The sequence below is a fragment of the Vicugna pacos genome, chromosome 16 (assembly GCF_048564905.1).
Source record: "Vicugna pacos chromosome 16, VicPac4, whole genome shotgun sequence".
In the NCBI taxonomy this organism is placed as follows: Eukaryota; Metazoa; Chordata; class Mammalia; order Artiodactyla; family Camelidae; genus Vicugna; species Vicugna pacos.
This window is the reverse complement of record NC_133002.1, coordinates 61,809,561-61,939,246: the sequence shown is the minus strand read 5'-3', so window position 1 is coordinate 61,939,246 and position 129,686 is coordinate 61,809,561. Positions and strand designations below refer to the sequence as shown.

The 129,686-nt window shown below is 64.7% G+C and overlaps 4 protein-coding genes and 2 long non-coding RNA genes across 18 annotated transcripts; 2 read left to right on the top strand and 4 right to left on the bottom strand.

Moving 5' to 3' along the window:
• The first annotated feature begins 2,938 nt into the window (after window positions 1–2,938).
• CEP131 (centrosomal protein 131) lies at window positions 2,939–20,243 on the top strand. Of its 6 annotated transcripts, none has more exons than XM_072939810.1 (27): window positions 2,939–3,151; window positions 3,642–3,849; window positions 5,456–5,644; window positions 6,254–6,363; window positions 6,776–6,890; window positions 7,163–7,290; window positions 9,311–9,427; window positions 9,920–10,075; window positions 11,183–11,300; window positions 11,654–11,770; window positions 11,938–12,088; window positions 12,630–12,724; window positions 13,153–13,338; window positions 13,688–13,864; window positions 13,941–14,066; window positions 14,147–14,272; window positions 15,295–15,411; window positions 15,849–15,951; window positions 16,531–16,732; window positions 17,029–17,136; window positions 17,213–17,330; window positions 17,592–17,666; window positions 18,555–18,697; window positions 18,775–18,952; window positions 19,038–19,234; window positions 19,944–20,004; window positions 20,076–20,243. In XM_072939810.1, exons 3-27 carry the CDS (start codon window positions 5,471–5,473, stop codon window positions 20,148–20,150), a joined length of 3,273 nt encoding a protein of 1,090 aa, XP_072795911.1. In that variant the 5' UTR covers window positions 2,939–3,151; window positions 3,642–3,849; window positions 5,456–5,470; the 3' UTR covers window positions 20,151–20,243. The 6 variants fall into 6 exon arrangements, with proteins under 6 accessions (XP_072795911.1, XP_072795912.1, XP_072795909.1 ...); XM_072939811.1 differs by having other exon boundaries at window positions 3,615–3,849; XM_072939808.1 differs by lacking the exon at window positions 3,642–3,849.
• Window positions 20,244–25,686: 5,443 nt separating this feature from the next.
• On the bottom strand, window positions 25,687–26,745 carry PVALEF (parvalbumin like EF-hand containing). Its single transcript, XM_031675953.2, is given in 4 exon segments — window positions 25,687–25,948; window positions 26,244–26,313; window positions 26,316–26,375; window positions 26,574–26,745. Coding segments are annotated over 4 exon segments (519 nt in total). The 3' UTR covers window positions 25,687–25,731.
• Window positions 26,746–33,349: 6,604 nt separating this feature from the next.
• Window positions 33,350–68,106, top strand: AATK (apoptosis associated tyrosine kinase). Of its 5 annotated transcripts, none has more exons than XM_072939806.1 (14): window positions 34,683–34,910; window positions 52,232–52,365; window positions 55,165–55,309; window positions 57,739–57,818; window positions 58,316–58,434; window positions 58,632–58,719; window positions 59,423–59,556; window positions 60,775–60,859; window positions 60,941–61,062; window positions 62,533–62,682; window positions 63,131–65,777; window positions 65,867–66,014; window positions 66,183–66,362; window positions 67,360–68,106. In XM_072939806.1, the coding sequence occupies exons 1-14, from the start codon at window positions 34,856–34,858 to the stop codon at window positions 67,398–67,400; spliced, it is 4,128 nt and encodes a 1,375-aa protein (XP_072795907.1). In that variant the 5' UTR covers window positions 34,683–34,855; the 3' UTR covers window positions 67,401–68,106. The 5 variants fall into 5 exon arrangements, with proteins under 5 accessions (XP_072795908.1, XP_072795907.1, XP_072795905.1 ...); XM_072939804.1 differs by lacking the exon at window positions 67,360–68,106 and adding an exon at window positions 66,944–67,094; XM_072939807.1 differs by lacking the exons at window positions 34,683–34,910; window positions 67,360–68,106 and adding an exon at window positions 33,350–33,424 and having other exon boundaries at window positions 66,183–66,991.
• Window positions 68,107–68,954: 848 nt separating this feature from the next.
• Window positions 68,955–129,138, bottom strand: BAIAP2 (BAR/IMD domain containing adaptor protein 2). Of its 4 annotated transcripts, none has more exons than XM_072939801.1 (15): window positions 128,973–129,138; window positions 114,709–114,784; window positions 113,189–113,275; window positions 94,856–94,917; window positions 94,164–94,235; window positions 93,451–93,588; window positions 83,148–83,300; window positions 80,575–80,799; window positions 80,260–80,461; window positions 79,479–79,680; window positions 78,458–78,526; window positions 77,860–78,022; window positions 76,047–76,081; window positions 73,594–73,640; window positions 68,955–69,666 (listed from the first exon to the last, which is right to left on the bottom strand). In XM_072939801.1, the coding sequence occupies exons 1-14, from the start codon at window positions 129,024–129,026 to the stop codon at window positions 73,613–73,615; spliced, it is 1,566 nt and encodes a 521-aa protein (XP_072795902.1). In that variant the 5' UTR covers window positions 129,027–129,138; the 3' UTR covers window positions 68,955–69,666; window positions 73,594–73,612. The 4 variants fall into 4 exon arrangements, with proteins under 4 accessions (XP_072795902.1, XP_072795903.1, XP_072795900.1 ...); XM_072939802.1 differs by having other exon boundaries at window positions 73,598–73,640; XM_072939799.1 differs by lacking the exon at window positions 73,594–73,640.
• On the bottom strand, window positions 95,551–97,951 carry LOC140686364 (uncharacterized). Its single transcript, XR_012060116.1, has 3 exons — window positions 97,838–97,951; window positions 97,037–97,330; window positions 95,551–96,654 (listed from the first exon to the last, which is right to left on the bottom strand). It is a non-coding gene; the product is annotated as an uncharacterized lncRNA (long non-coding RNA).
• LOC140686363 (uncharacterized) lies at window positions 97,972–98,657 on the bottom strand. The gene is made up of 2 exons (XR_012060115.1): window positions 98,545–98,657; window positions 97,972–98,323 (listed from the first exon to the last, which is right to left on the bottom strand). It is a non-coding gene; the product is annotated as an uncharacterized lncRNA (long non-coding RNA).
• Window positions 129,139–129,686: the final 548 nt, after the last annotated feature.

Genomic DNA, 129,686 nt, shown 5'->3' with positions numbered 1-129,686 from the left:
AGGTAATTACGTTTATTTATTTACTTTAACAGAGGAACTGGGGACTGAACCCAGGACCTGGTGCCTGCAACATGTGCGCTCTACCACTGGGCCCTCCCCTCCCCTGGCCCTGTGGTTTTCTTAATTGCATGGTTTTTAACTATGGAATTCAATTCCTTATGTAGATTTAGGGCCATTTGGGTTATCTCTTTCTTCATAAGTGAGTTGTAGCAGTTTGTGTCTTTCAGGGAATTGGTCCCTTGCAGACATGGCCATGGGGTCTCTAGCCTGCCTTCACTGTCAGCTTGTGCAGAGTCCCGTATGTCACTTCTGATGCTGATCATTTCCCCCTTTCTTGGCCAGTCTGATTAGAGGTTTATTAATACTATTGATCTTTTCAAGGAAATGCCTGGACTTTTATTTTTTCCGCTGGTTTTTGAGTTTTCTATTTCATTGATTTCTATTCTTTATTATTTCCTTCCTTCTGCTTTGGGTTTAGTTTTCTTCTTCTAGTTTCTTAAAGGTGGAGACTTAAGATTATTGATTTGAGACCTTCTTTTCTAATATGATAAAAATTCAAATGCTATACATTTTCCTCTAGACACTGCTTTAGCTGCATCCCATGAATTTTGATACATTTTTATTTTTATTCAGTTCAAAATGTTTTCTGATTTCCTTTAAGAGATCCTTGTGGTGTAATGGCTGATTTAGAAATGCGTTTTTCTATTATTACTATTTTTGTTCTGATACAGTAAGAGAACATATTTTGTATGACTTCAATTATATTTTTAAAAATTTCAAACTTTTGTTAAAAGTTTGTTTAGTTGCCCACAATATAGTTTATCTTGGTGAATGTTCCATGTGCACTTGGTCTAGAAAACTGCAGGCCAGTCTCCTTCATGAACATAGGTGAAAAAAACATCCTCAACCAAACATTAGCAAACAAATCCAGAAGCACACGAAAAGAGTGATACATCAAGATAAGTGGAGCTTTTCCTGGGGATAGAAGGCTGAGTCAGCATCTGAAAGTCAGTGCAATTCACCACATCAACATACTAACGGAAGAACCACCACCTCACTTTGAATGAGGCAGCTAAGAGAACGCAGAGGCAAACCACAGACTGGGAGGAGGTGTTTGCCACTCACAGATCTCAGGGAGGACCTGTATCAAGAACGTGTAGGGAACACTCAAAACTCAACAAAACAAAACCCCCTGTTTGCAAAGTGGGCAAAAGTCTTGGACAGAGACTTCGCCAAAGGAGGTATGTGGGTGTAGGGCAGAGAAGCGCACGAGTAGATTCTTGGCATTATTAGGGAAATGTCACTGAACACCATACAGGGACCACTGCGCACATATTAGAATTACTTTAATAATAATTTAAAACTAATACCAGTGTGAGGGCAACAGAGAGCAGTCAGAACTCACATTGCTGGTGGGGATGTAAGAAGACACACCTTTGGAAAAGTCTGGAAGTTTCTTATAAAGTTAGACATACACCTACTATGCAATCCAGCAGCTTCCTCCTAAGCATCTACCCAAGGGACGTGAAAACTTAGGTTCACACCAAAGCCTGAAGGTGAATGTTTACAGCAGTTTCATTCACAATTGCCCCACACTGGAAACAACAGCATGTCCGTGGGTTGAGGAGTCAAAAGTGTGGTTCACCCTTTTCACCACCAAAAGTGCGGTGGAATACTAGTCAGCCGTGAAGACGAACACGGATGCCTCTCACACTGACGGAAGCCAGGCCCCAAATGCTACATGTAGGATTCCATTTCTGTGATGACTGTAAAAAGGGAACACCATAGTGACAGAAAACAGGTTAGTGGTGGCTGGGGCCCGGGATGGGGAGGGTTCGGCTTCAAAGAGTCAGCCCCAGGTTTGGGGAGGGGAGTGTTCTGTGCCTTGTTTGTGGTGGTGGTAACATAGCTGTATCACTTCTCAAAACTTGGCTGTACGCCCCCAAAGTGTGGTTTTTATTGTATGCACATTTTTAAGGTTTTAATTTTAAAAAGTAGTTGATTTTTAAAAGTGGGGCAAAGACCAGCAACGAGCTATTACTTCGAAGGGAAAGATGAGACTCTTTGCTGGTGGGACCAGAAGCCGCATGGCGGAGGGGCGGCTTTCCCCGTGAGAGGGGTGCCGACGGCGGAATCCAGCGGAGGGGCGCGGGGCTGGGCGCGCCGGGCCCACGGGCCGGCTGCGGAGGACGCGCAGCGCAGGCGTGGGACACGCGGGGCGCCACGGAGGGAGCCCTGCCGGTGGGGCCTGTGGTCTGGACGCCGGTTACAAAAGGAGGCAACCCCGAAGCCCTGGGGGCGGGGTGGAGGTCCGGAAACTTCGGAGCAGGCAGAAAGAAAGACGGAAGGCACTGTCGAGAGAAAGAACGGAGACAGGAGCAAGGGCGACCCACCGCGCGGCCTCGGGCGGGAGGAGGGCGCCGGGCGCGGGGCCGGGGCGGTGTCAGGGCTGCCCGGGGAAGGCGCTCCCCGCCAGCGCGCAGCTTCGCGTCTCCGCCAGGCGGGCCTCCCTGGGACTCACAGGCCCGGACCCCAGCACGGAGCCTCCAGCGGGCAGCGAGACCCACGTGCCCAGACAGGCCTTGGCAAGGACGGAGCCCGGAGCCCCGCGGGCGCCCCACAGGCAGGCTGAGCCCTGCGGAAGAGGTGCGGGGCCGCAGCGCGCGCCCCGCCCCTTCCTCCTCCTTCCCACCCTCTCCCAGAGGCTCCTCCTGGGACCCGCCCCCGCATCAGCCAGACCCCGCCTCCTCCAGCCACGTCCAATCAGCAGCCCGCCTCCGCCACGGTCCCCTGCTCTCCGCGGCTCCTCCCACGCCTAAACTTCCCGAAGGACGGCCGAGCGGCCCAATGAGCTCCCGGGACGCCCGGAGCGGGCCCCCGGGGCGCCAATCCGGAAGCGGCGTGGGCAGGAAAGGCGGGCCTCCGTGACGGACGGGGAGGAGGTGCCAGGCTGTTTTCTGGTTGCTAGCTGCCGCCGCTCCCCCAGCCGCCAGGACGCTTCATTGTCACCGAGCCTCGGAGTTAGCGCCGGGGCCGGGGGCGCAAGGTCGCTGCCCGAGGCCTCGGCCCCGCGCGATCCAGCTTGAAGGGCCCCGCGCACCTCTCGCCGTTCGGTCCCGCAGGCCCTGCGTCCCAGGCCCGACCCGTGCAGGTGAGCGGGTCCCTGCGCAGGTGGCGTGGCCCGTGCAGGTGAAGGGGCTGCTGGGCCCGCTCAGGGACGGGCATGCCGGGCTGCGCAGGTGAGATGAGCCGTGTAGGTGAGTGGGGCCTTGTGCTGTTGAGGGGGTCCCTGCTCAGGTGAGGTGGTCCCCGGCCCTCCCACGTGGGGAGGCCAGCGCAGGTGTGGGTGCCTGGCACTCGCACAGTGAGGGGTTTTACGCTGGTAACGGAGGTCCCTGCACAGGTGAGGATGTCCGGGGTCTGCTCAGATGAGGGAGAAGGTGTAGGTGCCCCCGCACAGGGCCGGGGAGCTTCTCATGCCTTCCCCAGAGGATGGTGTGGATTCTAGTCAGCAGTCTCATCTCACCACCTTGAAACAAACCCCAGGGAGATGAGCAGCTTCCAGACAGAGACGCTGCATGGGGCCCTGAGTCAGCCCATTCTGGGGGGCCCAGGCAGCAGCTCCGGACACCCACCTTCAGGTCCTGGGAGGGACACCTCTGCGTACAAGGTGAGGTCCGGCCTGGAGGTTTCCACGGAGAGGTTGTGTTTGCCGTCCCAGAGCCCCGCACACTCCTCGCATGGGCCAGCCTGGGTGCAGCTGGACGTGGCTGGACCCTCTCCTGAGGAGAGGAGGGGGTTAAATTCCACCCACACGACCGGAAACGCATAACTGAGGACACCGGCCTGGTGAGTGGCAGGGACAGCCTCTGCCCTCGCTCTAGAGAGTGGGGGCTCTGTGGGTGTCGGGGCTGAAGGAGACTGCAGCCCTGAGCTCAGGTGACGATGGTGTGTGCCCACTGGCCCAGCAGAGCTCTCGGTGGCACGGAGGGCTACGCTCATTCCTCTCTGGTCACCCCTGGTGCCGGTGCATCCACTCCTGTTCCTTGAGCACCAGCCGCATGCCAGCTGCTGGGCTGCATGGTCCCTGTCCTCGTGGGGCTGACATTCAGATGGTGCACACACCAACCTGTGTGGGCAGGTGGCCAGGTGAAGAAAGATGAAGCGGGATGAGGGCGTGAAGAGTAACAGGGACAGGCAGGCCTCTGAGTGAAGGGGACATCCTGGGAAGGGTCCCAAGCAGATCAAGGGGGGGCCAAGCGAGGAGGTCGCAGAGACCAGGGTCAGGTCCGAGCGGTGAGGCACATGGGCTTTACCTGGGAGCCCTTGGAGGGTGTCCAGCAGGTGCGCAGCCCGCCCTGAGACCCGGTTCAGAGGTCAGCTCTGGGTGCCACGTGGGGAGGGGCTGGGCCGGCTGGGGAGGGCCGGAGGGGGGGCGGCTGTGGTTGTCCAGGTTTGAGGAGATGCTGGGGGCTTGTGGAGGGGAGGGACTGACGGTAGAGGACTCTGGCCTGGTTGCTGAGGGGAAGGTGTTGGGATGAGAGCTGGGTCTTTGGCCTGGGATCCCGGCTGGGGAGGGGCAGCTGGAGGTAGCAGTCAGGAGTCTGGGTCTGAGGTGTGGAGAGCTCCGAGGTCATCTCAGCTGGGAGTGAGGAGACACAGGGGGCGGGAGGTATGCCCTTGGGAACCGTTGGCCCATGGATGGTGTTTGAAGCTGGAGGCGGTGCCCCAGGGTGGAGCGGTCAGTTGGGCCAGTGAGGGGCCCTGGGAAGGCAGCCGCTCTAGGTGGGGAGGAGGGGAGCCCTGACATGAGAGCCGATGCTCCTACCGGAAGGCTGTGGATGTTCCGGGAGTCCTGAGGGATTGGAGGGGGCTCTGTAGCCGGATAAGTTTGGAGGCCAAGTCCCAGTTAGAACGTCGCCTGCTGGGGCTCACCACGCGCCAGCCCCACGGCCGTCTTGTCTGAGCCTCGTGATAACCCGTGAGGAGGCACCTTCTTTAGGGGGCGGGGTGGATATTAGGTTTATTTATTTATTTGTTTGTTTTTGGAGGGGGCACTGGGATTGAACCCAGGGCCCTGTGCACGCTAAGCACTCGCTCTGCCGCTTGAGCTACACCCCCGCCATGGAGGCACCTTCTTAAATGCCCATTCCGCAGATGCGGAGCGCGAGGCCCGGGCTGGCGTGGTGCCTGTCACAGGGGTGGGGGCTCACAGCCACGACTGCAGGGCAGGGCAGCCTCCCAGGCGGGTGGGGGGGTCTTCTGGAGCCCAGGAGGCTCTCCTCTTGCAGCTCACGCTCAGGGTCCCAACAAGGAGACGGCCACCCAGAGAACAGGGTGGAGAGCTTGGTGGCCGCAGACCCAGGTGCCCTGAGCCCCTGAGGCCCAGTTGAAGGTGGTGGGTGCAGGGCCCGGTTCCTCGGAGGGCGTCTCCTTACTCCCTTTCTCCTCTCAGGGCTTGCCTGGCCACATGAAAGGCCCCAGGGCCATTGGCAGCCCTGCGGGCAGCCCTGGAAGCGTGGACCTGTGTCTGGCGGGCCTCCCTCCGCCCGTGTCCCGGCGCCCCAGCAGCGCCTCTGCCGCCAAGCCCATCACCCGCTCCATCTCCATGGTCACGGGTGGCGCGCCCGGGAGGAAGGCGCCGGTGAGTGTGAGAGCCCTGATCTGACAGCCACGCTTGGAGCAGTGTTAGCGTCTGGTCCTTGGGCATCCAGGGCCCCTGCCCTAGGGTGGCGTCTGCCCCCTGGGTGGGCTCCACACCTCAGCCGGCGTCCTCTCATCCACCACCCGTCCACTCCGGGGCTGTCCTAGGGCAGGAAGGACTCGGCTTGTGGACCAGGGAGCTGACTCAAGAGAGGTCGAGGATGGGTCGGCTGACCCCAGGCAGAGCCCTCTGTCCGTTGTGCTCCAGCAGCGCCTGGATTTGTCGGAGCCCTCCGCAAACGGGCTGACGTGGGGGGATGGAGACGAGCCCCAGGGCAGGCGGGCAGCCGGGAGCGGGCAGCAAGGCTTGCTGGTTAGAAGGGGACCAGGGGCCCATCAGCCTTTGCCGTGGCACCCGGACAGGCCTCACGCATCTCCTCTAGGACCCTCCACCTGTCTGGGGTGAGGGGCTCCCACTTCATGCCAGAGAGGCCAAGGCCACACCCAAGACCCCCACGCTGCTACCTCTGCCCACCTGCCACCAGCTGAGTGAACTGGCGGGTGACTGAAACCTTTGCTACGTGGTTGGTGGCCTCCCCTCTTTTTGCAGGAGGCCCCAGGGCCCAGAGGCTCCCAGGCTGCCAACAACCTTCGCAGATCTAACAGCACCACGCAGGTCAACCAGTCACAAGCCGACCATGCGTGGACCGGCCCCCGCAGGTAGCCTCCTGTCCCCTCAGGGGACCGCGGCCTGCTCCTCTCCTGCCTGGTCAGCCCTTCCCGCAGCCTCACCAGCAGGAGCACGGGGCCAGCCCTGGGCGGGGCGGGTGGGGTGAGTCTGTGCACAGAGATGCGGCCCTGAGGCTGGTGTCCCCTGCCCGCTCCTCTCCCTTTGTCCGTGCTGTGCCTTGTGGGAGTCTTGGTGGCCGCAGGATGGGGTGTGACGCCTGACCCAAGCGTGGTTGTCAGATCAGGGCTGAGAAACGACGCTTTATGTTGTGGGCTTGGCACAGAAGTCCCCGCTGGAGAGCCGGCCCCTCCTGTTCCCTCATAAGACACCCCCAGTCTGGGTCCCTGGAGCCAGGCTCCTGGGCTGAGGGATGGTCCCTGCTTGTGCCCTCTCCCGACACAGGCCGACGGAGCCCCCGGACTCCCTGTTGCTCTCTGAGGGCAGCCCCAGTGAGAGAAAGAGGCTGGCTGGTCCAAGCAGAACTTCTAGTGAGAAGGGAGCCACGTGGAACATCCTGGTGAGGCCAGCGGCTGAGCGGAGCGGACGGGATGTCGGGTGGCTGGTGTCTGTGGGGAGTGACCCCCATTCTGTCTTTGTTCTCACTATTCCTCTGGGGGTGGGGACTGGCAGGAGGGGGGCGCCAGTGTTGGCCAGCTTTGACCACAGGGCTGGACATGAGGGGGAGCAAAGAACGCCCCCGTCCCGGGGCCGCCTCACCGCCCCCTGTGCGTGGGAGTGACGGGGGTCAGGGGCGTGTGCGGCGGGGTCACGGGCTGTGTGCACTGACAGGACGACCGGCCCATGGCCTTCAGCTCGCCGCCCGACGCCCAGAGTCCCAGCGCCCTCGACGTGCCAGCGGGCCCACGGAGGAGAGAGTGCACGGTGCCCCTGGCGCCCACCTTCACTGCCAACAATAGGTGCGGCAGCTGCAGGGGCCACGCGGCCCCGCCCACCCAGAGCTCCCGGGGCAGCCACTTTGTCTTGTTCATGGCTGGACCGGGTGCTTTGGAATGAGTGAGTGTGGGAATGAACGATTGGCCTTCCCTACCTGAGGGCCGAGGGAAGAGGCTGCAACGTGGTGTTTTGCACCCAGCACTCCCCCCAGGACCCGAGATGCCCGGCTTCACTCTTGAAGCAGTCAGGCCTGGATGAGGCTCACTCCGGGCCCCGGGAGGCCTTAAGGTTCAGCCTCAGTCTGTCTGGAGGGGAGGACGGAGCTGCCTCGGGGGCACCTGCTCACTGCCCAGAACTGGTCAGCATCCTGGCCGTGCTGGTCACTTCTCAGCCATGCCACTCACAGCAAGACAGCAGCGGGGGCTGGAGAGGGAGGGCCGGGCAGGCTGGGACCTCAGCCGTCGGGGCTGGTGGCCATGAGTGGTCAGATGGGGGCATCTGGAGAAGCCCAGAGAGAAGGAGCCGAGGGCAGCGCCCCCACCTGCAGGAACGCCTGTCCCCCTGGCTCTCGGCCTCAGCTGGGACCCACTCGCGACCCGCACATGGGCAGAGGGGCTGAGACACATTTGCCTCAGTACAAGAAAGAATTTCCCAACCTTTAGAGCCATTTATCAAAGGAATGGCCTTTGAGAGGCCTTCACCAGAGCCGGCGCAGGAGGGATTCTTGGTTTCAACGTGAGAATTCAAATTAAGACTTAATTCTAATTCCCATCACAGTGATACGTGCATACAGCTAGAAAGTTGAACAGTGGCACTGACTTCAGGAGGAAAACAGCCCGCCCACGCGCCCCTCCCCGCCCCGAGCCCTGCTCCCCAGAAGCAGCCACGTGCAGGCTGTTCGTTCTCGTATTTTCTAGAAAACCTTTCTCAAGACACGCCAGGGCGGCTCCTTGTCGACTGGTTTTCAGCCTCGGGCGTGACCCACGTGGAAGATGGGCTCACTGTCCGCCGCCCTGCCTCCACCTTGCACCCCAGCGCGCCCTCCGTCCCGCCCGCGCGGTGCTGTTCTCTGTTTAGCCTCATTTCCATCACATTCTGTTTGCTGATCTTTCTCTTGTGGGTCTTTCCCCAAGTGTTCCCGGAGTTCAAGGCCCTGCGAGTTGCCGGGAAGCCTTTTCCAGGCAGCTTCACTTCTGGGTGGTTGTGCAGGGGCCAGGCTGCTGTGCTGGGGTCAGCATCTGGGCCTTTTCTCGGGGCTGCCCACCCTCTCCGGGGAGCGGTCCTCTTGTCTCCTACGCTGGGGTTCGCGTCCTGGCCGCCAGTGCTGCAGGCCGGCTGGGGAGGGGTGGGGCTGCCCTGGCTCGCAGCACAGACTGCTTCACCGGAGACCCAGCCTCGTCCTCTGCAGGGCCGAGGCGGGGAGGGGGCTGGCGTCTGATGCTCGGGGCAAGGAGGGGGGTCCAGGCACGGGCTTCCTTGGAGAGCCGGTGCCTCTGCTCCCTGCCCCTCCCCGGGTTCTGGGGTGCAGACCAGCTGCCTGCAGCACCTGGGGCTCCGTTCCCTCACTTTGTGCGTCCCTCACCACTGGCCCTTCTGTTCCTCCACCTCTAACGCTTCATGGACATCTCTCTGCCGCTGTCTCCTCTCGTCTTTGTGTGATTACGCTGTCTTTACTCCTTCCAGTGGCTCTGAGAGGGGCAGAGAAAGCACAGTGCCTGTGCCACCCGCCCCGTGTGACTGTGTGGCCGGCATGGAGAGGCCCTCTCTCCGTCGACCAGTCCGTGGCCGTTCCCCCATCACAGGCGTGTCCGATGTCGGGGGTCGCGGTGGTTTTCACCGCTCACACCTCTGGTTCTGCTCAGTGGAACAGCCCTGCTGGAGCTGTCCTGGGTCCCAAGAAGGGCCCACGGCTGGGTGCGGTGGCTGTGGACGGGGCCCCACAGGGACTCTGGGATGACACCAAGTGAGCACAGGCCCTGAGCGCGAGACGCGGGGTCCGCCTCCTTCCCAGAGCTGGACGCCGCCTCCCATCTGTTCCCGCAGGAGCAGCAAGGGAGCCGTGGGCAACTGCGTGACCACCATGGTGCACAACCGCTATCCTCCCTCGGAGAAGGCGCCGCCGCCCCCCAAGAGCTCCAACCACACGGCTCCCTCCCTCAAGTAAGGGCCTCGCTCCAGTCTCACCGCGGGCCCAGGACCCGGGCGCACCCGGCCTGGGGCCCACTGAGGAAGCCACAGCCCCCCAACCCCTGGCTCGGGTCCCCAGCCGAGTCCGAAGCGGCGGGGGTCTTGGGTGGGGCTTGGCTGAGCAGAGCAAAGCATCCCCTGGTACCTCGCCCCCTGTCACCCTCAGGGCACGCTCAGAGTCAGGGGTGGCGCACGCGTGTCTTGAGTCACCATCCATTCTGGGATCTTGTGGCTTTTGAGACCTTTTTGCTGTTTTAAACATAGAGCCTTTTAACCTGGGTGCCACCAGATGGGCCCCGGGGGGAGAGGGCGGCCCCAAGAGATGAACAGCAAATCAGAGCAGGAGCAGGACCTTGCCTGCTGCTGGCGTCCAGCGGGCACCTCCTCCCAGGCCTGGGACATAGCCGCGGGTGGAGCTGTCCCCAGGGTTGAGGTCCGTGAGCCGTTCTCTGCCCCTCCGGTCAGCAATATCGTCAAGGCCACCACGGGCGAGGGCGAGAGCTGCAGCTTCGGGAAGGCGCAGAAGAACGTGGCCCGCAGCAGCCACGCGGTCCAGAGCAACTCGGGAGGTGCCACGGGCCAGCTCAGACGGAAGGAGGTGACTGAGGAGGAGGCCGAGAGGTGACCGCCCGGGGCTGGGGCCGGGAGGGGGCCTGAGGTGCCGGGGAGAGATGTCAAGGAGGCAGATCTGCAGAATCAGGAAGGAGAGTGATGGCTGCCTGGGGCTGGGGCGGCGCAGGAGGGGGTCTCCGAGGGGTGATGGAGCCGTCCCAGTACTGGACCCTGGGGATGGTCATACAACTCTTTAAGTTTACTGCAAATCACTGAGTCGTGTACTCAAAATGGGTGAATTTTGCAAGTATGTATCAGTAAAACTGTTGGTAGAAAGACAACTGAAAAACTCAGGAACAAGTGGGAGGGCTGCCCCTGGAATCTTGTCCCAGGGGCCGCGGAGGGTGGGCCTGGCAGAGCCTCCTGCCGCTCGAGACCACGAGCCCAGTCCGGAACCACCTAGCGATCAGAGGCTGCGCTTGGAGAGCCTCACCTGGCTGGGCTGTCACCACTGCTGTCCCCATGGAGCTTGGGACAGGCCCTGGAAGTGGGCGAGCAGGGTGAGGTGGTGGACGGGCCTCTGCACACGTGTCCCACGGCCGGTGACCGTTCACATCCTGGATGGTCCGTCAGCATCTTCGCCAAGTGAATTGACAGGGCATCCTGGGAGCCAGGACGGAGGCTTTGGGTTTAGTCCACGTTACTGAGTGCACTTTGTGCACAGGGCGCGCCCCCTTTAGGACACAGGTCTGTGAGCTTGGCGCGTGTGCAGCCGGGTCTGCAAAAAGAGCGTCTCGCCCCCCCAGGGTTCCCTACACGCCTCTCGGCCAGTCCCTGCCAGGTGATCCTGACCACACCAGCCTGTCCCTGCAGCTTGCCTTCCCCCACGGGCCGACTGCAGCCCTGGCTGCGTCTCCAGTTTGTTGCCGCTGGTCCATGAGTGGCGTCCCATCGGGCGCACACTTGCTCCCCGCAGCCAGGTGGTGGGCCTTCGGGTCTCTCTGGTTTCTGGCGATTGTGAGTGGAGTCTGTGTGGGTGGGTGTTTCCTTTTCCCCAGGACGTTGGCACCTGAGGACGGGCGCTGTGCACGGCGTCCCCACCTGGCCAGCCTTCGGGGACTTGGGAGGGGAGCCCATCACTCTGCTGCCTCAGTCCTGAGCCCCGCTCTCCGGCAGGTTTATCCACCAGGTGAACCAGGCCGCCGTCACCATCCAGCGCTGGTACCGGCACCAAGTGCAGCGGCGCCGAGCAGGAGCGGCCAGCGTGCAGCGCCTGCTGGAGTCAAAGCGAGCGGTGGGTGTGGGTGTGGGTGTGTGGGTCTGTGTGGGTGTGGGTGGGTGTGGGTGTGTGGGTGGGGGCCCAGCCGTATGCGGACTGGTGGGATGGACCTAGAATTTCCCTGGGCCCACCCCATCTGGGGGCCCAGCTTCCTCCCTCCCCAGTTGCTCGGTTGGCAGTGCCTGGGTGTTGGGTTGCACCCGCTGAAAGTTGGGGCGGGTTTCTGGCTGCGACACCAAGCTGTGTCCCATCTGCGGGGTCCACTGGGTGCCTGGGAGAGGGAGCTTGTTCTCTGTGGGGCAGAGAAACGGCAGGCTGGGGGCCTTGTGGGGCAACCCGCTGTCTGCACTGTGGCTTGGTCTCTGCAGGGGCAGCGGCAGCGGCTAGGAGAGGGGACCCTCCTGGAGCAGCATCAGCAGAAGGAGGCAGCCAGGAGAAGGGCCCGGGAGGAGAAGGCACGCCAGGCCCGGAGGGCGGCCATTCAGGTGCCCGGGCGACCCTGTGTGCCGAGAGCACCACCGGGGGCCCCACCGCCCCTTTCCCCGAGCTCCTGGATGTGGGGCCTCGGGCAGCGAGGCTCGGGGAGGACCAGGGGCCGCCCTCTGCCTGCTACCCCCTGGGCAGGGCTGCTCACAGGCGCTCCCTGCGGCAGGAACTGCAGCAGAAGCGAGCGCAGAAGTCAGGCGACACTGACCTCGGGCTGCTGAAGGGGACCAGGGAGACAGGGAAGCCCCAGCCCACCCAGGAGCTGCCCCTGAGCCCGGGGAGCACTGCCCAGGAGACCCGCAAGGCCAGTAATGCCGGTGAGTGTGGCTGAGAGCCCAGAGGCTGCCCTGCCGCCCGCCCACCGCTGCCTCAGCCTGTGTGTGGACATCCCAGTGTCGACACCCCCCCAGTGTGGACACTCTGGGTATGGTGACCCCTGGGTACTGCCATCCCCGAAGGCAGACACCCTCGTGCCCGACCCCCACACCCCCCTCCCCCAGGGAGGCCTGTGGCCGAGGAGGAGGTGCGGGCTCTGCTGACATCTCCTGGCTCCTGGGCCGCTGCCTGTTGATGGCGTCCACCCTGGAGGAGGGGCCTCGCTCTCAGCAACCCCCAGGCCCTGCTCCTCCGCTCCGGCCCCGCTTGCTCTGGAGCTGGACATGGGGGCCCTACAGAGCACTGCACCAGCTCCCTGACCTCTCACCCCAGAAGGTCAGGGCTCCCCAGGCAGCCCCTGCTCCATGAGGTCCACTGTGGCGTGCACCACCCCGGGCCCTGCCTCCGCCCCTCCCCGGCCTGTCACAGGGGCTCCTCCACAGTCGTTGCCCCAGGTGGCCGACGCTGTGTTCCCTCGTGCAGGGGCTGGCTTGCGCGCTGCAGGCCCAGAGGACCCCTGCCAGCCTGCCCCCGACACAGCCCTGGAGCCCCAGCAGTTTCCAGAGGACAAGCCTCAGGTCTCAGCACGGCCCTCCCTGCCCTCCCTGCCCAGCTCCGGGGCATGTCCAGGCTGGGGTGGCCTGCGCCTGCCCTTTCGTGCCCTGCCGTGGCCACAGGGACGCTCACCAAGACAGGTCTCGTCGCTCCCATGCAGGGCTGGGGTCTCACAGTTGCCCTGGAATCCCACTGGGTGTTCTTGGATGCGGGGTTGGGATCCACACAGAAGCGCAGAGGTTAGATGCCGGCCATGGCATCCAGCCCAAGGGCCAAGGGGCCCGGGCCCAGGCCGTCCCACCTGGCGTCCCTTCTCGTCTCCCTGGAGGCGGGTGAGCAGGCAGGCAGGCGCCCGAGCAGAAGGATCGGGGCCCCTGCCTACCCACTGTTCGCTGGTGGTCTCTGCCTCTTATGGCCTCGCCGGCTTCAGCCTCCCATCCGTCCGCTGCAGGATGCCAGCTCCCAGGACACGGCAGCTGGTGAGATCCTGGAGGTGGTGGCCCCCACTGAGGGCAGGGTCAAGTCCAGGGCAACCCTGGACGATCTGCTGGACACGCTGAAGTTGCTGGAGCAGGAGCCAGAGCCGCTGCCCCGCCCTAGGGCCTATCGCAAGGACAAATACGCCTGGACCGACGAGGTGACCGTGGGCCCTGGCACCATCCATGCAGGTCACAGGCTTGCTGTGGGGACCTGGGAAGCCCCCAGGGGTCCTCCCTGCTTGAGTCAGGACCTCACGAGGGCCAGATGGGACCTTGTTGAACTACCTACTCATCCGAGGGCTCACGAAGGTTAGGACCCTCAGAGTAACCTGGGGGTGGCAGTGGGCACCGTGTCTCTGCCAGCAGTGGTCCCCGGTCAGTCCCTTGCAAGGGTCTGGGCAGTCTGAGAGGCCCTCCCCTCGGCCAGTCTCCGGGGGGCCCTGGAAGGCCGGCCTGGAGTCCGCCGCTGCCCCCACAGCCTCCAATGCCACGCCCCACCCCCTGCAGGAGGACTATGCCAGCTCCCTGACGGCCCACAACCTGGAGAGGTTTGGGAGGCTCAGCGTGGCCGCCAGCCCCCCCGAGGATGGGGCCCTGCTCTCAGAGGCCAAGCTGCGCAGCATCCTGCGCTTCCTGGATGAGACGGAGGAGTCTGGGCAGCGCCAGGCAGCCCCAGCCCCCCAGGTGTGGAGAGGCCTCAGGGAGGGAGGCCGGCCACCACTGGGCAATGAGGGCCTGCCTGACGCAGCCGCGTCCTCAGGGCCACGTGCCGGAGGAGGGTCTGGGGTGCTCAGGGCCGGTGTCTGAGGCCAGCACGTCGGCGATGCGGCTGCAGCTGGAGGTGGAGGAGAAGAAGCAGGCGATGGTGCTGTTGCAGCGGGCGCTGGTAACGGCCCCTCCGCCCCCCCCCCCCCCGCTGCCCAAGCGTCCCACCTGTCCCTGAGTGGCTCCTCCCGCACCCTGCAGGCACAGCAGCGGGACCTGACCGTGCGGCGTGTCAAAGAGACGGAGAAGGAGCTGGGCCGGCAGCTGCGGCAGCAGAGGGAGCATTACGAGGCCACCATACAGCGGCACCTGTCTTTCATTGACCAGGTGGCGCTGCCCGGGGAGTGGGGCCTCAGGGCAGTTGCATCAGGACCTGGGGGTCGGGGAGAGGGTCAGGGCCAGGTTCCAGACCAGAGCGGGCCTCACGGAGACTTCTAAACCCACGGGCCTTCCTCGTGGGCCTCCTCCCACCTTCGTAGAAACGGGCAGCGTCTTCCCCTATGGGGGCCAGGTGTCGACTGCTCGCCGGGCTGCTCTGGGGCAACCAGCCCCAGCGAGTGCTGCCCTCCCCTCCCCCCCCAGCGAGGCTCCCCCAGTGCCCCAGCCCTCCGCCCACCCACAGCTGTGCTCCCAGGCCCAGCGTGGCGGGTGGCAGGGGCAGAGGGGCAGAGCACACCCCCCAGTGGGGTCCGGCTACGTGGGGTCACTCAGAGGACAGGCTGGTCCCCTGGCGGCCACTGGGGGGCTGCCAGCAGGACACACACCCTGAACTTCCTGGTGTGCTGTCCCGGGGAGGCCGCTGCTGGGGCAGCTGGAGCTCCTTCGACAGGGACTGGTGGAGGCTTCCAGCCCACCTGTGCTCGGCTGGGCCCCGTCAGGTCCTTTTCCAAGGAGAGCTCCAGGTGTGGGGTCTGTGAGGAGAGGAGGGAGCCCAGAGGAACCAAGCAGCCTCAACACGCCGCCTCGCAGTCATAGGTGTTTCCAAACAGGGGGTCTGCCTGGACCCCTCGGTGAGGCTGGGTGCCACCTGGGGACTTCACCGAGACCCTTTGTTAGGCGACAAGCAGGCCCTTCTCAGGCTGGATGACAGGGTCAACAGGATGACCCCCACCCCTGGAGGCTCCTGACATGGCCACAGTTGGGGGCTAGTAGCCAAGGTGCCCACTCTGCCCGGCTCCGCTGACACCAGCCGGCCCTCAGGAAGGGGTCAAGCCCTTTGTCCATATGCACACCTTTTTGGACCCAGGGTCCCCTACAGACCTGGGAGGGGGCAGGATTTGGTGTGCTGGCCTCCCAGGCGAGGAGAGGTAGGTAGGGTTTCCTGACCTCACCTCCACCCCTGGTCGTAGCTGATCGAGGACAAGAAGGCCTTGGGTGAGAAGTGCGAGGCCCTGGTGGCCGAGCTGAAGCAGGGGGACCAGAGGCGCAAGGACAGGGAGACCCAGATGCAGGAGCAGCACGAGCTGGTGAGCCCCCTGCTCTTCTGCCCGCTGACCCCAGACCCGGTGTGCCTGCACGGGGAAGTCTGGGCCTGCACCGCCTGGCTGGAGCCATCCCGCGGGCCAGCCGGGGAGGGGCCAGCCCGGCACCGTGCTCTGTCCCCTCCTTCCACTGGAGCTGCTTCCTGCCACCCCACGGGTGCCAGACCCCGGGGCAGGGCCGAGGGGCTTGTGTGACCCCTCTCGTGTCCCTGAAGAGGAGGTGATGGCCCCCGCTCTGGACCCTGGGCAGAGGGACCGGCTTCCGTCAGACGAGTGCTGCAGCCCTGGTGCCTCCTGCTTTGCCCGTGGTCACTGTTGAAAGGCACCTCCTGAACGTCGGGGGTGACCGAGGCTGGGGGGCTGTCCTTGCATCTTCCCACTTCCCACAGCTCCTCTGCTGACTCCTGTGTTCTCGCTGGCAGGAGATCAAGAAGCTCAAAGAACTGATGAGCGCCACCGAGAAGGTCCGCAGGGAGAAGTGGATCAGCGAGAAGACCCGGAAGATCAAAGAGATCACCGTCAAAGGTGAGGGCCGCGCCAGCGGCGCGCACGGGGAGGGGCTTCCCGGGAAGCACTGAGACTCAGGGGTGTGGCCCGGCCGGGGAGGCCACCAGGAGCGGGGGAGCTGGGGGCACTCGAGCTTGGCTGTAGACCAGCATCAAGGGCCCCGTCTAGGTGGGGGGCCTCGCCGGCCCTTGGACGGGCTCCCCTCCAGCTTCCAAGGGGGCGAGTGGGTGGGGGCTCGCGTTGGGAGCTGCCTGCCTGCTGCATGGTCGCACCTCCCCCATGTAGAGAGCCCTCCGAGGGCCAATGGGACAACCCCAGCTGTGCCCGTCTATGCCTGGCTCTCCTGCCCCAGTAACCCCCTCTCCATGGGGAGACCCCACGGCCCGGAGCGCCAAGGGGGTAGCCATGGTGCCCCAGGCAGGGAGATGTGCTGTAGCCCCAGTGGGCTCAGCTGTGCTCCATGCTGGAGCCCCCCGGGGCCCCCTAGCGGCCGGGGTGTCACAGTGGGCAGAGGTCGGGGGTCCCTCCCAGCCCAGGAAGGAGGGGCAGGACCCCGCAGTGGTGGGGGTGGGTCCCTGCAGCACGGTGTCCCCCCAGGCCTGGAGCCCGAGATCCAGAAGCTGATCGCCAGGCACAAGCAGGAGGTGAAGAAGCTCAAGAGCCTGCACGCAGCCGAGTTGCTACAGGCGGATGAGCGTGCGGCCGAGCGCTACGGGCGCCAGGCCGAGGAGCTCCGCCAGCACCTGGAGCGGGAGAAGGAGGCGCTGGGCCGGCAGGAGTGGGAGCGTGCCCAGCAGCGGTGGGCCCCCCTACCCCGGGGACATGGGGGTGGGGCGAGGCCAGAGCAGAGCTGGGGTGTGCCCGGACCCCCAGGGCCAAGAGCACCTCCCCATGGCCGCCCTCAGGGGACAGAGAAGACAGGGAGGGGGACAGCGGGACGCAGGGCTGGGTGTGGCGGCCTCCCCGGGGCAGCTGCAGCTGTCCCAGCAGTTCAGCTCCCAGGGACACGCTCTGCCAGCGTGGACCCCGCAACCCTGGGTGTGAGGCCCTCCCTGGGCCAGCTGCCCCCGAGCCGGTCCTGCTGTCCCTCTGCAGCTTCGAGCAGCACCTGGAGCAGGAGCAGCGGGCCCTGGAGCAGCAGCGGCGGCGGCTCCACAGCGAGGTGGCCGAGGAGAAGGAGCGGCTGGGCCAGCAGGCCGCCAGGTGCCCCGGGGGACGACCCGGACCCGCGCAGCCGACCCGCCACCGTCGCTGCGGACTGACCCGTGCTCTCCTGCAGGCAGCGGGCGGAGCTGGAGGAGCTGAGGCAGCAGCTGGAGGAGAGCAGCTCGGCCGGGGGCCGGGCCCTGCGGGCTGAGTTTGAGAAGCGGAGAGAGGAGCAGGAGCGCCGGCACCGGGTCGGCCCTGCCCCCGCCCCCCAGCTCAGCCCGGGGCACCCACACTGCAGGGGAGGGGCCGCCACCGGGGCTGGCCCCCACCTGCCGGGCTGGCAGCCGCTTAGAGCATTGGGCGAGCCTGTGTCCCCACGACTGGTCTGCCCAGCCAGCTCCCCACAGACCCCAGCTTGACCGCAGGCCCCGTCCAGGCCCCCCCGGCAGACAGGCTCTGGGTGCGGAGTGGCCCACAAGGCCCGCTCTCACACCGTCATCCGTCCCCAGATGGAGCTGAAGGCCCTGAAGGACCAGCTGGAGGTGGAGAAACAGATGTGGGAGGCCAACTCCGCCAAGAAGGAGGTGGGAGGCGGGTGTGGCTGGGCTGGGGGGTGGGGGCTTCCCTCCCTCCGTCCCTCCCTCCCCTCCCTCCCTCCCTCCCCTCCTGCCCAGCACCCCCAGCTACCCAGGCTGCTGTGGCTGCCTGGGTGCTTGTGGGTGGGCGGTGTGATTCTGACCCTGCTTGAATGTGCTGCCTCTGTCCTGCTAGAGGGAAGCAGGGGAGACGAGGGGGCTGGAGCAGGTTCCATGGGACAGTGGGGTATTTTCCTCATCCTCCCCTTGTCCAGGTAGCTGCTCTCAAAATTGACAGGCTACCCTGCAGCCAGTGTGAGGGGCACAGGTGGGGTCAGGCCTCTCCTTGTCCCCTCTGGCCTTCCGGGGGTGGACTGCGCTGGCAGGCTCTCCTGCTCTAATGGAAGAGGCCATGGCGGAGAGGACACGGTCCCATGCAAGGCATCAGCCTGGCGACGAAACCTGAGCGGTGGCCTAGCAGCCACCCTGTCCCCGCCCTAGCAGTGCATGGAGGGTCACTGTATCTGTGGGGTCTGTTCGCAGACGTGAGCATGTTAAACTTGATGGAAGTTTTAAAATTGCCTTCCCACCCTCGGCAGTCAGATGAGGTCCCTTTTATTGTGAGGGTCCGTCTGGCAGCAGACATTCCTCATCGTGTTGTCCCGGGTCTCTGGGTTGGGGAGAAGCACCAGGCTGTGCTGACAGCTCCTGCTTATGCCCCTGATGACGGCCCGGCCCCCACCCCTGCGGACAGGTGGGGCCTGGGGCAGGGGCAGGCCACTCCATCCCCCCTGTCGGGTGTCCTGGGAGCCCACGTGGCCCTCCTGGCCCTTGGCCTCCCTCAGCCTCCCTCCGCCACCCTCAGCCAGCCCACTGAGCCCCCTGCCTCCCCGCCAGGAAGCATGGTTGCTGAGCCGGGAGCGGGAGCTGAAGGAGGAGGTCCGGAGAGGCCGAGACGAGGAGATCGAGCGGGTCGTCCGCCGGCTGGAGGCCGACATGACGCTGGCCAGGGAGGAGAGTGAGCGGGCGGCCGAGAGCCGGTGAGGCCCCGCGTCCCGGGGGGGGGGGCGGGGAAGCCAGCTGTGCGCTGCCCCGACCCTGCCCCTCCTGCCGCCAGCGTCAAGCGCGTCAGGGACAAGTACGAGGCGGAGCTCTCGGAGCTGGAAAGATCGGAGCGGAAGCTCCAGGAACGGTGTGCGGAGCTGAAGGGGCGCCTCGGGGAGGCCGAGGGGGAGAACGTGCGTCTGCAGGGCCTGGTGCGGCAGAAGGAGAAGGAGCTGGCAGACATGAGGGCGGTGAGCAGGTGGGATGGGCAGCCCGGCCCCCGGTTCCCCCACCGCCCGCGCCGCCCGCACCCTCCCATGACCCCACATCCCCCAGGTGAACGAGCAGCTGGCCGGCGAGCGCAGCAGCCTGGCCCAGGTCCTTCGCCAGGAGTTCGCTGACCGGCTGGCAGCCTCCGAGGAGGAGAACCGGCAGGTCAGGGCCGAGCTGGCTGAGCTGCGGGCCCGCCGGCGGCTGGAGCTAGAGCAGCTGACGAGGGAGAAGCAGGCGGAGCTGGAGGAGGTGCACGGGAGGTGTGCTGCAGGGCTGGCTGGGTCCTCGGGGAGCGCAGGGGCAGGGAGGCGGGCAGGACCCCGCGGCTCCAAAAAGGACGGTGGGCCGAGGAAGGTGAGCGGGCGGCGTGCCCATCTTGCTGCCTCCTTCCCGCTGGTGCAGAGCTGGGCCCTGCAGCCACGGCTGCTGCCGGCTCCGCTCCGTGTTTGAGGCTAGGTCATTCCCTCTGGGTGGTGCTTGGCTGCCGGCCCCAGGAAGAAGCCTGGCCGCCCCGAGTCAGGGCAAGTGCCCCCCGTGCGGGTGTTGGGAAAGGAGCCCCCTGGGCTGGTCAGAGCAGGTGCCATGCAGAAGGGAAGGAGGCCCTGTGAGGCCACAGTGAGCAGGTGTGCCCCTCCCCGGGGACCCCAGAGGCCTTCCTAGCCCCTGCCCACCTACCCTCTGTGGGCTCTGAGAGGCAGGCGTGCGGTGAGGGCTTCTTGTCCCCCTGTAAGCAGGGCCCCTTCCCAAGGGGCGTGGACTCACACGGGGCCTGCCACAAGGTCACACACAGGACCTGTTGTCAGCTGCTCCAGGTGGCCCTGTGCCCTCAGTCAGCAGGGCTGGGACGGGGGTGGCAGGACAGTGGCCCCTCCTGCTCTTCGGGGGGTGGAGGACCCCCACTTGGAGCTGCAGGCTGGCCTGGGGGTCCGGTGGGCGCCGCACAGAAGCCCACTATGCGCACCCCTGCAGGGTGAAGGTGGCCCTGGCAAAGAAGGAGGAGGCCGTGAACAGCCTCCGGAAGCAGCACGAGGTGGGTCCTCGCGGCTGGCGGCCTGGGGGCGGGCAGGGGAGCTCAGGCCTGACCCCGATGGCACGTTGCAGGCCGCGATGAAGCGGGCCGACCACCTGGAGGAGCTGCTGGAGCAGCACGGGCGGCCATTTCCGAGCACCAAGTGACTGCCAGCGTGTGGATAGTGGACATTCTGACAGCAGCAGGCTGAGGGCGCCCCATGGGGAGAGCGCCATAACATAAAGTGGTGTTTTTTTGTACTTCGTGTGACCTGCCTCGTCTGTCTCTCCTGGGCTGGGGTCCAGAGTGGCGGGGGCAGAGGCCACTGGAGGGCCCCCCCACGGAGGGCCCAGGCATGGGGGCCCTGACCCGGCTCTGCTCTCAGCCTGCCCCCAATGTTCCCTGCCTGGCCCTGCAGCCCCTCAGCTTGGGCCCTGGTCCCCGAGCAGAGAGTGGCTCTCTGTTCTGTCCTGGACAAGCCCTGTGGCACTCAGGCCCCTGCTCGCCACACCCCACCCCTGTCCCCAGAGGAGCTCTGTGCTTCCTCCCCTACCCTTCCACGGCTGGAGAACGGGCCAGCCTCCCTGAGGCCTTCTCCTTCCTTCCCCTACTTGGGGCACCCCCTGGGGGTGTGACAGCCTGGAGCCCTCGAGGAATGAGCACTGGACAGGCCCTGCACACAAGGAGGGTGGAGGCCTAGGCGCGGGAGCAAGAGCCCAGCACAGGAGACACTTCTCTGGGGCCTTGTCTCCCCCACCCTCCTGCCGGGCGCTCCGTCACAGCTGCTGCCGCCACCCGCCAAGGGTGCTGGGACCAGGCTGCTGGGGAGAGCTGGTGCTGGCCAGGATGGCCCTCCTACTGGCATGGGTGTCACACGGCCGTGGGGCTGCACGGGGCTGCCCTGGTGGAGGTGGAGCCCCTTCCGAGCCCTCTAAAGGCCCCGGGGGCAGGGCTCTCTGGTGTGGGTCCCGGCTGCAGCCACTCTCAGTCCCAGCACAGGATGGCTGCTCCCCCCTTGTGCTGGAGCCTACCCTGCGCAGAGCCCAGGGCGAGCACCGGGTGCGGCAGGCAGCGAGGGGAGCGGGCTGCCCTGGCCTGACCCGTCCCGGGGCGAAGAGCCCGGCCTGGTCCCAGGCAGAGCGCGAGTGCTGTCCGCGGCCCCTCCATCGCTGCCAGGCGAGGAACAGTCCTCGCAGCCCCTCCGGCTCTGACTGGGGCTCCCAGGCCAAGGGCTTGAGGTGAGGAGGGGACCCGCCCAGTCGCCCTCAGGGGTCCCAGCACCGCCTGCCTCCCCTCACACAGCTTTGTCCCTGGAGCACCCACACACCCACACACACACACACCCCCCGCCTGCTGCTCTGAGAGCCAGGCTGGCCATTCGAGGCATTCCTCCCGAGTGCCAGAAAAGAGATGAGGAGGGGCTGGACTCCAGGAGCAAGGGCTCGGAGGGGGCCCTGCCAGGGAGGGGCAGCGGGCGGCCAGCTCAGTGGGCTGCGGGCTTCAGGTGCTGGGCCTGCCTGAGCCTCCCTGAGCTGCCGCAGAAGCAGAGGGAGTTGGCTGCTGGCTGGTCTCCAGGCGGGGGGCTTGGGGAGGGCAGGGATCAAACAGGGGCAGAAACAGCTCGTCCTGACAGGCCTTTGGACACTCTGACCTGCCCCCAGATGTAGTTTTATCTGGGAGCTGCTGGGGGAAGTGGCTGTAAGTTACCAAACCAGGGTATTTTTGCAAGTAAGGGTTTCAGCAGATGGGAAGACAGACCCTTGAGGAAACTTTCAGAGAGAGGCGGTGGGGATGGGGTGGCTCTTTCTTGGCAACCAGAGAAGCAGCAGGGAAACGGACAGTGGGGCCTTTCCAGTCAGGGAGACGGTGCCCGATTCCTTATTTACAGCTTTCTGTTCATCTGTCCATTCGTTTGTTCTTCCATCCATCCACCCATCCATTTATCTGTTCATTTGTTCATTCATTAATTTGCTCATTCCTCCGTCTGTCCGTCTGTCCACCCGTTGACGAGGACAGGCAGGGCGCCCCTCCTGGGCCGGCCTCTGCATCCCATGCGCCCCCGACCTCTGCTGCTGTCTCAGCTCTTCGCTTTAATCTTACTCAGGTGTTCTGTGGTTTTGTGTCACAGAGAAGGCGTCTACTCCTGACACGAAGGGGCTTGGGCTTTGTGTCACCCTGGCCTCCGTCCTGCCCACGACCTGCCCATGAGCCTCGCGGTGGCATCTCACATGTCCCAGCTGGTGGGAGCGTGTCCCTGAGAGGCCAGAATGGTGGGGGTGGGAAGAGGCTCTGGCACCTGCGCAGGTGTGCTCCAGGGGGAGGGGACTGAGACGCCCTCCCGCTCCCCACGGGTAGGGAGAGTAGGCGGGGGGCTCTGTGCCCTTGGGTGGGGGCCGGCCTCCCAGGAAAGGTTTCCTCAGCTTTTAGCTCCTCGGTTATTTCCTTGTGTTTTTCGAGTCGTCTTGTCTTTACTGGCTTCTTTCCTGCTCGCTTTCTCAGCTCCCGGGAGAGGAACTCAGGGCTGCCGCTGTGGCTGCGCGTCGCCGTTTTTTCATTTCAGCCGGCTCATTTTTGCTTTACGCATTCTGAGGCTGTGTTAGGAGGTGCATCCATATTTAGAGCTGTGTGCTTTCCCGATGAATTGACCCTTTATCTTTACAAACTGTCCCTCTTTGCCTCGCAGTGTTTCTTGCCTTAAAGTCTCCTTCAGCCGACAGTAGCAGCCACGCCAGCTCCCCCCACGTGGCGTCTGCACGGTGCGCCTCCCCTCAGCCTTCCTGCGCCAAACGCAGCCCAGCCGCAGACAATATGCAAACGAATGGGTGTGGCCAGGTGTGCTCTGCATTGACTTGAATTTGGCCCCTGGTTCTGGAAGGACTACTTTTGCTCTGGCAACACTTAGGCAGGGGTGGGGCTGGCCGAGACTGGGCCGCTCAGTCTTACCCCACAGGCCCCACAAGCAAAGACCCTCCTCCGTGGCAGGTAGTGGACGCCCTCCTCAGCCGCTCGGCCTCTTGGCCGCTGTTACCAGCTGCAGACCCTGCCAGGGACCCTGTGCCGACAGCAGGCTCACCTCCCCGGCTTTCCTTCCCGAGATCTAAGAACCCACGTCCTGGATGCTTTCCTTGCTCATAGCAGACACAGTGTGTAAGCCAGTGGCTTGGTGAACTCGGGGGTGGTGAGTGCGGTGGAGAAACAGAGCAGTGGGGAGGCCAGTGTGGCTGCAGTAGGGCTGGGAGGGCCTGGGAGCATGTGAATGTCTCAAGGACCTGGCTCAACTGTGTGGAAAGGAGGCTCTAGAAATTTCCAAGTGAGGTGACGGGTCTGACTTCTATTTTGAAAGGAACTCTCTGGCTGCTATGTTGGGAGCCCACTGTTGGAGGGTAGAAGCAGGGAGACCAATGTAGGGGAACAGGTGGTCATCCAAGCAAGAGGTGGTGGTGGCCAGGTGGGGGGGTGGGGGTCTCCGGTGCACGTCGAGGGCAACACTAGTGGGGTTACCTTGCGGGGGGGGGAGACGAGGTGAGGATGGTGTGAGCCGGGAGTACACGCGGCTGCTACAGGCAGACCCTGGTAAGTCTGTCTGCCTTGGCGCCTGCGGCAGCTCAGCATGGGGGGTCCTGGGGGCAGTGCCTTCACCCGGGGGATGAGCCAGCCACCTTTGGCTCCTCCATCCTAGAGGGTCTGGAGTCCCACGGCAGCTGGAGGAGGGAACCTGTGGCTCCCACGTGGACACAAGCAGGGGGCGGGGATGGGGGCCAGCGCTCTCAGCAACCAGTCCCCAGGGTGGGGGGTGGAGCACAGCCATGCCTTGTGCGTGGTGACCATGGGCCCCCTGCCAGAGCAGCCCACGGCAGCTCTGAGAAGTGGGCAGCTGTGGGTGGGACTCCAGGGGAAGATGGCTCTCAGCCTTGGGCACGTCAAGTCAGGTGCCTCCATCTGAAGTGGGCAGCCAGAACCAGCAGAGGAGCCTGGAGTCTGGCGTATGGGAGAGAGGCCTGCGTGGGAGCTGCCGGCACGCAGGTGCTAACCCAGGAGATGGGAGCCCGCTAGGTGCGCAAGCGCGAGTGTGGGAGGAGCAGAGGCTGGGGCGGGCCAGGTGGCTTGGGGTGGGGCAGCAGGACTCCTGCAGGAAGAGCTGGGGAGAAGGGGAGGGGCAGGGAGACGTGGTCACCAGAGATGCGAGTCCTGGATGCATCCAGTCCTCAGTGCAGGGTGCAGGGCTCCTGCCAGGCGCCTGGGGCCTCACCCTGGGGCTGCAGCTGTCCCCACACTCTGCTCACACTGCTGCCGTATGGACTCCCAGCGGCCTCGGACCCAGCCTGGTGAGGAGCCTGTGCAGAGCCCAGCTCAGGCTGGGGAAGAAGGTGGTCTAGGGTCCAGAGAGCACCGAGCTGGGAGGGCTGACCTGGGAGGGCCGGGGCTGGAGGTGGGACCGCCCTCCGAGGGTGCCCCAGTGAAGTAGGCACAAGAGGGGCAGGGGCTGGGCGCACCCCCCGTGCTCCCCTGCCCCCAGCCTTCCCCCAGAGACCCACGGCCCTGTCCCCAGCCCACTGACCCCGCACCTCCCCCCCCACACACCCAGGCCCAGGTTCACGCAACGCTGTTCTTTCCCGTCTTCCTGGCACAAGCCACGCCTCCCCCGTGGCCTTCCCCACGGGCACACGCGTGGCCCACGATGCCCCGGGGGACGCCCACCAGCCGGCACTGGGCCTGGTGCTGCTTTTCCTTTGAAATTTTCTCCTTTTTGATCAATTCAGAAAATTCTAGAGCGGGAAACAGATTTCTAGTAAATAACCCCCTGGCTTGTGGCCCCCAAGCTCCACAGGCCTGGCGGGGAGTCTCTGTTATGACGGGGGACCCCATGGGGGATGGGGGCCATGCATTCTGCCCTCCTGAGCCCTGGGTGGGGAGCAGGAGGGGCCGGAGCTTGGCTACCCGGGTGCCCCCACCGCTGTCGTGCTGGTGAGCTAGCCCCCTCCCCCAGGGCTTTAAGACAGACCCTCGGGCGGGGTTCCCCCGAGCCTTCTGAGCAGGTGCTTCTGTGATCACCCCACTTTCACTGGGGACACTGAGGCATAGGAAGGCTGGGGGCTGCGTTCCTAAGGGAACCCCTCAGCCCAGCTGCCCTCTGTTAAGCCTTGTGGCCACCCCAGGAGTCAAGGTTTGCTGGCATTTGGGAGCAGGAAGCGGAGGCTCGCAGCCGGCGGGGGTGTCTGGAGACCAGCACGCTGGGGCTCTGAGCCCATCCCAGGGCCACCCTCCAGGCCCCGGGTCAGCATCAGGGGAGGGTGGGCAGGCAGCAGGACAATGCAGACTCCAGGGCAGCCATGGGGAGCCTCAGGGGAGGCCCGCAGCCCCACAAACGCCGCTCCTCCCAGGAAAGCCCCCCCAACCCACACATTCCCCTGCGGCCACAGCCGTCTGCCCACCCTGCCTCCGTCCTTCTGCGTCCACCTCTGCCACCCCTTGGGCCTTGACCCCTGCCTCAGATTTCCCTCCCCATCTCGGAAGCCCCCATCTTATCTGCCCCCTTGACCCTCCCCAAAGCCAGCTTGGACCACCTCTCCTCTGCTCAGGCGCCGCAGCAGCCCCCCGGGCCCGGTGAAACTCCTGCTCCACTCAGCATCCCCGAGACTCAGTCTCCCCATCTGTGGACCTCCACAGGCCGCTGTCAGCTTCAGGGCATGGGGTCCACGCCTGGCAGTGGGGAGCCCGCTCAGCCCTGCACCAAGACAGGCGCTGGACTCAGTACCGACGGCCTGAGTGCGAATGATTGCGGCAGGGGTGGGGAGTGGCCAGGGAGGTCCTGAGAGGTATCCCTGCCCCTCTCATCTCTGCTGCCCCACCTTCAAAGTCAATCCTTCCATCCCCGTCCATGTCGGCCGCCTGCATCACGGCCTCAGCCTCCTCGTCCATCAGTGGGGCGGTGGACCTGCTGCCGGAGATGGTGGACAGGATGTACCTGAGCCGGGGTGGGCTCAGGTCAGAGCTGAGGGGCACCTGGCCAGTGCCCAGTGGTTTACGAGGTGCTTGCTCTTCACTTTACAGCTGGAGACACTGAGGCCCAGCTGGAGAGGGGTCTCTGGGCTGAGGCCCCGTGCTGTGGCCCAGGCCCTGGTTTCCTGCCTGGCCCCATCTCCCACCAGGCCTGCTGGAGCCCAGTGGGGTACCAGGTCTTCTGGGGCGGGCGTGGTAGCTGTAGGCCAGGGATGGGGCCCGGGGCTCAGGACCCCCCGTTCCTAGCCACTGGCTGTCACTTTATCTCATTCCACTCGATGAAGCTACTCTTGTCCTCATCCAGGGTCTGGAAGACCTTGCAGATGGCGTGCTCAGCTGCCCCAAGGCCTGGAACTTCTGCATGTTCTCAAACGTGATTTAGTTGAAGGAGCCTGGGGACAACTGGGCGCGTCACCAGGGCCACCCAACTTGGGGCCTGGCAGCCCTGGCCAGTAGGGCCAGGGCCCAGAGGGAACTCCTGCTGGGTCCTGTGCCCTCCCCCAGCCCGTGGGCTCCTGTGTCCAGCACGTCTAGTCCATGGCTGGGCGGGCCTGGGGAGCAGGTGCGGGTTGGGCCGGGACGTGCTGTACCGTGGTGCCTCAAGTTGGTGGGCAGCAGGTCTACGTCCAATGGGGATGTGCCCACAGCCAAAACCATCTTCTTCATCTGGGAGAAGAAGTCCTCGCCCATCCTGGCCCTGCAGGGGACAGGGAGCCAGCTCAGCTGGTGTGCCAGGAGGAGTGCTCTGCTTGGACCCTGCATGTCACCAGCTCTTGCCCCTCGAATGGGGACCCTGGCACCAGACCAGCCCCCCGGCTGCAGAGGGCGGCTGGGGGAGTCAGCTGTCCCTCTACTCTGGAGCCCAGGCCTCGCAGAGGTCCTGTGCCCAGGCCCTGAGGCAGGTGTGTCTGAGCCCCGCCTCTTGCTGGCTGGCCACCTTGAGGTGTTCCCCACCTCACAGAAGACGACACTGAGGCTCTGAGCCGATAAGTGATGCACAAAGTCCTTCACTCTGCTCAGAAGAGGTGGAAATAGTGGCGCTGTCTGATCCCTCAACACTGCTGGGTAATTTTCTCTGTCCTTCAAGGCCCATCTCAAAGCCTCCTCCTCCAGGAAGCCTTCCGGGTTATCTGAAGCACCACCTCCTCCTATGGGGACTCAGGGCCCAAGGCCTTGACCTCTCTCTCCTGGACCCCGGGCCGCCGGGCCCTGGTCATCCTGGCTGGACACTAACTGCCAGTGGCGAAGCGTGGTGGGTGCAGGCCAATTTCGACCTGGCCCTGGACTGAGCAAGGCCCCAGCACGCTTGGAGCGGGATGACCACCTCACCTTCCCAGGCGCTCGAGAGGGCAGCCTGCCACGCATCTGCCCACAGCCCCTGAGGAAGTGCCTCTGTCACTGTCCCCACCTCCTGGAGAGTCAGGCAGGAGCCACTGAGGCAGGCGGGATTCCAGCCAAGCAGGTGGGGTCTGGGCCCAGGCTGTCCTGTGCCCCGACGCCAGCGCCTTGTGACCTGCTGAGCTCTCCGGTTGCCGTCCCCGGGGGGTTGGGTCCTGGGGCTCGTGGCACAGCAGCTATTTCAGAGGCCCCTCGGCCCTCTCCAGAGTTCATGGGGCAGTGGAGCCTTCTGGAACCTGCTACCACCGCCGCCAGGAAAGGCCTCCCAGTGGCCTGCGGGTTGCAAGCTGGCCAGGCAGTGGCCGGAGGGGTCTACCTTCCTCCTAATAGAGAAGTCACGGGTCAAAGATTGCAGCTCAACCCTGCAGCAGGAGCAGGGCTGCGTCTTGCTTCCGGACCCCGGGCATGCCCCCAAGCTGCTCCAGGCCTCGGGCTCCTCATCTGTGAAGTGGGGAGACCCCTGCCTGCCCTGTCCCTTCGCAGGGTGGTACAAGGAGCCATGAGGGAAGGAGATGGTGGGAAAGGGTGCTGGACCCGGTGTTGGGCCTCGAGCTAGGGCCTCCACGTGTCCCCCGTGATGGCCAGTTCCCACAGCCAGCACGGGCGGTGGGGTGGGGGTGGTCAGCTGGGATCAGAGGCAGGTCCAGGCCATGAAGGCCCACAGGACAGGCCCCACCACCTTGCATCTTGAGCTGAGACCCTGAGTCTCCTCTCCCACTCTGGAATCTCAGGGTCTACCCTGGAGAGAAGGGAGGCCCTGTCTGCCACTGGGGCCCTGCCAGGGGCCAAGTCACCCGCTTTGTGGAGGAGGGACTGGGCCAAATCCCAGGCCAGGTCTGGCCAAGCCTGCGGTTGACACCCTGACAGCATGGCGCTGTGGGTGCCTGGGCTGGGCTGTTCGTCACCCCCTCCCACCGCACTGCTCTCTGGGGCACCCCCACAGCCCCGGCACGAAGGCTGGGGAGTGCGATCAGAGCTGGAGATAGCAGTGAGGCAGGGCCTGGGCCTCAGGCTGCAGCTGGCGTGTTTATAGTGCCTGACCCAGGGCCAGGAATGGCACCACACCTGGTGTGCCGAGCCCGGGGTGGGAGGGGGCTGTGGGGCACCACACAGAGCTGACCCTGAGGCCCCCTGCCCGGCCTCCTGAGGTGCTCCCAGTGCCTGAAAATGCCCTGTGTCTTCGTCTCCCCTCCTAGAAGAGAGCCCCCGCCTTCCCCTTCAACTTCAGTGCCCTCCACAACCAAAGCCGGCCAGAACTCTAAGGCCGAGCTGAGACCCCCACAGACACCCACACATCCTCAGTACTGCTGTGTCCCAGACGCCCCTTCCAAGGCTGGCAGGGGCCTCCCCTGACCCCAGACCACCCTGGACCACCCATGTGGCCCTGCTGGGGGCTGCTGTCTGCATTTAGGCTCCCAGAGTAAATCACCAAATTCAGGCGCTGAGTGAGGAAAAGGCTTCGTCGGCTGGAGGGAGGTGCGAAGGGGTGATGGAGGCAGTAGTGGCCCATCGGGATCGGGGCTGGGCACGGGGGCCCAGAGCTGGCTCAGCACGCCCATCTGAGTCGCTGGGTCTGGGGGCCTTGGACCCTCTGTCGTGCCAGGCCCTTCCACCCTGTTCCCCGCCAGCACCAGGCGCCCTGCGGTCAGTGAGTGGGTCTCAGCCTCCCCTGCTGATGCCCGGCTCCCCGCCATGCTCTCAGAGGCCCCCGCCACAGGCACACGTGCTCATCCCTGCAGACCCAGCTGTGTCGGGCTGCCCCTCCCCTAGGCCTCCCGGGGGTACACCCAGCACCCAGGGCCGCCCCTTGTCCTGTGGAAGACAAGGCCCCATCTCTCACCAAGCAGCTTGGGCAGCTCCGGCCCAGCTGGGCGCCCACACCCCCTCTCTCCTGCGCAGCTCACCTCCGCCTGGCTTCCCACGAGGGTTCTGGGAGGCAGCTCAGCTGGGGGTGCTCAGGGGCTGTGGGGTCCCCCACTTTTATGCCTATGGCTTCCCGGTCTGTTTACAGCTTGGGGCTGCAGCAGTTCCCCTGCCTCCCCCACACTCCAGCCTGGCACCAGCTGCCCCCAGGGGCTCTCTGGCACTTGGCGTGTCTGCACCAGGCTGGGCAGACTGACCATCAGTGGCGCCCGGCCGCCCCGAGCCCGGGGGTGGAGGAGGAGAGCGATGGTACCAGCGAGCGAGTGGACTTTCTGGCTTTCCCATGAGGTTCTACCCTGCCTACTGGCGTCAGGGGGGTGACGGGGTGGCGGCCCAGGACACAGTCCAGGGGTGCAGGCTGGCCTGCATGTGCGGGACGATTGGGTCTCCTCCAGTAAGCAGCCAGTCTTTTGTCCCTGAGTCACTGCGGGGGTCCGGAGAGCCACGCCGGAGCTGGCCATCAAGGCGAAGAGAGGAGAGAGAGGTCTCTGTTGCGCAGGGTGGTCCCTGGGGGCCCAGGGAGCAGGGCTGTATGACCCCAGGGGGAGAAGAGGGGACCAGACCGGGACACATCACCAAGAGTCCCTCCTGGCCGTGGCCTACCTGGAGGGGGACGCCTCACTATCTGTTTGCTGTCTTGGCCTCAGTATCTCACAGCACGGTGCCCCGGGTGGTGCAGACGTCTGCATGGCCTCTTCCCGACCCCCATCACCAGCTGTCCCCTGTGGGGTTTCTGCCCCGTCAACTTACATGGTGCTCACGTGGCTCCAAGATCCACCTTCTTCTCCTGAGAGTTTATAGCGCGTCCGCCAAGACTCTGCAAGGCTATGATGCAAAGCATCTCCGGGTTCGGCCTGGAGTGGGTCCCAGCACTTGTCCTCAGAGGTGCGGTACGAGACCGGGTGGGAGGATGGGGACAAACGATGGATGACTCCACGGTCCCGCCACGTTCTCAGAACGGTTACCCGAAAGCTTCCCAGCCAAGCCTGGGTGCCCTCACACCCCCCTGCACACCCACCCTACACTGCGGTCTGGTCCCCCGCAGGCAGCGCTGACATCGCTCAACGCGTCTGTCCGTCCGGTGGACCGTTTCCCGGAAGGAGGCCCCGACACTCGCCACAGCACGGATGAGCCCCGGCAGCCCCACGCGGAGGGAAGAAGGCCAGTCACAAAGGGCCGCAGCGTCCGCGATGCCGTTTGTGCAGACGAGGCGGCTCCACAGGGACAGGGAGCAGGTTGGGGGTTGCGGGGGGCCAGGGGAGAGGGGAATGGGGCTACTGTTTAAGGAGTGCGGGGTTTTATTCTGGAGTCATGACAATATTCTGGAACCAGATAGAGGTGGTGGTTGCACAACACGGTGAATGCACCGAATGCCCCAGAATTGTCTGCATTAAAATGGTTTATCTTCTGTTATCTGAGCACCCCCAGCCCACCGCCTGGCCCCTGTGAGGAAGGGAGGCACTGCTGGCCTCTTCCAGGAGGGCGGGTCCATGCCCACCCCTGCTCGGGCTGTGAGAAGTGGGGTGGGGAGTGGGTGGACGGGCTACTGGACCAGCACCTGCCGGAGCTGCCAGATGGCCAGTCCCCCCCGGCAGCCCCTTCTCTTCTGGAGCCCCGGCCCCAGCTTACGGACGATCTTTGGCCTGAGCTGGCCTGGAGGGGTCACAGGGACCAGCTCCACAGCTCCAGCGACACCGTCATTCCCGATGCCCAGGCATGGCAGGCACTGCCCCCTCTGGTCTCTCGGCACTGACTCCCTCCCTCACCCTGCCTGCCTGGAACAACTTCAGGGGAGCAGAGCTGGCCTGCTCTCGGCCCCTCCTGCTGCAGCCTGGGAACCCCTGGGGAGACCCCCGCAGCACAGCCCTGCCCCGTGACGTGAGTCTAGACACGGAAAGGGAATTAGTTCTTCCTCTCCAGGGAGCTGTTTTTATATAAAGACAAAGCTCTTTTAAGCCACAGTCTCCTCCCGGATCATGGGGTCTCCCCCTGGCTGGCTCAGAACACCAGGCAGCATCTTCTCCTTCCTGGGGAAGCCAGCACCTTGGTGGATGCACCTGCCTTCCAAGGCCTCTTTGGCAAATGCCAGAGCCCCTCTCAGCCCGACTGGGCAGAGCACAGCTGTGGTGGGCAGGCTTGTTGGGGAGAAGTTCTTCTGAGGTTGGGGGACGGCCTTTCCCGTTGGCAGTGGCATACCTTCCCACGTCCTCCTCCCCTGCCCGCAGGCGGGGCCACATCCCGGTGCAGCAGGAGGGCTGGGTGGGGGGAGCCCCTGGGGGTGAGATTCTGTCAGGCAGGGGTGGCGCTGGGGCCCTGCACTATGCCGCCCAGCATATGGGTTTGGGGACGGAATGTGGGGTGGCCTTTCATGCAGCAATGCTGATGGGGGTTATTACAGGAGGGACTCAAGAGGTGCTGGCCGGTCGTCCCCCCGACCCTGTCCTTGTGTCCTTTACACACACAAGATACATCCGTGTCCTAATCTCAGTACCTGGATGGGAACATGCTGGGAACCAGAGTGTTTGCCGACGTGACCAGGCACTCCCTGGGCTGTGGACTGGACGGGCGTCAGGCCGACAGGTGAGAGTTCCTGGGCTTCCAGGCCTTAGGCTGCAGAGCGCCCAGTGCGGCTCCGCTCCGGCCTTGGTTCAAGGTTGGGGTAAGGAGCTCCTCGCGGATTCTCTAAGATATTGCACTAAAACCTTCCCGCCCTTGATCACCGAGTTTCTGACAGCTTTACTGAGATATGATTCACGTGCTGTGAAGTTCGCTGTTTCAGAGTGTACACATCTGTGTTTTCAAGCGTAGTCACAGGGCCGTGCAACTATCACCTCGACACAATCCCAGGACATTTTTATCACCCCCAGAAGAGGCCTCGTCCCCCGGCCCCCCTGGCCTGGCTTCCTGTCTCCGCGGGTTTGCGCAGTCCAGGCCTTTCAGGTAAGCGGACTCCTGCGGTGTCAGTCCTCTTGCTTCCCTCCCTGAGCAGCGCGTCCGAGGTTCACCTCTCTGCAGCGCCCGTCTGCAGCGAGCCCTTTTCATTGCTCCTGATATGCCACTGTTTGGTCTGTCAGCTTTTGTGTGTCCATTCATCTGCTGGTGGACATCATCACTGAGTTTCTGGTGACCCATAGAGCCTCCCTTACCTCGCAAGCCCTGGTTGGCCCCCACCCTGGCCCCACCCTGCTTTGGATGCGGGACACCCCAGCCCCTGCCCACCCCCCTCAGGCCTGGCCCCTGCCCAGGCTGTGGAGGGCTCGGGGCCATCTTGCCTCCCCCCAGGCTGGGAGGACACATCTTCAGGGACCTCTTGCCACTGTGGGGTTGGCAGAAGCCAGCCCTATAGAAACCCTGGGGCAGGCTGGCCACCGGTCACCCTCAGATTGGCAGGGCCGCCCCTCCCACCCTCACTCCTGCATGCCCTGGCCCGAGCACTGGAGGAGCAAGGCGGGGAGAGCCACGGCTCACAGTGGGGGCTTTCCGTCCTTTCTCAGAGCTGGGGGGCGAGATGTTGGGGACAGGCCCTTCTGTGTGCCAGTGTGCCAGCCTGTGCACGTGTGTGTGTTCACAGGCAAACCCGTGTCACAGAGGTCTTCACAGGGGGCCTTCTCCCCCTGGTCACTGAGGCTGGCCATGGCAGTGCAGTCTGAACAGAGACAACTTAGGGCCACTGGCCATTTCGCCTGCTTGTCCCCAGGGAGCCCCCCTACCCACCCTGCTGCGAGGAGGTCCGGGTGTCTGGGCACCTTCCTGGGGAACAGAGGCGGGCGCGCCACATGGGGGTGGGCAGTTTTGAGCTCCCCTCCTAGGTGGGAAGGGGAGACACCCCTCTACGGACCCAGCCCCCCACACTGGCGCGCTCCTGTGTTTCAGCTCTCAGCCATCCTTTCCACGGGTGGCCGCTGCCCCTCCGCCCCGTGGGGTCGGAGCCCCTTCTACCGGCTGCACCCTCCGCTGGCCACGCCCCCTGTGGCTGGCTCCGCCCCCGCACGGCGGCCCGTGGAGCAATGCTGCTGGGAGTAGTGTCCACACAATCAGGGCCAGAGAGAAGGGTCTCGAGGTCCTATCCTCGTCCACAGGCCTAAGGCCACTGGGGCTGCCACAGCAGGGGACCCCGGAGGTATGAGAGGAACGGGGGAGGCCCCTTCCTTTGCCCGTGGAGGGACTGTCTACAAAGCGGCCACCCTCCCCCGAGGGGCCTGCCCTCGCCGTCCTTCCTCTGCCCCTGCCCACCCCTCGCCGTGGAGCCCTGCGCTCCGCAAGGCCTTTCGGGCCCCTTCTTCTGCCCCACAACCCCCTGCCCTCCAGCGGGCTCGGCCAAGCCGCTTTGCTCATCTGGCCAGAGAATGAATGGACGGGTGAGAAAGTGAGTGACCCACGTTATGTAAAACTCAAATCTCAGCTACTCTCGAACTCTCTCTCCCGCCCCTGGGAGGTGGGGAGGGGCCGGTGTCCAGCCCCCCCTGCCCTCTTGCAGCCGCCGCATCCGTGCAAGATGGCGCGGCAGGGCGCGCGGCGGGCAGGAAGGGGATAGTCCCTCGGTGCCCGGCGCCGCCGCGCCAGCCCTAAACGCCGGGCGCTGTTCTCTCCCAGGCGGGGGCGGCCGCTCCTCTACGGTTGTCGCAGCGTGGCACAGGCGCGGGCGGGCGGTTTGTGCAAAAATAGCCCCCCCGCCCCGCCGGCGCTGGCGCCGCCCAAAGGGCGCGGGGCCGGAGCTGCCTCCGAAACTGGCGTGTACGGGCGGCTTGCGGGGCCCCGACCCCCGCGCGCAGGGACCCGCGCCTCCCGGCCACCCCGCACGCGCTTTCGCATTGCTTCTGCGTGCCATCGTGCCCACCCCCGCGCGCGCCGCCGTGCCCCGCGCCTTCCCGCTCCCCGTCCCCCCGGCCTCCCTGCCGACCCCCGCGCCTCCAGGTGCCCCCTCCCGGAGTCTCCGTCCCCCTACCCAGTCTGTGCACCTTTCGCCTCCTAGCACCCCTCCCCCACCCTGCGTGACCCAGAGCCTCCGGGTCTCCCATCTTGCGTCTCTGTGCCCCCACCCGCGCCTCAGTGTCCCCCTCCCCGTGTCTCCGTCTCTCTGCGTGCACCTTCCACCTCCCAGCGCCCCCCCCCCGGTCTCCGTGCCACCCCCGCGTCTCCCGGTCTCCCATCCTTCGTCTCTGTGTCCCCCCCGTGCCTCCGTGCCCCACGACTCCGTGTCCCCCCAGCCTTCTGTTTCCCCCTCCGCGCGGCTCCGTGCCCCCCCCAGCCGGGTAGGGAGCCCCCCCCCCGTGCGCGCTCCCGCCGGTGTTTTCGGACTGCACCAGCCCGGGAGCCCCGCGGCGCCGCGGCCGGCTGGGGGAGGCGCCTCGCCTGTCGCCGCCGCCCGCACCCGCACCCCGCCGGCCCCGCGGCTGCGGCTGTGGGCGCTCGGCGGGACCCGGCGGCCAAGGCGCGCTCGCACCTGCGGCGGGGCGGCCGTTCGGGTGATGGCGCGGCGCGGACCGGGGCCGCGGGCGTCCTGAGCGCAGCGCCCGCCGGGGGATGCCCAGCCGCGGTGCTGGCCCTGGCCATGTCGTCGTCCTTCTTCAACCCCAGCTTCGCCTTCAGCTCGCACTTCGACCCTGGTGAGTCCGCTGGCCGCACCCCTTGCCAGCCCTCTGCCCGCTGCGGCTGCCCCTAACCTGCAGACTGCGGACATGATGCTTCCTGAGCCGCCGGTTTTCTGTTTTGCATGGAAATTAACCCTTTCCCCACTCTGAGCGGAGCCGCAAAAGGAACAGCTTTCTGGACAGGACCCCCTAGAGGCCCGGATCTGTGGCGGTGGGCAGGCCTTGGGGCTGGGACCTGCACAGCTGAGGCCTCCAGCAGCGCGGGTGGGCAGTGGGGGCACTGCCCTGTGTCCGTGGAAGCTTCCAGCTCAGGTAACTGGGGCAGGAGGGCCCGCATTGGCCCCAGTGTCCCGGGGAGGAGGTAGCCAGGACTAAGGGCCCTAGGAGGTGTGGGAGTGTGGCCCCCCAGGCCCAGGCTGCCATGGCCCCTTGCCGGCCTGCGGTCTTAGCGCGGGAGGCTCCTCCCAGGCTGGGAGCAGGCTCTGGGGAGCCCTGCCAGGCTACCCAGCCAACTGCATGGGGAGGTGGGAGTGGTGGTCAGCCCACAGGACAGAGCCCACTGGACAGCGGCGCAGCAGAGACGGGCCTTCATGGATGCCCAGGCCCTCGGGACAGAGAGGGAGGCCGAGGTGGTGCTGTCAAGCTAGTGGTAGGGGACCTGCGGCCTGGCCCCTTGTTCCGCCAGGCTGGTGGCCCTGGCAGCCTGCTTACTGGGGCTGCCTGCCCTCCTGGCAGCAGCTGGCATCTGTGGTGCTGGGCTTTCTCCCCTGTGCCTTCACCAGTCCTGCCCGCCCCCCGCCCCCTTGGCTCAAGTGAGAGAGAAACCCCTGCCCTGGAGCCATGGCCCAGGGGCCCAGGGGCCCAGGGGCCCACCCACATGTCACTGGGGCTCTGGCACAGGCTGCTCCAGCCAAAACAAAGCTGGGTGAGCACGTGACGGGCCCTGCTGGGTCCCCGTCCCTGAAGCAGGGCCCAGTTCGTGCAGTGATGCACAGGGTCCCCAGGGCATGGCCCTATCTGAATGCATTTGCTCCTGGCCGGGGAGCTGACAGCAAGTTCGTCTGCTGGGCGTAGGGTGTGGGTGTCACTCGCTCAGAAATGACTTCCCAAGGCGACTCTCAGGGCTTGGACAACACGGTGTCACCCGTGGATGGCCCAGAATCTGGCAGTGACAGCCCTGGCTGGGCTCTGAGGGTAGGGCTGGAAGTGGGGGTGGAGGTGGCCCTGCAGAGCAGTCCCAGGCCCAGACAACCTTTAGGTGTTCAGGTGGCTCCAGGCGGGTGTGCCAGGTGGGGTGGCTGCTGGCAGGCGAGGGTCCGACCTTGGAACCGTTGGCGGAGGCGGGTTGTATGAGCCAGGACTGACCCAGGGATGGGGCCCGCCCTCCCCCACGCCCTGCCTCTGTGCTCTCCGTGGGGCCTGGACTTACCTGTGTGCGTTCAGTTACCCTCCCCCGACACACACCGGCAGGAGACCCTTCCCCCATTTTCGAACAGAGCTTTGCTCCTCTTCAAATATTTGTCTAAACAGCTGTGATCAGTGTAATTATAATGTGTCAGTTTGAGGACTTACAAGGGAAAAAGCTGGCAGGAGGCAAGGGGGTCTCCTCTTTGCAGGTGGAGTGAAGGGGAGAGCGGTGCCCCTTGGGGCGGGCCGCCCTAGATGGTGGTGATGGGTTGTGGGCTCGGCGCAGGCCTCCTGTTGGCCCCCACGTGGGCACTGGGGTGGAAGAGAGGTGGGGTCTCCTACCCTCCCGCTAAATGCCCAGTGTTCAGAGCCTGGCTCCCACTGCCTGGAGTCCCCCTGCCCAACGTTGCCTCCCTGAGCCTCAGTTTTCTCATTGGTAAAATGGGGTAGTGACACCTACCCAGCCCCCCGGGCTCTGTTAGGGGTGAAGGGCCTGGTGAAAACTTGGCACTCAGTGAACACAGACTGCTATTTTGGAGGGGGGTGGTGCATTCAGACAAGGCCACAGTGGCAGATGGCTTTCCTCCAAAGCAGAGCGAGATGGTTCTTTTTGAGGTTGGCTCCTGTCTAGGGGGCTACTTTGCTTGAAGTCCACCAAACTCAGAGGGCGGGGGACACTCATGTGCATGGCTCTCTTGGAGCTTGTTTCTGTGGTCACTCAACACTCAGGGGTGGACATAGTGACTCGGGCCCAGGAAGGGAGTCCTCACAATGTCACCAGGCCAGTTCTGCTGCCCACTGAGAGCTCTGCGTCCATCATGGGCTCTGTGGCATTTCCCATAGAGGTGGTGACAGTGGTGGCTGTTGCAGAGAGAGTGACGAGGGCTGAGGTTGAGGCCGAGGCCATGGGCACCCGCTTGAGGGGGCTGGGAGCCTCATTTTAACCCAGCGCCTGCCTAGGCCACCTCTCCAACATGGGCAGGGCAGGCGGCTCGAGGGGGCCAGGCCCGAGTGTGTGCTCCTGGGGCGATGGGCCGGCGCAGGTGGGAGTCTGGAAGGGCTGCCTCCTCTGGGGTCCAGGATGTGTGTGACCCTGGGGGATTTCTGGGCAGTCACAGCCCTGTCACCTCGGTGCTGTGTAGCCTTGGGCCAGTCACTCAACCTCTCTGCCACTTAGCCTTGCATAGGTGGAACCTCACTCTGGGGAGACCAGGTGGGTGGTGCCTGGAAGCCAGGAATGGAGGGGTGATGAGGGTGCCCCATGGGAGTCAGGAGCAGCGGCTGGGGGAGGGCGTGTGGCCTCGAGGGGGCAGCTGCAGCGCTCGGAGGCAGGGGACCGCCTTGTTCCTCACCCTGCCAGCCTCAGGCCGACCGTGTGCAGCCCAGGACCGCAGCAAGTGCCTGGCAGGTGCACCTCAATTCGAGCTCCGTGGTTTCTGGGCAGGAGCCCAGCGAATCCGGGGCTTGCCTGGGGACCCCCTGGGGTAGGTAGTGGACAAGCCCTTCCCCAAAGCTGCGGCCACCTCCGTGCCTCAGTTTCTTAATCTGTAGGTGGGAATGACTGTGGTGCCCTCCGCTGAGGGTCCTGTGCAGATGGCTGGGGTCGGTGGTGTGGCACACTGAGTCAGGGCTAGTCCCTAGGTGGTGCCAGTCAAGCCTGACCCTGGGGCAAGGGTCACTGCGGGCCAGTCGGCCCGACCTGGAGTTTGGGGAAGTTCACAGAAGACAAGGCAGCCCCCCCAGCCCCTAGCCTCTCGGTCACACTGCCCCCTGCCCATGTCCTCACCCTGTGCCTGGCCCCAGTGTGCGTGGCCCTGGTTCCGGGGTGAGCATGCCCGGGGACAGGGCAGAGGGAAGGGGCTCCGGCTGGGCAGGGGCTGAGCTGCCGGGGGACAGGTGCACCTGGGGACTTGAGGGCTGAGCAGGCACCCGAGAATGGGCTTGTGCGGCCCTGGGGGTCCCGCTCCCACGCTGATGGACACGTGCTGGCAGTGCGGCTGGAACTCGGTGACCCACTGCTGGCCGCCTGCTGCCCACGGGCCCTGGTTGAAGGCAGATGCTACCTGGGCCCCCAGACGGCCTTTCCCAGACCGGCTCAGGCCTGGAGGGGGGCAGCAAGGGCCTGCTGTTTGACCAGGGTCACCTCTTCTGCCCGTACCTCGCCCCAGGGTGGAAGGTTTGCCTGGGGGTGGGTCTGTGGGGGGCGGGCCGGCTCAGGACCAGGGGTAGGTCACAGCCCCCCCTCCCCAGGGCAATTTCTCTGCATTCTGGCACATTCTCCAGGAAACCAGGCTGTGCCCTTCTCTCAAAGGGGCTGTTTCTCCCCCACGCACCCCTGCACCCACACAGCCCTGTGCAGCTCACACATGCACTCACACCCGTGAACACACACGAACGCACACATGCTCACAGATGCTCTGACCTGTGTGTAAACGTGATACACACACAGCCTGGGCTGGGCCGTGGCCACTGTGGCCTCCTGGGTGGAGGTCAGGGTCGTGGCTAGGGGGAAGCCGGATCCCCTGCCTCACCCTTGGCCCTCAGCCACCCCCACTGCCTCTCACTTTAGTTGGTGGAATGAGTCACAGAGTCACGGTGGCCTGAGGCTTGGGGAGCCTGGAGCCGTCTCTCCTGGTGGCTGTCACCTGGTCACCTTTTCCTGAGGGTGGGCCGTACCTGGCCCCTCCACCTGCAGTCACTGCCCCTGAGCAGTCTCCGTCCAGGGAAACGTATTCCTCCCCGTGCCCCACCTTCCCTAGCTCGAGGGGCTCCTGGGTGGACTAGCGTTCCCCCAGATTCATGCCCACCCAGAACCTCAGGACAGGAGCCTGTTTGGAAATACGGTACTTGGAGCTGTGGTAAGTTAAGATGAAGTCATCCTGTATCCTGGTGGCCTAAATCCACATCTGGGGTCCTTATGAGAGAGCAGAGAGAGATTCGGGGGGGCATCCAGTTCCCCATGATGTTGAGGGCAGAGCTGGGGTGATGCGGTCTTGAGCCAAGGATGCCCGGGGCCTCCAGAAGCTGAAAGAGGCAGGAAGGGTCGTGCCCTGTAGCCCCTGGAGGGCGCGTGGCCCTGATGTGGAACGTCCAGCCTCAGGACGTCGGACACTACACGTGCATCGTAACAGCAGCTCTGGACACTTCTGCAGGGCAGCTGTCAGCCCGTGGGATCTGGGCTGGGGCCGAGCCGGCCTCTGCCTTCACGCCTGCCTCCATCTCCTCTGTGTAAACTGGGGCAGCCCTACCCACCTGGAGGTGTCTGGCAAAAAGCACCGTAACACGTGTGCAGGCGACTCAGAACACACGAGCTTGCTGGACCGCGGTGTGCTGGGACGGCAGCTGCGGCCCCAGGCAGCGCCCTCGTCCGGGCACCTGGGGCCTCGCTCCCTGGCCTCCAGCTGCCTCTCGGGAGGAACCAGCAGCAGCAGGACGGGCAGCCTGTGGCCTCCCCGCCCCCGGCAAAGGAAGCGGCGGAGGAAACGAGGGCGGAGGACGCCGGGCTGGAGCCAGCTCCCAGGCGGCCTGGCCCGACCGTTGCGGTAGGCAGTGTCCACGCTGAGCCCTGCCTTCCTCTACCAGGGTGGGCGGGGGGCAGGGGCCGGGGTGCCCCAGGGTCAGGGAAGTTCTTCTGCTCAGGACGACTCTGGGGTTAGAGCGGCAGTCGCAGCCATGCGGGAGCAGCACCCAGAGCTGGGTAGGTGGGGGCTTCGGGGAGGACGCGGGCTCTCCCAGTCCAGCCTGGGGGCCGGGGGTGGGAGGATGGGGGCCAGTCCTCGCAGGGCCCCGGCCCCTGCTCTGGGTCTACCGGAGGAAGTGGCATGACAGGAGTGGGCAGGGCCAGTGCAGTGGAAGTTCTGGGCCACCTGAGGGTCACCTGTCACAGGTGAGGTGAGGTAGCAGGATGCTGGCCAGGAGGGTGGGGCGGGGCCCCTCAGGTCACCTCTCAGGGTGGGATGTGGCTGGGCCTGGCCTTGCTCAACCCTGGTGAGGGTGTGCTGGTGTTGTCTTGTCCTGCCAAGGAAGGGCTGGGTGCACGGCACCAGGCAGCCCTCGCCAGCTGGCCTCGGGGTGTCCAGGGACACAGCCTGCCTGTTGACGTGAGCCAGGTCAGCAGCAGGGGGGCCTGAGTCCCAGCCCCCAACTCTGCTGTCACCCCTGCGCTGAGGCCAGCCTGGGCGGTGGGTGGGAGGTGGTGCTAAGGACGCTGGCTGGTGTCATGAGGAGCCCTCACTGGGATGGGGGTGGTCTACTCTCTGGTCCCGCTGTCTTCAAATGCTTAATGACGTTGGACAGGGGCCTCCTGGTCCCACTTCGCCCTGAGCCCCGCACGTTCTGCAGCTGGTCCTACTCGGGGCTGCCTGTCCAGCCTCCGGCCCCGCTGGGAGGCGTCACTTGTAGAGGGATGCTGTGACTGTGTGACGGGCTGGCTCCCGGGTAGGTGGTCCTCTCCACCTGCTGTGGGGCCCACCCAGGTGTCCTCACGCCCCTCGGAAGGAGGAACCCCCGGTTTCCGGGACGCACCACCGCCCACCCCTAGGACGTATGTGGGAACACCTGACTGGTCCCACTGGGCCTCAGGCCTGAGGTCGCTCCCTGAGGACCGCGTGCCACCCTGTGGCCTGGCCCGGCGGCTCCTCGGCACCACCGTGGACGGGCACGGCCTCCTGCCGGCGCTGGGCACTCTGCCGCGGCCTCTCCCTCCGTCCCTGACAGCTTTGTTGAGTTGAAATTCACGTACTGTACAACTCGCCCGTCCACCTGGTGATGTTCGCTGTATATACGGAAGCGTGCAGCCACCCCCACCGGCAGCTCTGGAGGACTTTGGCCAGCCCCCCAGCCCCACCGGCAGCTCCTCAGCTACTTCCTGTCTCCAGCCGCGTCTGTGTGGACGTTGCCCCCGAGTCACTGGACGGGCTGTGGGCAGCGGGCCCGGGTCTCAGGGCAGCTTTCGTGGAGGCCGCGGGCTGGGCTGCCCCACAAGCCCCCGCCCAGCTCTGGGTGTCGCGGCCGTGTCCCTGCGGCTGTTCTGGGAGCTCCGCGGGCAGCCGGACTCGCCCTCCCGGGGCTTGTTGGCTCTTTGGAGTCATCTTCTGGGGTGGCCCCGTGAGCCAGGCCTGCCCAGCTGTGGGTGCTACTTACACATCCGGGGACCGAGCCTCGGTCGGGGGCGCGCGTCGGGCCGGGTGTGCCCGTCTCAGCCGGCTCGCCGGACCGGGGCCCGGGGCGCGGGGCTCGCGGGTGCCGCGGGCGCGCGTCTTTCCCGGTCCGTGCTCGGTGGTGTCGGGCTGGTGGCGGAGACGGGCTTCTGTGACAGGATTTGCACCACAGGAGCCGGCAGAGGCTACGCGTAGAAACCGCTCCTTCCTTCTCTTTGGTCCGGAGAGGTGATGTTAACGTTTACCAGCGCACGTGGGTGAAGGCCGTCCTGTTAATCCCAGGAAGCTGCCTGGAGCCCTGCTGGTGTGAGGCAGGCACCCCCGGACGCACGTTCTGGCCCCTGGGGATGAGTGACTCAAAGGAGTGGTCCCGCTGCCTCTGGGGGCCACTCAGCCCTGGGGGCGGCTTCTGGGTGGGGCCTGCTCAGGGCGGCGGGGGCAGGGTCGGGGCTCCTTCTGCCCGGCCCCCCGCAGTCCTGTGCACGCCTGAAGCTGCCCCTGCGGCCCAGCTCCCCCGGCCCGCCTCACCGCCATCTCTGCCCCCAGCGGGGTCCAGGCAGAGCGCTGGAGGCCAGGACGGCGGGAGGCCCTGGGCTCGGGCTGCCGGCCTGTCCCCTAGCAGCTGGTGCTGGAGCGCGGCCAGCGCGCCGGACTCTGTTCTGTTCTTCCTCCTTCGACGGGCGGCCCCGCCAGTCCTGTCTGAGCTGACTGCGGCGCGGTGCCTTCCTGCGGGGCTCCCTGGGTCTGGCTGGCCACCTGTAGGTTTCCTCCTGGGTGAGTCCGAGCCTGGCCGCCTCCAGCCTCTGCCCAGCTGCTCCCCTGCCGCACCCCCACCCCCCTATGCTTGGGAGAGGGACTCATTCAGGATCCTCGGGACAGCCCCGTGCTCCGCAGGTGTCAGGGCAGGGTCCCCAGGTGAACAAGATGGGCAGGCCCTGGCCTCCTGAGGGGCCACCCCTCAGGCCCTTGGGGAGGTTGGGAGCCGAAGGATGTGCACATGGTGGAGGGACCAGCAAATGGAGGGTGGGGGCCACATGGGAGGATGTTTGTGCTGGGGGACATCTCGGTGGGAACAGCCCCAGGAACAGAGAGGCGGGGCCCTGGTGCCCGTGTGCCCAGTTCTCACCCAGACCCCGCTGAGCTGCCCCTGCTGTGGGCTTCTTGGTCATTTGGGGGGGCGGGTCGAGGGCATCCTGGGTGCCCACCTTGCCCGAGGACTGGCCTTGGGGTGGGTCCCAGGGCGTCTGGGAAAGAGTGGAGCGGCCTCTGGTGGTGGTGGTGATCAGCTGGGCCAGCTGTGTCACAGGCTGGCAGAAGGGATGTCACTCACGGTGCTGAGGTTCCAGTGTGTTCGTATCCATTGCTGGTCCCAGAAGTGTCCGCCCCCCGAACTGTGAGCACGTGCTTCAGGAAGCACGTGTGAGGACACGTCTCCTGGTGTAAGAGGTGTGTGCCTGTGAGTGGGTGCGACGTGTGTGTGATTGCTGGGAGCCTGTGGGTGCGTGTGTCAGTGTGTGAGTGTGAGCTTGGGCGTGGGGGTCCGAGCACAGGTGAGGACGGAGGAGGCAGTGTGCACCCACGCAGAAACGTGACAGCATCTGTGTGCACGTGTGCGAGGACGTGGGGACGTGTGTATGTGTTCCCTCCCCCGTTCCCCGGCCCCGTGGGCCCCCATCTAGGACTCTGGGTGACGTCATGGCTCCTGACCCCTGTGGGCGGCTGACACCAGCCACGTTGACTGTCCAGCCACCCTCTGAGGCTCTGTGGTCCGGGGTCTGGGAAAGAACCCTCCCGTGTTGGCAGCTGCCATGACCCTCGTGACCCAGGGGACCTGAGGGGGTGGTGCCTCCCAGAGGCTTGTTCGCGTGTGAATTGGGCTTCGACACTGAAGCGCAGCCGTCGGACCCCTCGGGGAGGCGGGCGTGCTGGGGCCTAGGGGCCAGTGCGTCTGAGCAGTCAGGTCTCTGGTTTCTGTGTCCATCTGAGCTCAGGGATCTGGGGGAGGAGGACACGGGTGGGCCTGGGTCCTGCCTGGGAGGCGCCACATGTGTGCCGTAACCTGCGTCCCTCCCCCCACCGGGCAGAGGGTGGCTGCATCCCTGCTGGCGGGTTCTGCTCCTCACATGTGGGTCCTGGGCCCTCGGGCAGACCTCCACCAAGAAGTGCCCAGGCCCCCCAGCGCTGGCTCTGCCTCCTGGCTGGCAGGTGGGATCGTGGTCGCCCCGGAGCTGTGCTTGCCTCCTGCCCTGGAAGCCCCAGAATCCTGCTCCTCACTCCAGCTGGAGGCCAGGGGGTATGAGGGGCAAATGCTGGGCCGCTTGGGCTGCGCCGGACCTTGGCCCTGGTGGCCTGGGCGCTTGGACCTCCGCCTTTCACGCTGGCCACTGGCCTCGGCCTTGTAACCCAGAGAGCACCCGCCCGGGTTGCACAACTCCTTCCTGCCCGAGATCCTGTTGCATCACTGGGCGGGCTTTAGGGGTGGGGGCGCTGGTGCCGGGATGTCCTCAGATGCCCGGTCAAGGCCCCGCCCAGACCTGCTGGTGACCCCAAGTGTGATGAGCCTCATAGGCTGCAGACCCCTGAGGAGGTCAGGCAGGGCCTGGCCATGGCGTGGGGTGGGGGGTCAGTGGCCTGGGTGGGGCTGGACGTGGGGAAGGGGCAAGAGGAATCCGGGAGCAGCTGGGGTCTCCCTCTGGGGAGGGGTGGGAGGGGCCCAGGGAGCAGGTTTGTCTGGAGGGGGTCACAGACTCCACGCCGGGTTTGGGTTGAGATGCTCAAGTTCACCCAGGGGAAGGGCCAGGGCTGGGTGGCCACTGGGGTCTGGGGCTCCATAGGAAGTGCTGGGGACCAGGGTGTGGCTAGGGCCCTGATGGGGTCAGGAAGAGGGTGCAGGCTGAGCCTGGGCCCGCGATGAGGGGTCCAGCCCAGGACAGTGAAGGGGGCTGCTGAGGAAGTGGAGGGTGTGGGGGCCACCCCAGGACCCAGAATGCAGCCTGGCCTGCTGTCTGTCCTGCGTCCTGGCCTTGAGCCCTCGGAGGGGGTCCACTGACCTCTGGATGGCTGGACTCACTGCCCCTTCTCTTGCCGGGTCAAGGCCACCTCCACCTTCCATCTCTGTGTCCCCGTCGCTTCCCTGGGGAAACCGTGCTGACATCTGGCCCGGTGCCCCCCCCCTCGTGCAGTTTGAGGTGCCCCCCCCCTCGTGCAGTTTGAGTGTGGGGTGGAGGGCAGAGGCCCGGGGCGACCAGCGCAGGGTCTGGGCTCTGTTCTGTGTACACTGAAGCCGTGGGGGTCTTTAAAGACAGGGGTGACGGAGCTGGGTGTGAGTGAGAGAGAAAATCACACACATTTGATTCTAGACGCAGCACGTACTTGTAGGAAACATGGACGGCGGAGGCAGCCAGGAGGTACTTGCTGCCCAGAATTCTGCCACCCAAGACAAGCACTGCTGACATTTTGAGATATTTTCTTCCAGTTTATTTTTTGGATGTGACTGTGATCAGGATTTATAAATAGTTCTGTGTCCTCTGTCTTGTTTTCAGCTCTACTGAGGTCTGATGGAAGTAGACTCAGCTGTGCATGTTTCAAGGGCGCGATCTGATGGGTTTTGGCATACGGGCACGTCACAACCCATGAAATGCATGTATTTCTGTGTATCTGGGAGACCCTGTGAACCCTTGACCTGAGTCAGAGCCAGACAGTAAGCGTTTGCACTGAGCTCAAAGGCCTCCTTGTGCACCTGCTTCTTCTTACAACAAGCATGATGTCGCTGTTGCCCCGTTTATTTCAAACACCTTAAATCGCTCTCTCGGGGTTCTCTAGTGGCTGTGCCGTTGTTTTTACGGACTCCTTCTTTTATTGTGACTCTTTATGCTGGTTCCTACTCGGGAACCCCCCCCCCCACTGGAGCATCCCTGTGCACGGCGGCCCCTGCCTGCGGCGGCGATGTGCCCCACCTCAGTTTTCACTCTGGGTTTGTGCGCCCTCCACCCAGGCTGTTCTGTCAGGCGAAGTTCCCAGACCAGGAACTGCTCGGCCAGGTGCCGGCAGGTCTCGCAGGTCCCGCGTGCCCACCTCTGCCCGCCCGCGCCCCAGCCCTGGCCCCCTGCAGCGCCAGGCCCCGGGGCTGGGCTGGGCTGGGCTGCGAGAGCGCGGTGCTGGGGAAGCCGGGTCCTGTCTCCTTTCGTTCCTTCAATCAAGGACGAGGCTACGCGTTTTCTGGGGGCTGGATGAGCTCTGCTTCCGTGTTTGTGGGCCGACTGCCTTCGCCTTGCTTGTTGATGTTTTGGGGCCTGGAAGGGTTTTTTAATCTTTTTTGCTGACTGTGTGTTCTCAGGAGCGGTGACATTAGTCCTCAACAAATTTTCTGTTTCTGGTTTGCGGTTTGCCTTTAACTTGGGGCTTTTATTGAATGTATTAAAACCATTTTTTATTGTGTTTCTTAGAAGGGGGGTAATTAGGTGTATTTATTTTCTAACGAAGGTGCTGGGGACTGAGCCCAGGACCTCGTGCGCACTAGACACGTGTTCTCCCGCTGAGCCGCACCCCCCACAACGTGCATGTTAACGTGGCCAAGCCCACTGACCTTTCGTGATTCCGTCTATTGCTTTCGGCTTAAAAATCCCTCCCCGTTGAGAAGCCCGCTTACTTGTTTTCCTCTCAGGTGCTACCACTTGACTCGTGGCGGTCACGCTGACGTTATTCTGACGTGTGGTCTGAGGCAAGATATCTGACCCCCCTACCCAACCCCCGCCCGCCTGCCGGCTTGGAGCTGTCGGTTTGGGGGTGTCATGGGGGCTGGTCGGTGTCAGGTGAGCTGGCGAGCATGTGCTGGGGTGTAAATGCCCCCGGTGTCACCGCAGCCCGGGAGGGAGGCAGGGACAGGCACCTTGGCCCCGCACACACCGCCTTCATCATCACCGTTGGCGGGCGTTTTCCTCGTGTGGACACATCAGCTTTTACAACTTGTGTCTTCGCACGAGGGAGCTGGACTCTGCAGTCCCTTCCCGTGGGAATTCATCTGAGTAAAGCAGAAGCCTTAATCACACCCAGAAAGAGCGTCTCTTACACCAGAAGCGTGACCCCTGCTGGGGGCGGGGGTGGGCTGCCCCCCACGGTGGGGCTTCCTTCCAGGGTCCCCGGCCCAGGCCCCCAGGCTGGAGCCGCCCCTCGAGGAGCTTGGGCCCAGGGTTCGCCCTGTGCTCTCGGCCACCCACAGGCCCTGCTTCTCCCTGTGATGTCACCGCCCTGTTCCCAGTGTCCTGGCTCCCTGCCCCCCTGCCCCCAGTTCTGCCCACAGAGCGGGCATGCAGCAACGGGGAGAGCAGGGAGGGGGCCAGGCCAGGGGCCCCGGGCTCCTGTCTGGAGCTTCCTTACCCTACCCTTTTGTTGGGGGAAGATAGGCAGCCTGTGTGCCTGCAAGGTGCCCCCGGCTGTGGGTGCCCCGAGGGAAAGGGGCTGCCTCTTGGGGAGTGAGCTGCACAGTAGTGGAGGGGTGCGTGCTGACGCCCACAGCCACTTGACAGGAACCTAGCCCGTGGGGCCGAGCAGGGTCAGGTGGCCCTGAGACCCAAGACGCCACCCTCCCCCATCTGGATGATGGGGCCATTCTGGCTGCCTACCACTGCTTAAGGCGGCTTAGACAGGGGCCGCCTGCCCCAGCGAGGGCAGCTCGGATGGAGGAAGTTCACAGAGCGGCTCCAGGGAGCAGGTGCCGGGGGCCCGGGGTGCCTGGGGCCTCTCACTCCCATGGGGCACACAGGGCACCTGAGGAGTGGGCAGACCCTGGAAGCAGAGCCCAGAGTTCAAAAGGAGGCTGGCGTGAGCCGAAGGAGTGGGGGCCACACCCCACGAACTCCCTGCCCCCGCCTGCGTGTAGCACTGCTGGACCCAGTTGGGGTGGTCTGCATAGCCCCAGGGCAGACCTGGACAGTGAAACGGACCCTCAGAGAGAACCGCCCAGGGCTCAGCAGTCCTGCCGGCTCTGCCCCGTGGGTGGCGAGCCCTCCTCCACCCCAGCTGGACCAGGTCAGGTGACCTGCTTGAAGTCCTCTGGCACCAGACTGGGGGAGTGGGGCCTGCAGGAGGGCAGGCAGTTTGCAGGAGCCGGGGGCTCATTGAATGGGGTACAGCCAAGGGCTTGGGTTGACCTTCAGCCACTCCCCAAATTGTCCCTGTGGTCTGGACTTCAACTGGGTGGGGGTTATTTTTTTACCTTTGGCCGTCTCAGCGGGGTAGGGGTGGGGGCGGCAGGGATGGAGCAGGTGGGGAGTGGCCACCCCGTGGCCTCGTTAGGGGACCAGCCTCTTTCCCTGTGGCCCCCCTCACCCTCCGCTCAGCCGGCAGGAGGCCTGGGGCACCTCTCAGCCCACCCTTCGCCCCCTGCCCGGGGCTGGGTGAAGTGGGGGAGGGCAGGGGGAGGGTCTTAGGGTGGGGGCCTCTGTGGTGTGTGCCAGGCCTGGCTGACATTTCGGGGTGGTGTTCCTCTATTGCATGCTCAGCGTGGGGTGTCCCCACTTCCAGATGGGGGAGCTGAGGCTCAGGGGCCCACAGCTGGCGGGTGGGTGGGCTTCCAGCCCAGGGAGGCCCTGGTGCTCCGACCACCGTCTGCCTGGCCAGGGGAGGGTGGGCAGGTGGCTTCTTTCCACCAGGAGCCCCCGGTACTGGCACAAGGCCACAGAGACTGGTGCCAGCACCTGCTCGCTGAGGGTAAACAGACATGCCAGGCGTCCATCTCCGGTGGGGAGCATCCCGGAAGCAGCAGAGAGGGCAGGACCGCAGGGCCAGTTGGTCCCACAGCGGCCGAGGGCCCCAGAGAGCAAAGGAGGCTTCTCTGTAGGGGGTTGGGCTCCCCCTCACCTCTGACCCTTCCACCCCCTCTCCCGGAGCTGCACATGGCGGAGGTGGGCTGGGCCCTGGGCAGCCTGGCCTGCGGCCCCCGACCAGGAGCTGCCCCAGGAGCCGCTGCCCCTCCCCAGGGCCCTCCGAGGCGGTGCCTGTCCGCCTGTGGCCACGTTGCTCTGCAGAACGGGCAGCAGCTGTGGGTGCTCATGGCGGTCTGGCTTTCCCTCCTGCTTTGGGGATAGGGATGGGACCTCTGGGGACAGTTCTGTTGGAATAGGTCCTGGAGGCATTGAGTGGACAGAAATGCCTGTGGAGGCCTGGGGTCCCCCGAATGGGGCCCAGGCCAGGCATCACCAGCCAGCGGGGCGGCACCTCAGGGGGCACCCTCCTGTCACTGAGGTGTTAGTGGAGGCCACGGGGCAGAGTGGGGGTGGGTCCCAAGCCCAGCAGCCCCAAGCCTGGACCCTGGAGCTGCATGCACCCCTCTGAGCCAGCCGCCACCCCCAGTCGCTGCTCCTCCATCCCCACAACCAGAGGCCTACCTTGGCCGCCCAGAGGAAGCCTGGTGCCTGGTGCCCTGCCCTGCAGCCCCCAGACCCTGACCCTATCCTGGAGCCCCTCATGGTCACAGAAGGGGGCTGGCATGTCCGTACCTGCCTGTCCACCGCAGTGTTCTGTAGCCAGAATCAAGCCGGCACCTCACCCACAGCAGGACCCCCGGCCAGGCTCTCCCTGCCCCTGCCCACGTGCTGGCTCCAGTGTGTGGCTTGTTTGCTCTGTGGAATTAAATCCCCGCCTGTGGCCGCTCTGCCCTTCCTCATGGCCCTCCGGCCCCACCTCAGGCCGGAGGGTCCTGGCTCCCTCCGCTGGTCAGCACAGGCCGTGGTTGTTTCCAGGCCCCAGGTGTCTCCCTGGTGTTTGCACCAGAGAGCGGGAGGGAGGGGGCAGTCACACCTCTCGCCAAGGTTGTCGCAAGAACGAAATGCGGTGCCGACCTCTCGAGCTCCGGGAAGAGGTGGGCCGTGAGTGTGGGCTTGGAGTGGACCCACACAGGCCTCCCTGGCCGGTGGGTGTCTCCGAGGGGTGGTGGAGGGGACTCAGGCTGGGAGCTGGGAGTCAGGCGTGGGCCCGGCCTAGGCTCCCATGCGCCGGCCCTGTCAGCGTTTGGGTGTGACTGTAACTTCCCAGAGCCTCAGTTTTCTCCTCTCTGAAGTGGGCACAATGGTACCCTGAGCAGGCTGGTCGGAGGGCCTTGGGAGGGGTGCGTGTGCATGTCCACGCTGTGTGGGTACAGCTGGGTTCTCGGCCACTCCTGGTCTGTCCTCAGGCTGCAGGCAGGGCACAGAGAAGGGCTCCGGGAGCCAGAGCTGGAGCTGCAGAGGGCGGCGGCCCGGGTGCAGGACTTGAGTGGGTGAAGCCCAAATGCAGCCTCAGGGATCTGGAACTGCCTCCCCGAGCGCTGGTGGCCCAGAGGGAGGCCTCAGGGATCTGCAGGTGATGCTGGAGGGGGCAGGCCCTCCTCCCCTCAGGGTCCCCTGACTGCGAGGGAAGGGCCCGGGCGCACTGGTGACAGCGAGCAGTCTCCGAGCTGCCACGGGGCTCAGTGTCCTCCTGTGCAGAATGGCTCCTTCGGTGACACTCCCGACACCTGCTACTGTCTCCTAGGGGCGGGGGGCTACTGTGGTTTTGACTCCAGTAACCGACAGCTTTTGTAGATTTGGGAATTCAAGTCCAAGACCCTTTCTAGCCCTGCCGGTCTGTCTGGTCCTCGCCCCGCCCACACAGACCCCCCGTCAGGGATGAGGGCACTAGGGAGCGGGAGAGGCCCGCCCAGGCCCCACCTGCCCCCTCCTCTGCTGCTGAGCCGAGTACTTCGTGCCAGGTGGCCCCCCGGGAGCCAGCTCTGTGGCCAAAGGTGGGGGTGACCTGCAGGAGGGCCACCCCCGGGACTGGCACCCTCGGGGAGGCTGAAGGCTGGTTGTCCTGCCCACCCGCAGCCTGTGCGGCCCGGAGGGGCAGGTGGGCCATGGGCCTGGGGCCTGCGGCCTTCCAGGCCCGGGACCCAGCCAGCAGCAGTGGGAGACGCTGGGGCGCGCACGTGTGCAGGCGGAGGCGGGCGGGGAGCCTGCTGAGTACAGTGGGTTGCCATGGCAACCGCGCATCCCGGGGGCTTCTGCGGCTTCCTGAGGGTGCAGCTGCCGTCAGGGCCGAGTTAGGGAGTGCTGTGTGCTCTGGGTGGGAGAGCCTGGTGGGGGCCTACCTGGGGGTGGGGTGGTGGCGCACACACACACTCACACGCAGGCACCCCTGAAGCCTTACCTGTGGAGGCCCCAGGGAAGGTATGTCTCCCAGTCCCATGGGAGTGGGGGACGCAGCAGGGTTCCAGGGTCTCCAGGGGCAGGCTGAGCGGGTTTCCCCTGCTCTCCTGGCCCCTGGCCCCTGCTGGTCCCCACATAGCGGGCCTCTCTTCTCCGTGTGTGGGTGTCAGAAACAGGCTCAGAGACCAGGCTGTTGGGCTCACACTGCCTCCAGGAAGCCCTCTCAGATACCCCATTAGCTGGCAGCCCTGGCTTCCCATGGGGGAGCAGAAGACCGCGAAGCACAAGCACATTAGTCAGAGGTCAGCTGTCCCCCCCGGGGCAGGTGCCTCCCCATTGCTGAGCCTCTGTTTCCTCCTGTCCAGGGGAGACAGGTGTGGCAGCACCTCGGTGGCCAGTTAGGACCCAGTGAGGTGCTGCTGAGACCTGCTCTGCCCTGAGCGACCTGTGATGACAGGTGTGCTGGGGCAGGGCGCGACTGGGTTCTGAGGCATCAGCCACTGGGAGCTGACGGGTTGGGGTGCTAAGTGGGCAGAGGGGCTGGGCGCAGGTGGGAAACCTCCAGGGGCTGAATGGAAGGCAGAGTCCTCAGGGAACAGGGGAAGGGGCGTGCACTGGAGCCAGGCTCGTGCGACAGGAGGGCAGAACGGGGTGGAGCTGCCAGCCCAGCGTGCTGTCCGATTGGGACCCACCTTGCCGTCCTGTGGGCATCAGATGGGCCGAGCGTCCCCAAAGCCCCCGCTCTGCAGGGGACGGGGGCAGCTCGGAGCCCTAGTTTGTGTTTGGGGGCATGTGATGCCTGGGCACCAGCTTCCCCATCTGGTGCGGGGCAGCCGTGAGGTGGGGGCTCCCATGGACCAGGTGCTGTAGAGGGGGGTTCCCATTGTCCTCAGGATGGAAACAGCAACAGGGGGTCTTCGGTGTGCGCTCAGCAAGAGGGTGACTCGGAAATGCCGGGCTGTGTGGACGGACTCTGCTGCCTGACTTTGGGGACTGTGGGGTCCCCATGCCTTGGAGGTAGACAGGTCTTGTGTCTCCTGGCCCCGACCCCTAGCTGCCCAGAGCCTGGCACGTGGCCAGCAGGCGAGTCCGCAATCCCACTTAGTGGGGCCTGAGTCCCCCTCCTGCCCCAACTCCGGCTCTCCCAGCCCCCTCCCAGCGCTGTCCCATAGCTTTGGCAATGATGACAGCCCCTAGGGCATGCTCTGGAGGGGTGAGGTGGTCAGTCTGAGATATGTGGGAGGAGGTCCCCGTAGCCCTGAGACCCTGACCTCATGGAGGGGTGTCCAGGAGCCCCCAGAAGTGGGAGTCAAGCTGGCCTCGGCAGCTCTGCCAGCCCCGTGTCCCCGGGAGAGGCCAGTGCAGCACCCAGACTTGGGCTGCCATGGCCACCGCCCCGTGTGTCCACCTGCCCTGGGCCTGGTGGCCGTGCCTCCGAGTGTGGAGTCCTGGAGCAACGGTCAGGGTGCGAAAGCTCAGACCGCAGTGAGTCAGGGGGCTGTGGGGGTGGGAGCAGGTCTTGCTGGCCCCTTGGGTGCACCTAGGGGGCCGGGTGCAGCCCGGTGGCTGGGCCGCAGAGCCGCCCCGTAACCACTCTCTCCTTCGGCAGACGGCGCCCCGCTCAGCGAGCTCTCCTGGTCGTCCTCCCTGTCCGTGGTGGCGGTGTCCTTCTCCGGGCTCTTCACGGTCATCGCCTTCATGCTGGCCTGCCTGTGCTGTAAGAAGGGCGGCATCGGGTTCAAGGTGAGGGCTGGGGACTGAGGGGGCTGTGGACGGGGCACCGAGGGCCGGCCCTCTGCTGTCCACTCAGCACTGGGCTCCCCTCCCTCCTGGGGACCGTAGGGACCCGACTGGGGTTCCCACAGCCCCGCCTCTGCAGTCGGGGGCTCTCAGGAGCCCTGCCCTCTGCCTCCCCCATGCTGGGTCCCCCTAGGGTGGCATGGCCTCATGTGCCAGCTTCAGGTCAGACCTCTGTGTTCGGTGCATGGGTCAAGCACCCCAGGACAGCGAGGATGGGCCTTGAGGGGCTGCCAGAGCCCCTGGGCCTGTGTGGGCCGGGCTCTATGCCCAGGGGGTCCTCGAGTCCCTGCTCTTCAGACTCACAAGGGAAGCCAAAGTCGCTTAGACTTCCTGGCACCAAAAACACATGGCCAGCTGGAGTCTTTGGACATTTCCTGCCCCCCGAGGAAGGGACCGTGTGCCTCATAGGAATTGGGGGATGGGGCAGCAGGAGCGGTCATTGTCCTCTTTTTCACACTGCTAGATGCGGGGTCTGCCTTCTCTTAGGCTGCCCTCCCAGGGCTAAGCTCCCGGGGTTGTCCTGGGCTGGTTCCAGGGCTGAGGTGCTCCTCCTGAGGATGGCCGAGGGGCATCCACTGGGGTGCTGTTCGCCAATTCTGCAAGCACCTGTGGCTGTCCCCCACATCCAGCTGCAACTTTGAGTGGGGAGGACCAGGAGAGAAAGCTGGGATCTGAGGACCCCAACCGGAGCCCCCGCCCCCAGCCCCGTGGGCCGTGTTCTGCCGATGTAGCACATAGCAGCCGGCCTTGGTCATTCTCCCGCCCACTCGTCAGCCCTGCCCTGGGCTGGAGGTCAGATTCCTGGGCCTGGCAAGCTTGGCAGGGGGCTGCCCTGGGCCCAGCACAGCGCCCCTTTCGTGTCCACGCTCCGTGACCCACATAGTGGCGTCACCCCCGTTTTAGAGAAACAGTGCTTGTCCTCGCCCGCTGGTGCACCTCATCACAGAGGGGCCAGGGGAGCTGGCAGCTGCCTGGGACTTGCCTTTTAAGAAGGTGGCTTTGGTGCATTTCACGGCAGGGCCGTCCTCCCGGAGCCCTCCGAGGGGTCGGCCAGGGAAGCTGAGAGCTTGGGCAGCAGGGCTGTGGTCTCAGGTGTCCTCGCGCCCGGCCGTGGCGAGCCGGCCTCCCTGGCCTGCGGGCCCGCAGTGCACTGGGCCAGGCAAGGCTGGCAGGATGCCGGGGCCAGAGCGGCGAGGTTGTGGGGGTGCTGCGGTGGGGCGGGGGCTCAGGGTGGGGCTTGTGGCCATTGTATAAGTCAGCCCCTCCTCAGGGCCCTGAGAGAACAAGGCCCCAAACAGGGGCCAGTGCCAACCCTCCTACCAGCGCCCTCCTCACCTCCTGGGGGACATGGTGCTGGAACATTCCAGCACCAGTGCGCCTTGGTGGGAGGGCCTGCCTGGCAGCCTCCTGCCTAGGCCCTGGGGGCCGGAGCTGTGCTGGGGGAGGGGCTGGGCGGCGATGCTCACACTGTCTTACCTGATCGCCCGCTGTGCTGGCTCAATCCCGCGGGCCTCCAGGGGGCACTGTCAGGTAATGGGCTGGGGCCAGGGCCGGACCCTGGTCGGGGTGGGCGGGCGTGTGTCCTCTGCAGCTGGGCTTACAGGGCAGCAGGGTGGCCTGCCAGGCCTTGGGGATGGGAGGCACTCAGGCCCTGTCCACCCAGTGGCTCTGTCCTTTCTGGGTACAGACTGGAACCGGCCTGCAGGGACACCGCAGAGGGCTCCCAGCCTCTCTTGCAGCTGAGAAGACTGAGGCCTGGGGAAGGAGGGTCCACAGGGCTGGCCCGCTGCAGCTCCTGGAAGTCCCTGGAGCGCTCGGGTCTGCTTCCCACCTGGCAGTGGGCTGTGGGGCCAGATGGGCCCACGGCCTTGTTACTATGGCTCCGCTTCCGACCCAGGGTTTCTTGGGCTGACTTGGTCTTCAGCTCAGGAGGGGGCTTCCTCAGACAGGTGTGGCAGCTGCATTTCAAAACAGCAGCCCGGCCAGGTGGGGCCAGCCCCAGTGCCCAGGGCCAGGCTCTCAAGGAGCCCAGGGGGTCGATGACCGCCTGCTGGCCTGGGTCAAGGTCAGGGGCGCTGTGGTAGGTGGCAGTGCCGGCCGGGGGTAAAGATGGGGAGGTGCCCCCAGGAATGCTCCTTGTCCAGGAGGGGCGGGGGCACCTGATCACTTGACCACTGGGGCAGGGTGGGTGGCGTGGTGGAGCCCCTGTTCTCAATCCCCAGCTGTGACTTGGAGGTGAGTGCCCCCCCAGCAGGGGGCCACGGGCACGTCCCGCTGGGTGAAGGCTGCTGGGAGTTGGGGGTGCTGAGAGGAGTTGGGGCCTGACTCTGGACGGGCGGGGTCAGCTGGCCTCAGCCTCCTGGTCTCTTGCCTCCAGCCCCGCACCACCCCCTGCCAGTGTGGCACCAGCACCGGCCCTTCCCCCCGCAGGGATGGGCGTGGATGAGCTGAGGCTGGGGAGGCACTGCTGCCCGGGGACTCATGGCTCAGGGCACCCCCCCAACCAGCACAAACCAAACCCCGCCCTCCTGGGGCAGCTGGTGTCCCTGGAGGGGGTGGCTAGGGGTAGGTTCTGTTCTCCACCCTGAGGAGCGAGGAGGTAGGTGGTGGGGGCAGCTGGCAGGGGTGCCGGTGGGAGCTGGGCCCTGGGAAGAAAGGGGCCTTTCAGAGCCTAGCCTGCACCCCGACCCTCCCCATCTCGGGAGCCTGGAGCTCACCCTGTGTGTCGCCCGTTTGGCCCAGGAGTTTGAGAATGCCGAGGGGGAAGGGTACCCGGCCGGCTTCTCGGCACAGGGCTCCCCGGCGGCGGCTCCGAGCGGACCCGACGTGTATGTCCTGCCCCTCACCGAGGTCTCCCTGCCCATGGCCAAGCAGCCAGGGCGGTCAGGTGAGTGGCCCCCAGGGGGCCCCGGAGATGGGTGGGGTGCCGCTTGGGGGCCTGTGCTCCTGGGGAGGGCAGCCAGGGGGCTGGTCTGGGCCCCCTTCTGCTGGGACCTGGGGCGCGGTGAGCAAGCCCGGGGACAGTCCCCCCCCGCTTGGGGCTGCATGCAAAGGGGGTGGGCGTTGCTCCCTCCGGTCCTGGTACAGGCACCCGTGTGCTGGGAGGAGGGGCTTCTCCATGGTCCCTGGGATGCTTGACCCTGGACGTGGACGTGGGCTCCATTGTGCCCAAGGCCACCCACTGCGGGGAGGGGCCACCTCTGTGGGCAGGGCTGTGAATGGGCCTTTCACTCAGGACCCTGGGGTCGGGGCAGGAGGGGCCCTGGTCCCCTGTGCCTGCAGGTTGCAGGTGCAGGCGGGGCCTCTTTTCATGTCTTCCTTGTCATGTCTCCCGTTAGCCCCATCCCAGGGCCCCCCACCAGGCTGGCTCCCCACGTGGCAGACACGGGGCCAGAGCCCCAGAGGCTGGACAGATCAGTCGTCCAGCTGGGCTTTGAACCCACACCTGCCTGATGCCTGCACTGCAGGAACCCCTGGTTGTGTCTGGAGCCTGGGGGGGGGGCGGTTCACCAGGCCTCAGGCCCCCGGCCCCTTCCCTGGCAGCTCCTAGGCAAGGCTCCTCTGGGAGCACTGAGAGGGGTGTCAGGCCCTGCTGGGGCTCTGTCGGCACCAGGGCCTGTTACCATGGGGATGAGCAGGTCTGCTCCTCGCCTGCTTCTAATCTGGGCCTCACCAGGCCCTGAGCGTGATGCTGCCCACCGGGGAGTCCAGCCTTCATCATGGGCTGGGGGACCCCAAGGCAGTGGTCTGAGCCCCCAGAGCAGACCTAGGGGACCACCAGCTGCCGGGCCCAGGGCTCCAATGAGCGTTGCTTCTCACCATCCCCCCAACCCCACCAGTGTCTCCTGGAGGAGACCTCACCAATTAACGAGGCAGGAATTTCAGGGCCCAGGGCTCCTCCTGTTAAGTGGCTCAAAGGAATACCCATGGAACTCTGGAAGTGGGGGCTCCTCTGTAGGAGGCCCCCAACCTTCCAGTGGGCGACTGAGCCTGTGCTTACTTTGCTGGACACTAGGAGCTGGTGTGGAGATGGGGCACCCCAGGGGGCACCGCGGCCTGGGCCTGTCACCCACCCCGGCAGTGTATGTGCCAAAGAATCTTGGAGACTCAGCTTCTCTCTCCCCTTAGGGGGCTGTCCCTGGGGATTAGGGACACAGAAGAAGGCAGTGATGGCCTGTTTTCTTCCATTTTTCAGCTCTGGTCTGTTTTTTGTAGTGTACCCTGCTTCTGGGCAGTGGAGGGATTGTGGGTGATGCTAGGAGGAGGGCGGCCCAGCTGGCAGCAGGTGTCACCCCTTGAAACTGTAGGGGAGGTTGGCCCAGCCAGGCACAGTCTCCCGGCCCGCAGCCTGGCTCTGTGGGCACTGCCCCTTGGGTGCGGACTCAGGACCCCTGGCCCGCCATGCCTCCTGCAGCTGCAAGGAGCACTTTGCCGTTGGCTGGCAGTCGCACGCTCCACCTCCATCACTGCCCCCGTGTCCACTGTCAGGACTGCTGAGCCTGCCTGGGGAGACCCCAGGCCAGAGGGGGAGCAGCAGGCTGGGGCCCAGGGGGAAGAGCCTCAGGACTTAGGGCCCATCGGGACCCCTTACCCTGAATTCTGTTCAGCACCAAGGTCGACGTTGCCCCAGGCAGCATTCCCGGGGTCTCCAGTCCCTGGGGGCAACCCCTCACCCTTCGGGGCCCCTGGCTGCCAGGCTCAGCCCAGCCCCTGGGCCCTCCAGGAAGTTGGCGTGGGAGCAGAATTCGGGGAATCCCTTGGGGGCACAGGCAGGGTATGAGTGGGCTCAGCAGCTCTGGCCCTTCCTCCAGGGCCTCACTGACCCTTCCTCCCCGCTGACCTCACCAGCCCAGCCTGCAGGAGAATGGCTCAGTGTGTTCCGTTCGGGGCTGTGCCAGGCAGCCCCCAACAAAGGAGCCTTTGGCGTGCCTGGCGCTGGAATGCCAGCCCGAGGCCGGGGTGGGGGTACAGGCCACTCCACTGCCATCCTCCCGATGGCCTCCGCCTCAGCCACACTGTCCGCTCAGCGCTGCCCGTGCACCGGTCCTGACTCCAGGCCCCACTGTCTCCTGCCTGGCTTGTCCCTGTAGCTTGGGGCACAGCCTTTCCAGACCCCCTGAGAAAGATGCCTGGATGTGGCTTGCAGGTGCCCAGTTCCCCTGGGTGGCAGACCTGCTCCTGACGGTGGGAGCAGGGGGCTCAGGGCGGCTTCCCAGAATGGGCCACACAGGCAGCCCTGCGAGGGACCAGTGAGGGTGAGAGACAGGGCAATGACGGAGGCTAAGCTGGCGTCCTGAGCCCCCTGCCCTGTTACAGTGCAGCTGCTCAAGTCCGCAGACCTGGGCCGGCACAGCCTCCTGTACCTGGAGGAGATTGGCCACGGCTGGTTCGGGAAGGTGAGCTGCTGATCCTGGGGTTGTGGGGGAGGGACTGGCACCGTGGTCCTGCCTCGCAGGTGGAGACCTGCTTCTCCTAGGAGGCTCCCCAGCCTTGGGATTCCCTCTGAAGGCTCCACCCTGCCGGGCCCCTCCCTGGGGACCTCAAGGTCCCTCAGCCCCTTAGCGGATCCTAGGATCACACTAGGATGTGCCTCTGAGTGGGCTGGGAGTGGGGGCAGGGAGCAGCACCTTGGTGCCGGCTCCTCCCTGGCCACCAGCCGGGGTGGGACGGCGGGGCCTTCCTCACTGCGGACCCCGGAGTGCCGAGAACACCTGGGGACCTTAAGGAGACAGGCGCTGAGAGACAGTGGCACAGCCAGGAGGGCCCACCCAGGAGGGTCCCAGGACCCATTTTGCAGACGAGTAAACTGAGGCACAGAGCGGGAGGACCGGCAGGGGCCGGGGGCAGAGCCTGAGGAGGGTGGAGGCTGCCCCCTGGTGACGCCTGCCCGCAGGTGTTCCTGGGGGAGGTGAACTCGGGCATCAGCAGCACGCAGGTGGTAGTGAAGGAGCTGAAGGCCAGCGCCAGCGTGCAGGAGCAGGTGCAGTTCCTGGAGGAGGCGCAGCCCTACAGGTAGGTGGAACCTGGGGACGGGTGCCGCGGGAGGGGGCGGGCGCCTGGCCGGGAGGTGGGGGCGCGGCCCGCAAACAAAGGCAAGCTCTGTGCCGTCTGGCTCCTCCCCTCCGCTGCAGAGCCAGCCCCCCTCCCCGCCCGCCCGCCCCCTCCTGCCCCGAGTGCGAGTCAGGGGGGCAGCCTGTTGGCTCCCGCAGGGCCCTGCAGCACAGCAACCTGCTCCAGTGCCTGGCCCAGTGCGCCGAGGTGACGCCCTACCTGCTGGTGCTGGAGTTCTGCCCCATGGTGAGTCTCCCCCGCCTCCTTGCAGAGGGTCCTTTGCTGGGCCTAACCCAGGGGTCCTCACACTCCCCCTAGGGAGGGGACCCCACCTCGCTAGGGAGGGTGGCTGTTGGGGCTGAGGGTCCACCGCACCCTGGGGTGCGGCCAGCGGGGGAGGCCCGCTCCCCTCCCTCGTTCACCACGCTTTAGTCATGGGGCTGCGCTGTGCTTGCAGCCGGCCCCTCGGGCCCCCTCCCACAGCTGTAGCTCCAGCCCCAACAGGGAGGTACCATCCACAGACATGGGCCCCCCACCGTCTGGTTTCTGAGCCCCTGGCCCTGGCTGTGCCCTCCTGGGGCTTCCTGGGGTTTCTGGGCCCTCCTTGGAGCTGGGTGGTGTCAGCAGGTCAGGGGTTGCCGGCAGACCCTCTGGTCACCGGTCCTGGGCTCCGTCCTGGCTGGGCGCCACTGCTGGTGTGGCCTGCCTGCCGCCCACAGCTGTTAGGTAGTGACACCCGGGCCCCCGTGGTCCGTATGCGGAATGTGGCCCCACTGACTGGTTTGGGGAAGGTCCCCCCAACCTGCAGGGTCATTCTGCCGCGAGCTGGTCTCTGGGGCAGACGCGGGGGCTCCTCTGGGCAGCTTTGGGCCCTGCGCGGGGGGCTGGTGGGGGCCTTGCGCGGGCATCCGCTCCCCGCCGGCGGTGACGGCGCTGCCCTTCTCGGCAGGGCGACCTCAAGGGCTACCTGCGGAGCTGCCGGGTGGCAGAGTCCATGGCGCCCGACCCTCTGACCCTGCAGCGCATGGCCTGCGAGGTGGCCTGCGGCGTCCTGCACCTGCATCGCAACAACTACGTGCACAGGTGAGGGCACAGGCAGCCCCGGGCTCACTGCTCGGCCCCCGCCCCTGCTCTGGGGCCGCGGGAGGCGAATCCTGTTACCTGGGTGAGTCCTTGTTCAGCCTCTGGGACCACCACGCAAGGGACCTTACTAAGAACACCAGGCGGATGGACGGTTAAGCTTAGCGACCCACACTGTTGGTCTGAGGCCCAGCCATCCTCTGTCCCCAAGGTGGTCAGTGCCACCTGGCGGCCCTACACCAGCCCCAGCCCGCCCGCGGGGGAGGGCTGACTGTCCCGCTTCCCGCCCCAGCCCCTGAAGTTGGAGAGTCGGGCCAGGGTGCCCAGCGTAGGGGGGCGTGCCAGAAGGAGTGGCGATGGACGTGGCCCCACCAGCCCCGGACCCCGCACGGCCGTCCTCCCCAACAATATCCTGGTGCTGAGTGATGACACATGTGACTCCAGCATCAGTGATTTTGTTGAAGAGGGCAGCTGCCAGCACCTGGCTTGCCCGCCCGCCCGCCGAGCCCTCCCGGCCCCTGGCACCGTCTGTGCCCCCAGCACGGCAGCACTTGGCCAATGTATGCTGCCCCCGCGTTTGTCCTGGCCCCCGGCCCCCGACACCACAGGGCCACCAGGAAGGCAGAGAGGCTGGCAGCTGGGGCCAGCGGTGGGGTGGGAGACAGTGGTGGGGTGATCACGCGGCTGCAGCTCAGCCCTCCACACGCCCTGCCCTGGGCCCAGTGTGGGGCAGGAGCCCCGGGGCCCTTGGGACCTCAGTGTCCCCACTGACGCCTGTCTCCCTGGAGCTGAGGCCCATAGTGTGGTGGGTGGGAGCAGGCTGCAGTGCCCCCAGGCTGGCTTGCTTGCACCACCCCCCAACGCAAGCAGACTGGTGTCCGAGGAGAACGGGAGTGGGCTGAGGTCAGGGGCGGGGGTACCAGTGAGGCAGATCATGTCCACGGAGGGCCCCAGGCGTGTGCTAGCCGTCTCTGCGCCTCATTTTCCTTGTCTGTATTGTAACATTTGAGGCTCCGTCCACGTGGACCCTCTGAGATGCCCAGTGCTGGGTGAGGGGCTGGGACTCCATGCAGGGGGTGGGGGGACAGCCTCTCAGACGCCCCTTTCCACCCACCTACCGAGCCGAGCCCAGGATGCCACTGGTGACAAGTGGCCCAGCCCCCTGGGGGCCCTGGATGCCCCAGCCCGGCCCTGTGGCTGACCTCACCCTCCCACCCCCAGTGACCTGGCCCTGAGGAACTGCCTGCTCACGGCCGACCTGACGGTGAAGATCGGCGACTACGGCCTGTCTCACGGCAAATACAGGGTGAGTGGGCCGGGCCGGGCCGGGTTGAGGGCGCAGGGCAGGCGCCGGGCCACAGGGTGACGGGGTCCCATGTGCCCGCAGGAGGACTACTTCGTGACTGCTGACCAGCTGTGGGTGCCGCTGCGCTGGATCGCGCCCGAGCTGGTGGACGAGGTGCACTGCAACCTGCTGGTGGTGGACCAGACCAAGGCCAGCAACGTGTGGTGAGCGTGGTCCCGGTGGTGCCCGAGAGCACGTGGTCCATCAAAACCCAATGACTTTATTCTCACTCACGACCATCAGACCTCACGGTGGCCCTGCCTGGTGCCTGAGATAGTGTCCAGTGAGGACGCAGGGTCTGCAGGCTCGAGGGGTGCTGGGGGTGCCAGGGGCTGGGTCCCACCTGCCAGCTGGCTTCCTCCCATCAGAGGGCATCCAGGCTGGCCACTCAAAGCCAGGCCGTGTGTGTGATGACGTGGGGTCTGTCCAACCCTGTCGCTCTGTAGGAGGTGGCCAAACTTGGCCCTGGGAGGGGTCGTGGGGCTCTTGTGCCACCTGTCCTTGCCCAGTGCCAGTGGCCCACGGCAGCTGGGTTGGTGGGGTGGCGGGGCCTGGGGGCCCGTGGAGGAAGTCCCACTCCTCCCAGGACCTGCTGGGCTGACGCCTGGAGACGTCAGGGTCAGGTGTGGTCAGGCTGGAAAGCCCGCCGGGAGTGACAGGCTGTATGGTGAGACATGGGGACTCGCGGTGGCACCTGTTCCCATGAGAGGGGCCTGTGGGGGCCGGGGGTCTCCTGTGACTGCAGCCTGGGGCCACCAGGCTGGGCACAGAGCAGACATTCAGGCCCAGTACTGTGGCCTCTAGAGGCTGGGCCATGGTGGTCCCGTGCCTGGCCTTGACGTGGCTCTGCTTCCCCCTCCTGCTTCCTCCCAGCGCCCCAGGCCTCCCTCTGCTCCTGACGGACCCCTCAGGGCTGGATCCATGGCCCCGCCCCGCTCCCTGAGCCTTCTGTGGCCTCCCTTAGTCTCTACCTGTGCCCCCATCACGGACACACCATCCCCTGGTCCCCGCCTCCCCATTCACTGACCGTCCCGACTGGTGGGGGCATAGGGCTGTGTAGTGTGGGTGGTCGGGGGCAGATGGCTGTGACTAAGGCCACCATGACTTCTCTTGCCAAATCTGTCCCTCGTGCCTCCAGTCTCCTGGGACAGCCTGGGTTCCCTGGGAGTTGGCTGAAGCCACCACCCACTGGAAGGGTTCCAGTTGCCTTGCCCCAGCCCCCTGCGCACTGGCCACACAGCCATTCCCCCTGCCCACTCACACTGGCTGGGGTGTCCCTAGACTCCCCCCTCCCTCTGGGGGTGCCTGGCAGGAACGGGGGCTTCTCCAGGGCAGCCCCTGCACCTGGCAGTGTCGGCTTCATGGCAAGGGAACGAACGAGCAAATGAACAGACAGGTGGGCTTGGCTTGTGGGCAGCCAGCTGGGCTTTTATTTGTCCAGGCACCCTGGGCACGGGCTTGGGCTGGCTGCGTGGCGCAGCTGCCCGCTGGCTGAAGGAGGGGGCCATCTTTTGGGAGGGGCGTCCCCAGACGCTGATGTCATGATGGGAGCTGCTTCTGGGCACCTAAAGCTGAGACCCTGTGCAGCAGTGGCACGCTGGCCAGGCAGCCCTCTGATGGCTGTCACCCCGCAGGTCCCTGGGCGTGACCATCTGGGAGCTCTTTGAGCTGGGGGCACAGCCCTACCCCCACCACTCCGACCGGCAGGTGCTGGCCTACGCCGTCCGGGAGCAGCAGCTCAGGCTGCCCAAGCCCCAGCTGCAGCTGAGCCTCGCCGACCGCTGGTGAGGCCCCGCGGTGCTGGGCCGAGTGGGGGTCCCCACCAGGAAGGCCGAGACAAAAGGGGGGGTGCTCCCAGTTCCCAGGGCACAGGTGGCTCCTCCTGACTACCTGGGTCTCAGTTTCTAGCTCACCCTGGCTACCCCCGGGCCAGGGGTGACCTCTGGGCCCCACCCTGTACCCACAATGGAAGTACCTTCTTAACCCACAACACAAGCTCGCCTGCAGTCCGGGCGGGGAGAATCTAAGGAAAAGTGTCCTGAACACTGATGTTCCCAAACCACCGGGCCCACCTCGGGAGATTCCCTTCACTGTCCTCAGGGGCTTTGGGGTGTGAGGAGGGGAACCCTGACCCCACGCTGAGGGCAGACTGGCTCACTCTGGGGTAGCGGGGTCCCAGCTGGGCGGGACCCCCTTGGGGCGGGGCCTGAGCCTGGGCATCCCTTCCTGCAGGTACGAGGTGATGCAGTTCTGCTGGCTGCAGCCGGAACAGCGGCCCACAGCCGAGGAGGTGCACCTGCTGCTGTCCTACTTGTGCGCCAAGGGCGCCACGGAGGCAGAGGAGGAGTTCGAGCGGCGCTGGCGCTCACTACGGCCCGGTGGGGGCGGTGCGGGGCCCGGGGCGGCGGGCCTGACACTGGGGGGCGCCGGCGAGCTGGCCGCCACCTCATCCTTCCCGCTGCTAGAGCAGTTTGCCGGCGACGGCTTCCACGGGGATGGCGACGACGTGCTGACCGTGACAGAGACGAGCCGCGGCCTCAACTTTGAGTACAAGTGGGAGGCAGGCCGCGGCACCGAGGCCTTCCCGCCGCCCGGGGGCGCACTGAGTCCGGGCGGCGCTGCGCACTCGCAGGAGCTCTGCGCCCCCGACGGCGCACCCCCTGGCGTGGTGCCCGTGCTCAGCGCGCACAGCCCGTCGGTGGGCAGTGAGTACTTCATCCGCCTGGAGGACCCGACGCCTGCCACGGACCATGACCCTGACTGCGCCGGCTGTGCCCCCAGCACCCACGCTGCGGCCCTGCGTCCCGACGGCAGCGATCACGAAGGTGACTCTGACGGCAGTGCCGCCGCCTCGCTGGCCATGGAACCGCTGCTGGGCCATGCGCCCCCTTTTGGCGGCCCTTGGGGCCACTGTGACTACTACCCGTGCAGGAGCCATGCCCGTGACCTGCCCTGCGCCTCGCGCTCGCCCTCTCCGGGGACCTTGATGCTGGCAGAGCCCCGAGTAGAGGATACCGACTGGGGCGTGGGGGCCTTCTGCCCGCCCTTCTTTGAAGACCCCCTGGGCACATCCCCCTCAGGGAGCTCCGGGGGCCGGCTGTCCCCAGGTGGGGAGCAACCGGGGGAGGCTGAGGCACCCAGGGCTGCCCAGCACAGACACTGGAGCTCCAACGTGTCGGCCAACAACAACAGCGGCTGCCGAGCACCGGAGCTCTGGGGCCTGGGCCGTTCAGGCAGCTACCTGGACTGCCGCTCCGGTGTGAGGCAGATACTGCGGGCTGTCCCCGAGCTGGGCCGTCCCATGGCCCCAGACGACCTCAGGGAGCCTCTCCTTGGGCCAAAGGGGGCCTCCTCTGCTCAGGAGCTGGGCCGCTGCCTTGGCCTGCCCCCTCTATATCCTGCTGAGGGCCTGGCACCTGCCCCCTGCCTCATCACCTGCCCCTGGACAGAGGCAGCCGTAAGTAGGGGTGACAGCCCCCAGGCAGAGCCCAGGCTTGCAGAGGAGGCTGAGGGCTCTGCTGGACTCCAGCTGCCCCTTCCCTCCATCCCGTCCCCATCTCAAGAGGGAGCGCCACTTCCCGCCGAGGAGGCCAGTGCCCCGCCCACCCTGCCTGCCTCGCCCACCCCCAGCAGCAGCCAGGCACCTGCCACTGAGCCAGCCCGGACCCTAGACAGCGACAGCAGCTCCCCTGAGCTGGAAGCGCCAGGCAGTGAAGAGGAGGACACGGCTCAGGCCACTTCCGGTGTCTTCACCGACTTGTCCAGCGACGGCCCACAGGCTGGGAAGCCGGACGTGACACCAGCCTTCTGCTTTCTGCAGAAGCAGGTGGGGACCCCCGACTCCCTGGACTCCCCGGACATCCCGTCCTCAGCCAGCGATGGTGGCGGTGAGGTCTTCAGCCCATCAGCTGTGGGCACCCCTGGAGGGCAGCCCCGAGCCCCAGACAGTGGCTACGACACGGAGAACTACGAGTCCCCGGAGTTTGTACTCAAGGAGGCGCATGAGCCCTGTGAGCCAGAGGCCTTTGGGGAGCTGGCCTCAGAAGGCGAGAGCCCCGGGCGCGAGACTCAGCTCCCCGCATCTTTGGGTGGCCTCAGCGAGAAGAGTCCCTACCGCGACTCTGCCTACTTCTCAGACTTGGACGCGGAGCCAGAGCCCCCCTTGGGCCCCGCGGAGAAGCGAGGGGGTGTCCCAGCCCCAGGGCCAGAGCCCAGCCTGGAGAGCCCGCAGGGCCCCAGGCCGCAGTCTGCACAGCCCTCCCCTGAGCCTGAGGTGTCCAGGGAGGCGCAGGGCGCGGGCCCCGAGGAGGTGCCGCCACTGCCATTGCCCAAGGCCTCTTCTCTGGAGCCAAGCGCCTGCCCTGCAGGCCCCCGGCTAGAGCCTCCTTGGCCCCAAGACCCAGCCCAGGTGCTGCCTGTGTCCAGCCCTGGGCAGTCTAAGATTTTCCTGCTGACCCCAGTCCCAGCAAACTCAGAAGGCCACTGCCCTGAGCTCCAGGAAGCCCCGAGACTGCTGTCCGGGTCGGGCCTGCAGGAAAGGACAGGGGGCCCAGGTGTCCCCCGAACCCCACTCTGCTTGGCCTTGCCGGGATTCCCTGCAGCTCCGGGGGGCCGGCGGGAGGAGGAGGAGGAGGACAGCGAGGACAGCGACGAGTCGGACGAGGAGCTTCGCTGCTACAGCATCCAGGAGCCAAGTGAGGACAGCGAGGAGGAGGCGCCGCCGGTCCCCGTGGTGGTGGCGGAGAGCCAGAGCGCTCGCAACCTGCGCAGCCTGCTCAAGATGCCCAGCCTGCTGTCCGAGGCCTTCTGCGAGGACCTGGAGCGCAAGAAAAAAGCCGTGTCCTTTTTCGACGACGTCACGGTCTACCTCTTCGACCAGGTGGGCGGCCGCCGCGGGCTCTACGCGGGGGATGAGGGTCCTTGGCAGGACGGAAGCGGTGGGAGACACGTGCTGCTCTGATCCTCCAGGAAAGTCCCACCCGGGAGCTCGGGGACCCCTTCCCCGGGGCCAAGGAGTCGCCCCCCGCGTTCCTGGCTGGCAGCCCGGGATCCCCGAGCGCCCCCAGCCAACCGCGCCTGGATGACCGCTCCCCAGACGGGTCCGTGGCGGAAGAGGGTGAGCTGGGGGCGGGACGATGTGGCAGGGGGCGGGGCAACACGGGTGGGGGTGTGTCCGATGTGTGCTGGAGGCGGGGCGAGGGGCGGGGCCTGCTGTGGTGTCATGCGTCGGGCGGGGCCTCCCCCACGAGCTCCGCGGTTGCCGGTGACAGTGGGCTCCTTACAGGCAGAGGGTTCGAGTGGGACTCCAGCCTCCCGCCGTCGCCGGCCATGGAGTCCGCCCCGCCTGCCGCGTCCCCCAAGCCGGCCACGCCGGGCCCTTTCTCCCGCTTCGCCGTCTCGCCCGCGCCCGCCTCTCGCTTCTCCATCACGCACGTTTCCGACTCGGATGCCGACTCCTTGGGAGGTGAGGCCACGGCGGGGCTGGCAGGGGGTACTGCGTTGGGACAGTGGCGAGGGTGGCCTAGAGGGGCACCTGCAGGTCGTGAGGCCCTGCGTTATTTCCGGCCTTCTGGACAAACTCAGGTTTCAGATGGGGAAACAGGAGCGCTTGGCCCCCCACTAGGCCTGCTTGCTCTGGCCACCTTGGTGCATGGCCTCGCCTCCCTGGGGAGATGCAGTGCCCTGCGCACAGCTGGCCCAGCACGCCGGGACCTAGGCTGAATGCTGCCTGGCTCTCCTCTACCTCCTCCAAAGGCCCCAGTCCACTGAGTGCCCTGCTCTCTGATAGCCCCCAGACCTGTGGCAGCCTCTCCCACAAGAACTTTCCCAGTGCCCACGAGTCTGCCGCGTCCACTCCGCCCTCCCCAGCACATCTCAGATCTGATGGCCCTTGCCCACAAGAGCTGGTGGTGGTAGTGGCTCAGGTGCCCAGGTGGGGCCCTACTCAGGGGCCTTAGCTTACTCTCCCTCCAAGCTCTACTCCTGTTAGCCTCAGACCAGGTGGGCTCTTTCCTACCCAGTTGCCCCTCTCCCTCATTCTACTAGGTTTTCCTGAGATGCTCCTGGCCATCTTTTCCCCAGGCAGACCCAGCCCCTCCCCTCCCCTCCCCTGCTGCCCTTGGCCTGTGACTGCAGCCTCCAGTGAAGGCTTGTCCCTGTCACACTGTGTGCCCTTAATAGATGTCTGAACAGAGAAACGGCATCAGAAGGTGGGTGTGTGACCCTGGCCAGCCCAGCCCTGTGTGGGTCTGTTTCCCCACCTGTAAGAACTCAGGGCGGGTGCTGAGCCTTGCCGGGCCTGGGCCCTGGTGGGCAGAGTAACAGTCCTTCGACAGGCAGGCAGGCAGACCTGCTGCAGCCCAGGCGGGGACTGAGGTTGGGGGAAGGGGGGCCCTGGGAGGAGGGGACGCTGGCTATCCCGCGTCTCCCCCCACACTCATGGGGCACCTTCTGTTTGCCAGGCCATGCAGCAGGGGCTGGGGGCAGCTGTCAAGAGGCTTGAGGCCCAGGTGGCCCCCCCGTTGGAGCCCCTGCTGGTCCTTCTCCCGGCAGCAGCGAGGATGGTGACCACGAGTGGTGGGACCTCGATTCTGGCAGCAGTCAGCAGCAGCTTCCAGGGCTTCGCTGGTCCTCGCAGCCCCTGGAGGCGCAGCGCAGGAGAGGCCCCCGCTCTGGCCCTGGATGGTGGAGCAGCTGTGCCCGCCAGCCCCGCGCTTCTCTGCGGGCAGGATCTGTTCTGGACACTCGGTTTGCTGCTAGTTCCTGGGATGCTCTGCAGCCCCAGGCCGCTCCCCCTTGCCCCCCGCTGTCAGGGGACCTCGCACGCCCTGCCCACCGGGGTCCTGCAGTGCACTGCAGGCCACTGTGTCCTCACCCCATCTGCCGGTTCAGGGTTCCTCAGTGCAAGAAAAGGACCCCGGGCTCTGGTGCCCCGGCTCCAAGCCTGCAGCTCTCTCCTTCACTGGATCAGCTAGACCCGTAAGCTCCCTCCCCACCGGGTCCGGGGCCGCTCCTGCCTAGGCTCTGTGAGTGGGCCAAGCTGGGGGTCTTCCTGGCCCCAGTCCTGCCGCTGTGGCCCTGGTCTATTGGTGCCCGAGGCTGGCTAGTGTGCGCAGCTCCCCTCTGCAGAGCTCTGCCCAGCCTCGCCCAGCTGCCAAAGGAAAGTGGGTGGTTCACCCCCTGGTCAGTGTCGGGGGTTCCTGTGGGAAGGGGTGCTGGGAGGGAGGGTGGGGCAGGGCAGCCCAGGGAGTATTTTTGTAACCGCTGTGGAGCGAATGGAAATGAGATGCTTTTAAGTTATTGTTGCCAAAGAGACAAAGTTTATTGTTGCTCGGGGGTGTGTGGGTGGGGACGTCCGGGGTCTGTGCTGTCTTACTAGTTTGAGGCTTAGGATGCTGGTGTGATTGTCTTGTTCCTTTTTTGTTTGTTTTTTAAGAGAAATCAAAGCTAAGGGGAAAAAAAGCCTTCATGCCAAGCGTTTTTCTTTTGGAGTCTGCAGCTACAGCCCTGGGCAGGAGGGGGCATGGGCCGAGCCGGGGTCGGGGGTACAGGAGGGAGCCCCCCAGTGGAGGGAAGCGGTGGCCTAGGCCCCAGATGTACCTGAGCTGGAGGTCCTCCCAGAACAAGGGTGGGGTCCGGCCCCTGCAGCCCTCTCTTCGTGTCTGGAAGGTGGCCCTGCCTAGGTAAGGAGGGGGGCCCACCCCACAGGCCTCTCTCGGGAGCTCACGCCTCCACCTTTCCAGGGCTTTCCCTAGCCCGCAGCAGGGTGAGCCAGGAAGGAGAGTTTTAAGGAGTTGGGGCTTCTAGGCACCCCTACCTGGCCTGTCTCCATCTTCTGCAAAGTGAGAGACCTCTGCTCACCTGGGCCCCCACCCCCTCTGCTTCGTGTCCTGGGGTGTGGGCTGCAGGTGGCTCAGGGCTCCAGTGCCCCTCCCTGGAGGACCTGGGAAAAGCAGGCACACGCTGCCTGGACCTTCTCCCTAGGTAAGGAATGTCGTCACCAGCGTGGTCACCAGGGCTGTATCACAGCCACAAATGTTAAATAGCATGGATCCAATGAAGTTCCAAAATCTTGTATTTCAACTGAAATATAGACGCAGCTAGGGCAGGGAGGGGGGGGCCCACCCAGGAATCCTGGAGCAGAACCCCCCCAATGGCACACAGCTTGGGGACAAACAAGGCCATAGCACCACCCACCCACCGTGGGGCCAGGGAGGGGCGCTGGGGGCCCTCAGCCAGCTCTGGATGGGTGTTAGGCCTGGGCAGGGAGAAGCTGGATGGAGGCCCCCTAAAACTGCCAGCAGGCGTAGGGAGGCCCAGCAGAGCCCGGAGCGAGGGTCTGCCAGAAAAGTTGTGCTCACAGTAAATCCATCTTCCAAACGGTGGCAGGCTCTCCTCCTGCCCCCATCCCGCCGGCAGGCTAACACAGGTGGGCAGCCTCTTTGCTAACCAGGCAGGGGTGCCCCTCATGGCTACGAGCTGACGGGGTGGCCTTCCTGCACCCCGGGGGCTGGCTCTGGGGACTGGCCATCCTCACTCTCCTCTGCCATGGCCAGGTGCCACCTCCTGACCCTGGAGGGACAGCCGGGGCCCAGCCCGGGCCAGACTGAGGTGAGGTGGGAGGAGGAGGGCCTTGCAGATTTCCAGGTCAGGGCGGGGAAGGAGGGGCCCCATAGGCAGCGGGGTGCAGAGGTGGCCGTCAGCTGAGGAGGGGAGCAGACCTGTCATTGGTCACCGTCGGCTTCAGCTGGACGCTGGCAAAGGGGTTCCTGCGGAGAGAAGAGGAGAGCGTGTCAGAGAGGGATGCTGGGAGTACTGCCCTACGCCCTGTGGGCAGCAACCGCCTGGACCCAATGGCCAGCTTCTGAGCTTAGAGCCGGTGGGCAGCGGAGGCTGCGAGAGAGCCAGGAAGGGGAGCCATCGGCAAGGCCAGCTGGCCCTCAGTGCACACCCTCCACTCCCTCTACATGCACCCCACCTCGAACTGCCCACCCTCCCAGGGCAGGGTGGGCGGGCGTGGGGGGCAGCCCGCTGCACCCTCCCCACCTGCCCCAGGGGCTGGTCCTTCCCCCGAGACTGGGGCAGCCCCCGAGCTTCGTGCACCGCCCCACAAGGCCCAGCGTCCCCCCACCGTTTGCCCGAGAACAGCAGCTGAGCCGACTGCAAGGACGCAGCTGTCGACACACAGGTACACGGACACAGTGCAGCAGACCACAGCAGGCAGCCCATGCAGCCCTGGCCTGGAAGGTGGCGGGAGCCTCGGCCTGCCCCACGCCCACACAACACAGACGACACACAGGCACACGGGCAGTGACGGGGCTGGCGGGGCGGCTGCCCGCAGGTCCCTGCAGAGGGCCCACTGCCTCCTTCGAGGGGAGCCACACCCGCCCCAGTGCCAAGGCTGCAGCTGACGGACAGATGGACGTGCCAGACAAGAGGTTTAGATGGACTGGATGAGCACAGGGTGGGGCCGGCACCCGGCCTGCTGCTCAGGGAAGTCCCTCCTCGGCTTCCCCGGTGGGCGCAGAGGACCTGCCCAAGGGGACCGCACAGGACAGCAGGCTGGGGGACATCGGGCAGTCCCAAGATGACAGCACAGATGGCACGTGGGACACGGAAGGCTCGGCACAGACGGGGCCGTGTTCCCGGCGCAGCAGTGGGCTCCGGAGCCATTACCTGCAGCCTCCGGCGTGGCTGGGCGTCCAGGGAACTGGGAGGGCGGGCGCTCCATCCAGGGGCCCCAGAAGAGAGCACGTGGAGTGGGCACCCCGAGTTTGCCTGAGAACTTAGTGTTTTCTGGAAAACTGAGGCACTTTGGGACTGTCTTTAAAAGGATAAACTAGCGAGAGAAGACTAACCCCAGCATGCAGCTTCTGTGTCTCCAAGACGATGCCTGAAGGTCCGGCAGCACGGACCACGTCGGCTCCCGCCCCCGGCTCAGGGCCCCTCCATCCTGGTGTGCAGGCCCTTCCAGCCTGGGGCTCCCTCCCTCAGGGCCTGGCTCCGGCCGTGCAGATGTGCTTCGGCTCCACTGACCGTGGACAGCTGCCTGCAGGCTCTGAAGCCGAGGATACACCGTGACCAGTGACGTCTGGCCCAGGACGGCGTGGAGGGCAGCCCTGCCCCAGCTGCCCTCTTGACTGGGCTCTGGTTCCAGAGGAGGGCTCCAGGCCCTTGGTTGTCCCCAGGCAGGGTCATGGTAGGAGGCCTTGGGGGACTAGAAATGGGGGCAGGCTTGTCCATCCAGAGTTGGGAACCAGCCGAGGAAGGGACCCAGGGAACGGAGGACGGTGCCTGTGTTAGCAGGAGCTGGGGGCAGAATGTGGCCGAGTGTCCTGACGTGCCCTCTTTCTCACCAGAAAGGTCTGGGGGCAAACCCACGTTGTCACTTGAGGTCCAATCTCCCTGAAGTGACTGGCCTCTGACCCACACTTATCTCCTCCCCCAAAACAGTGACCAAAGCAGCACATGCCATCCACACTGGGCTCTGAGGAAGCAGGCTGCGAATACCCCAGGATCTGGAGTAACTGCCACCAGAGACCCCTGGGTGGGACACTCCCACCCTCAGCACCACACAGAGGGCAAGCCCCCTTGGGTGCCCACCACCATCTGGAACATTCTGTCAAAGACCAGGCTCATGAGCTACCCTGAGGAGGGTGCCTGCCTTGGCCCCAGGCTGGGGGCCGGGGTCAACTCTGGGATGACAGCACAGGACAAGACTTGGACCTGAGGCCACTGCAGACCCTCCCATCCTGCAGCTGTCACTGCCGGGCGATGGATGCTGGGGCCACGTCTTCCTCCCAAAACAGTCAGGGGGTGATCCACAGTGAACCACCAGACACAGGACGAGATCTTGTGCCCAAAGAAAGCCAAAGGAGGACGTCCGAGTGTGCGAGGCTGTCAGGAGGTCGGGGCTCCTGCCCTGGGGGTCACCGGGCACTCCGGCAGAGGAACACGGGGAGTGGGCTCTGTCCCCGGCTGTTGAGACACTCTGAGCAGCGATGCGGGGGTGACAGTCACTTTTGCACAGGATGCATTTGCTCCTGAGGTGGGGGCCGGCCTGGAGTCTCTGGCGTGGCAAAGGCAGGCACGAGCTGGACCCCTCGCCGGGAAGGGCTCTCCCCACGGCCCGATCCTCCGCAGACTCCCGCAGGTTCAGGTCCAGGCTCAGGCTCACTGGGGGTCTACCACTAGGGCGATCACCTAGGGTTCTCTTCTGGATCCACTACTTGAGTGAGAAACGGGGCGGTTCTGAGAGCAGCCAAGGCGCAGCTCAGGTCCTGCGGTGACTCCGAGCGGAGGAGTGACAAGTAGTTACACGTGGACTTCGACCTTGTCTCAGATGGTTTCCTCTCAAAACGTGTCTTCCACGGCTTCCGGACGTCGGCCCTTCTGAACGTAAGTCGTTCTTGTCTCCACCCCCGTCCCAGGGCTGCACGCTCAGCCACAGCCGAGCAGGGCGCCTCAACCAAGCGGAGTGACTTCCGATGTGCCTGTCCCCGGTACAGGCATCAGGGCAGGCAGCCCCACGTGCTGAGCGCAGCCCCACCCACCGTGCCCTCCGGGGCTCTGCCCTGCACCCAGGAGTGGGGCTCTAGGCAGATACTGGACCAGCCTTCCTGAGCCTTCCCCCTTCCAGTACCCCCAGGGGGTGACAGCCGGGCCCCTGCAGCAAGGAGGGACGGGGGGGGGGCGGGAGATGCAGGCCCCTCGGAGCATCTCAGAAGAGGGACAGGGGCAAGGGAGGAGGCTGGCCTAGGACACCCACTACTGGGCTAGGGTCCAAGTCATTTCCACTCTGTCCCCCAGGTTCAGGAAAACTTATCTCCAGAATTCTCCAGCACTCATACCGCAGCTCAAGAAAAAGGCCGCAGCAGGAGGGCGAGGGTCCAGTATCTGCTGAAGGGGCCCGGCCGCCTGCAGAGAGGACAGCACCGCGCGGCGCCCCCGGGAGGGGGAGGGACCACCGCCTCCGTGAAGGGCCGCCTGCCAGACTTCTCCGTGTTCAGGGCTGGGGCAGGGCGGAGGGGCGGCAGTGCCACCTGACCCAGAGCCAGGGGCCCCCACTCCCGCCAGCCATCGGCGCTTGCTTCCCAGGGAGGGCGGGGAAGGGCCCCTCAGCAGGTGGGGGCTGAGACTAGCCTGGAGAGTCTAACGCAGCCCTTTGGAGCCACGCTGGGGTGGAGGCAAAACGGGCCGGACAGAGCTGCCGCATCCACCCGTCCCCTGCAGGGCAGCTGTGGGCGCCTGCTCAGACCTGCCTGTGGCTCTCACCTGGGCACAAGCCATGGCGCTGTCCCCAGCCGCTCCCTTGTCTCCCCGGCCCCCAAGGAGCTCTGATACTCACCAACCTGGGAGCCGGCCAGGCCAGGCTCAGACCCACGCCCGAGGAGCCCGGTCTGAGGGGCACTAGGCCAAAGGAGCCCAAAGCCGGCTTTGCAGCTGATCACCAGGCTTCACCCTGATTGTGGCCGAAGCACCCCGCGGAGGCAGGAGGGAACCCAGACGGGGCCAGGCCAGGTCTGCACGCTTCCAGAAGGAGGGAAGCCCAAGGAGAGACCCAAGGCAAGCGCAGGCTGGGGGCCAGAGCAGAGGCGGGCTCAGCAGCCCCGCAGGCCCCACCCCGGCCGAGGTCAGGGGCCTCTGGAGCTGCTGGGAACACAGACCGACCGGCACAAGAAGCCACGACAACTTACTAACTCTAGTAGGGGCGGCTCAAAATCTGGCCACTTCCACATCGGCACTGCAAGGAAACACAAGGCTTGGTTGGTGTGAGCGGAGTGGGTGGGAGTGAGGTCTGAGGACTCGCAGGGCCAGGCCGGACGGAGGGTGGGGGCAGGAGACACCGGCTGCAGGGCGGAGCTGGCTCTCCAGCCCTCTGGAGGGCGTCTGCAGGGAGGTGGTAGCAAGGAGCAGGGCTGCTCAGGCAGGGCGTCCCCAGACCAGCCCTTGTGGCTCCCACCCAGGGCAGGGGTCCCCAGGCGGCCCCCAGGGAGAGCCGCACGGGCTGGCACTGGCTGCACCTCGGTTATTCTGTGGCCGGTACACGCGTCGGGGCTGAAAAGAGGCACCACACTCAACTCGATGCAATAAATAAAACTTTTATTCAAACAACTGCAGTACAGGGCACAATTCAGATTAAAAAAAAAAAGAGGAAAGGAAACTATTTTCAGCGCTTTACGTCGTCACACAGCTGTGGTTTTGTGTCTACGTCCTTCCACTGCGCGTAGAGTCCCTGGGTTTGAGGTCTCAGCAGAACTGGAACGCCGACGCAGAAGGCTCTTTTTGCACAGGTCCGAGCTCTGGCTTGTTCTTCCCTTGGTTATAAAACGGGCTCTGCCTGGAGCTGCTCTCCTCACAAATGCTACCAGCCGCGTCCGAGCCCACGGGAGGGGCGGGAGGCTTTTGCGAAGTCATGCCAGAAAGAGCATCTGAAGCTTCGCGGGGCCGCGCCCTCGCTCCCTTCCCAGGGTCAGGGTGTGGAGACGCAAGGCCGTGGGCTGCTCCGAAGCCGCCGAGACACGGGGGACACGAGCGCGCCGATGGAGGGGGCAGGGACCACCTGCGCCACTGGGCCAGCCTCGCGCCCCTGCCCCGTGCAGCTGAGACTCCATCACAGGCTGGTTAAAGAAACATTTCCAGAACTTGTAGGCTTGGGGCTGGTCTCTGGAGGTCCTTGGGATGTCCGAGTGCGGCCAGCCCCCTCCCTGCCAGTGCACCGTGTGGTCACTGTGCCCCAAGGCTGGCGCCGCTCTCTGTCTGTACACTGTCAGACGGCGTCGGGGCAGCACGCCCTCCGGAGCCCGGCCTGGGCGGCGGGCAGGGCCAGGCCGGGGCTGCGGCCTCCCTCACAGGAGCGGCCAGCTTCCTCAGGAGGCCTCCCGGGCTCAGCCGAGCCCCTCTCTGGGCGTGGCCCTAGAAGGGTGCCCCCCGCACTCCGCCCTTCCCAAAGGTGCCAGCGTGTGCTGGGGGGTCAGATGCAGAGATAACAGTACGTACACCGGAGTCCATGCAGATCTGTTTTTTTTTCAGGAAAAAAGTTCTCTTCCTGTTTTTTTTTTTTTATGATTTTTTTTTTCAAACTTTAGACCTGGCTCTTGCTGAGCCTTTGAAAAGGGACAGCGCGTCATGAACACGGCAGGCGGGGAGCAGCGGCGAGGACGCCCCACCCGCACCACCCGGCGGCAGGTCCCACCTGGTGGGACACACGGGAGGGGCGTGTAAACACGGGGTGCAGAGGTGGGGCAGCACCATGGACCCTGGGGGATCACAGAGTCTGGGGGCACCAACCAAAAGGCAGGGAGCGGGGCCGGTGGGAGAGAAACACCACCCAGGAGAAACCAGCGGCGCCAAGGTGTAAACCGGTGAGGCCAGGCAGACGGGGCGCGGGGGCGGGAGCGCTTCTGGGCAGCAGCTGCCGGCGTCAGCGTCCTCACACTGTGGACACCAGTGTGCCGCTGCCGCTGCGGAACAAAGCACAGGACGGCTGCTGGGTGCGCGCCGCCCCGCCGCGGCCCTCGGCTGCTCAGGGTCGGCTGGCCACCGGCCCTGGGGGCAGGGGCAAGAGACCCCCGGAGCCAGGACAAGGGCCGGGCCCAGGTCGGGGCCCCAGGAGGCAGTGGCACCGAGCTGCCGGTGTGGGCTGGTTTTCGGGGGATGAGCTGGGGGGGAGGCGAGCCCCCTCCTGGCTGATAGTGGACAAGGCGGGTCGATGCCGGGAAGGACGAGCAGGGCCACGGGGTGAAGGGGCTCCTGCTGGGCTGCACTGGGAAAGAGCTGGAGCCCCGTGGTGGGGGCAGGGGGCCCCTGCTCCGGCTCAGGCACAGGGCCAGGTGGGCTCCAACCCACCCCCGGGGGAGCACAGAGGCAGCTCTGGGAGAGGCCGTTTCCCACTCGGCGATCTCCGGACTGCGGCCACAGGACAGGGCACCCTGCCCTGAAGATCCCACCCCACAGATAGTGGGCGGCACAGCAGGGTGAGGGGCAGGGAGCAGGCACCCCAGGCCTGCTCACTCTGCCTTGGAGACACCGCGGTCTCCAGACAGGCCCCTGCCGCGCAGACCAGAGGGGGCAGTGCTCCACGGCGGCCCCCAGTGGAGCAGCTCCCCACCGCCCACAGCCTCCACGGACGCATCTGAAACCCCCTTACCTGCTCACAGCCCGGGCCCCGTAGTCATCCAGGCCCTGTCGGGGGTGGTGAAGCAGAAACAGGTCAGCTTGGGGTCCAGGGGGTGAGGCAGGGCCCGCAGGACAAGGGCTGGGTGGGCCAGGTGCCCCTCCTGACCACAGGGAGTGTAGTGTTGTCTGCAGCCAAGGGCATGAGGACCACGACAGTGACCTCCCAAGTTCACAGGGGGTCTCCTTGCCTGGCCTGTGTTCAGCTGTGGGCAGTGTGAGCTCACACTCATGGGCTCGCTCAGGACAGACCACCTGACAACCCCTCTCCACACACGACCCCCACGGACTGCACACCCTGCCAGTCACATGGCAGGAGCACCTGGGCAGGTGAGGGCTGCCTGGGGAACCCAGTGACACTGGGGGGATGGGCAAGTAATGGGGGGCTGGGCAGGGAAGCCAAGCTGACAGGCTGGTGTGGGAGGGCAGCTGCGATGGACGGTCACCTGCAGGCCCCCCAGGCCAGCCTGTGCCGGCCCCTGAGCCTTCAGCGCAGCTGCAGCTTCCTAGCCCCTGGGGAAGGAGGGTGCGGGGCCGTCAGCGGTGTTGGGAGCACCCTCCGTGGCCCTCTCTGCAACAAAACCAAATCCAGAGACCAGGAAGCGAGTAGTACGCAGTGGTCAGACCCCTCCAGGCCTGGCCAGCTGTGCACAAGGCCCCAGAGGCGCCCACGTGTCGCTGCTCAGCAGCCTGTCCCTGACCCCAAGGCACTACACCTCCCCCGAGGCTGGCCAGCCTCTCCCGGCCGCTAGCGCCGACCACCAGCTCCAGCCTCACCTTCTCTGGAAGGCTCCGAGCGCCCAGTCCCACCACCCTAGTCTTGCCCACTTAGTTGTCTCAAACCACGTGTTCGCTCTTAAACTGCAAACTCCCGAAGAGAGCCCTGGCCAACCCAGGACCTCACACAGCTTGTGCCAGGAAGCCCCTCTGCGAGGGGGCCGGCGGGGTGGCCGCTCAGGACAACCACCATGCGGGGTCCCCCACCCTGCACGCAGAGCCTTCTCTGCCTCGTCCACCTCTGGCACCACGTCACGCCGTCAGCGTGGGGGACCTCAGCTGTCAGGTCACCTCCCTGGTGGTCAACCGCGACTGCCCCAAATTCTAGAGAAACGTTTTCTCCTCCTCCCTGCTGCCTGGGGGGCTCTCGACCCCAACCTGAGGCCCAGCCCTGGAGGCTGGCCCCTGCCTCCCACGCAGCCACAGCAGATGAGCGTCCTGGAGGTCTCAGCCCCTCCAACTCCGAGCTTCCTGGGCAGAGCCGTGCGGCACTGTCCACACTCACAGCCCAGCCCCACGGTGGCCTCAAGACTGACACACACGCCGGGGGACCCACACCCAAGGACACAGGCCTCGATCTTTTGACTCTGGCTCCCTGGTACCAGTGGCCTGACCGTGTGTGTCAGGCCCTGCCTCCCGAGGGGCCCAGAACCACACTAACTAGGAGGTTCCAGTTCCACATCAGGCCCCGAGTGGCAGGCACCTGTGTCTGCACTCGGACCCATGACTGCAGGAGCTCCATGGCTCTCAGGGAAGGGCCCCCTGGACATCATGCCCTCCTAAGACAGCGTCCAGATGCCCCAACTGAGGGGAAGGGCAGGCAGAGGGACCTGGGCCTTTTCTTGAGCCCAGAGACTGCAAACGACACCTTGCTGTGACCCCTAAAATGGCCCAGCAGGGGTGCAGATGCCAGGCCCAAACCCCAAGCACCCAGGCTACCAGGGGAGGCGCCAACGCGGGGCTGTGGCCGAGCCCAGCCACCCACAGCCTGCTCGGGCCCCCACGCTCACCTGGGCAAAGGCGGGCACAGCCACGCTGTACGGCCTCTGCTTGAAGGCGCCGGCCGTCTGGGCAGGGAAGGCACGGGAGGACGTGCCGTAGTCGGGGGGCGGGATGGCCAGGTCCTCCTTGTCCAGGAGGTTCCCGGTGCTGCTGCTCTTCCCCTGCTGCAGGCTGCGGGGACGGGGCACCGGGGGTCAGTCCAGTCCCAGCCCAGCCGCCCTCAGCCTCACTGGGCCCCTCAGAGAGGGCAGGACAGGAGGCTGCTCTCAGTGACCTGGGGTGCAGCCCTGACTGGACCCCCTCCTCGAAATGGCAGCCACTCAACCCCTCGGTGGTCCTGGTAGTCACTCTTGCCCTGAGGGCCAGAAGGACCTGGGGGCTCATGGGGGAGTGGCTGGGCCCTCACCGTGCACGCTGCCCACAGGGGAGGGCTGCGAGGGTGTGCCCCAGGCCTAGCGTGGGGCAAGGACAGCCTCCCCACAATGGGCCACTGAACAGGAGCCATCCCACAGTCATGATGAGCACTCCCAACACAGCACACCCACACCCCTGCATCTAAAGCCTCAGGCGAGCAGCGCTCAGGGCACCTGCCCCCGGCACGCTCACCTCATGTGCAACCTGTCGCCACCGTCGCTGTCCAGAACCCGGGTGTAGGAGAAGGGGAACCAGCCCCGCCTGGAAGAGGAGACCCTGGTCAGAGTGCACCAGCCCCTTTGCCCTAGTCTGCTACCTGACCCCAAGTCCCACGGGTCCCCTGGCCTGGCCGCTCCCATCTGTGGAGGAGACATGTGTAAATGCTCCAGGGAGACCAAGAGACCCCAGCTCCCACCGGGGGTGTTCATCCAGCTCTAAGCTCTGTGCCCTGGACAGGAGCGAGACTAGGTGTGGGGAAGATGCCAGGACCCCAGGCAGGGTGCCTGCTTCTTTTAACACATAGGGCTGGTCTCCTGCCAGGTGGCCCAGCTGGGCGGGGCCTCAGCCCCAGGAGGGCACACAGAGCCACACCACCACCACAAGACACCGTTCAGAGAGAGGCAGGTGTGGTGTCTGGGAAAGGGGGTGTCCCCCAGTGCCCCTGCCCCTCAGAACCCCCCTTAGGGTGGCGGCTGCCAGGAGGTCAGAGCGAAGCCCCGTCCAGCATCTCCCTCCCAGGCTACGTAGGGAGGCACGCACCCGGGCAGATCCTGCCCCCAGCAGATCCTGCCCGCAGCAGGGGTCTCTCACCCCAACAACAGGCGTGGGCAATGGTTGGGGGGAGGGGCAGCTCCTGATGGGGCAGCCCCTGAGCGGAGCGAGAGCCAGACAGTGGCACAGCCTCTAGACAACGAGTATGACGTGAAGCCATGAAAGCGCGGCCCCCTTTGACCCATGTCCCTTCTAGAACCCAACTCCAAAGCTGGTCACACGTGCACAGGGCATGTGGGGAAGGCTGGCATCTGCCGACTGGAGGCCTCACGCGGCAGCAGGGGAGGCGGGAGACGAGGTCACACGCGGGACGCCTGGCAAGTCAGGGGACGGCGGGGGCCCGCGGCTGCGTCTGCTCGGGCTGGATGAGCAGCCTGCGGGAGGCGTGGGGCCTGGATGCCCAGGGACCAGCAGGGCTGCTCCCCCCACCCCGGGGACTCACATCTTTGTCTTCTCGCTCTCGCCGTAGTGCCAGCCATCTCGGGCCTCGGGCACCAGCAGGGTGATGAGGTCGCCCTCCTTGAAGCTCAGCAGTGTGCTGTTGTCACCGGCCGCGTGGGAGAAGATGGCCTTCACCCGCATGCGGCCATTGCGCTCCAGGCCGGCTGCCATAGAGCTGGAGCGGGGCAGGGTCTTGTTCTCCGCTGCCGGGACAACAAGGCAGGTGTGAGGGGTCTCGCCCCAAGCGGGGAGACGACGCGGTCGGCCTGCGTCAGCTCAGCTGCGCAGCGGTGGGGCAGCAGGAGGCCCCTGGACACTCACCAGACCTCCGGGGCCCTTTGGACTCAGACCGCTGGGACGTGTGTGGACCCAGCCCCAGACCTGCCACCTGCTAGCGGGAGTACTTCCCAGGGCCCAAGCCCCACCTTTCTCATCTGCGGATCCGGAGCCCCTTACGGCCAAGGCCCCTGCGTGGCTGCAGGAGGGAGTGGGAGCCGGGCTGGAGGCAGGCAGGGAGCGGTCCCCTGTCCCTTGGTCCGGAAAGCCCTCCCCAGCATCACCCCTGCTCCTGTCATGGGCTGCGCTGCAGGGTCCCGGCCCCGCCCTGCCACGCTCACTTAACGAGGAGGCCCGCCCAAATCCAGGGTCCAGGGCAGAGACTTCACCGAGGCCCCAGGTCGCGTACCCCTAAGCCCCCGAGCCCCCCACCCCAGCCCTCGGCCTGCTTTCAGGGCGGCGTCCCTTCTGCGGGCGGGGGGCAGGACGGGGCCGGGAGCTCTTACTGGCGGCATAGCTGCTCTTGGGCGCCACGCTCTTGCGCACGGGCAGCGTGTTGGAGTAGGAGTCGCTCAGCTTGCCCTGCGACTGCAGAGGGGGCGTGCTCTTGGGCTGAGCCGCCTTGCGGTCAGCCCAAGGGTTGTAGTCCTCGCTGTCCGGGCCCGAGACGCCGTTCATGACAGGCGCGTTGTCCTGGGCTGACAGCCGCTGTTGAGAAGAGGCAGCAGAGGCGCGGTGTGGCAGGAGAGCCTGGCCTGGCGAGGCCACGTGGAGAGCCCCAACCCGCCACGCCTGGAAAGCTTTCCAGAGCAACGACTTACCCCCACAAACGGGGCCAGCTCGGGGGGCACTGGCAGGGGCTTGGCCCCCGGAATAGGGTCCGAGATGACCAGGTTGGACTTGGAGGCCGAAAGGGCGCTGGGCAGGATGGAGCCGTTGCTGCTGGCCACCTGTTGCATCAGCTGCACGGCGCGGTCCGGGATCTTGTTGGGATCCGCGCAGGCCTGCTGCCACAGGGGCAGCTTCTGCGCCAGCAGCTCCTTGCCCTGAAGTGGAGGTAAACACGGTGGGTGGGAGCGAGGGCCGGCCGTTGCTCCTGCAGCCGGGCAGGGCTGGGAGGGCCTACGCACAGGGCCTGCAGCCGACCTCAGTCACGGATACGCCCTCCCCCTCGGCAGCACCGGAGGCTTCTAAAGAGACACGCCTACCCGGGAGGGGGCGTTGCCCGGGCTGCTCTTCACCAAGCGGGGCACCCCACAGCCGGCTCAGCCACCTGTGGGGCCTGGAGCCCCAACCCTGGAAAGGGGATGTAGGGCAGTGAGCCGTGCAGTCAAGGGTTCCCCAGGAATGCGATCAAACCAAGGCCTGCCCTGGGCGGGGGCCTCCTCAAGAGCCCAAGGATGTTGACATGCACAGGTGACCACGTGGTCAGCCATGGGGCAGGCAGCCTTTGTGGACAAACCGCGAGATGCTGGGAAGAACACCATCCTCGCAGGTCTGAGGGTCAGGCCCCGACTCGGGCCCGAGAGCCCACCAGGGCCTGCCCAGGACACAGGCGGCCAGATAAGCACAAGGGCTGACAGAAGACAAGGAAACCACGGCCTCGAGAGGGGCCGGGGGTAGGGTACAGCCAGAAGTGAGACACCAGCCAGAGATCCCCTGCAGCCCTTTCGAGCATGGGGAGATCCAGGCCTGCTGGCCCAACTGGGCTACCATACCTGCAGCAGGTGATACAACCCATGTCCCACTGCAGACCCCAGGCCCGCTGGACGGAGCTACCCCCAGCCTGGAACAATCACGGTCTCCAAGACCTTGGAAAAGGCTGTCCAGCCCTCACTGCTTCTCTCCCTTTGCTTCCTACTTCTTCTGACCTGTGTCTGGGGCAGGAAGGGGCACCCACATGGGAAGACTGGACGATGCTGGACAAACAGCCCTGAGCAGACCATGGCCCTTTCCACCACCTGCTTGTTTAGACCAGGGGCCAGCAAACTACGGCCTGAGGGCTGGCTGCCCACCCGTAAATAAGGTTTGAGGACCACGGCCACACCTACGTGGTTTACACATCTGTGGCAGCTTCCGTGTGCAGTGGCCAAAACAGAAAACATTTACCATCTGGTCTCTGGTGGAGGTAAACGGCTGAGGAGAAAGCGGGTCAGCAGGGACCCAGCCCCAACCAGGGCAACCCAGGGTGAGGGTGCAGCCCAGGGCTCTACCAGGTGCTGACGGCCACGGCGCTGCAGGGCCTGGAGCTGCGCCCCAGGGAAATGCCGGTGGCCAGCTGCTGGGGATGGGGGTCCTGCCCTCAAGCCCTGGCGCCCTAGCCTGGGGCTCCTGCCTCTTTCTAACCCCCTAGGGGGCTGGGGTCCAGCTCCCTGGGAAGTTGCCTATCGAGTCTCGCTCACGCGCTGTCAGCTCCCCAAGAAAGCGGGCGGTGGCGTCCTGGGGCAGGACGGCTTTTCTGTCCTCCAACCGCATGGACGAGCCCGCGCGCTCCCTGACCAGCCGCAGGCCCAGCCGCCACCAGAGGGCGCACATGCCCTGCTGCAGCCCTGCCTGGGGCTGCGTGGCAGTGCGGCCACTGCTGCTGGAACACTGCGGCTGGCAGCAGGTGCCCGCCCGGCGGTGCAGGTAGCGACGGGGCCCCTCCCACGTCCTGCTGCCAGCGAGCCCTCCTAGCACAGGCCCCGGACGCAAAGCCACTTAGCAGGGTGGCCCCACCACGACCTGCAGGGACACAGGTCCAGTTGCTGTCCTTGCCTAACACCTGTGGTGAGGGCCCTCAGGCCAGCACCAGCAGCAGGGGCCTCTCCACGGAGGGAGGGCCTGGCTCCTTGGTGGCCAGGCCAAGGCAACCACAAGCTGAGCCAGATCAAGCACACATGTGAGGCACACGAACCCTGCCGACCCGCAGAACCCCTTATGGAAAAAGGACCCAAACCAGGGCCTCCCTGGTTGGCTCAGCTGCCTGACCACATCTATTCTCTCAGAACGTTCTGGTATGTCCCAGCGCACAGGGCTGACCCGACCCCAGATCTGCCTGTGGACTATGGGGAACAGAAGGTCCACTGAAGCTGCCTATCCCTGCAGGGGAGCCAGTGTCCTCTGGGGCTCGCTGGCTCTGGCGGGGAGGGGTGCCTGGGGGAAGCCCTCGTAGTGGGCTATCAGGGTAACTGCTCTCACAAAGACCCCAAAGCAATTCCTAATATTAAAACATCTGTACCCTTGACCTGGTAACTCTTCCTTGCCCAACTCTCCCTGGGGTCGGGACGAAACACATGGGGCATTGGGCATGGTGCTTTCATCACACCTCAAGGCTGGGCACCCCGAGTTCCCTGGGGGAAGCAGCCTGTGTCTGCAGAGGCATGCCTGGCCCCACACAGAGTGAGCACCTCACCTTGGAGTGGTAGGCGGCGGAGTTCTTGGCCACGGCGCACTGCTTCTCCACCAGGAAGCAGAACCTCCTCCTCTCCTCGGTGAGGGCAGTCTTGTAGCCGTCCGACACGTAGCTCTCCAGCTCGCCCTGTTTGTTGCCGATCGCATCGATGTACTGAGGGGGAGGGAGGGCAGGCAGGTGAGCCCTCGGCAGGACAGCATCCACCCACCTCCAGTTCTGGGCAGCCCCACACAAGTGGAGCGTGCCACCTCCCAGCCGGCCCACTGGTGGGGGGCTTGGCCACGTGACTCACTCCGGCCACAAGTGTGCCCTGCTGTGTCACTGCCCCCTGGCTCCCTGGCCCCTCTGAGCCCTGGCGGCTGCACATGTAGAGACCACACTGGCGGATAGCTCAGTGAGGCCTGGGGGCGGCATAGCACTTCCAGTGGATCCTAATTCCAACCACCGAAAGCCACCCCAATGGTTGGTGCATCAGGAATGCTCAGCCTGCGTGGTGTGTTGAGATGACTAATTCACACCCAGATCCCACAGGGGTGGGCAGAGGATGCAGACGCAGAAGACACTGCCTGACGCTGGGCCACAGTGGAACGTTCTGCAGGCTGGAAAGTTTTGGTAAAGTCCTGGGCAGCTGTCATGGGAGGCAGGAGCCCCGACACGCACCGTCAGGGCCCAAAGAGCCCCCTCAGCGTCTGTGTGCACGCCCATCGAGCCCTGGGGGCTCCAGTGGGCACAGGGCCCTTCCAGCTCCCTCCTGTCTCCCCTCCCCTCTGCACCCACTGTCCACGAGGTGCGCAGACACCCCAGCCCTGGGGTCTCTGTCTGGGAGCAACTTTTCCAGAATCGAGCCCCGTCCTCCGGCAGGGGCAGGCCCGGGCCGCGAGGGTGCGGCCTCCCTGCAGCTCTGACACCGTGTGGGTGGGCAGCAGCGCTCAGCTGGGGGGTGAGGACTAGCCTGCCTGCCGGCTGTGGGCTCGGCCCCTAGGCTGTCACCAGCGCACTGGCTCTGCCAGCCTGAGCACAACACCCTGGCACGGCCTGCCCTGCGCTGTGTGCTGTCACCAGAACTGGGACCCTGCTCCCTCTGCTCTGCAGACCACCTCGCCTCCCACACTGAATCCCACCTCCGCGCCCTGGGAGAACAGCTTAAACGGCCTCAATGTGGCCAGCCCACTACCCACCCGAGGGAGCGGCAGGGTCACGGCTATGACCATGGGGCCCGAGTGCCTGAGAAATGTCTGAGGGGAGAGGTCTCCAGGGCAGGGGGTGTCCAGCGGGCTCTGGGCCGGGCCTGCTCCTCACCCCTCTCCCTGCGCCCGCCGCGGCAGCCTGGAGGCTCCGGGAGCTCTTCTCCCGGTTACTAAACATGCCAGTGCCTCCTGCCCCCGCTGCCGCACAACCTCCTGAACCACGGCTCCTCTGGGAAGTGGGGGTGCGCCTGCAGATCGGGGGTGCTGCTGGGGGCCTGTGGAGGGCATGGTGGGCGAGGCCACGCTGTGGGGGGAGCCCTCAGATGCCACCCAGGAGCTGGCTCAGACCCCTGGGGTGCCTGTGAGGACAGGAGGCCTGGGGGCGGAAACACTCCTGGACAGAAGGGCCTGGAAGGGACAGGGCTTGCTCAGAGAAGGGACACTGATGAACACTCCTTCCCCTGTCGCCGAAACAAGCAACGCCCAGTGCTGGGGTGAAGCCCCCAAGGGCCCCACGCTCGCTTTGCTCGCTTTGCCCCCCTCCAGGGGACGTTCGGACATGGACGTGGCCTTACAGGCTCCAACCAGCCCCGGACAGGGATACCTGCCTTAGCCCAACCCCACACACGGGCTCGGCTGGGGTCCCAGGAGCCCCCTAAGGGAAGGCTCATGAGAAGTCTCTGCGAGGTTCTGGAAGGAGTTCAGGGTTTAACCCTCAGAGGAAGCCCCACCCAGGCCCCTCGTGGTGTCCCCACCTCCCACTCCCCCTTGGGGCTGCTCCAAGGCCAGCCAGGCCTGGGAGCTGGGGACTCAGGGTGAGCCAGGCATGTGCAGACCCCACGCCCGGGCGGGACGGGCTGAGGCGCTTAGAAGGCCTAGTTGCCACCTGAACAGGGACTTCGAGGAGGGAGGGGCGCCTCTGTGAGCGGTCGTCCCAGGACAGCGGCGCAAACCAGGACGTGGGCCCCCGGGGTCTGGCCGCCCCAAGCCGGCTGCTGAGCACAGCTCCTCCCCGAGCCGCCCGGTGTCCCCGTCGTCCTGCAGACGGTTTCTGGGTTTTCAGGCTGCGGCACCGTCTTTCACATCAACGCCCGTGCTCCCTGGAGGGGAGGGAAGCCAGCGCTGGACATGCAGGCGCAGGGCGCTGGCCTCATTAGATGCCTGGCGGCCTCCTGTGCCAGGGCAAGGAGCGGTGGCTTACTTTTAAGATTTCCATTTATTCAAACAAGGCCCGACAGTGGCCCAGGTCTCAGGCGGGGTAACCGGAGTGTGGGCAGGAGAGCCACCCTGGCGGCCCCCAAGAGATGGCTGGCCTGAGGGGGGCCATGGGCACTGGGGGCCCTCACACCCAGCACCCCGGCCGGGACACACGCATGCCCTGCTGCTGAGGAACAGCGGTCCTCCTGACTCCTCTTCCAGGACACCAGCTCCTCACGGATAGAAGCCACCACTTCACGGGGCAGATACTGGCAATTCAGGCCAAGAGAGGAGCGAAGGCCTTGAAGGCGAGGGACAGAAGGACGCCCTACCCCGCAGGCTCCAGGCCCCCTGGCCGCTGTGGATAGGGACACCCCCCAAGATGCAGGAGTGTGCACGCTTTCTGGAAAGCGCAGAGGACAGAACATGCGTGACCCCACACCCCAGTGACTTAACAACAAGCCGCGGGAGAAGCCACAGCCGTCCCTGCCCACCCCCCGCCCGGCTCCAGCTTAGCGGGTGCCATGGCGACGGCACTATAGAAACACCCAGCTGAAAGCATTTAAGACCCACAGAACGCGCCCACTTAGTCACCCTGGGCTGAACAGCCCTGTAATCCGAGAAGACAAAAGTGGTCAGAACACGTGTCTCCTCTCCTCTCCGGAGCAAGTGACTCAGAGGTGGGGGAGGGGCGCTGGCTTCGGTCTCCCCATGGTGGCTTTCCCACGTTCCTCAAAGCCCCACCAACGCTGGGAACCAGCGCTGCAAGGATGAGGGACTTGACTAGCTGGGACGCACAGGAAGGAGCATCAGGAATCTGATGCCCCCAAACGGCACTCGGTCACCGGGCACCTGCTGGCCAGGCCTGTGCCCCCTCCCTGGTCTGAGGGACCCGACAACCCAGGCCCAGAACAGGGAGGCCGGCCCAGGGCCGGCAGGGGGAGCGTGGTGGGAGCTGTGGCAGCGGATTGCTGGAGAACCCTTCAATCTCATTTAAAGAAGGGCTCAGAGCAAGACTCAGGCCCGGGCTGAACAGAGGTAACCGCGCCCTCCTGCCCACATCCTTGGCAGAAAGGGCAGAGTCTCTGGCAGGCGTCAGGGGCCTGAGGGCCCAGGGCTCCGGCTTCCCTGAGAAAGGGCCACGGCTATCATCAGATCGGCTGGCGGGTCTGGGACCAAACAGATCCCACTGCCCCGCCCTGCCTGGGGTACTGAGACGCCAGCATCCAGGAAGCACGTCGTGGGAGATGCGTGCCCATGGCCTCCCCACGCCAGACTCCCAGGAGAGAGCGTGGGGCCACTTCTGTCCACACCAGTGGGCTGGACGTACTACAAAGGCCTGAGGCCCACAGACCAACCTGCCTCCAAGGCCCATGGGGACGGGTCTCACCAAACCATGAGCACAATGAGCCAAGACTCTGGGCGACCGCCAGGGAGCGCACCACACCTCCAGGATCCCTGTCGTACGGGTCTGCTCCCTGGGGCCTGGGCTCCACGCCCACCTTGCTGGGTGAACCCCGCCAAGTCTCTGGACCCTCTGGGTCTCCATTTCTCCGTCTGGAAAGCCAGGGCCCAGATGGTCCAGATCAGCTCTGCCCGGCAGGGCAGCCCCTGCCGAACGCGACCCGGGAGGTGAGCAGGTCACATCCAACTTCAAAGACTTAGGAAGGGAAGCAGGATGCAGAACATCTCAACAGGGTCTACGCACTAACGTGGCGTTCTACACACACCCAGCTGACAAAACGCGCTATTAAAGCAGCTGCACCTGCCGTTCTGGGCACTTTTCACACAGCCAGCTCTCAGGAGAGCTGTGTCCGGCGCTGCCCTCGAAGGCCTTCCTAGCTCTGACAGGAGCAGCTCCAGACTTCCCTTGGTGCTGTCCAGGCAGGCAGCCCACCATGCGGCTCCATCGGGGGACCTGGGGGTAGTCATGGAGGGGAGCAGAGTCCCCCAGAGGACCCTGAGTGTCCTAACGCTGTGTCCTCTGTACACAGCGGTCCTGAGAGGGTGCAGCGGCCTCTGGCTTCTCATTTTTTTCCAGGCGGACAGACCCTTAACTGATTTAACTCTGAAGAAAGATGTCCCCGCTGCTGGGTCGCGGTGCCTCGTCCACAGACTGCCTTTCACACTGAAGAGCTTTTTAAACGAGAACAGCAGACACAAGAGAGGCTTGAACCACTGCCGTCAAACTGCACCCGTCCACGGGCCAGCCCCTGCCGTGATCTTTCTTGAAGATCTAAATTATGGTTATTTTGTTTCTGCTTTGTTAATTACACACCCCTTTAAATAGAAGCGTCTCTCCCCTTTCTCGGAAGGCAATCTGGATGCCTCCCGGAATGAGGGAACCCAGGGAGGGGAGCAGACGGACGGGACCACCAGGCCCCAGCTACAGCCCGTGTCCCTCAACAGGTACAGTCGAGGCTCCGCTCTCTGCTTCTCAGGGAGGGAATGGGGAAGTGGATCAGAGTGGCTCTGGGCCCCTGGCAACCTCAACCCTGGGTGGGTGGGTGGGCTACGGGTCGGGCCCTCTGCTCTCCCAACAGCAGGAGCCTGCCTGGATTGGCTGCAGAGAACTAGAGCTGGGCCAGCAGGGACATTCCAGGCCCTGGCTCTCCAGCTCCATCCACCAGGTCTGGACCACACTAGGGGTGACCCCTGCCCCACGCCTGCCCCCAGGCCCAGCCACCTGCCTCCTGCCCTCTCTTCCTGGGCCCTCACCTGCTTGCGGGCTTGCCGGCTCCTCCCTCGGCGCTCAGTGCCGGCACTCGGTGTGGGAAGGACACCCCGTCCGGCCGCACACCCCAGTGAATTCCCGAAGGCACAAACAACCGCTGTGGTGTTAACAGTCAAGGTGCCCCTTGGAGCACAAGGGCTCCTGCTTGTGTTCAGTCTGTTCTAATCGGAGTTGGGCTGGGGGTGGGGCCAACGGAAAGCAAAACGGGAGAATTCCTCACCGAGTCCCTCAGGATGCATCGGGAGACGTGCACCCTGCCCAGCCCTGCCCGCACCGCTCCCCGCAGTGCCCTGGGACAGCCCTTGGCACCAGCCACACCCCCGCCCAGACCGTTCAGGCTCTGATGGTCAGAAGTCCTAGAAACCACTCACCAGCGGGGAGCCAGGTGCCCAAGAGAGACCCCAAAGCTTTGAGAACCCGGAAGTCAGGCTACAGCACGACCACTCACACCTGCGTGCCAGGGGAGGGGACCCTGGGCCAAAGAGACAAGTTGCTGGGTGAGGCCTGTCACCACACCCTGTCCCCTGGAGCCCCCTCCACACAGGTGGGCGTTTCTTGTTGGCACCTGGCACCTAGTGAATCTGGCAATCCCTGGAGGTTCGGGCAGCGACTTTGGCCGTGAGGTCAGCACCTGGTGAGTTCGCTACTTCCAGACAGAACCCTTGTCCTAGTTTGTGCCCCAAATGCCTAAGTGCCTGTTCCCCGACCTATAATTAAAATCAGTTCTTTAAAAAAAAAAAAACTCAATTCTTTTTGTAGAAGTCCCAAAACACAGTCTCAATTATCAGCAGTTCCCCAAAATGGCTGACACTGACCCAGTCTCACTCACGGGGACCCTGTCACAGACGGACTGATGGACAGATGGACACGCTCCCTCTTCTTCCCCCTAGGGCAGGTCTGATCAGCTCCCCCACCCCCTTCACCACTCCATGGACAGTGACCACCAGACACAGCCTGTCTTCAGTGCTTCATGGGCGCTGGCCCAGGGGGATGAGACTGGCCATGCCTGGCAACAGAGAGGCCTTGAGGGAGGCGTGTAGCAGCTCCAAGGGTCCACCCCCTGCCTGGTGGGCACCCAGGCAGCCTCTCCACCCTCCCTGGTGAGTGTCCTGCACACACTAAGCCCGAGACTGGGAGGGGCAACATGTGGGCCAGGGGCTCCAGAAGGCACACGATCCCTGGGAGCGACTCCAGAAAGACCACCCATCTCGGGAGCACGGAGCAAGCCCACGCCCAAACCCACACACAGGAGACCCGGGCAGCGTCTCCACACCTGGAAACCAGAGTCGCATGGGCTCCACAAGGCCGGGAAGCCGAACTCCTCTGCCAAGAGGTGCAGGTAGCTTGAGTCAGGCCAGGGGCTTCTGCGGCTCGAGGACGCCTGGGCGGGGCTCCCTGTGCCAGACGTGGGGCCCAGGGCCACCCCCACCTGCATGTACTGCCCACTGGGCCACACATGGCTCAGGCCCCTGGTGAAGACCCCCGAGTTCGAGAGGCCCTGCGGAAACAAGGAGGCTCTGAGGGAGCAGGGGAGGCCACTGGAGCCGGGGGCTCAGCACTCAGGTCACACTGCCTCTGGGGGTCAGTCCCCACCTCCCGAGGGGCCCCAACAGGTCAGGATCCCGCCCCGACAGATGACAGTGCGTGGGCATGTCTGCCTCGAAGCAGGCAGGCCTAATAGCCAGGACGTCCTGCGGGCCCAGGCGGGGCCAGGCTCTCCAGGTCGGGGCCACAAACTATAGCCTGGATGGAGCTGCCCTGATGGCCGGTCCACTACCAGAGTGGCCCGCGTCAGAGCTGGGGATCAGCCACTCAAAGACACAGAGACAGACAGGAAAAGCAGACTCCTGCTCTTCCTCAGGAAAAGAGTGTCTTGAACAGGCCACTTCCTGGGACTAGCAGGACCTCAGCCAAGGCTTCCGGCTCCCAGGCCAGGGCGGGGCTTCCTGCCGAGGGGCGGGGCCTCTATGAAGGGGCGGGGCCAGCTCAGCCCAGGCATTTCCTCCCGGGAAACGCCGGAGGGGCGGGGCTGCCACACCCTCCCAGCCCTGAGAGAGGTGGCTACACCTCAAAGCAGAGCCAGCCCCGGCTCCCGGCCAGGTCTGCAACACCTGCAAGAACCAGAAGGAGCAGCCCCAGGTGCCAAGGTGCCCTCAGCTGCTCCGGGGGAGCTGGGCATCTCAACAAGGCCACCAGGCAGGCCAGGAACGTCCACCAGACAGGAGGCCAGCGCGCCTTCTGCCAGCTCAGAGCACACCAGGCGCCCACCCCTCCAGCGCAGACGTGGGGAGAGGGGCTCCATGGCAGCCCCAGCCTGGCCTCTCGGGTTCCACGCCCCCAGAGAGCAAAAACCACGCTGGCTGGACCTCCCCTTAGCAAGATGACTGGAACAGCGGCACATGCTGGCTGTCTCCGTGTGACCCGCCTGCGTCGGGCGCCAAGAGGGGCAGGGTGGAACACAGCCCCAGTCCTCCCAGAGAGAAGTGCCGTTACTTGAAAAAGAATCACTGCACTGAAACCCTCAGGAGGCCGAGTCAGGTGGAAAAGGTGGGGGAGGAGAAGGAGAAGCAATGATGGAGGTGGGACAGAGGAGGGAAGCTGCTTCATCCAGGCCCCGGTGCCCTTGCTGCTCAGGAGAGGGAGGAAGGCTCAGGTGCCCACCTTACAAAGGGGGAAACTGAGGCTCAGAGAGGTGAAGGAGCTCAATGTGACCACCCGGCCTGTGCACAGGGGCACAGCTGGTATCCATACCAAAATCTGACTGCCAGGGCCTTGTGGTTGTGCCCGGATGGGGGGGACAGGCCAGCCATGGTCCATCTGCAGGCACCTGAGTGAAGAGGAGCTGCTATAAGTTCTGGGAGGCACGAGTGAGAAGTGGGGGTGACCGGGCCTCACAGGGCAGCAGAGCTGTGCTGAGGAGAAAGGGCAGAGGGAAGGCTCGGTTGTGGGGTGGCCCTCGGACACAGGAAGAAAGGTCACCATTGGACGTCTCCAAGGCCCCAGGAGGCCAGGGAGGACGTGGCCGGCCTCGCCAAGCCAGGGGACGAATGGGAGGCCTCCTGCAGGAGAGAAGATCCTCCAAACTACCTGTGCAGAAAGACTTGGGTTTGCAGGGCCCGCCCTCTTGGCCCAGAGTGGAGCATGGGCCGCCTTGGAGGCCGAGAGGGGGGTCAGGGCTCTCTTGGAGAGAGAGCTTTTGCAGTGGGTGGAGGGAGCTGGCAGGCTGAGGGGGCTGCGCCGCTGGGGACCAGAGGTAGCAGAGTCACAATGACTCGGGCCTGTGTGGAAGTGAACGACGCCAGCACGTCCCTCCCTGCTGCAGGACGCGCTGGACGGGCACAGACCCTGATGGCAGCAGGGCCAGCTCGTCCCAGGCTGAGGGCTTCGGCTCAGCGTGGAGCCTCTGAGTATGGGGCCCTAAAAGAGAAAGCAGCACAGATTCCTGACGGTACACACGAGCGGAGCACTGACCACGTCCTCGCGTGCGTGGGCCTCGAAAACAGCCGACGGCGAGCAGCCAGACGTAGAAGGCCACGTGGGACTGTTCCAGCCACTGCTGGGGGTGGGGCTGCTGATGGCCACTGAGAGCACCCCAAGTGGGTGGGGGGGAGGTTATACGACGCTACGAAGTACACTCGAAACTACTGAGCTGTGCGCTTTCAAGGGGTGATCTGCACAGTATGTGAATTCTCTCCCGATACAGCTGTTACCAGGAAAACCACTTTGGGGGTGGTGCACAGGCTCCCCTCCCCTCTAAGCAGGCAGCTGAACCCCTGAACAAGCTGGTCTCCTGTCCCCGTCACCAGGCCATCCAACCAGCCCCCGGGGGTCCCTCCGAGGGGACACTGTGGGTGTCACTGCCCGCCCAGGCGGTGGGGGAATTGTCCACCAGTCAAGGCTTTCAGGAAGCAAAAATGACACTGCAACAAAGGCGGGACAGAACAAAGCAACAGACGCACACCTGCGCAGGTGTTCCTGCCCCAACCTCCTGCCCCGGCTCCCAGGAACTCACTCCTGGAAACGACTCAGATGGGCTCACGGCAGCACCCTTGCTGTGGGGGAAGGCCTCGAAGTGGTGACGGGTACGGACAGTCCTTGAACATGACGGTCATGAGACTGGGGACGTGGGGAGGGGACACTACAGAGAGGCAAGAACTACACCACTGCAACCATAGAACACTTGAGTGAGGGCCGTGGCAGCGGCACAGAGGGGGGCGCTCCACCACCGCTCAGCCAACTGCCACTCAGTAGATGACAGACCTCATCTGCCGCCGCCCTGCCCATCCCCTCCACCAGCACCAGCACGGGGTGGGGGGCAGGGCGGGCAGGCTGGTCGGGGGAGAAAGGCCTCCTCATCTACACCGCACTCGGGGGGGCCTGCTCCAGAGGCAGGATCGGCCTCTCAGCCCCAGCGTGACCCTGAGGCCTTCGCAGGCAACAGTGTCTGACACGGCACCCCAGGGCTGAAAGCGCACACCCACACACAGAGCACTGCAGACAGGGCAGTGAGGTGCCCTCAAGCTTGCCGCCCTGACGGCTGGTAGGGACGGGAAGGGTGGGCTTTGAAAGGCGAAGGGTCCACCCCAGGGGTCACCCCCACTGCTGATGGCCGGGGAACTGCTTTCTCCTCATCTGAGACACGTGACGTCAGAGCGGCGTCTGGGTCTGATCTATGTCAACTGTCCACGGGGTTCTGGTGAACCAGGTGTGTCGGGGTCATGTCTGCCACAGGACACACGGTCCTACCAACTGTGACCAAGGCTGCCCCTCCCACCCCGGAGCGCCATCTGCCTCACGCCGCAGGGCTGCTGAGATGCCGGACCAGCCAGCGTCTGCCACCGGAGGCTTGGGGCCCGTGCTGGGAGCGGGCAACCACCGGCCAGTCAGTGACAGTCGGGAGTCCCTCTACGAGGTGGGGTCCTAGGGGACAGGCGGGGAGGCTCCCTCTGCCTTTCTGCTCCCCTGGCAGACTCTCAGGAAGGGGCTGCAACCTGCCGGCTCCACAACACGGGGCGCCCGCTGTCCAAAATCCCCCAGGAGGTTGGAGCCTGGCTCTGCCTGGACCCATCGGGGGGCCAGCCTCCGTCCCTGAGGCCGAGGCGCTGGGGACGGTGGGTGGACGGGCGTGCAACCCCTCGCCCTGACAAGGCCCACAGGCCGTGTGTGTGCCCCACGTGCACCCCACCTGCAGCTCCTTGTCCGAGTACTTCTGGGGGTTTTTGCTCCCCTGGCTCTTCTTGCGGAGCTTCTTCAGCTCAGCCTGGCACTTGTCCAGCGCGTCCCCTTTGCTCCTTTGCTCCGCCTGGTACTTCTTAAGCGCGGCCTGAAGTTCAATAACACAAGGAGGGCGATGAGCGGGAGAGCCCCTCCCGCCCTCAACATGGCCACAGTGCCCGGACCCGGGACGGCTGCAAACCCGAGTGTGTGTGTGCGTGTGGAGCTCCCTGAAGGCCACAGCCCTGCCCACCCCGCAGACAAAGACTGGGCTGGCCGAGACCCCAGCCCAGCCCCCAGTGTGTGAGCACCTCACGTGACCCGTGTAACAGAGCTCAGCCCCTCCCCCTTCTCATAACTGGGCAGAGGTGACGGGGCATGAACGCCTCAATGAAACTGCGGGCAGAGGAGTTCACACGGGGGCCACCAGGGCCACCTCACGGCGTCATCTTTGCTAAAGGCAGCCGAGAGGTGCGGGCAGCAAAACCAGCACCTGGGGCGTCAGAGGTGAGGGGCCCCTCGCCCCCCCAGGATCATGTTTAGTCTCAAATGGGCACGAACATCAGAGGGGCTGCAGGAGCCCCACGGGGCAGGAAGCTCACAGGAAGCTGAAGACCCTCAGACCGGGGGAGGGCTCCAACACCGCAGAGCCAGGCGGCCCAGGGCGTGGGCGGGGCTACTTACACTCAGGTACCTGGAGTCCAGCTCCACCTTCTGCTCCAGCTGCGTGAGCAGCTCGTTGTGAAAAGACTTCAGCTGGATGCAGAGAGGAGAGAGCAGTCAGCTCTGATGTACCACCCGGGGAGGGAGAGCTGGGCAGTCCCCACTACCACGGCACCGGGCACCCCAACGTGAGGGGCCCACCTGGTCTGTGAGTCGCTGACTCTGCTCTGACAGCGGGCCCGTGGGGCCAAGCAGACCCAGGGCTGAGCAGTGAACTGAAGTCCTGCCTTCCCATGTGGAAAACAGACTGTCTCCCTGATGTCCCCCATCCCGTGCGGGGGGGTGTCTCAGGCACGAGCTGGGCTGGCTGGGTGCTGGCTGGGCCTACAGCCAGGGTGCACCTGCGCTTCCCTGGGCCCACCACTCGCAGTGTCCCAGCGGTCACTGACCATAAGACCCCACCTGGCCCAAGCCCTTTCCTCCTGGGTCCACTGCATATCCTCGGCCATGGGGGTCACCTCCCCAGCATGTGACTCCTGTCCAGGGCCTGGGTACGTCCCCGCCTTTCTGAGCATGACCACAGGACAGTGCATCCTTCTCTAGTGGACACACAGCCACAGCATACGTCCGGCTCCTCCTCCGCCTCTGGGGCGCCCGCCCACCGCCACCGCCCCTCCGTCCCCGAGCGCCCACACGAGGAGGCTGGGACTCACCATCTCCTCCAGCTGATTCTGAATCTGCCTGTGGACCTCGGCCATCTGGAAGAGAACGTCCCCTGGGAGGCAGAAGGCAGGAGAGAGAAGCGGGAGGACTGTGAGCTACACAGAGTCACCGTCCCGCCTCCCCCACCGCGGCTGGGGAGTGGGCAGCAGGCCAGGGGCTGGGGTGCTTCTCCAGGGGACACCACCAAGAGGAGGCAGAAAACTCCAGAACAAGGGTGCCAGCCCTCAAGTGTGCACGGCTGCTCAGCATCTCTGGGGGCTTGGGGTCTCAGGTGCTGGCATCAAAGCCAAAGTTCACGACAGAGCTAAGAACCTGGAGACCCCACCTGTGCAGGTTTCAGCCCGGCGTGTGAGCCCGCGAGCCCACGCATCTCCCCTCACGGGCGCAGAGCAAACAAACCTCCATGATGCCACCCATGGGGAAGACAGCCGGTGACCCTCTCCCACCCCGAGGGGAGCAGGGCTTCCCTCCTCCACCGAGGGCTCCGATCGAGCAAAGAGACGCGCTCCAACCACAGGCCCGCGCATTCGGGGACTGAGCCAACATGTCCCCCAACCCTGGGGCTCAGGCCTCTTCAGGGGCTCTAGGACCCGCTGGCTGGCTCTGGGACCCGAGGCCTGGCCAGCACCTGGGACCTCTGCACGAGAGGGCTCGGCTGCTCCAGAGCAGCGTGGTGTCAGGGGCACGCCAGGGACGCTGCCTCTATCGGCGGATTCGCACGAGGCCGACTGAGAGGTCGGGCTGTGAGAGAGCAAGGAGCAGGCGGCCGCCAAAGGCCACATCCGGCTGGACGCCAAGGACAGGAGCAGAAGGGGACATGGGACGTGGAGGAGTCTGGTCTCCGCCCTCAGCTGAAAGGGAACCACTGGGACAAACCAGCGGGCAGCCCGGGGACAGGCCAGGCTGCCGCCTCCCTGTCCTGCCCAGTGCAGACCCTCTTCTCCCTGCCCTGCCCAGTGCAGGCCCCCGCTTCCTGCCCTGCCCAGTGCAGGCCCCCCGCTCCCCAGCAGGTGAGGCCTCTGGCACAGCCACGGCCTCTCAGGGCCCCTGATCTGACTGCACGGTGGGACCGCCATCCCATGTGTCAAGGAGAGCAGGCACAGGAAGTCCAGACCCACAGGTCACTCTCTGGCCCCAAGTGCCCTCTCAAGGGACGTGAAGTCCATAAATAAGACGCAGAGCAAGTGGCGGTGGAGGTCACTCTGTCGGCCACCCCAGGACTGTGAGTTAGCGTCCTGATCAAACTGAACACACATTTCCATAAAAAGGCCGCACATGCCTAGCTCAAGAACGTCTGAAAAACAACAGAAAACAGCAAGTCCTTTAAAAAACGATTCTTGTTGCCAAGAAGACTACGTGGAGCTTCTAGAGGATTCTGGTCCCCGCACCCCGGGCTCTCCCAACACACTGGGACCCCAGCGTTTCCCGTGTCCCCCGGGCCACGGCCATCTCCCGGGAGTGCACTTGGGGAGTGAGCGCCAGGCCCCGAGCTGCGAGCCAGCGGCTGCACGAACTGGTCCACACGGGGAATTTCCATCAGTTTTATAAGCACACACTCACAGGTCCTCTTCCTCCGAGTCCCTTCCATGGGTCTTTGGAGCCCGTGGGCTGGCCAGAGCCACACCTTGTTCCTGGGTGCCGTGACCCTTCCTACCTTCTCTGGGCTTGAAGGACAGCATGGCGAGGAGACACCTTCCCAGGCCCAGCCGCCAGGGGGAGGAGGCTGCCAGGCTCTGCCAGACCCCGTCTAGGAACCAGGTCCAGGTCCACGGCACAGGTGGGCCCTGAACTTGAAAAACCAGGTTTAACTTAAATCAGCAGCTCAGACCCAGGCTGGCCCAAGCAAATAGCAGGGTAGCGGGGTTATCAGCTCAAGAGCCACCGCCCCACGGGGCTGCCAGGGCCCAGGAGTGGACAGAGGGTCGGGCAGGTAGGCGGCCACCCCAGGGCCCTGACGGGAGGGCAGCCGGGGCCACACCCCCACGGAGGGAGGGGGAGTGGGGAAGGGGTGGAAGGGGGAAGGCGTGAGCGGCAGGGACAGGGGAGGCCACAGGGTTCACATGGTGCCACGAGGCTCCACCAGGACAAAAACAGAGAGGTATCTGAGAACGAGGCGACGCCCCTCCTGTGTTTACCCAGAGAGGCAGGCAGCCAGGGCAGCGGTGACTCACCTCTGGCTGCACGCCCTTCAGCTCTGAGTTTTTAAATTCCTGGTACTCCCAGTAACCTCCAACACAGCCTCACGTCTTTAGATTAAGAGTGGAGCTTAGCACCCGGGGCACCACCCCTCCTGGGGAAGGCAGGGGCTGGGCTGGGGCAGCCGGTGCGTGTTCACACACAAGGGTACACACACAGGAATGAACATCGGAACAGGAGCTGTACTTCCATGCAGATACAGGCGATGTGCCGGTCATCTCTGTCCCCTCTAGCAGTCCGGCCAGACACAGGCTCCTTTTGTCTCGTGGCTAACACAGGACAATGGCAGGACAGTCACCACCACCTCTGCTCCGCACAACTGTGGCCTGGGGGCCGAAGACCCCCACAGAGGGAGCGTGTGCCCCTGGAGAGAGGCCGAGCAGCCCCAGGAGCCAGGCTGGGCCCTTGTCCCCCGGGGTGGTGGCCTCGCCCTGGGCGACGGGGGCAGAAAGGACTGGTCCAGCTTTCCAGGGGAAACAGCCCCCCAACGAGGACGCAACACTGGAGCGGGGGTGACCGGACCGGAGGAGTCGGAGCCCAGGCCCCCAAGGACACTCACAGGTCGAACCACCACCCGATTGCAGAATGTTCCCGTCACTCCAGAAAAAGACCCTGTCCTCATCAGCGGTCACTCCTCCCTCCAGACTCAGGCAACCACTCATCTACCTTCCGTCTCTATTGACTCCGCCCCCCGGCCTGGGCATTTCGTGTCAACGGGGCCCGGCAGCACGGCCCTCTGTGTCCAGCCTCCTCACCGCGCACGTGTTGAGGCTCACCCGCGCCACAGCGGTCACGGCATTCCCTCACAGCCGCCTGACGTCCCGCCTGAGGGGCGGCCGACCACGTCTGTTCATCCCTGTCCGTCAGCGGACACTCAGGTGTTTTCAGTTCTGGCTGTGACAGACAGTGCTGCCATGACAATCCGCTCTGCTCGCAGAGCAACTTTATTGCATAATGACCCTAAAATCTGTCTGTCCACAATTAGCCTTCACAATATGACTTTTGAAGTTTTCCCATCCGCTTAGAGCTGAGGAGTCCACTGGCCAGCAGACCCCCGGGGAGCTGAGTAAACTGGGGGTCCACAGCCAGTGCAGTGACCATGGGGTGGGTGGCCAGAGCCTCAGACCTCCAGAACCGCCAGGCCCTCCTGACTCCTCTAGAGCTAGACCATGCGCCGCGCCGCCGGGAAGGGGCCAGGGCCTCCCCAGCACCACCGCCGCCTCTGTGGGGGCCGCTCCGCGCTCCGGGCTAGTCCAGGTCCCCTGGGAGGAGGAAACTGCAGATACTAACAGGAACTGATTCCACAAGGAGCCTGCCTCTCTGGCAAGTCTCGGTGACTCAGCAGTCACCCCTTCAGAGCAGAGGGGCCGCTGGGGGCAGTCCTCGGGGCCGAGGGTGCTGGCCCCTCATCAGGAGCTGGTTTCTGCCAAACCTTGGGGTCACGAGCACCAGGGCTCAGTCCCTCTGCCTCTTCCTTACGCACCTCATTTCACCATTGATGCGAGAATATTCCCAACAGACCCTCAAAAGCGAGCGCAGCCCCAGGCAGGAGCCTCGGCACCAGGACCCGGCCAGGGCGTGTGCTGGCCAGCCCTGGGGACGGAGGTGCCCACCGGTGGGAGGAAAAGGCAGAAGCCAGAGCCCCCACGGCACAGAGGGGCCGTGGTGATGCGTCAGGACGCGTAGGGCTGAGGACAAGGGAGGCCCAGGAGCAGGAGGGCCCCGCGTCAGGGGACGGCCCTGCCTCAGGGAACGGCCAGCGGGGCCAACACAGCACAGAAGCGTGAGCAGGACCACAGCTCCCCCGAGGGGGGCGGCACAGAGCTGTCCTCCTCAGAGCTCCAGGTGAGGCAGGGCAGAAGGGCGGCCTCCCCGCCGTGCTCCGGCCTCTCCTGTCCTGCCAGCAGGCGACAGAACAGGCTCAGCTGCCCACCTGGTGCTCTGAGAACTCGCAGTCGATGGCCGGGGAGGCCAGATAGCCGCTATCACTGTACACGCTCGGTGACGCAGGACCCACGTCTCAGAATCGCAAAACCATTCCAACTGGGCTCTTTGTGAAAAGAGAGAAGATTCCAGGAGACTAGAGAAAGTGACCCACACCAGACTTTGAAAAAAAACAAGAAATTGTAGGCTGGTATCCTGATGTGACTGCCGTTACCTGGACAAGGGTGACCAGCCTACAGCCCGGGGGGCTGGCTCCCCGGCACCCTCCCCACTGCTCCTGCCTCCGGCACCCGTACCCTCTCTTCCGGGGAGAGGCGGACAAGCAGCTAACGCGAATCACAGCCGGTTCAGCGGCCACACCCAGAGGGCTCCAGCCAGAGCCTGCTCTCATCTGTGCTCAGAACACAGAACTCTTCCCTCCCAGCCCCACCTTCCAAACAGCGGGGAAGCCGCGAAAGTAACAGAGCAGGGACCCCCAGCCCCTCCCCAGGCTCCCAACCCTCTCCCGGAACTGGGACCGCACCTGCGGCCCTCCAGCCCTCTCAGTAGCTCCGCACCCTGTTCACCCGAACGCTGCCCTGTGAGCATCCGGAACAAGGCGGGCATGAACAGGCCTAACCGCAGGTCACGAGGAGCAAGCTCAGCGGCACCAGGTCCCGTCCTCCCTCCGGGGCGTCCGGAGTCCCTAACCCGGAGACTCCTCGCTGTTGCTGCGTCTTTCACGACGCCGGCACTTTTAAAGATTCAAGCTGTTTTTGGCTTTCTTTTTCTGTATAAAAAATACATGTCCTTATAATCTGCAAATGACAAGACACTGCCAAGGAGTGTGAACCCGGGAAGGCGGAACAAGACGGGGTGGGGAGGGGGGATGCGGGCCCCGGGGTCCGGCTGCTCACAGACTGGCAACGGACAGATCTGTGAAGCGCCCCATCTTGTTTTGGCAGAGGGTGGACCAACCTCCAGCCGAGGGCCCCTCCTGGACCCTCACGTGAACTAATCCCAAAGGAGCGAGGACGGCATTTCTGGAGGATCTGAGTTAACACCTATTTAGGCTTCAAAGAACACATTTTTGCCAAAGCAACACAGGCCCGAGGGAAACTGGCTTGTTGACGGCTCTGCTGAAAATGGCCAGCGGCCTGAGCTGACCCCCGAGCAACAGACAGACAGAATGAAGCCGGTAAGGGTCCGGCTGATGCCCGCAGAACTGGGTGCGCTGCACGGACAGCCAGGTCCATACAACACACAGGTAAGCATCGCCTCCAGATCAGAGCGTCTGGGGCAACAGGTGAAATTTCTAAAACAGATTAACCGAGGAAGCTGGGGACCTGGCAAGGGAGGTCACAGGAGGCAGCGTCAACCTCTGGAGGAGGGAGCGGGTGGGCTGAGACCTGGCTGGGGGAGGGGCGGGAAGTGCAGAGGGGATGGGGAAGTGGGCGGCAGTGGGAAGGAATGAAGGGGAAAGAGGGGAAGGGGAAGGGAGAGTCCAACACGTGTAGGGCAGGACTTCTGGAACCCCAGCCACACAGCGGGACCAGCCCCAGGGCAGAGACCAGCCTCTATCCTGGCGCCGTCCACTGGCTGGGGATGCCCGTCAGGGAGCGCCACCTGTGGGGCGACAGGTCCCAACAGTCCAGGTGTCGGCAGGGAAAGGGCTCCAGGCCTGGGCTGCCTCACTGTCTCGTGGTTGCCTGTGCATGTTTGTCCCTCATCCCAGGATTGAATCAGGAAGAACATGTGCATCCTGGTTAGAGGCTGGGGCCGGCCCTCGCCCCAGAGAAGGGGCCGAGCAAACATGTGCCCTGTGACAGTGACAATTGGAATCCTGGCACAGCTCCACCTGACATCAGCGGTCCTGCCAGGCACGCCCTCCACCTTTAAGCAGGACGGCAGGTGAAGCGGTTCAGAGGCTGGGCGAGGAGACAGGAAAAGCCCATAGCCCACATGCGTGTCTGTCCCCCCGTGGAGCCTGGCCTGGGCCAGCAGGAGGGCACCTCCCACCTCTGTTCAAGGGGCGGGCTCCACCAGTGCCCTTCCCGCCCCGCCACGCTCTTCATCCTTGGTGACAGTAAGAGCTGAGTAGGGGTCCCAAGTGCCCGCCTGGTCTCTCACCACCCTACCCTGACACCTGTGTCCTTCCCACTGTGTGAGGGTTGTGCCGGCCTTTGGCCCCGGCTGTGAAGATGACACTGCCCAGGCCCTGTGGCAAGAGCCCAGGGGGCTCCCATAAAGGCAGTGTTGGGGTGCAGAGGAGAAAGGGGGTATCTCTGGCAACAGTACAAACGTGGGGGGTGCTGATGAGAGACCAGCTCCCCAGCTGCCCCGACTTGGGGAGATCCAAGGCTCCCAGACCCCGCTGGGCGCTCCTGGAGCACTTGGCTTCCAGGACGGCGTCCAGACTAGCCCCCAGGAGTAGCTGGATTGTGGCTGGGGAGGGTCCCTCCCCCAGCAAGGGCCGCCTGACGAGGCCCCCACCCCAACTCCAAAGTAGCTGACGTCGACCCCCCGCTGGCGGTGAAACTGCTCAGAGGGCGGCCAGCCCCGATGCTGCCAGAAATGAAGCCAGCTCAGAGGGCAGGGCAGCCCAGGGCTGTCGCCTGCACCTGTGAGGGCCGAAGCCCTCCCGGACCCGCAGGGGAGTGAGTGCCCCCTCTCTGGCTGCTGGCGTCCTCACAAGTCAGGCGGGGGCCGGAGATTCATGGGAACACCAGGTGGGGTGGCCACAAGGCTGTGGCCCAGGTGGACTTGAGAGCAGAACGTCCACATAGTCACATCAGGGAGGCCAACGCTCCCTGGCACTGCGGCCAGAATGACCAGTGCAGGCGTCACGTGAGGAAGGAGGGGTGGGGCCACGAGGCATCGTCTGGGAGGGCCCCCCAGCTCCCTGAGCAAGACAGGTCCAGCCAGGGCCACCCCGCCCCCCTCGCTGGAGGAGCCCAAGGTGAGGGGGGTGGAGCTGGGGGACCACGTGAGGACACTGGCGAGCCGCACCTCCTCCCAGGCAGAGCTGCGTGCTGGAACAGCCCAGAAGCCCCTCGTGGTGCTGGGGCGGCGCAGAGAAGGCATCTGATCCTCCTTTGGAGACTAGGCCCCCAGCCCCATCTCTGTTGAGCTAGACTCGCATCTGATGAGCAGGAGGCACTGTTGCTGCCCAGCGGTCATGGTGCGCCTTTTGATTACCAGCGGCCACCAAGGGTGCCAAAACACTCGTTTCTCGAGGATCTGTCATCTCAGGAGGAGCCAGAGCTCCCGCTCCCTGCTGGTGGCCGCGGGCTCGGAGCCAAGAGGTCAGTGGCTCTAGCCTGGCTGGGAGCGCCCGTCACCTCCTGGAGCCTCTGAAGCAAGCATCTGTGACGCTCCGTTATTCTGGCACCTTCCGGAGCGGAAAGGCGCCTCCAAGCTGAGCAGCACAGGCCTGGGCAAGGCAGGAGCACGGAAACACACACCCCAGGGGTTGCAGGCACGGTGCCATGAGAGCCCATGGGATGGGGCGCAGGGATCAGTGCCGAGGGACCCCTTCAGGATCAGCCACCAACCCCACCGTCCCCCTGAGGGCCTGGAAGCCACCAGCTCCTCCCTGGGAGAAGCAGGTACTTCCTCTGCCTACAAAAAAGGCAAAAATGGAAGGTGGCCAGAAGGGTAACCAGGAGAAGAATCGATAGCTGTTGCCATGGTGATGATGGTGACATGGTGACAGTGACCCTCCCAACTGCCGCTCTGAAGCAGGCCGGGACCAGATGGCCTCTCACCCTCAGTGTTGTGTCCACCGCTGGATGCCTGGGCAATGGGGTGTCACGGAACGAGGCAGAGGAGAGGCCGACCACACGCGGCCAAACTATCCGGGCTGGCCCCCTCCCTGTCCCAAGCCTCCGCCCCGCCTGCTCCAGGTCAGGTCCTGGACCAGCATCGGTCACACCGGGAGTCTACTCAGATTCCGGAGCCTCAGGCCTGCCCTGAGCCTCCCTGGACGCGTCCTTGGCTGATCCACATGCCCTCAGGCATCCATAGTCACACATAGCCCCCGGGGTTCCAGGCTGGCTGCCCAGGGTGGGGGCAGCTCTACAGGGACAGCCAGCAGGGGGTGCAACGCGTGGGCTGAGCCTGGGCGGCAAGTAGAGGCGGACACAGGCTTGGCAGGGACTTGGGTCAGTCCTTTCCCCACAGGCCGGGCCCTGGCTGAGCCGGGCTCCTGCAGCAGCCTCCCCCCCGACTCGTCCACCAGACTCATCTCAGCAGACTCTCTACCCGCTGGCCTCGCCACTATTCAGATGCCATCTTCTCTCCTGCCTGATGCCACTCTTGAGGGGACGAGGAGATGGTCTGGACAGAGCACAGAGTTTTCCCCACGTTCCCACCCGGAGCAAAGATGTGAGCGGTCAAGGTCACCAGGCGGGGCGGACCGCAACCCCTGGCACAGGAAGCCACCTGGACCTCCGGGGGTGGGCAGACCAGGCCCAGAGCTTGAAGGCGTGTGGTTGACCCTTACGCTAGGGTGGCCACCCTCCAGGGGTCAGAGCGGCCTGGGGAGGCTGCACCCCAGGCTGGGGCGGTGCTGCTGCTCCCCTCCTCCCCATGTGCCACGGGGCTCTCCCCATCAGCAGTGCTGGCTCCCCACTGACCTGCCCATTTGTGCCCTGATTAACCGGGCAAGTGGATGTCAACTCCCCTGGGGACAGTTTCTCGGGCAACAACTTGCTCTAAATCACATGAGACACAAACGGGTACAAATCCACTTGGAGAGGATGAGCCGCCAGATGACCAGGCCTTTGCGGTCAGAGCATCCACAGTGCCTCTGACCCGCCTGCCCTCCTGCCAACGCCAGGGACCCAGGGGCCAGCACCCCGGTGACAGGCAGACCTGCCACACAGGCCCCCACGCCGCACCTGCGCCCACCCCAGGCCCCTGCATGTGTGGGAGGCTCCAGGGCTGCCCGCTCTTGGTAGGAGGGTAAACGAAGGAGCTGCTTTCCCCCTCACTCCCTGACGCACTGAGCACGCAGCACAGCTCAGAGAAGACATGGTGGGGCCTCGGGCCTCAGCGAGAGAGCTTCATGGGCCCGGCTGGACGGGGTGTTAAAGGCCTGGGCGAGACTCCTGCTGCGGACCCGGGGCAGGTGACATGCTCCCCTCTCAGCGGGAGCAGCCCCAGCCAGGTCCTCACAGACCCCACCAGCCCCACTTCGCCATCAGAACCAAGCTCAGAGCGAACTGCGGCTGAGGAACCCCCTCCCTCCTCCCAAGCAGGATCCCCAGGCACCAGGCCAGAGACCCTGGGGTCACCAGTCACACCCTGTTCCCTGTGGACGTTCCCGCCCCAGAGCGGCCCTCGGACCCTGATGGAGCACAAACACAGGCTGAGCCACCTTTCCTGCTGTTCCCAAGGCCGCCAAAAACAGGCAGATCCAGGCAGCACGCTGCCGAATCTCCCCTGACCAAGGATCGATCCCGCCCCACAAAGCGCCCCAGATCATCAGGGAGGGCGAGATGGGCACGCTGGAGCCCCCAGGCCCTCGCACCAGGCATCTGAGTCCAAGGGCCCTGAGAAAGGACTCCCCCAGACCACCGCCGCCCCTCTCGTGGGCAGCACCGAGGTTAGGGTCTGCACAGAGCTGGGCCTGAGGACAGAGATGCCCCCCAAAACCTGTCTGGTGTCAAGACTGACACGGCCCAAGGGAGGCCAGGAGAGCAGGGACTCCTCCGTCCCCGGGCTCCGGTGATGGCCTGTGCCCGACAAGGCTCCTGGTGGCTAAGGGACACCCCTTCCGTGTGCCATGGGAAATCAACATGGTTCCCACTGTGTGGCTTCAATTAAGGCCTCCAAGTGGCCTCTGTCAGGAGGGTTCAGCAGTCACAGGCGGGTCCTGCTACCAGGGTCTGACATCACGTGGAGACAGACTGTCATCACCCACCAGCAGGGAAGGCTGGGACTCGCTCGGGCTCCCTGGCCAGGTGCAGACAGCCCTGCCTGACGCGGGAGGGGCCGTGGTGCGGCCCGACCACCTCCCGGCCTCGCAGAGCGCTGGGGCCGACCAGGCGGGCACCTGCGGCACCACCTCAGACCCGCCTCTGCCAAGAGAGTCACCTGGCAGCAGTCTCAAGGGCCGCCTACATTTCTGCGACATCGCACACAGGGACGGGCCACCCCCGCCACTGAGCACAGGGCCATGGGAAAGCGAGCCGGCGCCTCTAGGAACCGGAAGAGGCAGCCCAGTCCCACGGGGCGAGCCCCCCAAGGCGGCACGGGGCTGCCCGCCCCTGCTCCTCGCTCGGGTAGCCAGGTGTGGACGGCAGCCAAAGGGCAGGGAAGGGGCCGGGCCACACCTTAACCTGGTGACTCAGTGGCCAAACCCGGCCCGGTTTCAGGTGCAGGGGAGTCACCTCCTGCTCCGCGGTCGCGCCCAGCAGGGAGCCCCGGCCTGTCCCCTGGGTGCCGGTGCACGTACGGCAGGGGTTGTCGGCAAGTGGCGGCGAGCTCAGGCCTAGGGCACTGCAAGCTCACGCACGCCCGGAATCACAAACAAGCGGGCTCTTCAAAGGCAGAGAACACAACAGAGGTCCCAGGAGACGGCCAGGAGGGCCAAGCAAAACAGCCGCTCAGCCGCGGGCCCGCAGCCGTGGACCGACGAGCCAGCCAGGGTGAGGCCCCGGGCGGAGGCCGGACAGAGGATCCGGGGGGGACAGGCCCAGCGTGCAGCTCGGCCACACACTCAGGGCAGGACGTGCCCCTTGCTGCTACTGCGGCCTCACGTTAGTCCCTCCTCCCTGCAAAGTCTAGAACATTCCACAGGACCTGTACCCTCAGCCTCCTGCACAGTCCTGCACAGGGCAGCTGAGGAGACCTTCTCCTCGCATGAGTGATGCTGGCACAGCACCCGAGTCACCTGCCCACGTTCGCATGCTGTACCCAGAGCCCAAGCACATCGGCCTCCGCTCCCCCTCCCTCCCCGGCGCGGCGTGGCCCGGCCCCACTCGGCAGTCGCTCTGGGAGAGGAGCTACGGAGGGGCCTGGCTGCAGGCGGCTGCTCAGCGGGCGGTAGCGCTCAGGTGAGCAGCTCCCTGGGGGCCCCTGTCGACGGCGGCACGGCTGTCGAGGGGCTGCACAGTGTCCCCCACACAAAGAACGAGAGCAATGTCCACCGTGGCGCCCCCGGAGCAAGTGTGACAACAGGGGCTGACTGCACCAGGCCCATTCTCCAGTGGCTGCGACAGTGGGAGGAAGGGCCCGAAGCCAGCCCGTCCACCGCCTGGACGGGGAACACGTATGCTCCCAGCCCCATGGCTAAGGCCGGGCCTGCCAACGGCGCCCACGGAGGCTGAGGGAAGAAAGGAGGTGCCATCAGGGACTCCACAGGAGCAGTGTCGCGGGCAGACTAGACAGCCGTACTTGGTCTGTGCCAGCCGGTGGGTTCTCCATCTGCTCTTTCTGCTTTGATGTGACTTGAGATGTCCCGTGACTTAGTTTAAGGTAGCAGGAGAGCCTGGAAAGGACAGGGCACTGCTGACCACGCCCAGGATGGGAGGGTGGCTCCTGCACTGTCCCCCATCAGGGCAAAAGGGACCTGACCTGGAGACCCCAAAGCCCACGTCAGAGCACTCCAGAAATACCCACACTCCATACCGTGTTCCCCATCAGGCCACCGGCATCTCAGGTTGCGTGAGTCAGGAGGATGGTGGGAGGTGGGTGCACCCCACCCCGGCTGCCCCCTACCACAACTCCAGCGCAAGGAGCAGGAGAAGCAGACGTGTTCGCTCCCAGATCTTAGCAAGTCCCCAGATTCACGGTCTATCTGCTGAAGCATGAGCACCTGCAGGCCACGGTGATGGGCGGTCACCCTCCCTTGGGCCACGTCCTGGCTCTGCACACACCAGGGACTGGCCTGGAGCCTCGGACCCGGATGGGACACCCCCACTGCCCCGAGCTGCCGGCCAGCCCCAGCACACACAGAAAACTGCGAGGAAGGCGAGCAGGATGTGGCCTCGGAAAAGCCACCCCACGTGCCCTGATCAGAGGCAGGACGGACTCCATGACCATGCCTGCCTGGGGTGACCCCAGGCGAGCCAGCAGAGCCGAGGGTGGTGGTCGGGGAGGCAAGTCAACCGTGCGTGTGGGTGGCCACTGGTGGGGGATGAGAGGGCAGTGAGGGTGGGGAACACGGGCGTCCCTGCACCCCGACCAAGCAGCCTATCAAAGCACAGCCGGCGCCAAGCAGAGTGAAGATGAGAGGCCGTCTCCTCTGTGAGGTCTGGAGCCCCTGCCCAAGGCCGCCTCCCGGCCGCAGGACCAAAGGCAGGCCGGCCACTCGCTCTCCACGGGGAGCAGGAACAAAGGGGCAGCTGCCGGGCTGCAGCGCGGCGACTGGGCTCCGACCCCGCAGGAGGAGACCTTGCGTCGCAAGTGCCTCTGCTCTGGCAACATGGGGTCCACCTCTGAGCAGCCCGCGCTGGGCTGACGGCGGTGGCGCACATGCTGCTCAGGACCCTCCCTCTGTGCAAGAAGGACGCGGTGCAAGGCTTGAGGGAGACAGGGAGGAGGTGCAGATGGGGAGGGGGTGCAGCGGTTCGACGAGGGTCCCACGTTGTCCTAACGGGCTGTGGGCCCAGGGAGCAGAGTTAGCCCCGAGGCTCCTGCCCTACATGGGAAAGAAAAGGGAGGAAGAACTGGAAGAACTGGGCAGGGATCCGCACAGAGGACGGAGTGGGAGCGGGGAGGGGCCGGGGTCCCTGCCACTGCCTGCCTGGCAATCCCTGACCCACAGCCACCAAGGGCCACACCCAAGCAGGAAGTCATCAACCAGACAGCAGACAAAGCCCCCGTGCTGTGCAGTGTGCCAGGCCCCAGACTGGTCGGAGCCCAATGCCTGGCCCAGGAGACTCCCTCCAGGCTGACACACCTCGACCAGAGCGCCCCCTGCCCAGGAGGCACCCACCCCTTGAGGTCTCTGGTTCACCCCTGGGACAGCAGGGACCTCCCATCCCTTCCCTCCCACCCTGGGGGAAAAAGTATGCCGAAGAGAAAGTGGTCAGAAACAAGCAATACTCCGGGACTGCAGACAGGAAGGGGCAGAGGAAACCAAACAGTGCAAGACAGAAGTCTGAAAGCTGGACTAGTGTGGACAGAGGAGGCGACTGCATGATAAGGTTCCGCTCCTCAGGAAGACACGACCGACATGACATACAGTTTACACCCCCAATAACACAACCGGAAAACACATAAAGCAAAAACCACAAAGAAACAAGACGGGGCCACCACCCTGGAGAGTAGAAGGAACGTCTCTTTCAGTTACTAACGAGGAGGTAAAATTGCTGAAGATTTGAACACAATTAGGAACCCCGCACCACAGTCAGGGAACATGTGTTCTTTTCAAACATAACAGACACCTATAAACACAGGCCACACCCCAGACCAAGCAGCCCGTGGACGAACATCCCAGACTCTGAGTCATTTGGGAATCAGCACAGCCCCCTCCTCCAGGATCTGGACCAGCCTCTGGAGAGGGGGAGCGCATACAGACGCCCAGGGCCACAGGCAGAGTCAACGAGACCAAAGAACTGAGGATCCGGGAAGAAAACGTTTCCAAAGAGTGACACAGTGACACTGTTTCACAGGGACAGCGGCCAAAACGTACACCAAACCCTAAACCCTCCACACTCCAGCCAAGGGCCCCAGGTCTCAAATTTCTACCAGGGCCTCATGGCAGGGAGCAGAGGTGAGCAGCTCGGAAGGGCCTGGAAGGGCCTGGAAGACCCTGGCTCCTCAGCGGAGCCGGTGCCTCAGTGCTTGGGGGCCAGGTGGCCTGCTGGGCAGGGCTCACCCACACAGCGGGCGCACGAGAAGATGATTCTTGAAAGCGGGTGTGAGCCCACCCGCTCACTGCTGTCCCCTGAGGGGACAGAAGGGCCCAGAGGGAGAGCCCCAGGGCGTCACACTGGAGGCGGTCCCGCAGGACGGCACCAAGTCACCCCACGGCAGGGCTCGGTGTCAGTCCCACAGGCCAGCCCATGCAGAGCAGAATCCACCAGGAGTAACCCAAGAGCTGATGGAGAGAAGGGAGGACACGAGTTCTCGCGTTCGTGGAATATTCTACGACAGTGAACACGCAGCACGGCTGGAGTGACGCCAGGCAGCACGAACTCAGCTTCCCGCAGCCTGAAGCCCCAGTCCCTGCCCGCTGCTCCTCCACCAGATCCTTTCCGCCAAAGCACCTCGTTCTGCCCACCCTGTTTTCTGGTCCTATCCTTGCTCCTGCCCTCTGCCCCTCCGGCGCCCCCGCTGTCCTCACCGGGGGTCAGGGTCGCAGCTTAAGTTCCTGGTTACCTCTCCCTGGACCCTGGAGGCCACAAGCCATGCCCACGCTTGGAATGCTGTCTTCTCTAGACCCCCTCGGGACCTCCTCCAACAAATGCAGGAGCATATCTGGAAATTGCAAAATACCCACCCAAGGACAAAGATCTCAAAAGCTCCCAGGAGGGAAAACAAAAAACCTACATTTAAAAAAAAAAAATCAGCCAAAACGGCACTGAGGACAGGAACTGGGAGTCACAGGACAGCGGGGCTGAGGCCTTGAGTCCCAGGGAAGGCAGCCTCCCACCTGGAATTCTAAGCCATCAGTGCCAGGGAAGGCAGCACCTGCGGACAGACCCGGGCCCAGAAACGTACTCCCCCCTTTCCTGCTTAAGAGCCACTAGAAGGAAGGTTGATCCCCCTACTGTGGGAGCAAGACGGGACCCGAGGCCCAGAAAGCTCGGTCCCAGTATAGAGAAGGGGCATCACAGCACAGCGCAGCCGCCAGCCCGGTGGGTCAGAGCAGGACTGGCTCCAGGAGGCAAGCTCCCGGGGGAGGAGCAGCCACGTTAACGGGGCAGCTGCCAGCAGGGAAGGGCCCAGAGCTTGGTCTCAGCTTTGGGAGTGAGTTAATAGTACACAGACAGCTAAGCAAAGGAAAGAGTGAGGCAATTAACAACTCCAAAAAAAAACCAAAGTTCTCGAACAGTAACAGAAACCACAGGCTATAGTTCTGGAAAAAAAATCACTCAATTGAACTTCATTAAAATCAAACGTACCTATTTTAAACACACCATTACAAAAATGAAAAGCAAACCACACTGGGAGAGAACATATGCAAAATACGTATCTGATGGAGCATCTCTCCCTACAACACAGAGAGACCTTCCACAACTCAATCACAAGACAAACATCCAACCACAGAAGGAGGGGCAAAGATCCAAACAGGTACTTCACCAAATGACACACGGAAAGATGCCGGACACCAGTCGTTCACGGAGAAACGCAGACGTGGGAACACCCCAAACTGGGAACAACTCAAGCGTCTGTCCACGGAAGAGCACACGAACCGCCGGCACGTCCACACAGCGCAAAAGCACGTGGTCTGGAGGGGTGGCTTTCAAAACAATCACGAGATGAGAGAGGCCAGACCCACAGCACAGCGCATGCTGCGGTTTCACGGACGTGAACTCGGACGAGTGCAGGCTGGACCTCGGGCAGAAAGCACAGCAGTGGCTGCCGGGCACGGGGGATGTGGAGTGGGGACACAGAAGGGGGACACGGGGGAAGGGGAACGGGGCGGGGGGCTACAGTGCCGATCCCACCCGGGCAGGCGTGCACAGGCATGTCCGCCTCATCACGCCGTCGGCGGTCAGGCTGGTCCCTCTGAGCTGATAAAAGGGTTCCCGTCACCACCTTGCAAATGCTACACCAGACACTGATTAAAGCGAAAGTGGTCACCGTTCTACTGGGGGGGCAAGGGACAGTGTAAAAATGCTAAATCCAGATCTTCTAGAGTAAGAGTCGTTAAACAGTGTCCAAAATTAAGAAAAAATAGTGCAAACCCACCTGTTTATACATATGGAAGCAAACGCAGGCAGATGACACACAGGGCCGACAAGCGGGCCTCGGGCAGGGCAGCCGGACTGGGGGGGGGGGGGGCAGCTCGTCTCTAAACCAGTGTGTGCACTGCTTTATTAGAAATTCAACTCCGACTGCATGACCGGCGGTTCCCATCCCAGGCTCACACGAAGAAATGTCCAGACACTTGTGCCTGACCGCTGACCCCAGTGCTACTGAACCCGGCCAAGACGTGGGAGCAACCCATGGAGTCCACGTGGCGGAATATTACTCAGCTATGAAAAGAGCGGGGCTCTGACGTGCGCTACAACATGTGCACCTTGAAAACATGACCTTAAGTGAGAGAAGTCAGATGTGACCAGTCACAGTGGGTCAGTGCTCCACTCCACTGCAGGAACATCCGAAGCAGTAAGTCCAGACAGGCCGCAGATCAGTACTTCGGGGTGGGGGTGACTACTAACGGCGACAGCTTGCATCTTGGGGGTGAGTAAAAATGTTTAGGAACTAGACAGTGGTGATGGTCCCCAGCCCCATGAACATACCAGAAACCACCAGATTGTGTTATGCAGTGGTCAGTTGTACATGTGAATTAAGTCTCAATAAATCCGTTACAAAAAGGAAAAATTTAACTCCCAGAGCAGGGCTGGCATGACAGCGACCAAGAAGAAAGCCACACTGATCTCTGCCCTGGCTCCTGACGCAGATCCTACATCCCTGTTATCTCTGGGTGATGGGAGCATCCTCGGTTCTAGGGAGGTGACTGTGGGTGGGAGCCTGGGTGAGGCTGATCCCCAGAAAGATCGCCCGGGGTTAGAAGAGGAACTTTCCGTCCCACCTCCACCCTCCAGGGAGAGAAGGGCTGAAGGCTGGGTTAACAACTGGCAGCGCCTGGAAATCCCTAAACCGCAGGGTCTGGATAGCTCTCAGGGTGATTGATATACCCACATGGGGGGTGCACTCCAGCTCCACGGGGACAAAGGCTCCTGCGCCCTCATGGACCTGCCCACTGCGTCCCGCATCATGGCCTTTATGATAAACTGATAATCAAAGCAAGCGTTGCCCCGAGTCCTGTGAGCCATTCCAGCAAATTACCAAACCTGGGGACAGGGTGGCGGGAACACAAACTGTAGCCAAATCAGAAGTGTGGGCACAGAAGACCCATAACTTACACTGGCCTCTGCAGTGAGGGCAGTCCCAGGGCAGGACCCCAACCAGTGGGTCTGTCCTGACCCCAGGTATAGCTGTGAGAAGTGATCTGAACTGTGGGAAAAACCACGTTTGGTCTCAGAACTGCTGGGAGCAGAGGAAACGGGGTCTCCTTTTGGCTGGCATCTCACCAGCTACCCCTGCTGACATGCACAGAGACTCCCATTTGGTGACGGACCCCAATGAGCCCCTGGAGAGATTTCCAAAACCCACAAGCAAACCAGAAGCTCCTTGATTTAGGCCGGAGCCCCCAGCAGCTCCCAGAGAGGTGAAGGGACATCCTGCCATGACGGCAGGTGCAGCCCGCCCCCCTAACTCCACTCACTGGGTCTGTGGTAGGAACAACAGGAGTGCTGGGCAGGGCCCACACAGGGCCTCTGAGCTCAGGAACAGGCTGGTTCATGGCCACTGCCAATCACCAAAGATCCAGGCCTCTGTTCACCTCAAACATCCAACAGGGCACCAGCCAGGCTGAGCCTACAGGCCTGACCACCATGGCTCCCCCACCTCCAAGTCCTCACAGGGCCGCCCAGGGCAGATCAGCTCTGTGTCCCCAGCAGGCCAGTTTTCCTCTAGAGCCACAGAGCTGCAGACCCGCGGCTTTCTGGATGCTGAATAAAGGCCCACGTCCAGCCCGACCCACGTGGGGTGTCTGGCCTGCTCCCTCCTCTCAGCCCAGTGAGGTCCCCGAGTTGCGTGTGGCAGCCACGTTCCTCGCTGGTATTCTTACAAAACTGGCTCCTTGTTTTCATACCAGGGACGCCTCCCCAACGTCACTAAATGCCATCATTTGAGTCCATCTTTTCACACGGTCCCTGCACCGGCCATTCAGGCTTTGCCACAAATCCCTGTAAACACAGATCTGTCTCCTCGTCCCCAAACTGTGTTCCTCAGGGGACCCTGAGCCACCCGGGGTACCCCTCTTTCAGCAGGGTGTGCACCCCACAGCCCTCGCCAGTTGCAAGGGTGACTGCTACTTCAGGGAGTCTCTTCTTACTGGACATGGAAAACCTAACCCCAAATCAATGGACCAGACACACGACAGGGTCCCAGATCTACCTGGGGACATCTGGCGACTTCAGAGGCCCTGGGGGTCTCCACCAGTCTGGGGGTCTTACCGAGCTCTTTGGAGCCCTGGCTCTCACTGGCCAGCTCGCCCATCTTCACGAGCGCATCGAAGTAGCCTTTGGCCGCGTACGTCACACCTGACGGAGGAGAGGAGGGGCGGTTACTTCCCTGGCAAGGCAGTGACAGGACTGTGGCACCAGCGCCCGCCCGGCAGGCTCGCACGAGGCAGGACCCGAGCTGTTTGTTGTTGGTGTTCCCCAGGTCCCATAGTGAGAGCCCTTCCCGTGTGAGAACACAGTGTCGACTCACGTCCCGAGCTATTCAAGTCAAACTGCAGGGTGCCACCCCGACCACGGGGAGTGGTCGCAGTGTTCTCATGAGACAGACACCAGCCCCGGGCGAGAGACCTGCAAAGCCGGGGGCAGGGAGACTCCCCAGCCAGCTTGGGCAGGGGGCTCTGTCACTGCCCCCGGTCGCAGAGCGAGACGTGTACCTGGGAGTGACTCACATGCTCAGAGCGGGCGGAAGGCCTCGCCCCAACCCCACGGCGCCTTTTGCTTTAATGAGAGGCAAACCTGACTTCGCGCAGGACTCGGACCAAAGCTCCGGGCCTGCGGATTCCCAGGACCAGGCTCTGGTGCCTGCTGCCTGTGGCAGAGCTATCCTCGGGATGTGGACACTTCGAGACTCCAGGTGTGCCCACTCACCCCTTCATCAGAGGAGCCCCCAGTGCCCTCAGGCTGAAGGGAAGCCGGAGCCCCTCTGGAGCAGGGCCACGAGGAGCACCTGCCAGAAGCATAATTACAATTTCTAATCTGTTTTCTCCAGAACCCGGTTAGGGGCTTACAACTGGGCAGTTGATCAAACTCTATTCAGGCGGCTTTCAATGAAGCACACAATTTCTCTGCAGCCTGAGAGCGCGTGTGGGCTCCAAGCCCCAGCGGCTGGAGCTGTCCACCACCCGGACGGGTGGGTTCCTTGGAACAGACGGAGGGCAAGCCAAGTGGGCAGAGGCCTGGCTGGCCTGGGGAGACGGAGGGCAGCTGAGGGACAGTGTGATGTGGCCAGTGGGCTTTGTCCCATCAGTCCAGGAAAACAGACAGGGGCAGGATACAGCCGGCTCCACCCACAGTCCCCACAGGACCTCGTGGGGAGCCCAGGCGGGGGCCTGTGCGTCGCGTCCAGGGACAAGGGCATGTGAGCCCGTCCCCCAGCCAGGCCCTGACGGATTCACCACAAGGACATCGACACTACATGGCTGGGAATAAAATTACTCCGCTCGGGGAGGAAGCCCAGGGAGGCGAGCCATGTCCTGGGACGACGCCTTCCAGAGAGGACCCATCATCGGCCTGAGCCACGAGGGCCGACCCCCGGCCCCCATCTCCAGGGCTGAAGCCGCCCCGGCACTTCCCGGCCCCAGCGCACAGTGCGCACTGAGCGTCGCGGGCCTCCGGGGTGAGGAGCCTCCGCCCTCCCTCCGCCAAGTCGTGTTTCGGGAACACCTTCCCTTCCCATCAGGCCCGGGAGCTGCACATCCATAGAGACAGCCCCCACCCGCCCCGGGCCTCACCTGCCAGCGCCTTCTCGTAGTTCTTCCCCATGGCGATGAAGTTCCGGAGGCTGGGGTTGAACTGCTCCATGATGGTCTGAAACAGAGAAGAGAATAGCATGAGGGGCACGGGCCACCGGGCAGCTCCGGGCGTCAGAACCGTGAGGGGAGAATCCCGCAGGTGCTACGCCCAGGGCGGAGACCACGAAGACATGGTCAGGCCCCAGTCCAGTCCCAGCTGTGTCCTTGGTGAAGGCCCCGGGCCTCAGCCTGCACATCTGCACAGCGGGGTAGGAGCAGACCCCACTGCATCGGGCCCGCGGATGACACAAGCGAGCACACGCCGGCCTCGTGGGCAGCACCCGGCACACAGCCGGGCTCAGACACGCTGCGCAGAGGGGCCGCCACCCCGTCTGGCAGGGCTGAGTCAGCGAGGAGGGCCCCCCGCAGGCCGCACACAAAAGGCTCCTCCGGCCTGGAGCCCCCTCCCACCAGGATCCTCACTCAACACATCAATTACCAAGCACCAGCTCTGATGAAAGGCTGACGGCAAACACAGCGCCAGGAAGGACCCAACAGGCTCCGTCCGCGCACCCAACGGACTCGAGCCTCGTGCCAACACCACCAGCTCTCAGACCGAACGAATTAGGTTTTCACTGCGAAGGCCAAATGAATGTTTTAATTACAAGGCATAAAAACAGGCGTACGCAAACAACGGCCAAATGAGAGCTCCCCTGGGTAACGGGCCCTGACAGCTGGCTGCCAACTTCCACCGGTGAGGACACTGCAAGAACTTTTAAGGAAAGGCCGTGGCCCCATCCCACATCTTCAGTTCCTCCTTGTGATACATGTCTGGTCTTTCCTGAGGACAAGGGAGAAACAGCGCGGGCAGGGGAAGCGGCCTGGCCCCGTGGGCAGACCGCCGCAGCCCCAGGTGCTTCCGTGTGAACACAGTGGCGCCCTCACCCTCCCAGCCTGGCCCACGGGACACCTTTCTGTCCCCAGCTCCTTCCTCTAGGCCAGTGGGACCAACGCAGGTTCCGAAAAGGGCTATGAGGTGCGGGCTCCAGAAAACCCCATACTTGTGTTTTCCATCGCCCATCCTGCCGTGCGGCCGGGGCGTCAGCACAGAGCAGAATGGAGACCCAGGGCCAAGGGGCTCACTGCCAGGGCTGGGCCACACCCCTCCACGCTGTGCAGGGAACCTGGGAAGGAAATACGACCAACAAGTGCCGGGGTCCACGGGACAAGTACTCCTTCCCTCCTGGATGAAGCAAGGGTAAGGGCACCTGCCGGGTGCTGCACCGGGCTGAGGAACAACGGGGACGCAGCAGTCACCTCGTCAAAGTTCCGTCCCCACGGGGCTAACGTCCCACACCACACACTGGGCGGCAGAACAAGACAGCAGGACACGGCTCCCTCACAGACGGGGAAGGGGGCTCTCAGTCGAGTGGAAGCACAGGGGAGACAGGACTGTGGCTGAGAGCGGAGAGCCACAGGCAGGAGCAGAGCCAAGGCCCTGCGACAAGGTCTGCTGGTGTGGAGCAGGACGCCAGGAGCAGGATAAAGGGAGGCGGCAGGTGAGAACAGACAGGAAGGTGCAGGAACAGCCCATGGTGGGGACGCCCGCTTTCCTGGGCAGGACGGGGAAGCCGAGAGTCAACCCAAGTACGTTTGCTTCTTGGAAACATATCCTCCAGCTGCCCCAGGGGAGCCCAGATTGTAGCCAAGACCACGCAGCCATAGACCCCTCGGAGCTGCTCAGAAACCTGAGTGAAGGCAGGGCAGAGGGCCGGCCCCGGCAATGTGGGGCTGGGGGCGGGAGGGGGTAGAGGGCAGGACGAAGGTCAGTGGTTTTAGGGACACTGCAGTGGGGAACCCAAGTCTGAATGCATCCAATCCAAGGAGCACCTGGGAGTGGGGTTGGGGACGTCACCTAACAGGCAGCAGCTAATGAGGGCGCTGCGTCCGGGGGAGACGGCGAGGGGCTGTGGTCAGAGGGTGGGCGGCGGGGACGGCGCAGCTCCGCGTCAGGGCGGAGCAAGGCTGGAGGGTGGCCGTGTCCTCGGAACAGAACGGGGTCTGAACCTGCAAGGGCAGCTGGGTCCCCGCCGCCGGAGCGTCAGGCGTGTACGCGCATGCGCCCTGTCCGTATACGGTTTCTAGCTGCCGTGACGGGTACACGGCTGACACTGGCGAGGGTGGTGTCTGAGCGCAGCCCCTCCCCGTGGCAGAAGAGGAGGCTCCACAGCTCGCTCCCTCCAGCCCCAAATATCCTGATGGACAGCAGGAAGGGGACCAGCAGAGGCCCAGGCCAACCAGGGGGTCACCGTGGCATACGCCCACGCCCTCCCAGTGACACACGGGACAGTGCCAGGTTTCACTTCCTCAGAGCAGCGCTGAGCTCACGCACCAGGAATGTGCGAGTGAGGGGGCAGGGCAGGAGCGCGGGGTGCCAGCCAGGCCACCTGGGCTGCACGGCCTGGTCACACAGCCACCGCCTCGCCGGCCTGGAGGCGGCGGCAGACGCGTGAGGACTGTGGGGCTGGTGTCCCAGGGAGCCCCTCCCGCCCTGGCCAAAGGGCCACTCTTGCTTCCAGCTCCTCCCGGATGCTGGCTCCAGGCCGGAGGGCGGGCTTCCACAGGAAGGCGCAGTCACCCCGCCCCCGCCTGCAGATCGCTGATCTCCCAGAAACGCAGCCCCAGTGATGAGATGGGTCCGAGAGGACCTTGTAGGGATGACCCTGGTGGCAGATCCTCTCCGCAAGGAACTTCTCTGTGGGAGAGGCTCCTCCGGTGGGCGCCTCCCCGAGCTGGAGTGCATCACTGTGCTAGGGCGCACGCAGAGGCTCTTGGACCCAGCGGGCCATGCCGTCCCCAGGCCCATGAAGGGCCCAAACCCACCCTCAGAGGCCTTGGGAGGGGCCCAGCCACCCCCAACTGCCGGTGAGTGTCCCCACCCCGCCGGCTGCCCATCCAGGGGTCTGTGCAGCGCCTCCCTCCACACACAGCGCACAGGCACCTGCGGGGCCCTGGGAGGGGACGCGGGCACCAACAGAGGCAGAAGCCCTGCCCAAGAGGGCCCAGGGCTCCGTTGTCCACCACACCACGGAGTCTTCCGTGGGACTCTGCTGGGAGGGAGCCGACATCCCACAGCACGTGCGGGACGGGAAGAGGCGGCCTTGTCTACTTTCCAAGAAAAAGGGAGTGTCTCTCGTCACCAGCACCAAAGAAGTGCCAGGCTAGGAGGGAGGCCTCCCTGAACAGACCGTGCAGCTGCCCCCAGGGCCACGGGGCCTTGCTCATGCCTGCTGTGACGCTGGAGGGCCACAGAGAGGCCCCTGCACGAGGCCACTTTCCTGCAGCCGGGACACAGACCCCACAACACGGCCAACGACCAGCAGCCTCTCCAAACTCCGACCTGTGCTCTACAGGTGAGACCAACACCCCTCCACACGCTGCCGTCGCCTCGACTGTGTCTGCCCGCACCCCCCCCAGTGTCCGTGGGCCCAGCGCCATGAGGGCTCCCTGCCTCCTCCACCGCACACGCCGAGGGAGGGTCAGGGAGGGCGGGGGTCTCAGCCAGAGACGCTCACAAGCTCAGGAGTGGCAGGCAGTGACCCTCTTGCTAAGATGTCACAGAACTGGACATCCCTGCCACCCCTCCAGTCCTAGGGCCAGCTGCCCCATCCACCCTGGGACCCCAGCCCTGTGTGTCTACACAAGGGATGAGAGGGGCCGAGCTCAGCTGCACGGGCAGTGTCGGCAGGACCCTGGGAGCCGCCAGCCCGGACAGAGGCCTTCCCACCTGCTCAACTCCCGGGCATCCTGGCGGCCTGCACGGTGACAACCACTTTGACTGACTTGGGTCCTGGGTCTCCACAGCCAATGAAGACCCAGGGCTGCAGGACACCCCATCTCCAACTCTGCGTCACAATTAGAGAGACCAGCACAACTGTAGAAGGGAGCTCAGCCAAGGGACTGCGCTGCCTGCGCCCGGGGTCCGTTGTTCACCCGCTGGGGATCCTGTTTATCCCTCAGCTCCGCTCCTGGCGACGCACCCCCACCCCCACCCCAGCACCTTCCTGGCAGGACTGCCACAGGCACGGAGGAAGTGACGAGCCTCCTGCTGCCGAAGAAGGCGGGCGTGTCTGCCTGCATCCCACGCACACGTGCGCCTGCGTGCATGCGGCCGAGCCAGGCTGTGCTCTCTCTACACACTCGATCCCTGGAAGGACAAACTTAAGGACGAGACCATGCTGGGACCCTCTCTGCCACCCAGGGAGGGACAGCCTTGCACCCTGATCACCATGAACCCCACTGGACGGACTGTGGGTGCCACTGCCCCATCTCACAGGGGGACCAAGGGGATTAAGAGCCTGCCAGCTGGGCCCTGGTGGAGCCAGTCTTGGCTTCAACTGCAGGCTGGCTTCACGGTCCAGCTCGTCCCTCCCTCCTCGGGCTGCAGAGGCCAGCAAGAAAAGACTAGGTGTCACCTGGCAGCTCCGCCAGCCCTGAGCTCCCTCAGGAGCCACGTTCCGGCAACGCCAGAACAAGGGTGAGGGCCGGTGCCAGGGTACCTGGCCACCAGAGGGACGGGCCTGGTGCCCGACTGCCCCCACCTCCCACCTCTGCGGCAGGAGGAGCAGCCACCAGCTTGGGGACCAGCAACCCGCGTCCAACAGTGTCACCGCCCAGAAGCTGCCAGGGCAAGGCGACAGCGGCCCTCCATAGGAGCCTCCTTCTACCCGCTGCAGCTGCCCCCCCAGGAGCACAACACCCGAGGCCCTGGGCAGTGGGCCCGCTCACACTGCAAGAGGAACCCCCGTCCTGAGCCAGGAAGCCTGCCTTCTCCGGCTGCTCTACAGGACTCTCGCCTGGTGGTGGGCGGTGAGCGGGCGGGGCTTGGGAGGAGAAGGCTCTGCACCCCTCTGATAACTTGGACGTCTGTCTTGGGGACCATCTGGAAGGAAGAAAACCAACTCCAGCAGTTCTGTTAGTGCTGGGAGAGCTTCCTGGAGGAGGCAGATCTGCAGCTGGCTCTCTCTCAGCTGGACTCACGAAGATGACAATGGGTTTGCACTTTAGAAAGTGAGAGGACACAAACGTTTCCAGAATAAACAGCCAGTGAGGTGAGGATGGAAGAGCGAAGGTGCGTGGGGGCCACGGGAAAGGCCCCCAGAGGAATAGGGACAGACAAGTAGCACTCAACACAGACGGATTTTACCTCAACAGCACTAGGCTCCCCTCCCCATGCCCTGCACAGGACGCCCCCAGGGGCCATGAGACCCCACAAACCACAAGGGCCCCCCACGCCAAACATGCACGTTCTAAGCCCGATAGCCCCCAGATGGGACAAGGGCCTGCCCCCCAGAGCATGGGGAGTCCGAGAGTGATGCAGCCTCCCGTGGAGAGTGCACAAAAGAGCGTTTGCAACAGAACCAAGCAAGGCCCCGTGCTGCCCTGGGACAGCCCCTCGCCCTCGAGTGAGGGGTGGGCTGCGGGGGAGCACAGCCAGCCCTTCCGGGAGCCAGAGGAGAGACCTGCAGGGCAGCTGCGGTGGCCCTCACACTGTAGTGGGGGCTCCTGCTGGACCCACAGCCCAGCCAAGGGTGAGGAGGGGGTGGTAACGGCCAAGAAGCCGCCCTGCAGCAAAACCGTGGTTCTCAGCCTCCGTAAGCTTCCTGGGAAGCTGCCAATGTTATAATAAAGTGACAACTCGTGACTGTGACACAGTGCCCAGAGTGACACCCGGAGCACACTGGCCTCCTACGAGGAGGGGCCGAGGGGCAGGTCCCGTGCTAGGGGATCTGGGAGGCCCCAAACCACAGGATGGGTGACCTGAGGAAAAAGGCAAAATTCTGGCCAACTCTCCAGGTCCTGGTCTGAGGGCAGGGCCTTTCCCGCTCCGTGAGATGAGGAAGGAGCGGCCGAGCTCCCTAAGTTCCCCATCCACTCATGGGGCCAAGCAGCACCACCAAGTCCTAGGGCCTTGGACACCTGCCCCGCACCCCAGCCTTCTCTCGGGACCTGGGTTCTCAGGTGCCCCAAGCCCAACTGACCCCTCCTGATGAGCACAACAAGCCCCAAAGTGGGCTCAGGCTGGAGGGGGACAGTGAGCACCAGGCGGGGTCTGTCCCACGGGGAGAGCCGCCCCACAGGAACTGGACAAACCCCACCAGAACAGGAGCCACACGGCAGGATCCAAACGGGCCCCACCAGCCTGGCCACTTCCTTCCTATCCAGACGCACGTCTGGCCGTCCCGACTACGGTGGGGCACGGCCCCATGAGCACCAGACACCTGCCTGCCAGTGTCTGGGCCTGGCCACACCTGGCCCGACTGCTCGGCCCCGCACCAGGGCACCTGCCCGCCAGATGCCTTCCGTCTGGGTCAGCACTAGGCTGGAGCCTGTGCTCCCCGCAGTCACTCTCACGAGGAGACCATGGCACGCTCCTGGGGGTCTTCCCGGTGCGGGTGCCGTAACAGAGCACTACCCCCGACCGCGCAGCAGGGAAGCGCTTCACCAGCCTGGAAACACACAGGTCTCTGCGGGCCCAGGCGTCCCAGCCCGCTGCCCCTCGGCTGCCGGGTGACAGGGGCTGACTCTGTCCCTAACTCCAGCACCTCAGAGGCGACTATGCGGAGAGGATCTTTACAGAGACGACCAAGGTAAAATGAGGTCACGTGCGTAGGCCCTAATCCCACAGGACTGGTGCCCTTCTGAGAAGAGATCACGGCACAGACACGCGGAGGACGACCCAGTGAGGACGCGGGGGGAGGCCCGCACACGCCCCGGGAGAGGCAGAGGCCCTGCCCCGCTGACACCTGGAGCCCAGCCCCCTGCGAGACAGGGTCAAAGGCGCGCCAGCCACCTGGCAGCCCCAGAGGTCGCCCCCAGGCTGATCCCCACCAGCCTCGCTCAGGCCCTGCCCTCAGTGCTCGTATCACCGCCGACAACACAACCAGCTCTAGTTACTGCCTGACCAGTTAGAACATTCCCAGGCCACTGACACGTCCTTGCCCCTAGGAAGGCTCCAACCGAGTTCCAGGAGGCCGGGCTCCCCGCGGGACGAGAAACGCCATGAGCCATCAGGGACGCGGCCCGCGACTCCGGGGCTGCCCTCCGCCCACCGCCCACCGCCAGGCAGGACGCGCTGGCGGGCCGCGGGCCACGTGGCACCCGGGAAGTCAGACAGCGATGACGGAGGCCTCAGCATGGGTCTCCCCGCCCTCGCCACGGACCTCCTGCCCCTTGAGGGACTTCCCATCCTCAAAGCTGCCCACCGCCGTCACCACTCACCCAACATGCCCTACGGCCAGGAAGGGCTCCACGGGTAAGAAAATGGTGACTCAGAACCGAAACACCCCTGCCTGAGGCCCGTGGGATTCTCAAATGGGAAGACAGAAGGGCAGGCCTGGCTCCAGCCCGGGCTCAGCCGAGCACCCTGACGGCTGGGACGTGCCACCCACACGCCGAAGGCTCCCCCACCCGCTGGGACACCCAGGGCCCCTCGCAAAGCGGGGTCAGGGACAAATGCGGACACACACCACCCTTGAACGGCGCTGGGCCTGAGCAACCATCAAAGGCTCCTCACGACAACTCGCAATTACCAGCAGACAGCAAAGCCCAAGTGGCCGTGGCCAGTGTGCCCCCTCCCCTCAGCGCAGAGCCGCAACCAGAGAGAGCATGAGACCATCCGGGCCCAGGCACCGTCATCAGTCCCTCCCCAGCAGCGCCGGGGCAAGAAGCCCGAACGCAGAACTCCTGCCCTGGCTGGGCCGCCTCCACCGGACCACCTGCTAGCTGGGACCGGCAAGACCCTGGATTCCCAAGGGCCGGATGGGCCGTGGCCTGAGTTTCATCGGTCCCTGGACTGCAAAGGACGCCATCTCCCCTGGGAGGGAGCAAGTGAGAATAAACGGAGGTGTGGACAACAGACCCGTTCTGCCAGGGTGTCCACTGGGCAGGGGCAGCGAGTGCAGAGGGGCCCCCGGCCCTCCACCTCGGGCACACCGCACCCCTTCTTCTAAAAGCCCCACTCGCTCAAAGCAGCAAGGCCATCTCACCTTAGCAGGTCAGCTCTGACAGCCTCTGGGCGGAATTCCAGCTCCCAGGGCTGAGGACACACCCTCTCCCCCACCAAGCTCCCACCCCCATTCCAATGCCAAGACGTCGGCTTCTTTCACGGCACAGACACCTGCGAAAGCCCAGCACGTTTCACGATCCATCATGTGTGTCGCCACCCAGCACAGACTTGCCAGGTGACTGTCCCTGGCACAGCTGGACGGGGCAAGTGGGGACATTGCACCCATAAACCACTTAGGGACGAAGGAGAACAGGGATCCCGGCTGTTGGGAACCCTCCTTTGATCAAGAAACAAGAAAACGCCAGCAACAAAAATGGCAGAAGGGGTGGGCGTAGCTCAGCGGTAGAGCGCATGCTTCGCACGCCCGAGGCCCAGGGTTCAATCCCCGATGTCTCCAACAATTAAAAACAATACATAAACACAAACCTAATTACCTCCGCTGTCAAAAAAAAAAAAAAGCAAAAAATAGAAACAAAACAAAACAAAAAACAGCAAAACGAGGGTCTGAGGCCTTGGAAGGAAGCCCCCATTACCAACCCCTGGATGGCCAAGGTGGGCCCAGAGGGCGTCCTGACCCTGACGGCCGCACTGAAACGAAGCTCCAAAGAGGTTCTAGGAAAACCCTGCTGATTTACTCCACGTGCACTTGATACACGACTTTTAAAAACCTGTCCAAACAGTTCCAAGAGGACTTTTCGTACCTAAAAAGTAACTACTCGAAGCGAGAGTAAAACGCTCTTTCCCGACTGGGGCCCCGACTCCTCCTCGCAGAGCACGGCCTCTCCCGGCACCTTACAGCTCAGGGTCCGCAGATCCCCGGGCACGGGTGCCCCTCACACACCTGGCCCTGGGGGTCTGCGGGAGGGCCCCTGGGGACACCCACTTCACAGCCCAGGACGTTGGGACTGGTGCCCCTACGCCCCCAGCAGGCCCTGGAGCCAAAAGGGGAGCCTGCGGGGCCCCGGGACCACCCCGGGCCCTGTGCTCACTGCAGGAGCGAGGCTCCACACGACCAGAGCCCGAGGCAGAAAAGGCGAGGTTCGCCGGACGTCCCACAGGAGCAAGGACCAGACAGATTTCCAAGACAGGACGGCTCCTGCAGCGAAAGCTGGGAGGGGCCAGCGTGGGACCCTGACTACCCTCAGGGTCCTGCCGACACCTCAGGCCGCCCGCTGGATGCTCACATGCAGGTGCAGACCCCCTGCCTGCTCCCAAGGTTTTCCCTTCCCAGACACAGGACTTGGTCTCCCGTCAGGCCCCACCTGCGCACCGCCAGCTGCCACCCCAGGCGCCCAGGACACAGCAGGCCCAGGTGCTTCCCAGCCAACACCTCGACCTGCCTTCAAACCCTGAGAAAAAGGAACTCTGCGTGGGGACACGAGCCTGCCACCTCCCTCAAAACCCACAGGGCTCTGGGCCACTGCTGAGAAAACAGACCATGGCAGTGTCAGACAGAGACGCAGACACCAGGCTCACTTGTCCCCAAGCACTGACACCCATGGGCCAGTCAGTTCCAGGCGGGGGGCCCCACAGTCAGGGGCCACATGGGTCCCGAGTCACCACACCTGGTTACTCAGAAGCAGGACAGGTGGGGACAGCATCTCCTCCACTAAGAGATACCTGGGAGCCAACCTCCTCCCAGGCCTGCTGGCTGGAGCCCCTGGGCGCCTGGGGGGACAGGGTGCACCCCTGTGCACCCTGTGCCCCCTAAGAGTTGGGGCCTCGCGCCATCTCCCAGCTGCGCACACATCGGGGCCGGGAGCGTGCTGGAGGAAGGCGCCGGGGTGGTCCATGCCCGTGGGCAGCAGATGGCAGCGCAGTGCGGACAGCCCCACCCAAGGCACCCAGGCAGTGTCCAGAGGACACAGGCCTGCATCGTGACAAGGACAGCCTCCCCCATCTGAGGCCCAAGGGGAAGTGCCCAGGAAGGCCACGTGGGGTGGGCCAAGGACACAGAACAGGAGCCAGCGGCCAATGACCCAAGGACCCCCACCAGATCACTGCTCAGGTGTGCCCTCCGGAGGACAGCACAGGCAGCCCGGGCCGAGGGCCATGCAAGCCTGGCGGGGATGGGCGAGTGACAAGGCCAGCCCTGCCTGCCACCCTCCTGGTCCCAAGCATGGCTCCCCAGACCTGCAAACTGGAGGGGACTGCCAGCCAGGCCCCGAGCCCCCTGCCAGCCCACCTCCCTGTACTCGGCAGGGGATGTGGCCCTCTGCTCAGCGGTCAGTCCTCCACTGCCCTTGAAAAGCCCCGACCTGGGTAGCCCCCCAGCACCACCTGTGCCGGAGAGCTAGGGAGAAGGCCCGCTGGACAAGGCCTGCCCTCAGCAAGCCTTACTCTGAGGCAAGGTAGCAACTAGAACACAGCTCCTGCAGCACCCCTCGGGCCTCCCCACTGATGCCCCATGAGCCTCCACCTGGAGCCTCGCATGCACATAGTCGGTCCCACAAGCCAAGATGCACCCCCATCAAAGGACATATTCTCAGGGCAAGATCCACAGGGACCGTGGTACAGACAAGACACTCCTGGCCCAGGGAGGAGCTCTGCAGAGCCGCCGGACCCCAGGTCACTCCCTCAGACCCGTCAGCACACGTGCACACAGGCCAGCAACAAGAGCCCTGTGCCTTGGAGCCCACGACCTCTGGGACGTGACCTGGGCACCAGCAGCTGCTGAAGCCAGTCTACTCAGAGGTCATTGTGACAGAAAACCACCCCTGCTGCCCTGGCTACTCCAGAGAGGACGGGAGACGCAATGGTGCCACGCGGCACTCCAGGGAGCGGAGGCTCGAGTCCACTCGGGGACAGCAGGGCCCACTGTCTCGTAGGAAGATGCCACCTCAACAAGGCAAGGAGCCCCTAAACTACCTTGTGCACACGCCCCTGAACACACAAAGCAGGCATTTGCATGCACACGTGTGCACACAGGCTCCCACACACACAAGCACATACCACATGCACACGCAGAGCACCAGCTCTGCTCCCCAGCGGGCACTTCTGTTGCCAAGGAAGCGCCCATCAGAAAGTCCACTTCACCACCCCTGACTGGGAGCCAGAGCCAGTCCAGGTGCCAGGCTTCTGATGGTGGCCAACTGTCTGGTGTGACTGCCCAGCTGGCATTGGGCTCTCACCTGTCCAGGTGGGCCCTTCCTGCCAGCACCGATGACCCACCTCACACCTGCCAAGACAAAGCCAACCAATGCTGGCTGCAAGAACCCACTGGCGACAGCCACCTTCAAGGGACGGCTTCAGCACGGCCAGGACGGCTTCCCCACAACAGCCGCAGAGCGAGGATGACCAGACAGCCTCTGGTAACCAGCCCTGCTGTGCGGAGCAAGACACAAAACGCGGTGAACAACCACGCCCGAGGCCTTCGTAGGGCTTCCTCGTCCCCAAGCTGTCCCCCTCCCAACAAATCCTCAGGACAACATGGAGGCCCACAGTGCTGTTTCTGGAACCACTACCCTCCAAGGTCATTAGGCTGCCTGAAACCAGGGCTCCTCTTGGGATAAAGGACCACGAAAAAAAACACCACCTTGACAGTCAATCCCCCGAAGCCGGGAGCCAAGGTCAGCTGCTGAGAAAGGGCCGCCCCAGCACCTGGGGGTGCCTGGCATGTCTCCCAAGAGGGCTCAGTTTGAGCTTCATTCTAAGCAGCACAGCAAACCCCGCACCTCTGTCCCTTGCCCAGGGCAACTGCTCAGGGCCGCTGGGGCTGCAAGCTCCGCTGCGCGCACCCGCATCCCCAGGGGCCCAGCCCCAGGCCTGCCCCAGGAAAGCCCGGAGAGCTTCAGTCCCTGTCCCTCTGCCCAGGGTCTGAGGGCGAGTTAGCAGACCTCTCGAGCCTCAGCCTTTCATCTTCCATGAAGTTCCCCGAGGACACAGCTCCCACGGGAGCCAGGCTACAGGGAGAGAGATTAAGTTTAGCACTAGCGAGTCTTCCAAGGAGGAGAGTCAAAACTGCATTTCATTCTCGCATTTTTAACCAAGGAGGCCAAGGACAAGCGTCCCCGTCACGCCGTTCTCTGCCAAGGCAACCACCACGCGGAACTGCAGCTGAGTGGACAGAGGGGCCAAAGCGAACAGCAGAACCGCAGCAGGGGGCGACATCAAGTAGGGCCACTCCCAGCCACTCTCCCACAAGCTGCCAACCCAGGCACAGAGGCGGCAGCGTCCCGGACAGACCCGCCTGGGCCCGTGGTCTGACTGCGCCTCGTGTGGGCCATGTCCGCCCGGCCGGCGTGCCAAAGCCATCGGAGCTGCACCGACTCTGCGGTGGGGCCACGAGCTCCCCAGGGACAAACCACAAGCAGCAACAGCGCTGCACTGGAAGCCTAGGCGGTCAGGCCGCAGGGCGGTGGCGCACCGCCCGCAAACCCCGCCTGCCCACCGAGCCCTGCAGCCCGCTCTGCAGACACCTGCCTCCCAACGTGTCCCACCCAAAAATGCTGGGTCTCTGCCACGCCCTCCCATAGGAGGCTCACTTGTCAGCTGACCCTCAGAGCACAAACCACAGTCCTGCCTGTTGAATACGCCCCCAAAACCCTCTGGTCTGCTGAAAGTCCCCAAACACTCGAATCTTAACAGTTTTCTGCCACCATCCTGCTGACAGACCTCACTTCAGACCTCCAAACAAATCACACCTCGGTCTAGAAGCTGCCTTGCTGCAACTACATGCATCCGACTGCCCAGCTGGGAGACTTCCATTAAGGGTGATCCTGGGATTCCCCAGAGCAAAGCCACGCCACGAACCCCTCCTAGTTCTTGCCGAGAAAGTTCCTGTTTAATGGTTTCAGTGCAGAAACAGGGAAAACAGGAAAGAAAATTGCCACCACTGGCACTTCTCTCCCAGTCCCTGCAATAATGAGCAACTCGTAACAAAACTAATGACTAATAATTCAATAAACCTCCTTCCCTTGACAGCATTTCTTACAGAGCAACACCGCCAAAAGCGCATGCCGCCGACTCTACGCGGTACTAACACAAAAACCCTGAAGGCTGCTCCCTTCACGTGCTGCTCCGTCTGCTGTTTACCCGCCGCTCTAACATGGCTTCAGAACTGACTGAGTCGATCCCGACCGCCTTCAGGATTCCTCCAGGTGACCTAGCTGCAACTTTAAGACCTTCATTAGCAGCCGTGAGACTCCAGCCGCCTCGGACTCCGGCCGAAAGCTAAAGCCCTCCCCACGCCCCGAGGCCTCCCCCCGGGCGGCCAAGAGGGCTTGGCAGGCGGCTGGCTCAGGAGGCACAGCCGTAGTTGTCCGCACAATTAGGAACTGTTGCTCGCCAGCGCGCTGCAATCCCATTCGGCCGCCATGAACCAGCCACCGCCGCGTCAACACAAACTCCCCAACCTCGGCCTAAGGCTCAACCTTCAGACACAGTTTTGAAACAGCACAGTTTTGTAAGAGGACCGCGCGGACCGCCCAGGGCATGAATCTCCCGCGACGAAATGCCGCCGGGAACAGCCCTGAGCCCCCGGGAGCCTGGGTCTGTGTCTGTGGGGTGGGGGTGGGGGTCCAAGCAGAGAAAATGGATGCTGAGAACAGAAACCTGGGTGCCTGTCAACCTGCACACAAGGCGCAAAAACGGCCCGGGCGGGGGCGGCGAGGGGGTCCACGGACTGCGCGCGCTCAGACCCACACTGGCGTTCCGCACCGGGGGATGCGAGAAGACTCCTCACACATCAGAAGCAGAGGCAGGCGCGCCAGCCTCCTACACAATTAGTCTTCTCCCTCCGCGGTTACATAAGATGACGGATTATCTGTCCACCCATCCAACCTGCCCGCGCGCGACCTCCCACACGGCCATGTCCATTAACACCCGGGAAGGAGTTGTGGAAAGGAAAAGCCTATTTAGAAAAAAGTGCCCAAGGCTTGCGTAACCGCGCCCGGCGGAGCCACCACGGGGCGTAGAGAGACAGGCAGCCACGGCCCCGGACCCCCGCAGCCCCCGGACCCCCGCAGCCCCTCGCCCGCGCCCCACTCAGGTCCGAGGGCTCCGGTCCCGGGGCGCGCGGTGGGCGCACGAAGAGGCCCGTGGAGGGGCGCGTGGGAGCAGCGCGGGGCTGTCGGGGCGTGGGCGCCCGGGCCAACCTGTGCCCCGCCGGCTCTGGGTCCCCGCGGCCGCACCAGGAAGACCCCTGAAGGCCCAGTACCCCCACCTTCCCGGGCGGGCGCAAGGGCGCGAGGCTCACCTTGTAGACATTTTCTGTGAGCCGGTGCATCTCTTCCGACCGAGACAGCGACATGGTGCTGGTCCGGCTGCACCACGGACCGGAGTGGGGACGTGAGCAGCGGTGGCGGCGGCGACGACGGCGGGTGCGGCGAACCGAGCCAGCAGACAGCGCACGGAGCCGGACCAGAAACGCGGCGTCTGACCGGCGTCCACCTTTATAGCCGCCCAGGCCCCGCCCCTCCGAGGCCCCGCCCCCCGAGCGCCCGCCCCCGCCGCACCCGGATCACCGCCCCCGGCCGCCCGCCCCCGCCCAGCCGCTGCTGCTAGGCAACCGGCAGGCCCCGCCCCCGCTCTGCCCTCCCCATTGGTGGGTTCCGGAGACGGGGGAAGGGGGCGGGAAAGAGGGGGCAGGGCTTGTGGGCCGGCGCCAAGCAACGATTGGCCAGCGGCGCTGTCGATCCTGGGGGAGGAGGCGGAGGCGCGACGCGGGCTGGGGCCCTGGGAACAGCCTTGGGGGCCCGGGCGACAGCCGGGCTGGGGGCGGGGAGGCGGGGGCGGGGTGGCGCAGGAAGAAAGGAGCAGAAGGTGGCGGGGGACGAAGGACGCCGGCCGCGAACGCGCGAGGGGGCGACACTCCGCAAAGTGGCGAGTCGTGGCGGCCGGGTGCTGGGCGCCTCTCCCCCGAGGGCGGCTCGGGTCAGGGACCCGCGCTGGGCAGGGAGGGTCCCTGGCG

Bases quoted from the DNA above. Each gene is read 5' to 3' on its own strand.
- CEP131 (XM_072939808.1), top strand. From the start codon at position 5,471: ATGAAAGGCCCCAGGGCCATTGGCAGCCCTGCGGGCAGCCCTGGAAGC. The intron at 13,865-13,940 runs GTGTGGAGAGGC...CCGCGTCCTCAG, and splicing joins AGGCAGCCCCAGCCCCCCAG to GGCCACGTGCCGGAGGAGGG. The intron at 18,698-18,774 runs GTGAGGCCCCGC...TCCTGCCGCCAG, and splicing joins GAGCGGGCGGCCGAGAGCCG to CGTCAAGCGCGTCAGGGACA.
- AATK (XM_072939803.1), top strand. From the start codon at position 34,856: ATGTCGTCGTCCTTCTTCAACCCCAGCTTCGCCTTCAGCTCGCACTTC. The intron at 52,366-55,164 runs GTGAGGGCTGGG...CGTTTGGCCCAG, and splicing joins AGGGCGGCATCGGGTTCAAG to GAGTTTGAGAATGCCGAGGG. The intron at 65,778-65,866 runs GTGGGCGGCCGC...CTGATCCTCCAG, and splicing joins CGGTCTACCTCTTCGACCAG to GAAAGTCCCACCCGGGAGCT.
- BAIAP2 (XM_072939799.1), bottom strand. From the start codon at position 129,026: ATGTCGCTGTCTCGGTCGGAAGAGATGCACCGGCTCACAGAAAATGTC. The intron at 94,236-94,855 runs GTGAGTCCCAGC...CTCTGCATCCAG, and splicing joins AGAATCAGCTGGAGGAGATG to CTGAAGTCTTTTCACAACGA. The intron at 80,800-83,147 runs GTGAGGTGCTCA...CCTCCACTTCAG, and splicing joins CCGCCGCCTACCACTCCAAG to GGCAAGGAGCTGCTGGCGCA.